This window comes from Pristis pectinata, chromosome 20, assembly GCF_009764475.1.
Source record: "Pristis pectinata isolate sPriPec2 chromosome 20, sPriPec2.1.pri, whole genome shotgun sequence".
Lineage (NCBI taxonomy): Eukaryota > Metazoa > Chordata > Chondrichthyes > Rhinopristiformes > Pristidae > Pristis > Pristis pectinata.
Window position 1 is genome coordinate 34,390,066 of NC_067424.1, and position 144,060 is coordinate 34,534,125.

At 44.0% G+C, this 144,060-nt stretch overlaps 4 protein-coding genes across 6 annotated transcripts; 1 reads left to right on the top strand and 3 right to left on the bottom strand.

Annotated features, from left to right (window-relative positions):
• The first annotated feature begins 1,668 nt into the window (after positions 1–1,668).
• On the top strand, positions 1,669–22,209 carry LOC127581051 (uncharacterized). The gene is made up of 5 exons (XM_052035110.1): positions 1,669–1,690; positions 1,786–2,172; positions 14,037–14,158; positions 16,833–17,057; positions 20,434–22,209. Exons 1-5 carry the CDS (start codon positions 1,669–1,671, stop codon positions 20,446–20,448), a joined length of 771 nt encoding a protein of 256 aa, XP_051891070.1. The 3' UTR covers positions 20,449–22,209.
• Positions 22,210–22,781: 572 nt separating this feature from the next.
• On the bottom strand, positions 22,782–75,522 carry klhl12 (kelch-like family member 12). Of its 2 annotated transcripts, none has more exons than XM_052034573.1 (13): positions 75,467–75,522; positions 74,073–74,247; positions 66,414–66,648; positions 63,674–63,827; positions 62,763–62,980; positions 54,819–54,968; positions 50,025–50,139; positions 37,997–38,103; positions 36,867–37,062; positions 35,426–35,584; positions 32,924–33,022; positions 29,509–29,695; positions 22,782–24,112 (listed from the first exon to the last, which is right to left on the bottom strand). In XM_052034573.1, exons 3-13 carry the CDS (start codon positions 66,594–66,596, stop codon positions 23,986–23,988), a joined length of 1,695 nt encoding a protein of 564 aa, XP_051890533.1. In that variant the 5' UTR covers positions 66,597–66,648; positions 74,073–74,247; positions 75,467–75,522; the 3' UTR covers positions 22,782–23,985. The 2 variants fall into 2 exon arrangements, with proteins under 2 accessions (XP_051890533.1, XP_051890532.1); XM_052034572.1 differs by lacking the exon at positions 75,467–75,522 and adding an exon at positions 75,300–75,449.
• A 1,068-nt stretch (positions 75,523–76,590) lies between these two features.
• LOC127580886 (adiponectin receptor protein 1) lies at positions 76,591–97,342 on the bottom strand. Of its 2 annotated transcripts, XM_052034862.1 has the most exons (8): positions 97,199–97,342; positions 91,970–92,133; positions 87,906–88,031; positions 85,591–85,762; positions 84,042–84,228; positions 82,777–82,964; positions 79,745–79,938; positions 76,591–78,692 (listed from the first exon to the last, which is right to left on the bottom strand). In XM_052034862.1, the coding sequence occupies exons 2-8, from the start codon at positions 92,096–92,098 to the stop codon at positions 78,564–78,566; spliced, it is 1,125 nt and encodes a 374-aa protein (XP_051890822.1). In that variant the 5' UTR covers positions 92,099–92,133; positions 97,199–97,342; the 3' UTR covers positions 76,591–78,563. The 2 variants fall into 2 exon arrangements, with proteins under 2 accessions (XP_051890822.1, XP_051890823.1); XM_052034863.1 differs by lacking the exon at positions 91,970–92,133.
• A 1,539-nt stretch (positions 97,343–98,881) lies between these two features.
• Positions 98,882–105,873, bottom strand: mrpl16 (mitochondrial ribosomal protein L16). Its single transcript, XM_052034851.1, has 4 exons — positions 105,747–105,873; positions 104,384–104,455; positions 100,808–100,956; positions 98,882–99,408 (listed from the first exon to the last, which is right to left on the bottom strand). Exons 1-4 carry the CDS (start codon positions 105,799–105,801, stop codon positions 98,923–98,925), a joined length of 762 nt encoding a protein of 253 aa, XP_051890811.1. The 5' UTR covers positions 105,802–105,873; the 3' UTR covers positions 98,882–98,922.
• Positions 105,874–144,060: the final 38,187 nt, after the last annotated feature.

A 144,060-nucleotide genomic window follows, 5' to 3' on the forward strand; every position in this document is an offset into this window, starting at 1 on the left:
ATGTCTCAGGACCCAGAGCTGAATATTTGAACTTGCCTTTGTGCTTCATTTAAATATCGCAAGTATCATATTACTGCTCCTTCCATAAAAGTGAAAAGGTTCCTGGGTACATATTGGCCATAAAAGATCCCGGCAAAATTACAGTGGCGTGTCTGATGAAAGCACTATTGCTGAGTCAAAGGGGTATTTTTGTGAAGTTAGTAAGGTAGAATTATTCCCTGTACAAGGTCTTAAGTTTGTAAATTAATGTATATATGTACCTAAAGCATTAATTTATAGATTTTTCCCTGAATGAATACATGCACTGTCTCATAGCTGAGAAGACAGTTACAATCTGCCTTGCAGACACCTGAGAGCAAGAAGGCAGAATCTATGTCACGAAGAATAGGTGAAAGAAGAGCGGATACAAATCTGAAGAATCTTGATCTGGCAATATTTGGAAAATGTATCAGTTTGAAAAGAAAACCAATACAGTCTTTTTAATAACCAAACATGATCAGTTATGTTCATTCAAAACAGGGATCAATACATTTCTGGATATTTAGGGGAACAAGGTATATGGGTTGGAAATAGCACTGAGTTAGAAGATCATTTTTGATCTTGATGATTGGCACAGCAGGCTTTAAGGACCTACTCCTGTTCCTATTTTTTATGTTAAATCTTTTCCCTGTTTTCACCTGTGTCTCTTTAAGCTATTTGAAGATTTTAGAATATGAAGACCTTAATCATGCATACTACAGGCAGAAGATGTCGAAGAGCTTATATTTGTTTCCATTTGTATGCTTCCAAATAAGCCATAATCACATATTTATCACAGCACAGGAGGAGGTTATTTGGTCCGTGAGGTCAATTCCAGCTCCCAACACAGCAGTTCCAACAGTCCAATTCCCATTTCATTTTCTCCTTGTAGCACCGCAACTTGTTCTGACAGAATGGCTTCCGTCACAAGGTGATTATTAAAGACATCCTGGTGTGAATGCTGAATCACCAGGAGTGAGGAGAGAGATGGGGATGCAAGTGGGAGGATGGAGGGAGGAGGGAAGCAGGGATGGGAGAGAGATGGAGGAGCAACCATGGAGGGAGAGAAAATGGAAGGGAAGATGTGGAATTGGAGGAAGGGGATGGAGATGAGTGGAGATGAAGGGGAAGAGGCAGGTGCTGAAGGATCAGATGGAAGGAATGGGTGCAAGATGATAGAGAATAGATGGGGAAGTGTTAAGTATGGGGAGATTGGGGTACAGAAAGGATGGGTTGGGGGAAGGATGGATGGGGGAATTGAGGTTAGGTACATGGAATGACAGGGTTAGGATTAGGATGACGATAAAATGGTATTGAGGGGAAAAAGATGGTGGATGGGGTTGGATCAAAAGGATTGGTGACGTGGATAACAGGAGGGGGTTAGTAGGGATGTATGGTGGATCACAGAAGGGGAGGGGACAGCATGAGGAAGGAAGGATAGGAATAGGGGAATGATCAGGAGGGGGAATAGACAAGTATGGGGAAGATGAGAGGGAAGGGAATAAGGTGGGAGGGGTTTCAGGGAGGGTGATTGAGGAATGTCCGGGAGTGGGAGTAGAATATGAGGAGGGGTTGAGGTGGCTGGGCCTGAGAGCACAGTGGAAGATGAAAGGGAATTGAGGCCCTCCTCTGTACAGATAGAGACTGAGTATGGCCACTGCCTGGGCGCCAGGTGAGACAAGGGGAGGGGAAGAACTCGGGACAGGAAGACGCTCTGGGCCTGCGCTCCCAGCGGGCGAGAATGACTAGGCTCGGGGGCGTGTCCAGGCGCGGAGCTCGGGGGCGGGTCCAGGCGCGGAGCTCGGGGGCGTGTCCAGGCGCGGAGCTCGGGGGGCGGGTCCAGGCGCGGAGCTCGGGGGGCGGGTCCAGGCGCGGAGCTCGGGGCCGGGTCCAGGCGCGGAGCTCGGGGGGCGCGTCCAGGCGCGGAGCTCGGGGGGCGGGTCCAGGCGCGGAGCTCGGGGGGCGGGTCCAGGCGCGGAGCTCGGGGGCGTGTCCAGGCCCGGAGCTCCGCGGGAGGGGTAGTTTTCCCTTCATTGCCTGTGGCCGTTGCGGCGCAGCTCTGGTGCATCATGCGGGACCTGAGTGAGCAGATCCCGCTCATCGTGGAGCACCTGCTGGACGAGGACTTCCTGGAGACGGACGGCACCGACCCAGGTAGGAGCGGCCCGCGGCCTGTTCCGGGGCTTGGCGGCAAGGGCGTCAGTTTTGGCGCCCGAAGCCGGTCGCCCTTTGAGCGGCCTCCGTCGCCGGGGGGGGGGGGCGAGGAGAAGGTGAGGGGGTGGGGGGAAGAGGCTGAGGCGGGTGGGGAGGTGTCGACAGACCTGGGAACGTGGAGGAAGGGGAGGATGGATGGAGCAGGAGGCTTGAAGGCTGTGTTGCCCACCTAGTATTGGGTTAAAAAAACCTTTGGGGTCAGGGAGGAAATTGGAGAGGGAGAGAATGAATCCAATTGTCATAAGATTAATGGCAGCAGGAATTGGCCATTCGCCCTCCCCTTACCATTCATTGCAATCACTTTTTAAACTTCCCATCACTTCCCTGCACTGTGGATTCCCCAGAAGCCAGTCCAGATTCCCTTGGTGTTAATTGGGTGGATAAGAATGGAACCAAACAAAGGCTGTCTTTATTTTAATCTCCAACGCTTTCCTGCATGAACCACGTATTCCTTCGTTTCCCTTAATAACCAGAAGTCTATCAAGATCTGTCTGAGTATGCTCAGTGACTGAATCTGCACAACCCTTGGGTAGAGAATTATAAACACCATTTAAGTGAAGGAATTTCTTCTAAGTCCTGAATGGTTGATCCTTTGTTTTGATATACTCTGGATACTTCAGTTAAGGGAAATATCATTCTTACATCTGCTAAATTCGCTGGAGTCCAGGTGCCGTCCACCAACACTCTCCTTCCTGAACAAAGCCCTCATTCCAGGAATTGATCCATTGAATCTCAGATTGCACACTTACAGAAGTATCTACTTCCTTGAGTAGGGACACCAGAGCTGTACAGGTGTGGCTTCACCAGCACCCTTTATAATTCCAGTAAGACCTCTTGTTCACAAATCCATTTGCAATAAAGACTAAGGTATTGTATGCCTTCCTAATTTCTTTATGTACTTGCATGTTAACCTTCAGTGATTGATGCATGTGGATTGATACATTGATCCTTCTGAATATCAACACCTTTAAACCTCTCACCATTTAAAAATACTCTGCCTTTTTTTTGTACATTATATTCCCTCTGCCATGTCCTTGTCACTGTTCATCTGTATCCTCCTTGCAACCCACACTGGAACCCAGCTGTGCATATCAACAAAGTTTTTATGTATCATGGATATCATTGACATAGGTTGTGTGCACCTGAAGTTCCAGCAGTCATCTTTGACAAATGACTAGTCACAGTTTTCCATCTGAAAATGATTCATTTTTTCCTCCTGTTTTCTGTTCTTTAACCAATCTCAATCTGTGCCAGTATATTACCCTTAATGTGCTGTAATTATATTATATATGTGAAACCTTAACATCCTAAAACCACACATCCACTGGTTTCCTCCTATCTTTTCTGCTTCTTACAGCTTCAAATGAGATGATGGGTTTGTCACCCATTCATAAATCCTACAATTGCTGCAGTTCATGCTGGTAGTAATAATGTTGACGGGAAGAGGTTCTTATGTGGAGGGCTTGGGAATTGTGGGGTGGGAAGGCTTCAGATAAATCCAATTGAAATTCCCATTTATTGCTGCCTTAATATTTTGTACTTCTCTGTAACATGTCTATTTATTTGCTCTTCCATCTTCCTCTGAATGCTTGGCACCCTGTGGTACATTCCTATCAATGTGAATGTCCCTTTACTATTCCTAATTTTAAGCCCATATGGTAGCCTTTGTTGATATTTCCAGTATATTATCCAACTGCACAGCTGTAATTCCTTAACCAATGTCACTTCTTATTTTGCCTTTGGTTGCAGTGTTTTTAAATGAGATAAACAAAGAATATTCATTTTTCATTCCTGCCAACCTTTAAGCTATGTTTCAGTAATGACTGTACTATGCTGCTCCCTGATACTTCTCTGTTCCCATAGTTTATTCCCTTAACCCCCCCCCCTCCCCCCGGATTCCTTGAACAGTGAAGCTCTGCCAAAGAAAAATCTTTTCCAGAGCCTTTGTTTCCATTGCCTTCCAAACTCATTTATTAAACCCCAAACTTCCAGACCAAATTTTGCCCTTCTCACTTTTTAATTTGCTTTGTGTTCTCTTTCCCTGGCTAGTTTAGGCCCTGATGAGATGTAATCAGTCTGATTTCTACAGGTCCCAATTCCACAGAACTGATCCTGGTATTTGGATTTTAAATTCAAGGGTGTGGCAATAGAGCAATAGCAAATGTTTAAAGAAGTATGTCATAATTATTAACAGGGAGGACATCTGTGTGAGCCTAACTAAAGGAACTAAGAGCAGTATTAGAATGAAAGAAAAGGCTGAACTCTTTTGTTAACAACATTGGCAGGCTTGAAGATTGGAAAAATTTTAGATACGAGCAAAGGATGACAAAAAAAATAAAAGGGAGCGAATGAAATGAGAAGCTAGTAATAAAAATGTGACACTAGGAGGAAATAAACCATGGATGCAGGAGTTTCCATAAGTATACAAAAACACAGCTAAAGTAAGTATTGATTCCCTAGAAGCCAAGTCAGAATTAATAGTGAGGAATGAGGAGATGGCAGGGATGTGAAATAAATATTGTTTCTACAAAGCAACAAGTACCAATCAAAAATAATATGAAATTAGAGGCACATATTGTAAGGCCGTTGAGAGCTTGTGTTATAAGAGATCTGGGTCACATAAGAAACAAAGTTAGCATGCGGGTGCAGCAAGTAGTTTGGAAGGCATTGGGATGTTGGCCCTTATTACAAGAGGAATGGAATGCATAAGCAGAGAGGTTTTGGTGCAGCAGTACAATAATTTGGTGAAATTGTTGGTATCCTTATTTAAAGAAGGAAATGATTGCCTTTGGAAAATTTTCACTACATCAATTCTAGGTTATCTTGTGGGGAAGCCTATGAGCCTGCATCCTTCAGGAGTTTAGAAAAATAAGAAATGGTCTTGCTGAACAAGTAAGATCCTGAAGGTAAAAGCAAAAAGAACTTTAGATGGTGCAGATCTGAAATAACAACAGAAGATGGAAAAACCAAGATCAGGCAGCATCTGTGGAGAGGGAAGCAGAACTGTTTTTCTCTCTGTTTACAGATCCTGCCTGGTCTAAGCGTTTCCAGAATTTCCTGCTTTTCTTTAACATCCGGTGGGATCTTGAAAGGTCAATATTGAGAGGATAATTTCTCTCTGGGGGATTTTGAACTGGGGAGATAGTCTCAGGATAAGGTGCTGTCTCTTTAAAATGGAGATGAAGAAGAGCTTTTTTTTTCAAAAGGCTGTGAATCCTCAATTTTCTACCTGCTACATTGAAGGCCAGGATAGATAGACTTCTAGATTTTAGGGAAATGAAGGAATTATGGGAGCCAGGCAAGTAAGTGGAAATAATCCAGTGTTGATCGTGTCAAATGGTGTAGTAGGCCCAAGGGGCCAAATGGCCTGCTGCTATTTCTTGTGTCCTTATTGTGTCCTGCGTATGTGGGTAGGAACAATTGCAGAAGTCCCTGCCTGGGGATCAGTAGGTTGTAGTTTCACAACTTGAACAGAGAAAAGTTCTGATTCGTGCTGCCATTCTCACCTTCAAGAGGAAGTTTGTTATGCTCCACGTTGAAGCAATGAAGTTCTTCAGATGCTACCCCTCAAGTTTGAGTTAGACTACAAAATGGAACATATAGTTACTTAATGTTGTGCTTCTCTGAGCAGCTCCCTCCTTCCTTTGCACAACGGGCCTGCGAGACTTCATTGTTTTCACTTGCAGAGATGCCATGTGGATGTTTACACTGTGTTAGTGATCCCTCATGATTTTATATTCTATAAGATCACATCCCAGTCTCCTGTGCTCTAAGGAATAAAGTCCTAGCTTGTCCAACCTCTCCCTATAACTCAGTCCCTCAAGTCCTGGCAGCATCCTTGTAAATCTTTTCTGCACTCTTTCCAGTTTAATGACATCTTTCCTATAGCAGGGCGACCAAAACTGAACACAATACTTCCAAGTGTGGCCTCGCCAGCATCCTGTACAATTGCAGCATGGCCTCCCAACTTTAATACTCAATGCCCTGACTTATGAAGGCCAGTGGGCCAAAAGCCGCTTTCACCACCCCAACTACCTGTGATTCCACTTTCAATGAACCATGTACTTGTACTCCAAGGTCCCTCTGTTCTACAACACTCCCCAGGGCCCTGCCGTTCACTGAAAATCCTGGATTTGACTTTCCAAAATGCAACACCTCGCACTTATCCAAATTAAACTCCATTTGCCATTCCTCGGCCCACTTACTCTGCAGATCAAGATTCCCTTGTAAATTTTGATAAACTTCTTCATTGTCCACTATACCACCTATTTTAATGTCATCTGCAAACTTACTAACCATGCCTTGTACATCCTTATCCAAATAGTTGATAATAGATGACAAACAACAATGGGCCCAGCACCAACCCCTGAGCCACACCACTAGTCACGGGCCTCCAGTCTGAGAAAGGACCTTCCACCATGACCCTCTGCTTTCTACCATCAAGCCAATTGTGTATCCAATTAACCAGCTCTCCCTGGATTCCATGTGATCTAACCTTCCAGAGCCTATCACATGGAACCTTATCAAAGGCCTCACTGAGGTCCATGTAAACCATGCCTACTGCCCTGCCTTCATCAACTTTCTTGATCGCCTCATCAAAAAAAAACTCTGTTCATGAGACATGATCTCCCATGCACAAAGCCATGCTGACTACCCCTCATCAACCCCTGTCTTTCCAGATGTACGTATATCTTATCCCTCAGAATCCTCTCCAGTAACTTGCCTACCACAGATGTTAGATTTACTGGCCTATAGTTCCCAGATTTTTCTTTACCGCCCTGCTTAAATAAATGCATAGAATTTGCTACCCTCCAGTTTACCGACACCTCACCCATGGGATCATGCAAATATCTCAGCCAGGGCTCCTGCAATTTCTCTTCTAGATTGCCACAGTGCTCTTGGATATACCTGGTCAGGCCCTGGAGATTTTTCTACCTTCATACCTTTTAAGATATCCAGCACCTCCTCTACTGTAATGCGGACTATCCCTAAGACCTCCCCATTTACCTAGTTCCGAAGTTGTCTTGAATTTCTCTATGGTAGAAAGAGGAGAAATATTCATTAAGGACCTTGCCCATCTCCTGCAGCTTCACACAAAGGTGTCTTTTTGGTCTTTCAGGGGACTTATTCTCTCTCTAGTTATTCTTTTTCCCTTAATACAGTATACATAAAATTTATTTAGATTTTCCTTAATCTTCTCTGCCAAAGTTATCTCGTGCCTCCTTTTTGCCCTCCTGATTTCCTCCTTGAGTACACTCCTGAATCCCTTGGATTCCTCCAGGGATTCGCTTGATCCCAGCTGCCTGTACCTGACCCACGCCTCCTTTTTACTGGCCAGGCCCTCAATATCCCTCGTCATCCGGGGTTCTCTTCACTCTAACAGGAACATGCAGACCTTGAGCTCTCACCATCTCACCTCCCACTTGCCTGTGGTCTCTTGGCCCGCAACAGCCTACTCCAATCAACCTTTGCAAGCTCCTGTCTCATACTTACAAAATTTGCCTTGCCCCAATTTAGAACTTGAACCTGTGGATCAGTTCTGTCCCTCTCCACAACTATTGTAAAACTAATAGAATTATGGTCACTGGTCCCAAAGTGCTCCCCCACTGTCACCTCAGTTATCTGCTCTGCCCTTTTACCCAAGAGTACGTTGAGCTTTGCCCTCGCCCTAGTAGGGCCCTCCATTTATTGCCCAAAGAAAGTTTCCTCAAGCACTTAACAAATTCCACCCCATCTAAGCCCTTAACAGTATGGTGGTCCTAGTCGAGTTAGGAAAGTTAGAATCCCCTACTATGACAACCCTATTCTTACAACTCTGCTTAATCTCCCTGCATATTTATTCTTCTAGTCCCCGTTGACTATTTGAGGGCCTATAATACAATCTGAACAATGTGATCACCCCCTCCTTATTTCTCAGCTCGACTCATAAAGCCTCACTGGATGACCCTTCGGTAATTTCACCTCTGACATTCCCTTTAATCAAAAAATGCAACTCCCCCCCCCCCCCCCACCCCTTTCCTCTGCCTCTATCCCACCTAAAGCACCTGTACCCCGGAACGTTAAGCTGCCAGTCCTGTCCATCCCTTAGCCATGTTTCCGTAACGGCTATAATGCCCCAGTCCCACGTGGTATCCAAGCTCTAAATTCATCCGCCTTACCTGTCAGACCTGTTGCACTGAACTAAATGCAATTTAATCCAATAGGACTTCCTCACTCTCTGCCACTCTGCTGCCTGTCATGCCTATTCAACTTGCTGTCACTGACTTCTGCATCACGTTCCAGCCTCTCATTTGCCTCCCTGATGCTTGGAATCCCACCCCCCTCCCGCCAATCTAGTTAAACCCACCCTAGTAGCACCAGCAAATCTGCCTGCCAGGATATTGGACCCCTCCAGTTCAGGTATAACCCGTACGTCTTGTACAGATCACCTCTGCTCCAGAAGAGATCCCAATGGTCCAAAAATTTGAATCCCTGCACCATTTTTTTCAGCTACACATTCATTTGCCATTATCTTCCTATTCTTACCCTCACTAGCACGTGGCACTGGACGTAATCCAGAGATTACCACCCTTGAGGTCCTGCTTTTGAATTTCTTCCATAGCTCCCTATATTCACTGTACAGAACTTCATCCTTTTCTCTACTTATGTCATTTGTGCCAACGTGCATAATGACTTCTGGTTGCTCACCCTCTGCCTTGAGAATGTTCTGTAGCTGCTCCATGACATCCTGGACCCTGGCACCAGGGAGGCAACACACCACTCCAGAGTCCCTTTCGTAGCCACAGAATCTTCTGTCCACCCCCCTAACTATCAAGTCCCCTATCACCAGAGTCCTGTCTGCCTTCACCCTTTCCTGCTGTAGCAGGGACTTCTGCAGTGCTGCCTCAGAGTGATCTTGTTCAACGGGGATACTTAAGCATCACAACTGTACACCACTGCAATCTGTAACCTGATGGCCAGGCGTATCCTGCACTCTACCATCACCATCAAGGCAGAGGGGATCCACCCTAGTTCAATGAGTGCAGAAGGGCATGATGGGAGCAGCACCAATAAAGGGACTGCTTGTGTGCTAAACTGTTCCTTTAAAAACAAAACAATGCCTCAGACAGATAAGCAATGTGTAACCAATGGAACAATGCTCTGAAATCCTGCCTTAGCTAGACATGGATAGTTATGGGAAGTTTAAACCTATTTTGGAGGAGGTTCTAAAATCTTCAACACTAGCAGGGCTTAGGATGTGGCTGCTGAGCATGTGCACTATATTCAGCCAGGAGTGCCAAGTGGACAATCCATCACCACCTTTCTTCTCAGATCCCCTCATCCCACAGAAGTCAGTCTTCAGCCAATTCAGTTTAATATAAGAAGCAGCAAAAGCAGTGAGGCCAGATGACATCCAGCCATAGTACTGCAGACTAGCACTCCAAAACTAGTTGTGCCTCTGGTCGGACTGTTCCAGTAAGGTTACAATAATGGTATCTTTTTGACAATGTGGAAAATTGCTTGGCCCTGTTCCCTAAAAGTCTGGATGAATCCAACCTGTCATCAGCAAAGTGGTGGAAGGCATTGACCATGCTATCAAATGGCACTTACTGACCAATAGCCTGATGTCAAGTTTTGGTTTCCTCAAGCCCAGACCTCCTCATGGCCTTGATCCAAACATGTACCAAAGAACTGAATTCCAGAGCTGAGCTGAGATGAGAGTGACTGCCCATCACATCGAGGGAGCATTTGACTGAATGTGGCATCGAGGAACCCTAGTGAAAATATAGTCAGTGAAATCATGGGGAAATCATCCCAATGCTTGGAGTCTCAGCTTGTACAGGCAAAGATAGTTGTGGCTGTTGGAGGTCAGTCACCCCAGCCTCAGAACATCACAGTAGGAGTTCTTCTCGGCAGTCTCCTAGGTCTAGCCATCTTCAAATGTATTATCAATGGCCTTCCTTCATCTTGAGGTGAGAACTGGAAATGTTTTAAGATTGGGCAATAAATGCTGGCTTTACAAGTGACATCAACATCCTGTTAAACATAGATTTTTTAAACAATTGCCACACGTCACATATGCTCTCAAAACAATATTGAAACTTTGCAGATATCACCTGAGAGTTCTCACTATCACTAGGAATGACGCACTATTCCTTGTGTAGTTATCATAAACCAAAAAAGTAAAACTAAACACAAGCTTTTAAGGCCATGTGGTCTGTGAGAGGAAAAAGCAAATCAGTTCATGAGAAGATGATAAAGTTGCAAGTGAGTTGGAAACCGAGCCAGGCCGATTTCAAGGGAGCACGGAAAATGGAGGCAGGCAAACAGGATGCCAAGCCATCAGGGTTTCTGAACAGTTGGAAAGTGGGTTAACGGAGTTTTACTGTACACACAAGTACAAGACCTGAATCCCATCTGTGCTGCAGGAGTGGCAGCGGCTGAGATCAGTAGGGAGTGCTTCACTGAAGTAGTCATCTTTTCCTTGGGTGAAATGTCATTTGAGAAATTTCAGAATAATTGCTATACTATTTCCCCATGTTTCAATGCTTTTCCGCCTTTGCCTGGAGAACACCACCCACCAGCATTTAAATTAATGTGCAGACCAGGGAGGGAAGACTGATCCCTGGTGTAGGTACTAGTATAAAACAGCTCTAGGGTTTCCTGGATCCTATGGAAAACAATCTTGTGGTGAAATGATCTTGCATTCCTTTGGTCCACTTTCCTTTAGCCACCTGATGGATTCGTTTTCTGTAGTTCATTTGTTCACGTGGTTTAGACGTCACCGACAACACAGGTATTTGTCGTCCATCCCTGATTTCCTCTGATTGGGGAGGCAGTTAAAAGTTGATCACATTGGTGGGTTTGGAGTCACATGAAGACTAAACCAAATAAGGATGGCAGACTTCCTTCTCTGAAGAGCATGAATGAACTAGATGGGTTTTTAACAATAATCCAGTCAATCACTCATAATGATAAATTCAGTTTAAACAAATTGGGCTAAATTTCCCAGCTTCCATGGTGGGGTTCAAATTTCTGTCTCCAGGTTAGGGGTCCAGGCCTTTAATCTAGTATTTTAGTAACTGCGACTGTTAATGGTGTCCACATCAAATGCACTTTCCCAAGATTGCCTTCCACAGCTTACAACCCTGTCTGCTTATGTCTCTTGTCCCATCCATGCATTATGAAGACAGTCACAATTTTTGAGGATTCATATTTACTTATCCTAGTGAATATGTATGATATCTTTCCTGTTGTCTCAAAGTTTTTCCTACAGTGTTGTGCAGAACAGTGCACAGAATTCAGCTGTTGGTTTGATGAAATGTCATCAACCTGAAACACTAGTTATCTTCTCTGCTGTATATACATTGTCTGTTTTATTTCAGAGTTCCATAATCCACACTTGTCAAAGTTGAGTTTATTGTCATGTGCACAAGTACATGTACGCACAGGTGCAATGAAAAACTTACTTGCAGCAGTATCGTGGGCATATCGTATCATATATGCAGCATTCACAAGAAAAACATAAATTAAACTCTTTTTTGCAAGAAAGAACACAATTAGAACAAAGAAAAGATTTACTTTAGTGCAAAGTAGTCATAGTGTTGCTAAACTCTAGTGATTAGGGTTGTGCCAGTTGGTTCGAGAACTGAATGGTTGAAGTAGCTGATCTTGAACCTGGTGGTGTGGGACTTCAGGCTCCTGTACCTCCTGCCCGATGGTAGCTGTGAGAAGATGGCGTGGCCCGGATGGTGGGGATCTTCGATGGTGGATGTTGCCTCCTTGAGGCAGCGCCTCCTGTCAATACTACCGCTGGTATATTTTTGTTTTTTTGCAACTTTTGTATAGATTCATCATCACATCTATCACAGTCATACTGCATGGAAACAGGTCTTTCTGCCCAATGAATCCACACTGACCATCAAACCCTTTCACACTGATACCGTTTTTGTTTATTCTTCACACATTCCCATCGATTTTCCCCACTTTCTACCACACACCCTACACACTTGGGACAATTTACAGTGACCAGTTAATCTAACTTGCACATCTCTGGGATGTGGGAAGAAACTGGAACACCTAGGGAAGATTCCACACACACTACTAACTCACTGCCCCCGTAACACTGTATCAATTCCATATCATTTTCCTTTGGGTCAGTGGTGCCAGTCCTGTCACTGAGTCAAAAGAAAGCTGGATTTGCCCCAACAGGTGAATACTGGAAGATGGGCCTAAAGATTGCTCCATGCCATGTTTTTGACGTTAATGTTGCTTGAGGCACCCTAACATTGTGAAAATTCCACAGACTGAGAACTCTCTTGGGGTACCCAATGTAATATTGTGCTGAAACTGACATTGTTGGTTTCAGTATGGTGGAGCCCATTGATGGTTGCAGATTTTCTCAGATTTCAACATGTTGCACAGCAAGTTTCTGAAGCCAGCTCTTAATAGGGCACATCACAATGCAAGCAATATTCTTCCAGTAGCTAGGGATTGTTGCTAGTGAACGCTGCAACAATGGGACTGAAATGGGAGAGTGCACCAAGGGTGGGGTGGAGGTGGTCGGTCTGGTGAAGAACAGTGCCTGCAGGAACCATGCCTGAGGATCATGGAGAATCTCCATGTAGTCCTGACAGGAGGTTGCTGGGCAATTTTCTTTGAGGACATGAGTGCAGTCAACTAATTACCTCTGAAGTAGAGGTAATTACCTCTGAAGTAGAGGTAATTAGTTGACTTCTCTGAAGTCTACAGTGTAGGCAAATGCCCAACCCTGCTCCTGTGGACGGAAGGACTTCTCTCCTTGACTAAGGAGTTTGGGTGACTTAATGTAACAAAGAGAAGCAAACTGTGAAATGTGGCGGAGAACAGCAGAAGCCTGCAATTATCCCAAGGGAAGGAAGCTGAGTGACCATGAACTTGATCTCCACCTGTAAAGAGGTCCAACATTTGAGGTCATAAATGGTCAGAGAACTCCGACAAGGAATGCAATTTGTGTATTGGCTGTTTAAATAGGGGAAAGGAGTTGGTAAAACCTGGTTGTATGAGAGTTAATCAGAACTGTTCTTTAATCCCACCGGGGAGGTTGAAAATCTCATTGCAAACAAATTTTACCTGTTTTCCTACTGATCTCAAAATTTGGCAAGTTTTGGACTGGGGGGGGGGGGGGGGGGGGAATTTGCTGGGAAGAGCTAAAATCACACCAAAAATGACACAATGAATTCATTTCCTAATGGTCTCAAAGGCACCCAGAAACTTGTGCAAAATTGCTTTAATCCAGATTAACACTATTTTAAACATGTTTGTGGAGATGAATGAACAAATATCTAGCCCATGATCTCTAACTACCAGGTTGATATCCTGTAGAAGTTTGTAAATGAATACATTGCTTTGTGCTTAGTAGGTTGGATTTGGGGTCCTGGTGAGTGGAGACTGGATCTTGGTATTGTGTTGATGTCCATTGGTTGTAGTTGGATCCAAGCAGGTACAGGTGTTCATGTGCTTTGATGTCACCAGCAACATTTATTGTAATTTTCCTCCATGGTAATGGCAGGTAACACATTAAACTTTTTTGCAGTCCCACTAGAGATGATCTGAAGATAAACTCAGTGATGTAGATAACATGATACCATCTCATTACTCTTCTGGAGTGATTGGTTGTCATGGATGAGCCCAAGTTAGTTCCTGACCCAAGTTGCAACACAAAACACTCTTTTATTAGCATGAGTTCCACACATCTGAAATCGATCCTGTTGAGGCCTTGATGAGGAAATGATTTATTCATTTCCAGGTTCATTTCTAATTCATATTGATCCTTTGTGCTTCAGAGGAGGAGGAGATCCTCAAGGTAGCTCAGTGTCTGCGGAAGCTCGGAGATGATTACAATCAAAAGATTCAGCCATATATGAAGAAACTTCAACCCAGGTTACGTGAGCTGGCAAAGGATCAGGTATGTAGAATTTTATTGGAACTACATATAAAACCCTCGTAGATGTATAAAACTTAATGTGTTACATAATCCAAAATGAGCAGCCAATATCTCAGTTTAGTCATAACATAATGCTTGCTAGCATTAACAACGCTTTTCTTCATGACTGAATAATACAGACCAACTCAAAACAAACCTGACCGAGAGTTTGTCAATTACATAGGCTCTGTCACTACTTGTGAGTTAACAACTCAGTGGAGGAAAATAATCTGAAAAGAGTATCTTGATGTTTAAGACATAAAGTTGGTGCTATAATCCAATAATGTGCTACATAAAGTAACTTTGACATTCCTTTAAATACTTTTATGTCATGCTCTGTAATTAATAGATTTAATAGTGATATTTGACTTTTCAAAGACACATCGTCCCTGAATCTGGCTTGTAAAGCCTTAGGAATTTTGTAAGTTTCTATGAGATATAGGTTTTCTGTAGGTGTTCTATGTTCTATATCCTCCTCATTCTTCCAAATTTCAGAGATTGCAGAAAAAATAAACAAGCAGAATTGTTGGAAACAGGTCAGGCAGTGCATGTGAAAAAGAAACAGTTGATGTTTCAGGTCAAAAAACCCTACATCCAAACAAAGAATACAGCCCCGGTCTGTTGCGCCCCTTTTCATTCTGCAAACCCACCATCCCTGAAACAAGTCTAGTGAACCTAGGATGTCATTATAGGAATTCTTCATGAGTGTCCTGGGCACAACCAACCTTAACTTCTTCATCAATGACCTTTCTTCCATCACAAAGTCAGTAACGGAGATGTTCTCTGATTGCACTATGTTCAGTTTCGTTCACAAATTCTCAGAAAATGAAGTAGTCCATTCCAGCATGCAGGATGACCCAGAAAGCATTTGGGCATGGGCTGATAAGTAGCAAATAACATTCATGTCACAGAGCGTAATGACCATCTCCAACAAGAGAGGCCAATCACCTACACTCGACATTCGATGGCATTGACCAGAAACTCAATATCAAAACTACAAGAGCAGACCACAGGCTGGGTATCCTGTGGCAAGTGTCTCTTCTCCTGAACTCCAAAGCCTTTCCATCATCTACAAGACACAAGGCAGAAGCGTAAAGGAATACTTTCCACTTGCCAGGATGAGTGCAGCCCCAACATCACTCAACAAGTGTTGATACATCGTCAAGCAGATGCATAGGAAACCCACCTGCAAGTTCACCATTTAAGTCTCTCTCATACCTGAACTGGAAACCTACATCACTGGGGCTAAATCCTGGAGCTCCCTTTTGAATGGCACTGTGAGAGTACCTTCACTGAGTGGACTACAGTAGTTCAGGAAAAAAAAACTTGCCTCCACTTTCTCAAGGATAATTAGTTTGAATAAATAAATATTGGTCTCTTGATGCCAAGGTCCCAAAGACAATATATAAAAAGCAGACCGACCCTCCAATCATACCTAATTTTTCATCCTTTCCTTTCTTTCTTTAAGCAAAATTCACTCGTGAGACGTACTGCTGCAACTCTTTTCCTCACAGAGAACCTACACCTATTCAGCTTCTCATCCTTGCAGGCAGTGTACCCTATTTTGACTCCCAATCCTTCTTGAGATGCATTTTTGATCTCCAGTCCTTCTAATGCGGGCACCCTCATTCATCGCTCTATATTTGTATTCCTCTCCCTTCCTCATCCTAGCTCCAGCTGACGCGGCTCACCCCCAATTCAAGTTGGCAGTTTTTTCTCCCATTCCCCAGGTAATAGTGATGCCCTTATTCTTCCTGACTGAAACCCTAGCACCCAGTTTCTATCAATACAAGTAAGGTAACATTATTAGTAATATTTTAAAGATTAGTTAATGACTAGGAGTCTCCAAATGCAGTGTATCTGTTGCTGGATGAGATGGAAGGTGTGAAGAGATATCACTCCTTTGCCTTGTACTCAAGGGCAAGTAGTTTGTTGCTACTAATATAGTAACGTTTCATGATCTTCAGGACTTGTGCAAGATTATGGAACTGGGTTTGCAAACTGCTTATACTATATGGTTTCAGCACGTTATTCCATTCAGTGGAGTGAGGTGGAAGAGAATTGGTCTGTTCTAATGATGGAGGATGAAAGAAAGTATGAAAATTTAAAAAAAAATGCAGTTGTTGGAATAAAAGTAAAATGCTGGAAAAGCTCATTAGTTCAGGCAACATTTGTGGAAAGAGAAACATTGCTATTTGCCACAATGTTGGTGAAAATTTTTGATTTAACATTACAAGAATATTCTAAGTTTGTAAAGTACGATACGGGCAATACAAGAAAAACCCAAGTGCTGCAGTTCCATAATTCCATCATTCTCTTTTGGTTTCTCTCTCACTTGCTCTTATTCTCTTCTGTTCCTTCATACTCAGGAAGAACAATACTTCACAGCCCCTCAAATTTACTTATGAGGAAATCAACATTTAAAATACAACAGGAAAAAATAAATGAGTATTAGAAGTCACGAGTCAAAAAGCACCCAGTAAAATGCAGTGCATGACTAAAATAAAGACAACTATCAGAAATAGAATAGCTGCTGAAAGGGGAAGAAATGACTCTAAATATCTCTGCAACATTGGCATGCAATTAACTGGGCTGAGTTGCATTTTTTTGTTTTGTAACACTTTTTATTTAAAAAAAAATGTAATGTTCTTTCAAGGCTTCTGATGTGTTTTCGGGGATGGTGACTGAGCTGTGCAGCGCCCCTGAACTGCAGACACATTTGCAACAGTTGGGTCCTGAGATGAGCCTCCTTGGAATTGCTGTCGTTCTGGGAATGAATATTTCTAAGGAAGTGCCTGACCTGCTTCCTACAGTCAAGGTTGCAATGACGACCTTTATCAATACAAGGCTGCTGAACTGGATTCAAAGTTCAGGAGGATGGGTAAGCATAATCATAGAACAATACAGCACAATACAGGCCCATCATGTTGTGGTGACCTTTAAACCTCGCCTAAGACTATCTAACCCCTTCCTCCCACATATCCCTCTATTTTAAATTCCTCCATATGCTTATCTAGCAATCTCTTGAATTTGACCAATGTACCTGCCTCCATCACCGCCCCAGGCAGCGCATTCCATGCCCCAACTACTCTGGGTAAAAAAAAACCTCCCTCTGATATCTCCCTTGAACTTCACACCCATTACTTTAAAGCTACGCCCTCTTGTATTGAGCATTGGTGCCCTGGGAAAGAGGCGCTGGCTGTCCACTCTATCTATTCCTCTCCATATTTGTATACCTCTATTGCGTCTCCTCTCATCCTTCTCCTCCTCTCCAAAGAGTAAAGCCCTAGCTCCCTTAGTCTCTCATAATGCATACTCTCTAAACAAGGCAGCATCCTGGTAAATCTCCTCTGCTCCCTTTCCAACGCTTCCACATTACAACAGTGATTGGAGACTCAAGCAGCTGTCTCCCCTCACCCTCCCCTCCTATCTCCATTTTCCTTTTTTTTGCTTGTCTCCATCTACCATCCACCTGCCCGTTTCCCAACTCCTACTCTACCCCTCCCCACCTGACAATCTGCCTGTCATCCTTCACCCATCCCCCTCGATCCACTAATTGCCTCTGTCCCCGTCTCACTCCTTTTTGCTGGCCATCTCCCCTATCCACTCTTAGTCCTGATGCAGATGTTGCTCGACCCACTGAGTTCCTCCAAGCAGATTGTTGTTACAATAGTGATTACATTAAAGGGAAGCTATTTCACTAGAGCAATACAGTACTTCATCTTTTTGTGCTTAAGTTTATATCAGAATACAACCCTGATATCGGCTTTTGTTTAAAGGTTTAGATCCTATTCTAGAAATGAGTACAGGATCTGAGCTGATACCTAATTACTGTTGCTGTGTTTTAAATGCAGACCTCTTTGGTAGACATTAATAGGACTATTCAAGTGAAAACGGGAGCATTTTCCTAAGTGTTTATCCCTTGGCTGATATCACTAAAATATATTATCTTTTATTAGTAATATCTTGTGCACAAACAGGCCGCTGTATTAGAATAAAACATGTCTATTATCCAGGCTACACCAAATGGCCAAGGTCGCTCAACTGCAAACTGATCATTCTGATTGTTTGGAAATAACTTTGGAAATAATTAAATAGCTGTGAAGTGCTTTGGGATGGGTCATCCTACACAACTATTTACCATTGGATAGAATTGATAGCTCACCTGCCATTAATTACAGACGTACCTTCCTCTTGATTAGCGATGAGTTCTGTTATTGTTCTGCTTGGTATGGGCAGGGTGTTGCAGCCATTTAAATGATGTGATTCCTGTCTATGCTGCATTAAATTGTGTTGCATGGCAAGGAGGGAGAAAACGCATCAGCCGTGGTGGTGATTTCAAATGGCTGTCCACTCATCTGCTCCTGGAAAGACTGTGGGATTAACTTGACAATGATGCTCTTGTAACTGAATGTCTATCTGTGTTTGCTTCACCTAAAAAGTGTGGCTGTTTGGATTAGATATTTGGAGGCAATCAGCACCTATAGAGTGTATCACATCAAGAAATGTGGACAAGGGACAGAACGAGAAATAAAGTTGTTCATTTGTAGCTAGTTGGATAAGAAGGCTTTCGAAAGAGCAGAGATTAATATTAGATGTTTGGCAGTTTATGTGGAGATAGGGTAACAATGGCATCAATTTTAGATTATTCTCTTGCTGTAGGCCCATATCAGTGGGATTAATTTTAGATTGATATAGGTCAGTTATCGTTAATGATACAGGGCTGTGGGAATAGAGCAGAATAGCGGGATTAATTTGGAATGGTGCAGGGCTAAAGGGAGGGAGTGGGATAGTGTGTTACATGTGGATTAATAAAGAGCAATATGAAGAGAGCAGAGGGATTAGTGTAATAATAATACAGGGTGATGTGGAGAAAGAATTCTAGACCTAGTCCTTTTGAAGTTGAGGGCACAATTGTTGGTGGTGGAGCAATTAAATTTGGAGGTGTTCAGTAAACCAGAATCTGAGGAATATATACCTCTGAGGTGAAGGCTGGAGTAGATTAGACAGGGAGAATGTAGAAAGGGAGAACCAAGTTTATGCAGGATTTAAAAACGAGAATTAGAATTTTAGCATTGAGATTATGCTTAACCAGGAGCTACAGTAGGTCAGCAAGCACAGGGATTATGTTCTGAAGAGGTTTTGGTGTGAGATACAACGTGATTGACGACAGAGTTATAGAAGGCAGGTGAATATGGGCCAATGGAGGGCATCCAGGGGAACAATGGAATAGTCTAGAGGTAACAGTGGCATGGATTAAAGTTTCAGCAGTAGATGAGCTGAGGAAAAGCAAAGTTGTGGTGTGTACCAGCAAATCTATTTATGGTATGAGGTCCAAAACACAGCTGGTCAATTGTGTCACAGTTGCAAACTCTCTGATTCAGTTTTAGACTTATCAGGAAGTCATTGGCTGGACAAAGACTAAATTTTCAGCCTTTCCAATATTTAGTTGGGGGAAAATTCTGTTCTTCAGTTCCAGGTGGCTAGCAGTTTGATAATTTGGAGATGGTGGAATTTGAGATGTGATGTCTGGTAAAGCTGGACATCACCAGAACATTTGCAGCTGAAACCTTTTTGACTTGATGTAGAGGGAAAGCATTTGGATGAGAAATGGGGATGGGGTGGGGGCAGCAAGGGTAGACCCTTGGGTAACACTAAAATGAATGATTTCTTTACCCGTGCCAGCATCATTGTTGGTAATTTCCAGGGCTAGAAAGCTTCCTGACTGGATAGATGGAATAGAATCTGGTGTGTTCCCATCAAGCTGAATGACAGTGGAGAAAGCATTGTAAGAATATAGTGTGATAAATCACAGCAAAGACTGCAGCTGGGTGGAAAAGAACACAAAGGGATGATTACCTTCACCATTACCACGTAGGATATAATTTTCGACTTCAGTACTGTGTCATAAGCAGAAAGTTGCCTGAAAAGATTCAAACAGGAATTTTGGATGAGATTGGCATCTACTTGGGAGGTGTTTCCTGACTTTGTTCCTGAAAGGCCTGGCTTTAACTTTGAGACTATGTCCCACAATTCCCATTTTGCCAAAGCAATCTGTTTTTTCTTGCCCTGTCAATTCCCCCTGGTATTTTGAAACTGTTGACCAAATCACCCATAAACCCAAATTGCTGGGAAAACACTCCAATTTTAGCCCTTGGGAATCCAGAGAGAGAGAGGATCGCCCAAATCTAAACTAGATAACTTGATGAGAATCTTGGGTGGCCATCTTATTAATCTTCTCTTTTCTTTTCTTTTAGTGGAAGATCTTATGACCTGCGGCCACATATTCTTTGATGGCTGGAAAAAGATTGTTGAAAATAGTTCATTAAAAACACATTCCAAATGCAATTTGACATGGAGCTGGAGCACATTCTACATCCCAAGTGCCATTCCCCTTTCCAGTACATCAGAGTTTACCTCAGAGTAACATGATTGCCGGCATTGTACCAATCGTCCTGATCTTCATGCACTAATGGGGAGTAGGTAGACTAATGAAGATTGTGAGGATTTTGCCCAATTTGAAAGAGTGGTGCTTCCTTTCCCTATATGGAGCAATAATTGCATGATGTACACAACAGCAGGTATAAAACATTCAAGACATCTGCCAAACTGCAATTACTGGCAGTGGGGAAAATTAGTAACTTATCTTTAGCTTCTATTCACATGGAGCTATGGAACAGATCATTTAGCACATTGATGTTTGAACCAGTTCACTAAATCTGGTATAAAGAATAAAGAAAAAATTCTCAAGTGCAGGTTTAAAAATATTTTTTGGAATACTAAGTTAGTTCTCAGGCTCAGATTACCTCCAGACATCAGGTAGTTGGAAAATCCCACAAACTCTTTGGTTTTGGTTGATCAAACATCAGCATCATTTTTGTTTGAATATTGCAGTTCAAAGGACCAGCCACCAAGACTAAAAACAATGATGGGATTAAATCTCTCACTTTTTCATAAACTAATCACTAGTTTAGAAAAAAATGCTGTAGATGCTGGGAATAATCAGCAGTTTGGGTGACATCCATGGAACGAAAAACGAGCAACATTTTGGGTTGATGAATGTTAGGCCTTTCATTTAGGAATGAAAGATCATTGTCCTGAACTTATTGCTGTTTTTGTCCCCACAGATGCTGTCTGAACTGCTGAGTAATCACTATTAAATTTAGCCTGTCAGGGCCAGCAGCTTCCTTAAAACCATCTAACAGCCCTGTTTTCTGATACAGCAATGGGCTTGAGAAGTTATCAGCTTGTCTAAAATAGGAACAAAATCTAATTGTAAATCCATCACTCTGGTATTCATCCAGAGCAGCAACAGGTCACGTTGGCTGGTCCACACCAACTGTTGTGCTAAGGCTCTCCAGTTATTTTTTTTTCTATGACCCATGTGCTTAAAAAGTATTGCACCTTGTGCCTCAGTTTCCACACCCCCAAATTAACATTCTGCTTTTGCTGAATATAGAGTTTATTATCCATCACCTTGTCTCTCAGCACTAATATTAATTACTGTAAACTGCAGTATGCTCTTGGTACATTAGCTAAAAGCCTTTTTTGATGGGAATTTAAAAAGACATCATCAGCCAATCTTTTAGATTAAATTTTTACAAAAACTGTATCTTAAGTGTTAATGTCCAATCTGATTGACATTACTCACTACAGACTCCTGATGTACTGATAAACTAGATACTTTTCCTTAATCTGAATAAGATTAAGGAAATTGCAGCCTGGGACAGCTCTGCTTTCTATGTGCACTTTTTAGTTTTTATGATGATTTTGTCACAATTCAGAAGCATTCTACTTCTTTGAAAGTACAAATAGGAAGGGATTTGTTGAAAATAATATAGTACAGTTTACTGAGCATTTTACACACAATTCAGGACAACTGTTTACTTAGCATCTTTAACAAAATACAATCCTCCTTTAAACCATCTGTACAGATCTATGATTAAGAATGTATTACTGTAAATTAAATTTTATTGTGTACTACCATTGTTAAACTAAAAACTTGGCTTTAATAAAACATAGCTAGATTGTGATTGTGCTCATGTTGCCTACATTGGAACTTTGAAAGGAAATAGTTTTCAATCGGTTTACACAATTCAGACATTAAGTTTATATTATCCATTCATGTATTGGGTGTATTTGCCCTTGCAGGTGGTGGTGAGCCACTGTTCCCATCAGATTGGGATACACAATGCTGGTTAAGTAGAATGTTTCATCACTTTGATTCTGCAATGGTGAAAGAACAGGAGGAAATTTTCAAATCAAGATGGTGTGTCTTGGAGGGAAATTGGAAGTGTTCCCATTTCCCCAACCAATCTTATAGTGAGAACAATTCATGAACTGGTGTTCAAGTCTTGGTGAGTTGTTGCAGCATGTTTTGCAGGGAGTAAACACAACAGCTACATTGTCAGTGATGGAGAGGGTGAAGAACTACTACTTAGACTGCACTCAATCAGGCAAACGGAGCATTTCTGTACACACAGATTGTCCTGTAGGTGATAGAGAAGCCTTCTGACTTGTGGCATGCCCCTCAACATTGCAGAATACTTAGCCCTGCCCTCACAGCTGCAGTGTCAATGTCTGTGGTTCCCCCCCCCCCACCCCCCCCCCCACCATAGTGGTGGGTTCTTTCTTTATCCTCAATTCAGTCTTGTTGATGGATTATAGAATATGGTCCTTCAAGGAATAGTTGGGGTAAATAGAAGCATTTAAGGGAAAGCTAGATAAGCATAAGGTGGGAATGTGAAAAGATTTTAATAGGAATGGAAGGAAAGGAGGTAGTGCTGGCATAGGCCTGTTTAGAATATAATTTAAGACTGCTACATGATTACTGCTGGGCAGATGTTTTTACATCATATCTTGTAACATCACAGATGGTTAGGTAGCTCTTCCCAACTTTTCTGAGATTGCACCACCTTTCTGTTGTGGCTTAAGTTGTTGGACAACGATGGCTGAACCAGGCAGGATAAATGCTCCACAATGTCCTTGTGGGTGCAGATACAACTGAGTGCAAAAAGGTGACAAAGGAGAAATGTGGAGGGATTCCAAAAGAGTGGCTCCCTCCTGTGAAGGGAGCTGACACCGATGAGGAAATTATGTTGGTGCCTTGTATGCAGCCAAGGTGTTTCACAGGTAAATGAAAATCTACATCGTTTTCTACATAATTCTCAACATCTTTACAAAAGCACAAAGATTATGCACTGTTAAATTTCTTCAAATCTATTTTTCTCCTTACAGGTACAAATTACTGTTAAAACAATTGTAAGAAAGGACAGCCACTGGAGAGGGTGTATTATTTGCTCCATTAGTGCACAGGACTGTGAAAAGTCACTTTATATAAATAAGATGCTGCTGCAGTGTTGGAAACATGCACACTACCATCGAATAAAAATAATGTTTCTGTGGTAGTCCTCTCATTAAGGTTGAAAATTTGACCTGATTACAACTATAAATGTTGATCACTGGCAGTGATAAGATACCATGTAGACATTACACTTCACATTTGTACAAGCAGTAAACACGGGTCTTTCCTGCCCTCGATACTCTGCACCCTTTCTTTAGTGGTGACTGATCAGTGATTTGAACAAAATATTCCCACATCAATCTATGTCAAAGGTTTCCAATTCTTACATTTAATCTAGATTCTGGGCTGCAGAACTACTTTTCTGTGCAAACTACTGCTTATTTACGGAAGGATTTACATTTAAGTCCAAATATTGCACTTAGAGACAAACGGCACAACTGAGGGCAAAGATGAAGCATTGCTGACACTCAGAACTTCTTGGCTCCTCTCATTCTTGCTTGGTTCTTCACTTCTCCCGCAGCACGCACACACCAGCATCACAGCGTTGAGTTCCCATTGAAGTTACTATATCCCAGCTGTCAATAACAGGGTCGTAGTACTCGATACTGCTCAGCAAAGAATTTCCATCATACCTGTCGAGAATGAACCAGAGGATTGAGAAGTCCCCTTCTACTGTGTAGGATTCTCTTCATGTGAAAGCAATTCTCTAGCTGGATTCTTCTGCAGCACCACTCAAACCCTACAGACGGACTGCCTTGCGTGTCAGTTCTTTCCACAAGACAATGGTGGACCTGACGTGGGAAGCATAGCCCAAACCAAGTCAAATACTTAACCACAGAGTTGCCCTTCAGCCCACCACTTCCATGCCAGCCTATTTGCCCATCTACACTGATCCCATTTCCCCGCTTTAGATCTACTTCCTTTTATGTCTCGCCTATTTAAGTACCTGTCTAAGTGTCTCTTGACACAGTGATTATATATGACGATGCCACCACCTCCTCTGACAGCGAGTTTCAAATATCAACCAGTCCCTGTACTTCCCCCTTAAATTCCCTTTGAAACTCCTTTTCTCTCACGTAAACTATGCCGCCTTGTTTTTGATACCCTACCCGTGGGAAAAGCACTTAGTGAAAAGCCAAGAACTGCTGCTGACAGTAACTGTCAGACTGTGATTCTGCTTTCTTGGTCTATCATGGCATAGAAGAAACAACTTTAGTCATCATCGCCTAAGGAACATGAAAATGCACAATGAAGCAAAGGAACAAACTAGAAGGGGTGAACAAATGTTTGCTCAAAAGAGGAGGGTGGACGATACTTAAGTCCAGATTAAGAAACAAGCAGTAGGGGTTTTTGATGTATTGTGCCTAAAAATAAGTTCAACAATAGCTTCCAAAAGGGAACTAGATAAGTAGGTGAAAGGGTATGATTAGATTATTGGTTAAGAGTAGGGGAGAAGGACTTGCAAGATACAGTGCTGTTGCTTTATAAGTTACCTGAATATCAAACCCAGAATATGCACAGAGTCTCCAGGAGCCTAGTTCCACTGTACTGTAGGAGGTTTTCAGCTATTTAAGCTGGTGTCTCAGTATAACTGTCATTTATCTTCCACAAAGCAAGAACATTCAAATGAGGCTCAGATTTTGGATGTATTTGAAGCCACATCCCAGCATAACAAACCTGTCAGGAATTGCTTCCTGTTGCTGTAACTTGTCAAGGACTGACAATGGTAACAACTACCCACACATTTCAAGGTGTTCCACAGGAGTGTTATTTCAATCAGACTTTGGACAAAAAAGCAGGGTTTAAGGAGCAGCATGAAGGACGAGACAGTGAATCAGAAGTTTAGGAATGTATTGCAGAATTTAGAGCCTTTGTAGATAAAGTTTAAAATGTTCCTCCTCACTGTCAACCACAAAGCCAATAGTGGGGTGCAGGGACCAAGAGAGAGGCAGAGAACCAGAAATTGAGCAAAGTTAACACCTTGAAGGGTTGGGTGGATGTCAGAGAAGGTCTCGTCCCCCAACCTGCCCTCCCGCCCACACCCAGAAGGTTCCGATGACAGCATTTCTAAAGTGGGAGGGATAATCCAAGAAAGACTTGTATTTGTATAGATCCTCCATGTCCTCAGGCTGTTGCATGCCACTTACATGCTAGAAGACCATTAACACATCTCTCACAAGTAACAGAGAGATAACAATCAGTTAGTTTTATTTAGTAATGTCCCTTAAGTGATAAATCTTGCCCAGGATCCCAGGTATCAGTACTCAGAACTTCTTTTGAAAATAGTCCCATGGGATATTTTTATATCCACCTGAGAGAGAAAGCAAGACATCGGTTTTAAAATCTCATGCAATGGATAGCCTTTCTATAGTGCAGAGGTCCAATGGAACAATAACCTGGATCTTGTGCTCAGGTCTCCAAAACAGAACTTGAACGCAAGAGTTTCTGAATTGGAGAGGGGTGCAAACACAACTGAAACTAGCACATGAAGGTTGTCCTTGTAATCTGTAGAAAGGGAATTACAATATTGCTGATGTTGGCTAAATTGTGTATGGTAATAAGGATTATGCACTATCAGTAGCAACACACACGAAATGCTGGAGGAACTCAGCACGTCAGGCAGCATCTATCGGAGCGAACTGAACAGTCGACATTTCGGGCTAAGGCCCTTCATCAGGTTTAGCACCTTTAGTACTTAGTACTTCACCTTTAGTACTTAGGTACAATAGCATTAAAGACTGAAGCAAGCAAGCTGTTGAGCATTCTTGCTCCAATAAAAAAAGGGTTTAAAAGTATTATTATTGTTTCAATTGCCCAGACTTTTAATTTTTTTACAAAACCAGCACTGATAACTGAATAGTAAACATGGATTGAGACCATGGGCCAGAGTTCCTATTTGAACAAGATTTGAGGTCAACGTCTCTCAGCTAAGAGGGAAGAATCAGTTAAGGTAGCTGTTGACCTTCTAATGCCCCAGTGTATGCACACTCAGATCACACTGCCTTTCACTGATGGACTTGCACATGATGGTGTCACTGAGATAGTCAAGGTTTCATATCACCTATACTACTGTATTCTGGAAAAATTAGCATTTACAAAAGGCAGAGAACATTGGGAAGAGAATTTTGTTAGTGCAGTAACCTTTCTTACTTGTCAAAGTTAATGGTTCCAATCATCACTTACTGTCAGAATTTTAAGGTGAGAGGGGAGAGATTTAATAGGAACCTGAAGGGCAAATTTTTCACCAGAGGGTGGTCAGTATATGGAATGAGCTGCCAGAGGAAGTGGTTGAGGCAGGTACATTAACAACATTTAAAAGGTACTTGGACAGGTACACGGATAGTAAAGGTTTAGAGGGACTTGGGCCAAACACAGGCAAACACTAGCTTAGATGGGAATCTTGGTCAGCATGGACCAGGTAGGCCGAAGGGCCTGTTTCCGTGCTGTATGACTCTAATTGGTTATGTTTCATATCTTCTTCCTTCAGAAGAATAGAAAAGACAAATTGATTTTAATGGGGATTTTAACTTTGATAATGAAGAATAGTCTAGCTCATAGCATCAAGAACCAGGGGCACATCCTGACGGTTAAGAGGTCAAGATAAAATCTTGTTGTACATGTAGTCAGAATGCACTGCCTTAGAAGGCTCTGCATGCTTGGCCACCGAGTATACTCTGGGTTGAGACTGGCAGTTTTGTGGACATTAAGAGAATCAAACCAGCTACATTTGGCTTTTCAATCCCTGAGTATCAAGATCCTGCAGTGGGGGGGGGTGGGGGGTGGGGGGGGGGGGTCACCACTGAGCAGATGGCTACAATGCAGGTCAGAGGCTGGGTTTCCTGCAGCGAGTGATTCACTTCCTAACACCCGAAGGACAAGGCACAAGTCAGAAATACTCTCTTTCCTAGATGAATACAGCTGCAACAACACTCAAGAAGCTTGTCCTTATCTAGGACAAAGCAACCTGGTCGACTGGTATGCCATCCACCACCCTAAGTATTAATTTCCTCCACTACCAGGGTACAGTGACCGCAATCTATATCGCTGCATAAAATGCACTGCAGTTACACGACTAGGCTACCTTGACGGCATCTTCGAATTCCACAACCTCTACCACCAAGGAGAAGAAGGGAAACAGGTTTTCCTCCAAGTTACCCAACACTCTTAATGGGGAAATGTATTGTTATTCCATCATCAGCGCTGGGTCTGAATCCGGGACCTTCCCTCCTAACTACATTATGGGAATACTATCACCAGAGGAACTGCAACAGTTCAAAAATGTGGTTCACTGCCTTTCCAAGGGCAATGAGGGATGGGCAATAAATGCCAGCCGTGCCAGTGACACACAGATCCCAAAAGATGAATAAACAAAAATAAAAGGTATAAGGTAAGGTATTTACTTATTATCACACGTACATTGAAACACACAGTGAAATGCGTTTTTTTGTGTTACTGAGAATGTGCTGGGGGGCAGCCGGCAAGTGTCGCCACCATAGCATGCCCACAACTTCCTAACCCATATGTCTTTGGAATGTGGGAGGAAACCGGAGCACGCGGAGGAAACCCACGCAGACACGGGGAGAACGTACAAACTCCTTACAGATAGCGGCAGGAATTGAACCCGGGTCGCTGGTGCTGTAATAGCGTCGCGCTAACCGCTACACTACCGTGCACTAACAGTGAGGCACAGGATTTACTGTGATACTGAATAAAGGAACAGGTTTGAAGGCTTCATGGCTTTTTGCTGCCTCCCTTTCTCCTGTTATTTTGCACACAGCGGTGAGGCCTGAGGACACTGAACATGATTGCACACAAATGGGGCAAAGAGATCAGGAGAAACATAAGAGGCCAGAACTGTGAGAACACTGATGTACTCCTGGGATTAGACAACTGGAAGACTTGTCACTTCCCGTGTTCCTGTCTACCAAGTCCTGGTTACTGAATGGGAAAAAAACTGTGAGGTAACAAAGACCATATTTTTGCATATCCTCTCAGATAACTCCATCAATCCTATTCCCCCATATTGTCCTGTAACCTATTCTCTCTCATGTGCCCATCAACTCCCCCTCAATTCTCCTTCCACCCACCTACACTGGAGGCAATCTACAGACGTCGATCAAACCTCCCAACCAGCACGTCTTTGGGACGTGCGAAGAAACTGGCGGACTCAGGGGAAGCCCACAGGGAAATGAGAAAACTCCGTACAGACAGCAGGTCAAGAGTGAACCTGGGTCCTTGGAGCTGTGAGGACACAGCATTTACTGCACCACACTGCCACTCTCAGGGACAAACCGAGTCATAGAGTTATACAGCAAGGAAACAGGTACGTTGGCCCAACTCGTCCATCTCAACCAAGTTGTTGATTTCAGCTAGTCCCATTGCCCTGCATTTGGCTCATATCTCTCTGAACATTTCCTATCCATGTCCCTGCCTTTTAAACATTGTAACTGTACCTGCCTCTACCACTTCCAACGGCAGCTCGTTTCATAGACCAGCAACTTCTGTATGAAAAGGCACCCCTCAGATCCCTTTTAAATCTTTCCCTTCTCACTTTAAACCTGCGCCCTCTAGTTTTAGACTCCCCCTACGCTGGGAAAAAGACAGTGAGCATCCACCTTATCTACGCCCCTCATGGTTTTATAAACCTCTAATACAGTCACCCCTCAGCCTCCTTCGCTCCAGGGAAAACAGTCCCAGCCTGTCCAATCTCTCCTTATAGCTCAGGCCGTCCAGTCCTGGCAACATCCTCGTGAGTCCTTTCTGCACCCTTTCCAGCTTAATGACATCCTTCCTATGCCCAGGCGGCCAGAACGGCACACGATACTCCAAAGTATGGTCTCACCACGTCTTGTACAGCTGAGGAGTACCAGTGAGAAAACTCAACCAAAGAGCTCATTGTAAGTTATTTAGTTCAAATTAGTATATTTCTTCAATTGCTCCTGCAGGATACTGACCATGAGCAGGTGATTCATTTATAAAAGAGCAGATAACATAAAAATTGCATCATCTTGCTTGAACTTTGACATACCCAGCAATTGCATATAACCTCCCACGAAGTACTGCTGCTCCCACGTAGCATCGAGGTGTTGTCATATTAGTTATCATCACCCATGAGTCTGTGCGAATGTTGTACGCTTCCACCGATGCAAGATGGGCTGTTCCGTCGAAGCCACCAACCACGTAAATATGGTCGTTCAGCAGAGCCACCCCAGCTCCTATGTAAGAGTGGACAGAAGAGGCAAGGTACGTTCAAACATACTAAATTTTGGTTCTGTTTAACAGGTAAAGTCTTTGCACAGTTCCACTTGAATCTAAGAACACAGCGCAGAGTTCAGAAACCAAGAATAGTTAGACAAGAACAATACACAGGAGCAATACACATTGTGGAGTGCTCCAGATTCCAGCATCTGCAGAATTTCTTGTGTCTCCATTAGACAAGAACACTGGCTTTGAAGACATGTCCACAGATGAAGTGCAATGCATTTTATCTCAGAGAAAAGTGCAGTAAAGTTTATCATTGGCCCTCTCTATAGCCAATCAGTAAAAGCCCGCTCCTTGATTGTCTACCATCTGAGATATTGTGGGATTATGCAGTAGGAATCATCACATCCCCTTTAATCCACTCTATCTGACGGATCCTTTTATCATTTTATCCATTAAATGGGGAGATGAGGTGCTCTCACTTCAACAGAAAGTACTGTAAACACTTGAAATCTGAAATAAAGACTGGAACTACTTAGCTGGTCAGGCAACATCTGTGGAGAGAAACTGTGTTAACGTTTCAAGTCCATGACCTTGCATCAGATCTGGGTGTAAGTAGTGATAAAAGCAGGTTAAATCCAGCATTCGGAGCACAGGCTAGCAAGCAGTATCCACGACAAGCCAAGTATCCGCCACAGCTATCCACAGACTACATCTCCTCCCACTCTGCTCTGTTAGGACTTCAGTCCCTTCTCCAAGTTTCTCATCACCATTGCTTCTGTTCTAATGATGCAATCTTCCATACAGATGCTTCCTCAACCAGAGTTAACAGGACCTCAACTGCTTCCATTTCAGCTGTGATCCCTTCTACACACTCTGAGAACCAGGACAGGCTTTCCTTTGACCACACTTTCCACCATAGCAGCCTTGCCCTTTAGTGATTTAATATCCCCTGGTTTCCACCCAACTGAAGATCTACCTCCTTGTCCTCACTGCCCCTTCGCCCCCTTTCTCTGCAGCTTACATTGTCACGAGTTATATTTCTATTTCCAGTTCCAATGAAAAGGTTATTGACTTGAAAAATTAACTGTTTCTCTCTCCACAGGTGCTGCCTGACCTGCTGAGCATTTCCATCATTTCCTGCTGAGTAACCTCACTTCAAAACTAACTTGGCTGAGGCTTGGCAACCCCTCCAACTCCCTCAACATTGGCTCTCTGCCACAGGAGTACTATGGCTGCCGTGTATGCAACATGTGAACGGGAACACCACTACCACCAGATTTCCCTCTAAACTGCACACCACTCTGACCTGGAAATATGTTGCCATTCCTCACTGTCGCTGAAGTCTAGATGCCAGAGTTCCCTACCCATGTGGGAGTACCTCCACCAGAAAGACTGTAGCAGTTCAAGGTGGTGGCTCATTACCTGCTTGAGAAGAATTAGGTGTGTTAGCAATACCCACATCCCTAAAATGAATAAAACAGGCAGCTGCCGATAACTTGTTCAATATAGTCACTGAATGTCCTCCAGATCTATTCCCCAACATTTAACCTGGTTAACTGACCCAGGATTTTTAGTGAGTGGACTGATATTTTTCACAATGCCAGCTATACCAACAGAGATAATAGATAATGGAAACTCCTATTCGGCAATGCAAGTGGTGTGATAATAAGTATAAAAATTTATAAAAATAGAAACTGCTAGAAACACTCAGCAGAATCTTCGACCTGAAATGTTAACTGTATCTTTTTCCACAGGTGCTGCCTGATCTGCTGAATATTTGTAGTTTAGATTTCCAGGACTAGTAGTTTTTTTTTGATTTTCATTCACTGTATTCTTTGGAAACTTGGCCATATCCCATAAATTGCAAGCATTGTTAATATGATAACCATTCGGTTTCAGTCAGGTTCAATCTCACAGTGATACTATAATAACAACAATGCTGGAAAGATAATCAGAAAGAACTGCTTCTTATAATCACACTGCCTTCTTGAAAGCACACATGCAAATCAGAAGAGAAAAACAGCAATGACTCCCCACCCCCCCACCCAAACCCGAGCTGTAACAGCTCACTGATTCTCATCTACTAATCTGAACAATTTACTACAGGCTGTGAAAGTAACCTTACACTCTGCGGGTCAAAGGGCTGTGGTAGAGCTTTTCTGAAGGCTGGGATAAAATGCCAGCATTAGTGTGCATGGGGTGTGGATTTCTGCAAAACCCTTAGATAGGACCCTTGTTAAAGAATGGGATTGCTTGGTGCCAAGCTTCTGTGCACTTTGTGATCCAATTCAAAGGAAAACATTCCTGAGAAATTAGGAACTTACCACATGGATTGTGAAGTGCTTGATTTTCATTTTGGACCCTGTGTGTGTCTGATGTGATAAAGCAAAGTTAACTCAGACCTGTGAAGTGGTGTTCAACAATGTGCAGTGGGATACACTTCTGTTAACTTTCAATAAGCATGCCAGACATATGAATAGGCTTGTGAATCCTACTTTGGCACAACTTAAGGGGACATATCTGAGCTGTTTGCCGCTGGAAACCTGCTCAGTGAGACCCCTTTGGATTATTTGTTTCCCTGACTCTCGCAAATCCACCACATCATGGCAGAGACCCTCACCAGTGATGTCCCTGCAATATATCCCATCCCAACCCCCTGTCCAACCACTGACCGCTGGCCTGGTCCAGATCAACCACCATCTCCAGGGCCTCCATCATGCAACTTCAAAACTCCCCACACCATTGACTCGCCCCATCTCCTGAATCAAACTTTCCTCAACTCCATGATCTCTGGCTTCCAACCCAGACCATCTGAAAAACCCTTCCTGACCCCTTACTAGGCCAATCCCTGACCCCTCCCTCAATCCCCTGGCTTCTCTATCTTACAACCAGTCTCTTCCCTCCCTCCAAATTTATGCTAGCTCTGAACCTACCTGCCCTGAAGAATGCAAAGGCTTTGTTTCATGTAGTGCCGGTTCAGTAATGTGTGTCCTTTTGGGCAATAATGAATTTCTAATACACTCATTGGCCCACTGCACACAAATGTTTAATGCATTGTTGTAGGTGCTGACCAAATCTGAGGCCCATATCTTAGCAACCAATCACTGAATGTTTACTGCACACTGAGGATAATAACAAGATGGAAAGTTCTTGCAAAGAGACCCGCAAGAGAGAGCATACTTTTTACCCAAGACTACACAAAGTCTATAAACTCAGTCCACCTGCACATTCAGACTAACCTGAGCGTTTGGTGGCCATTGGTGTGACATGTGTCCAGTGTCCTGTGTGTGGGTCATATCTCTCCACAGAGCTCAAGATGTTAATCCCATCATAGCCTCCTGGAACAAAAACAAGAGTATTGCAACTACTAATCTCAGGCCTGATATATTGACCACAGTTCAAGAAAGTGCATAATCATTCAGAACAACAGCAGCTGATGGCATGGAGGAAAACCAGGTGGAAAGTTAGCATTTAAGGAAAAATTGAGCCTAATGATTTCACAGATGTGCACATCCAAATATGAGGAAACACTAAAAGCAGGATAATGTAACTGGAATCAAGGAATTAAAAGAGAGAAGATCCTATCTGACAAACCTTCTCAGGGCTTCATTTGAAGCCACAAATCAAGTTTGAATGTCGTGTGCCTTATGGTGCATTTTGTTTTTACAAAATGAGGGCATCACTGGAGAAGCCCATCCCTAACCGCCCTGAAGAAGGTGATAGTGAGCTCCCACCTTGAACTACCGGAGTGCTAATTACGTAGGGAGATCCAGGATTTTGATCTCTTAACCAAGAAGGAACGACAATATATTAACCAGTTAGGATGACGATCTGCAGGGCAATGTGCAGGTGGTGTTCCCATAGATCTGCTGCCCTTATCCTTGGTGGTAGAAGTCACAGGTTTGGTAGGAGCTGTTAAAACATTTTTGGCAAGAAACTGTGGAGTTAATTTTCTAGATAGTACTTGATGTAGCCAGAGTCCACTGGTGGTGAAGAGAATGACTGTTTAGGGTGGTGAATTTGGTTCCAATTGAGCACAGGGCTTTCTCTTGGATGGCGTAACGCTTCTTAAGTGTTATTGGAAAATCCAGTAAGCAGTGGGTAATCCGTCACATTTCTGACACCTGTGTTAAGGCTTTGAGGTACGAGGAGGCAAGTCACTTGCCACCGGTTCCCCAGTCTGCCCTGCTCTTGCCGTTGCAATATTTAAGTGGCTGGCCTGGCTGAGTTTCTGGACCAAATCGTGCTGAATAGCAAAGTGTGTGGCCAAGTGGCCCTGGTGACACCAAAAGTCAGCATCAGTGAGCAGCTCATTGGTGAGTAAGTGCTGCTTGGTAGCATTGTCAAATACACTTTCCATCTTTGTGCTCTTCTACACTAACTTCTTCTTAAGATTCACCTAAACTGTAAACGGTAAGGATTCAGGGTTAAGGCTAGGAATGAGTAAGAACTGGTTGAATGATAGAAAACTCATTAGTTAGAAGAGCAACTTCAGGGTAGGGGAAGGAAACAGTAATTGATGCTGAGGCTATTACTAATGCCAATCTACGTAATTTAATGGAATTGGAGATGGGAGCTCAGACACTGCAGACTGAAGGCTAGATTTAGATTTAAGACAGAGGAGTGGCAGATGAAATTCAGTGCGGAGTGCTTCATACAGAAAGCAAACAAATTGTTCAATGAAAAGAAAACCCATCAATTAGCATGGTGGAGACCAAAACATTGGGAATAATTTAAGCAACAACTGGATGCAACAATAAAGGGATATCAGGATCTCCAGATGGATGAACTAAGATGGCCTGAACAACCATCTACAGTAGTAGAACTAACTGTATCAGGAAATGCAGGTGGGATTCCCACCAGTAACTTCATTTGGTGAGTAAGTGAACGGGCAGGTGCTAAGTTCAATCCGTAGTGAATTGGTTTAACAACCATTGCCTGTCCAAATCTCCTTCCTCTTCACTTACCTCTGACCCATATCCCTCTTTCCAATTCCACATTTGATGTGCCTTCACCATCCCTTCTGGTCTGCCCCTCAGAATAAGCAGTGGCCCCAACTTTGCTGCCAGTTTGCACCTTTGCCTCATTTTCACATGGCCCATGGTCTACCTCCACCTCTCCCTGTCACCGTGTGGGCAGACAGACTTGCAATCACCAACTACTACATTTACCTTAACAACACTTCCACCCACTAAGTATCCTGTTTGGACACTATCCATTTTTTCCCCAATTTCTCCATTTGACTCACCCGGCCATACCTGCATTTCCTTTCTCTCCTTACAATTGAGTATCTTGTTGCACGGTTGTTAACCAGACTATCAACCATGTCCATTTCTGTAATTCTGCTCTCACTGTTTTCCCTCTTTCCCAGAACCATGAAATGTCTCCTCTTGTTCTCAGCTTCCAACCCACCAGCCTTCACATCCTTCCAGATCTTCAGCACCAAGTCACCACCCAACACATCCGCCCCTCCTGAGTTGGACTCAACCTGGGCAGAAGCAGGGGGACATTAGTTGGCTTTAGCAATCTGGTTCATCTAAAACAAAGGAGGAAAACAATACTCATAATCTACAGCCCCTGCACAGCACATTAGGGCGAGGACATCAATTAGTGAATTACTTGGCAACATTCAGCTTTTACAATTATACATGGCTGATTGGAATATTTAAATTATCTTTAATCAGCAACACAATCTGATTAATCCACACCCAATGAAAACACAGCCCAATGCAGCTACCTACCAAGACAGTAGATGACTCCATTAGCCACAACAAGACCAGCCCCTTCTCTTGCCGTCTGCATGTCCCCCAGCATGCTCCACTGATCGATGTTTGGGTCATACCTCTCCATACTAGTGTGTCGCCTGCTCCCGTCAAAGCCACCTGCCACATAGATCATATCTGAAAACAGAAGCACATCAGACAGACAACAGTCAGCAATGCAGGAGGGGAGCACTGATGCACATATTGAGGCTGGGTTGAACCAGGTACTGTTCGACTTTAATGCTTGAAGGAGTAGTTCGCACATCACTGCAGCTCATTCACTGGACTTGACATTAGGAAGGAGACACAAAAGACTGCAAAAATGCTGGAATTTGGAGTAACAAACAATCTGCTGGAGGAACTCACGGTGTTGAGCAGTACCTGGGGGGGGGGGAGGAATCGTCAATGTTTCCGGTCAAAACCCTGCATCAGGAGAGGAGGAAAACTTCTTCAAAGTGGGTGAGAAGGAAGGGTTTCACGCTGAAGTGTCAACAATTCCTTCCCCACCAAAGATGCTGCTCAACCCACTGAGTTCCTCCAGCAAACTGTTTGACGTTAAGGAAGTGGATTGGACAACAGTGACACCAAAGAAGAAAGTTCATGAAAATCTGACGTCAGATAACAAAACAACTAATTTGTAAATGTTGATGGCACATTCCTCAATCAGGTGCTGTAACTGGGTTTTACAGGAAAGGCTGTCAGTCATCCAACTGTTTATCAACTGGTTTACAGAAAACCAGGGCTCACCTATGGAAGTGATTTTTGTCCAAAAGAACAAGGAAAGAATCTGAGGCAAAAACCATAAACGGATTCTGCTGTTTATTGAAGCTGTGCTGGAATGACCTGGAGCAGACGATTAACCGTTTCCCACATTGTTAGTGTATGAAAATGTGCTATAATGCAAGGGCCAGTCAGGATGGATGGATGTCCCATATACAAAACAACTACGATCACACTACAACTTTCTTTTCTTCCCAGTCTGTTTAATGAAATGTTATACCACTGACACTGGATGGTGAAAATTCTCCCACCACACACAGAGCCTATCTCAGAACCTTCTCTCAGTAACCTTGTGTACATATTCTCTAGGTTCCTTTAATTGAGGGCTGAAGATTGTGCCATTTACAATTTCCTCTGGGGTTGGTTCTTGAACCAACTGGCACAACCCTAATCACCAGAGTTTAGCAACACGACGATCACTTTGCACTAAAACAGACTTCGTTTTTTGTTTTGTTCTAGTTGTGTTCTTTCTTGTAAAAATTGTTTATGTTTTTCTTGTGAATGCTGCTTATCTGATGCTATGTGCCTGTGATGCTGCTGCAAGTCGGTTTTTCATTGCACCTGTGCGTACATGTGCTTGTGCATCTGACAAACTCCACTTTGAATTTATCACCGCTTCCAGGACAACAGTGAACCTCACCTCCAAGCGTTGTGGCTCCCGCGAGGCCTCGGCGCACATTCATTGGGGCAACTGAGTACCAGACACCATCCTCATCAGATGTGTAGTCCAGGCATTCTACTGAGCTCAGTCGAGATCGACCGTCATATCCACCAATCACATATATACGATCATTCAGTGACACCGTGGCCACATACCTTCGTTTCCGGGTGATGCTCTGTGGGGTAAACGAGTAGAGGAAGTAAAGCTTGAGCAAAACACTGAAATGGGTCATGGGTTGGGAAGCCCCCAGTGGATAGAAAGTCAGAAATTTCCTCCTTGTACCTTTCTTCAGAACTCAGAAGTTTGAATGGCCATTCCCTCCCCAGCTATGGACTGAGCTGCTGTGTCCTCCCTGCATTTTCATGCTGGAAATCTAAAACAAGCATCACTGCTCTTTGAATGTGAAGAGTGAAATGACCAATTTGAATTTCAGCTCCTGCAAATGTCAGCGAATAGGGAAGAAGGGCTGTGAACAATGAAGTACAGACCAAGCTTGTTGGCTGGGAACAGGACAGTAATAAAGAGTGAAGAGTTAATCACACTGGTGTTGGACTGGACTTGCATACAATCTAGACAGCAAGTTTTCTTCCTTAATCAATCAGTTGGGTATTTAACATTTATCAAAATGTATTTTCTTCACATATTCATAAGAAGTAGACATCACTAGAAAATCTGGCATATATTGTCCATGCCTGCTTGACTCTGAACTGAAGCAGTTGGTGGGTCTAGACACATAAAGGCCTAAAAGGGTGAGGATGATATATTTTCTTCCTTGAAGGACTGATGGGTATTTTCCCAGTAATTATTCCTGATACCAACATCTTTTTCCTTAATTACTTGAATTTAAATTCCCTAGCTACCATGGCAGGATTCTAGCTCCTTGGATCAATGATCCATGTTTCTGGATACAATCCAATAACCTGAACATGATGCATCTGTTCTTACATTCTATTATAAATCCCATAAACATTTATTAAAAAGCTCATGTCTGTGCTGGAATAGAGTCAGAGGTAGATGGCTTTTTTCTAGAGCCCACTCAACAAACTCCTATGGATACAAATCCACATCTTATAATTTGCAGCAGGATACAGTTTGAAATAACTACTCACAGACAGGAAACTCCACTCTTGGGACTTGGGATTGTACTTCTCCACCACATCAATAGGAGATTGCTGGCTTCCAAACCCTCCAATCACTAATAATACTTCATTGGCTCCTGCAAAAATATGTGTACAGTCAGAATATAAAAATTCAACCTTTCGCTCACTATGAAAAGAACAAACCAGTATGTAAGATTTTCTTTCGTGACCTCAGGACATCCCAAACTGGTGTGATATTCAGTAGACTGGTTGTAGAAAATTCCAAGCTTCTGCAGGGGAGACCAAGCAACTAAAATCAGAAATCCCAGCAAAAGGAAATGACTGGCTTTCTTTTGCCATATAGTTTCTATACTCCTAGACATGCACTGTGTTTGTTTTGCAAGAGGAAGACTGACACTTCTGGAAAGTACACATTATGCGAAGGATTTGATAATGTTAAGAGATACCTGTTGGGAAAGGAAGATAGAGCTTGGGTGACAGAAAAAGTCACATGCACAGCCCCAAGCTCTTATTTGGACATGCAAGAGACTGCGGATGCTGGAATCTGGAGTAGTAAACAATCTGCTGGAAGAGCTCAAGGGGTCGAGCAGCATCTGTGGGGGGGGAATGGAATTACCGAGATCTTGGGTCAAAACCCTGCATCAGGACTTCAAGCTCTTACTTTTTTTAAATAGGCTGCAGACAATTGGAAGAGAGCAGAAATAATAGGAAAACATATTAACCATTTATGCAAGACTGACAGTATATTAAACCTCTATGTTGAGAAAATGAATCACTTAGCAAGAGCAATTTCAGCTGGAGCAAAGTGCACTGACAATAATTCCTGGAAAAAAACAAGAGTGGTGGAATTGGACCAACTCTTCCACTTGATAGCAGACATGGGGTTTTCCCAGGGTTAGATGCACACTTGACGACAAATCATGTAGGTTTCTGCCCATACCAATATAATCTAGAGATCAAAGTTCCAGACGGTGATCATCATGGAACAGTTAGAGCTGCAGCTCCATGCAGTGTTATCTGCACGGAACTTCCCCGATGGGGAAATCGTCAAAGAGAATATGCAACAGGGAAATAAGAGGATGAATGGGTTTGATTGCTCTGCTGAGAATTAACAGAGACTTGAAGGCCACTCAGTCCCTCTTCTGTGCGGCCATATGTATATTTAGTCTCTGGAGAACCAAGTACACACCAGACCATGTTCTTGCTTTACTTGGTAGCACCAGGAGACCTCACAGGGCAAAAATACTTCGCAAAGTCCACAGAGTGTGATAAAACTACAACCATTTCAGTGCTGAGCCATTCGGGGCAACACTGCTGGAAGCACTGTATTACTAATCAGGGACTTTAGGCAGTAGGCAAAGATCCAATGCAGTCTTCAAGAGCACCACATTGTACCTGAACCTCTCTGACATACAAAATCTTTGCAAACTCAGGTACACAAAAGCCATCGTAACAGACATGTGACATTCGGCAGGATGACCTTTGACCACATTCTCATGCCTGGATGCTACCTCAGTTGAGATGAAGGTCACAGAAACTCTCAACTTCTTGGCCACTGGATCATTCCAGGTGGTCACAGCTGGTCTTTTTCATAGTGGAGACACAAGAGACTGCAGATACTGGAATCTGGAGCAACACACAAAACGCTGGAGGAACTCAACGGGTGAGGCAGCATATATGGAGGGAAATGGACAGTCGACATTTCAGGTCGAGACCCTTCATCGCTCCATGGATGCTGCCTGACCTGTTGAGTTCCTCTGGCATTTTGTGTCTACTCCATAGTGCTGAGTTTACTGCTCACAGCTGCATTGGAGAGGCCACCAAGGCTCTGTGCTCATGAAGAAACAACTTCATTTTCTTTGTTTTCAGTGAGAAGAACATAGCAGCTTTGGCATTCAAACTTACCAGCACTTCTGGCTTCCCATAAGTGAAAGCATCATCAACTGCTCTCATGGGGCTTTAAGGGCTCTGTTGAATAACCCAGATTTTTTCATTGAGCAAAAAGGTTTCCACTCCCTATCTGTCCAGGTTGTTGTGATTCATGAGAAGAATTTTATGATGGTAGATCCCATGTATCCTGGCAGCTCCCTTAACTCCTTTATCCTGAAGGAGTCTGCACAGCTTGACATTTTCAGTGCCCAGCACTACTCTGACAGATGGATCCTGGGGGACAAGGGCTACTCTTTACGTCCATGGCCTCTGATACCCACTTGCACTCCACCCACACCAACTGAACAGAGATGCAACTGCCATGCGACCACAAGGACAACGATAGAAAATCCGCGGGTCTCCTGAATAACATTCCGCAGCTATCATCAGTCCACAGGCGCACACTGGTACATGACCAACCAGTGCAGAGGTGCTGCATGCTCCCAAACCTGGCAAACAGTAGGCACTAGCTGTGTCCGAGGAAAAGCAAGGAGAACTGGAGCCTAGAAGCAGAGGCAGAAGACCGGCCAGAGCAAGTGGGTGCAGGACAACGAAGGCTCCCAAGGAGGGGTCACTGTCCAAAAGCAGCTTCATATTCCAGCTGAGTGGAAGAGAGGACTGTCTAGATTCGTAATAAGGGATTATCTAAGAGAAACATTTCCCAAAACAGCCTACATAATCATACTCCCCATCAAAGTGACTCTCTCCACACCCATTTATTAAGAGCCAATATGCCGTCAAAGAAATCCAGATGACACACAGTATTCCTCCACATGCTGCTTTGCAGGTTACCTACAATGAACAAATCCCTACTCCAGTTACTTAAATAGCTTGGTACAACACCTCTGTACTTTGACCGTCACACAAAGTGTACTCTTCTCAGAGGAGCTCCACTCTGTGGGTGTCTTTACACTTTTACACTCTGGCCTACAGTTCAGCAATGGCGGATATTTGCATTGCAGCTGAAAGAAATACACATCACAGTATACTGATCAGTGCAATAGGTGGGGAAATGCACTGGGGTGCTAATATTTCAAGCCCAAGAAACCCACACTTATTCAGAGCAGTGATATACTTCATAGAACACCAAATGCAAGTCAACTGAAACCAATGAATCAGCTGATCATTTCAAAATATACAAAGGGGAAGAACTGAGGTGTCAGCAAAGTACAACTTCTCACTTTGCACACAAGAAGATGTGATTGCCACCCTGCTCAAGCAAACACTAACATGCTTTCCTGTAGTTTTCAATTCCACGCATAGAGGCAGTTGTTTATTCACACCATTCGACCTTGTTTATATTCTTCAGCTTCTTGTAGGAACCCCTCTCTTTGAGATTGCTATTATATATACTTCAACAAGACACCAAACTGAGAACCTAAAGTTAGTGATCATTCTCAAAATAACATGGTAGCTATGGAATTGTTTTTGTTTGCAATTATTTGTTGCATTGCTGTGATGATCTTTTTTAATTTGATAATGCATCCCTCATTGTCTGTTACTAATCAGTGTTTTCTTCAAACGTGCTGCCTAGAACTTTAATAGGTGAGGCACTGCAGGGTATGCAGCAATGCCAGCAGCTGCCACACCAGTGTGACTTGTCTTTGCATGGTGAAAAATGTTACAAGTCCTAAATGAGAATGAATTCAAATACTGCTATAAAAAATTTTCAAGAGACCAGCAAAGTGAAATGAAATGATAATCAGAACATGACACCTGCCCGCCAAGCTGAACAATTCAGCTCTGTTCCCTTTTGCCCGCATTGTAGGTGGCTTTCAATGGTCTGATGCTAATTGACAGTGGCCCCTTTAAGGCTGCAGTCCAGCCCTTGGAAGGCTTTCCCTTTGAGTTAGCAGATGCCTTCGATAATTTATGAGAAGCTCTTTCTGTGGATGGACTGGCTTCAGACTTCTCCCAGCCAACTGAAGGAATAGTCTGGGATGGGCGGCTGTGGTGCACAGGTGAGTACATTGTTTGAGTGGACGTGGTGGGAGGCGAATGGTTAACCTCGTGTGCTGAACCTGCACCAGGAGACGGGTTAGACAATGGTGCACCCAGGCCACACTACCATCATTTCCTTCTCCAGACCAGACGCTGAGCTGGCTGACAGATCCCAAATCACAGGTGTCGAGACCATGCTGACTTCATTCCTTTCCCCAGAACCAGGCAATAAAAACAGGACTCTTCCTACCATAATGAAGATGTATCAGAGTCGGGGTTTTGGGAGTGGGGAAGGGTTTGCACGTCTCTATTCCAGCAGGAAAGATGCAAGTTCACTTGTGCCATTTCTCTGCTTGTGTAGGGCAGTAATCTGCTCACACCTAGTATCGCCCTGCTCACGTAAGCTGCTCATGTGCAGCATTTCCATTCACAAAGAACAGCAGCTGCTCAAGTTGGAGCACCACTTTAGCCCTTGAGGAGCACAAACCTGTGTCTACTGCTGGTGTCAATCTGCTGACTTGTGGCAGCTGCTCAGTGAGGTCAATCATCTGGTCACGAGTAGCATCTCTCTGTACAATGAGAGCATCAAGCTGCCCCCTGGTGGCCCAGCACTGTTGCTGCAGGAACCAGCCCTCTGCCTGGGCGAGACTGCATAGAAACAGGTTCTCTGCCTTCACAGCAGCTATCACCTGAATGGATTGCTGCCAAGTCTTTGCAAAGAAGGATGCATGGCCTCAAGGGTGGCATACATGAATTCACAGCCCCAAAGAAAACTCCTGAGAGAACCTGGAGATGAACTCCTCCGTGCTCCTTGTCAGCTCCTGCATTTGGTCCGGTAGGCCTGACAATGCACTCACCATTTTGTTCTGCATCCACATCAGCCTCTTGCTAGGCTGGAGAAGACAATTCTCCTCCTCATGGGCACACTAGTTGTGGTCCTCCACACAGCAGATGCAAGGATATCCTCCCAGGTGAGTAAGTAGATCAAACCCCTATGCCTCGTACCAGACTGCAGCTCACCAGTACCTGGCGAATCTCCCCATGACACGTCTACTTAACCCACTTTGCTCATGCCTTGTGTTGGCAGTCTCTGAGGTGGCTGTGTGTGGGGTGTCAGGCGCAATGTGCATTGTGGTCAACATTAGCTTTTTTTCCTCCTTCCACTCTTCTCATCTGCTGCATTTCCTCCTGCCATGTCCTACCCTATGGTCTCTTCAAACTGTTCTCTCTTCAATGCCTGCAAAGACAAAACAGAAGGAAGTTGCACATGCAAGATGTGCTAAAAAAAACACCATCATAGTGATGCTGTAGTATAAATGATACTGAAGACGTATACTGTTGATAAAGGCAAAGGGGTTGTAGTAAACACAACCAAACAGTGTCGATGAGTATATCTAGCTGATATTTAAGATTAAGATTTAAGATATCTTTATTAGTCACATATACATCGAAACACAGAGTGAAATGCATCTTTTTGCGTAGAGTGTTCTGGGGGCAGCCTGCAAGTGTCGCCACACTTCCGGTGCCAGCATAGCACGCCCACAACTTCCTAACCAGTACATCTTTGAAAATGTGGGAGGAAACCGGAGCACCTGGAGGAAACCCACGCAGTCACGGGGAGAACGTACAAACTCCTTATAGGCAGCGGCTGGAATTGAACCCAGGTCGCTGGTGCTGTAATAGCGTTACGCTAACCGCTACGCTACCATGCCTTATTGTGCCTCAGTGGGCCACCTCCTCCTGGCGATACATTCCAGTGGGTCCCCCCAATTCCTTGCTGTTTCAGCCCAAAAAGTGACGAAGGACATTGTGTGACCTTTTCATCATCTTACATCTGGAGGCTTGACACGTACATGTGTGTGTGTGTGTGTGTGTGTGTGTGTGTGTGTGTGTGTGTGTGTGTGCGCGCACACGTGTGTGTGTCTGTCTAAATGGCAGAGCAACATTTGACATATCTTGAGGTCTTGAGGGTTCAAGAAATTTCCTGACACACTGTTCAATTGAGCAGAGATTCTCATTTCTGAAGAAGACGTTTAGAGCCACCTCCTTAGGTTGGTTCTGAAAGAACCCCGCCACCCACCTTCTCTGCAGCCCTCCCCCTGCTGGCTGGTATCTCACCGATGAACACTTCCATGTCTCTCTGCAAACTGCAGCTCTCTCTCTCCCCTGAAGCCTGCCACTGTATGCTGCTGCAGTCTGGCTGCCAAGGGGACTGTGTCTTTAAAGAGTGAAGAGCATCTCTAATTACTTACAAGTATTGGCCATTGAACTGAATCAAGCCTTGTTGAATTAAATCTTATCCTATCGGGAACTGCACAGGTGATATTTTGGCACTCCTTTCTGGGTATAAAATATATTAATGATGCATATTTGTTTTTCACCAATTTCATGAGATTTTGAGGACAGAACTTAGCTAAACACAACGACATTTCAGGAAATCAATAAAAAGTAGCAATCCAATTACTGAGCAATGAATTACTTGGTTGCAGAGCTTACTTATGGCACCAGAATATAAGAGCCGTATAATATAAATTTTTAAAAAATCAACCCAGGAATTATTGCTTTAAAAGTATATTGAATATCCTGTACTGAAAACACAGGCTCTTTAGCCACTGAATAAAGTCAGTGTCATTTGTGCATAGAGAAAAGGTGCAACACTGTATAAGCTATTAAAAGTAATGTAAATTCATATTAGTTTTCGACATCACCAAGCATCACAATGTAGTGATATCAATCATGGCACAGAACACAAAATTCAATAAAAGACGTGCATGCAGTCACAAGAATATTATCATTCAAGCAAATTGGCCACCAATGAATCTTTGTTATCTCTAGTCCACTCAAAGTATCTCAATTAGCGGTCATGTAAAGCATGGAAACCATACCAGTACCTGGGGTCAAAGGACCCACATCAGTGACATTACATGTATGAAAAACAAAAAATTCCTGTACAGTAAAACTGGAAAAGTAGTGTTAAAAAACCACCACATCAAGCAGTGTACATTGTCCGTACACATCCCAAAACCAGCCTCACACTCTGCTGATAGAGAAGGAGATAACGCAACAGAACACCTTCATCAGAGTGGAGATACAAGAGACTGCAGGTGCTGGAAATCTGGACCAACACACAAAGGAGTTGGAGGAACTCAGCGGGTAAGGCAGCATCTATGGTGGGAAATAAACAGCTGACGTTTCCGGTTGAGACCCTTCACCAATCCTGATGACCCAAAACATCGTTTCCTTCCATAGATGCTGCCTGCCTCACTGAGTTCCTCCAGCTCCTTTGTGTGTTGCTGTTCACCTTCAGGCTGACTTGCCAGAGGAAGCTTGAGGAGGGGCACAAAGGCTCTGGCCTGGAAGGCCTATCCTTTAAGTCTTCCAGGACCTGTGCACCAACCTCTAACTCTGAGGAGCAATGTTTCCCAAGGCAGTGGTGATAGAGATATGTCACGTTCTGCAGATGGAGTTCTAGCCATTCACCCATGCCTTCCGTTGCCCTTTCTGGCTCCTGGGACATCCTTAGTTGCTAACTGCCACACTTTCTAGTTTCCACATCACTATATAATGGGACGTCACTGAAGTCTCTCCAGTCAGGGATTTATTTTGAAACTGTGCAGTAGAGACCAAAATTGCAGATTTGGCAGGAATGTGGGCTTCCTGAAGGCTGAGAGTGATAGACAGAACTCATGTGACATGCTGGGCTCTTAATGAACTGCAGAGGCTTATCGATCCCTGAACATACAGGGAGGGTAGTGACTAGCAACAAGAAGTCCTAATGGTCAACAACACACTCCTGGGATCCTTACACAATATGTTCATCCTCAGCCAGTCTGGGGTGCTCACTACACTTCAGCTTCCATGCTGGATGACTCTTGGTGTGCAACGGCCATCCCCTTTGTTCTTCACTTCTTCCATCTCAGCTCCTGATTGTGCAGGACAGTGCAATCACAAGGCCACTAGGAGCTTAGCAAAGAGTGTCACTGGGTCCTGAAGGAACGATCCCGCTACCTGGAATGCTCAGGATGCATCCTGCAGTTCTCTCCAAAGAGTGAGTCTGCCACACATTACATAATCTGGGCATCATGAGGGCACAGGGTGAAGAGGAAATAAGGAGAAAGAGGTGACAGGATAGACATATTAATTGGGGGACTCATTTAAATGTTGCCTAGATGCAAATTCCAGTCTTGTGGACCTCACTCCACCAGCTCAGAACACAGAGTAGCAACTCACACCTACAGAATATCAAAAGGGCCTTGCCAACAAGTGGCAAGTTCACATCACTCCACAGTAGTGCTTGACAATGTCCACCTTCATCAGTGAACTCCACCATTTCCCCTTGAGACTTAGCAACATTACTATTCCCATTTATTGAATAAAAACAGCCTGGGAATCACCATAAAATATCGAAGCCAGACATTTAATACCACAGCAATAGGAGCATGTCAAAAGCATGCTGATGTGACGGACTTGTTCTTCCTTTCCACAACTTCTCTGCAACTTAAGATGAACTATTTTGTTTCACTTTTCCAATTCTGATGAAGGGTCTTCAACTTGACACATTAACTCCATTTCTCTTTCCACAGAAGCTGTGTGATCTGCCAAGTGTTTCCAACATTTTCTGTTTTTATGGGGCTGGCATTAAGGAAGGGAATGAGCTAGCTGTCAGGAAGGGAAGCACATTCCCCTCACATACAGCTATAAAGTAGCAGATTGTAACAGGGTGATCTGAGACAGGGGAATGGGCAGGGATCATCATCACCTAAATGAAGTATAGCATTCTTCAATGTGACAGGGATTGCACTTGTAGAGGCATGCAAATAGCATGCGTTCGGAGTCTGCATGGAGATAAGAGTTCTTGTCATCAGGGCAGCATTCACAGATGCAAGTAGAAGGCGTTCTTCAGAGTGCTAGGAAATTTACAAAGCTTTCCTTGATCCCAGACTTCTGCCTCAGTGGTGGAGCAGTGTTTTGATAACTAAGAATGTCATCACCACTGCACTGACAGTCTTCAATGATACTTCAGCATTATTCTTTCAAAGTCTAGTTGGCATTATTCCCTGATCTCTAAGATGAATGGTATTTGGTAATGCTACATGAAAGTGCCTGAACAAAGTTTTCATACAGCACGATATATGGTATTTGTCTTCACTGACAAACTCTGCACTGTGAGTCACCTGCTTAGTAAGCACTACTCGATAAATCCCAGGCCAGTATTTCTAATTATGATTTAGTGGAACTGAAAGATCTAGGAGAGTTCCTCATCCTTTCAGTTCTGTCCCTGAACTCAAAACAATGACACAGCCAGGCTTGTTTTTGTCGTTTAGACCTTACAGGATATCTGTCTCAATGTTTCTCCTTAAATTACCAACACAATCTCACAAGATATCTGCAATCACAACAGCTCTCAGCTGCAGTTTTGTATCCTCACATTTGGTGGGCAGCAAGACAGAGGAAGTATTGGCAGCATTTCCTGGTGATCACATAACTTCCCCCAATCAATCCAATAATATGTTACATTTCATGAAGCAAAACATCACTCCTTACTGAAAGATTTAGCACTTAAAAAATTAATATCTGTCATACTATTTAGCAACCTGTTCTTTCCTTCTCAAAGCCTTTTAATCTAACTGCAAAATTAATTTGTTGCACTTCTCAGTTAATTTTCATTTTTAACATAAATTTTTTTGTTCAAACTCATCTCTCCCCAATGCCTCTCATGACCATAAACTTGTTTCCGCTTTACTGTACGGGGGAGTTGTAGGTCTTACTCTAGCTGTCATTGATTTTTGGCACTAAGGTTTAAGCCCTACTGTGCATCTTCAATGGCTTTCACCTTGAACAGCTGGCTCTTCACCCTGTTTGCCACCTGAATGATTCACAACCAAAAAAAAGTAGAAAAACCACACATACAAATTCTAGTTTGGTTGTTTACTCTCTCCCAATCCTTATGATGTATTTCTCACTCGTACATATCTGGGATTTTCCATGATAAAAGATCCTAATTTCCAATTGAGGTACAGAAGTAGAATTCAAACCACAGTAGACCCTCCCTGGTGGTTCAGCAAGCATCTCCAGCGAACAGCCAGCCTGTGACAGCATCAGCCTAGTAACAATGGCCAATCTGTATCGAACTGACTGATCTCACACCAGCAGTAACCCAAATTAAAGAAGTGGCCTTCAAATTACAGCTTGAGATTTAAAAAAAACAAATCTAAGCAAAGAAGCTTTGCTTAGACAAATTTTTCCCATCATTAAGTAAGTACATTTTATTTATTTATGAATTGTGTAGTTCCATGTGTGTTTGATATATTATTTTTTAAGCTATATATTGAAAAGAAGGAACATGGGTAACTAAAGCAGAATGATTAAAACTCAATGATTGAATTGCACATGAAGCACACTCATTGTTGTTGGATAGCTTTTAAGATACGAAATGTTTTTGATTGCCTCAGTTATCCCACTGACCAAATGTGAGCAACTCCTCATACTAAATAAATAGTGATCTTTTCTAACAAGGAATGACACTGAGGAACATAGGACCATGCACTAAGTGGGAGATCTTTATTTCCATAGATGAATAAGTAGACCATACAACCAAGGCACTTTTGTTGAATAGCCTTTCACATCCTCGCATTGTCCGCAAGTCTAATTTCAATAACTAGAAAAGAAAATCTTTCCCTATCTTTCATCTGTCATGATTAGGAACTATTTGATATAACATAAACTAGATATTGAGGAGAATCTTCCCCAACATTCTCCGAACATCCATGCATTAACCTGAACCTTAAAATAAGCACTAAGTGATATTTCATTTTTCCACAGTGCAGTTCAACTTCTCAATTTAGGAACCATCCTGACCTTTCAGCAGTTTTGAGAACCTCAGCTATCTGCCCATTAGGAACTTGCTTGAGGTCATAATTTACAACATCAACAACCAAGAGAGACGAGACTGTCATCTCATCTATTGAACTGAATTGAAACTAAGGTTTTGCGCTCAGAAGGCAATCTGAATCACAATCCGTATCAGACTAGAATCTGCTTTCAGAAGTTCTTTTCCTCTACTGAAGGCTGTGTGGTGTACCGGATGCTGTGGTGAATTTCATCATCAATATCAACCTTTGCCGAGAGCTGCCTCTCATGATGTGAAAGTCACTAATGCTTTCCAGGATCTCGCTATGGATCTTGATTGCCAGGAGATGGTATTCTGTGGTAGTGCCACATTGGGAGAGGACCTCTGTCTTTCAAATGTTTGGTGTGAAATTTATTCTTTCACACATTTCCATGAAGGAGTTAACAATGGCTTGGAGGTGAGATTCCAAGTATACATATACGCAAGCATCATCTAGGTATTGCAATGAAATGACTGTTTGAGTGATCTTAGTTCTAGAGTGGAGATAATGAAACAGAAAGATAGGAGGAGGGGGTAGGCCAGTCAGCTTCATCATTCAACACATTCATGGCTGATCCTCTATCTTAGAACCATATTTTTGCTCTTCCTATACTGCCTGATGCCTTTTGGGTTTGGAAATCTATCCATGTCCTTCTTAATGGCTTGGCTTCTATTGCCTTCCATGGTAGAGTATTCCACAGGTTCACCACCCCCGGAGTGAAGGTTGAACAGTGTCCTGCTCATCCTGCAGACTGACTCCACTCCAGGCAAAGGTTGTTGGAGATAGTGCAGTACTGCAGTGAAGAATACTGAGCTTGGTTTATGAATCAGCAGTGATCCTTACCCTCCTGTACTTTTCAGAGTAATGGACAACCTCCAGTAGATAGCTCACAGCACTGGGGAAATATCATCAATGCTGTCACCACAAAATCCTACAAATTGATTGGAAAGGAAGGTGAATCAATGTCAGGGTCCTCTCCCAGGCCAACACCCTCAGCACTAAGGCTCTGATCACTCGTTCAACTCTGGTGGGCAGGCCACATCATCTTCATCCACCTCAGTGCCCACAGAAGTGAAGTGGATGCAAGTCATCCACAACGCTGAGGGAACTGTCTACAGGGGGTGACTCCAAAACTGTTGGATCCTGCAGATAAAGCAACCTGTTAGTGGAGTACAAATTAATGTTCCTCACTTCCAAGAATCACCTACAGAGACATGGTGGGACTCCATTGTGAACCCCAAATACAATTAAGTGCTCATCCGTTTATGGACACTCACCCAGTCTTGGCCTGGTTCTGGGGCTTTGCATTTGTGTTCGAATTTCTGGCCTCAAGTGAAACTTCTTGGCTTCGTCCACCAGATCACGACATTGAAGGCTGCATCGAATCAGAGGCTGTGGAAAGAGGGAAAATAATCAGTCCTAATGATTGATTAACATTAAGATTTCCATTTCTGTGTCACTGACTGGCTTCCATTTAGTCATGCTGCAACACAAATCAGAGATAAGCAAGGTGCAAAATAACAGGAAAAATCCAAATCTTGATCCTACTGAGATGACTGTTGGAAAAAGAGGTAGATCAATAATTTCTAAGTGCAACACTGATTCTCCAACTGGAAAAAAAGTCACTGGAGGCAGGTCATTTAGCTGAACCCTAACTTCAGCTAGAAGGGGAAGCAACATATTCATTTGAAGAAGGGAAGCACATCATTCAATCAAAAAGAAAACGATAACACTCGTCTGGTATCTCATTTTGAAAGCGCACCATCATTGACAAGATAGTCTCTTAACAGATACTTGTAATAAAGATACTTTGTTAAATAACATGACATCCATTGATACTGTAAGGGCACTGAAACCAGCTACTAGACGTGGGACACCCTGAGCTTTGCACCATTATAACATACACAGGGATGCTCAATAGATAAATGGCAATCGAAAATCTACAAAACTACGAATGCTGGAAATCTAAAATAGAAACAGAAAATGCTGGAAATACTCAGCAGATCAGGCTGCATCTATACAAAGTGAAACAGAAGTAACATTTTAGGTCAAAGAGCCTTCGTCAGAATTGGGAAGGACAGAAAAGAAGCTCGTTAAGTTGCAGGGAGGGTTGATAATGACTGTTAATTGGATGACATTGAAATCAGATGACAATATAATCAGACCACATTACATGGCTATGTTAATCAGATTACACTGAAACCCCCCAGGATGAGATCGGAGAAGGCTCCAGACCAGCTATTTTGCCGTTTACCACATGATCATGGTCATATTTATCAACCAATATTTGGGTGTTCGTGTATCCAAAGAGCTATCCCTCAATACAGTGGTACAATGCTGCTGTTTTGCGGTATTTGAATATTCATAAGACATAATATATATGAGCAGAATTAGGCCATTCAGTGCATCGAGTCTGCTCTGCCATTCAAGCATGGCTGAATTTTTTTTAAATGCCATTCTCCCGCCTTCTCCCCATAACCCTTAACTCCCTTACCAATCATGAACCTATCAATCTCTGCCTTACATATACCCAATGACTTGGTCTCCACAGCCCTCTGTTGGTCAGAGTTTGAGAGTTCAGAATTGGTCTTGTCAATTGAGATGTGCTCTCATAGTAAATATATAATTCTATAGAACCACTTGTTTACACCCAAAAACTTTGCAGGACACACTGCAACTGTAACTACCGAAACTGATGTTTATCTTTGAAAGAATATAAAAACTCAATGTACTGAGAGTTCAGAGAGATTCTCCTAGGAGATTCTTCCATCAGGTCTCCTCCTGAATGTCTGCTTGCGCTGAATAAAGTCCTGTTATATCTACAGCTCCAGTCTCCATGTGGCTCAATCAAAGTCACGAAAAGAGTGAACTTCATATCCGCCAATTTATTTTCACCAATGAATACACATTGTTTAAAAACCAGCTCTGCTTGTTATAAATATGTTCAGGCTCATTCTTGTTCCATTTTGTTGCACTAATTATTCTGGCTCCAAGAGGGGCAAAGCCAATCAATTCTGATTCAGGCAACCTTTGTGACATGGCCAAAAATATGTTCAATTGGTAGTTCTTGTCAGAGGCTTCACTACTTGTTTGACTGTATTTGTTTGCTTGATACTTTTAAAATCTGAACTCACCTGGGGCCTTCAAAGAGATAAAAGCCCATCTGCAGCCTTAAAAGATTACAGAGCAACTCTCAACACTTCAAAGGCCACAGAAATACACAGATGTGAATCACAAGTGCCCACAAACCATTGAGAAGATACCAAACCAACTAGTTAGAGCAAGTAACCCTGATAATTTATAGAACTGATGAAATAAAAGAGGGAAAACAAAAGTTGAGAATCGCCTGTAGCATTGCTCACAGGGAATGAAAATTTAAAAATCATGGCAAGAGGAGGAAAAACACGATGATGCTGAAGGATCTCAGCAGGTCAGGCAGCATTCGTGGGGAAAAGCAGGTGGTCAACGTTTCGGGTCAGGACCCTTCTCCTGAACATCCTGTTTTTCATCTAGATTCCAGCATCTGCAGTCCTTTGTTTCTCTAGTGGCAAGAGGATTTCTTGTATTGGTATTGGTTTATTATTGTCACTTGTATCGGGGTACAGTGAAAAGCTTGTCTTACAAACCGATCGTACAGGTCAATTCATTACACAGTGCAGTTACATTGAGTTAGTACAAAGTGCATTGATGTAGTACAGGTAAAAACAGTAATAGTACAAAGTAAAGAGTCACAGCTACAGAGAAAGTGCAATGCTATAAGGTCACAACAAGGTAGATCGTGAGGTCGTAGTCCATCTCATTGTATAAGAGAACCTTTCAATAGTCTTATCACAGTGGGGTAGAAGCTGTCCTTAAGTCTGGTGGTACGTGCCCTCAGGCTCCTGTATCTTCTACCCGATGGAAGAGGAGAGAAGAGAGAATGTCCCAGGTGGGTGGGGTCTTGGATTATGCTGGCTGCTACACCAAGACAACGAGAGGTAAAGACAGAGTCCAAGGAGGGGAGGCTGGTGTCTGCAACGCGCTGGGCTGTGTCCACAACTCTCTGCAGCTTCTTGCGGTCCTGGGCAGAGCAGTTGCCGTACCAAGCTGTGATACATCCAGATAGGATGCTTTCTATGGTGCATCGGTAAAAGTTGGTGAGAGTCAAAGGGGACAAACCTAATTTCTTTAGCCTCCTGAGGAAGTAGAGGCGCTGGTGAGCTTTTTGGCTGTGGCATCTACGTGATTTGACCAGGACAGGCTGTTGGTGATGTTCACACCCAGGAACTTGAAGCTCTCAAACCTCTCGACCTAACATTAGAACTGATTCAACAGGTAATTTAATATAAATGGGCCTGTTAACATTAGTAATGGTGAAAATAAATACATACACCCCATGACTCAGCCACGTACTATCACTGATGTTGCGTGTGTACTTCTTTTAACTCATCTCAGCTCAGCATCTTGTGTTTTTTTTCTCATTGTGCATGTGTCGCATTCACTGTCATCTTTTTATAGACTTTCCTTTTGTGTCTTCTATTCTTTCACTAACGCCCAAGACGATGTCTTTGTTTAATCCTTCCTGCCAACCCTCACTGAGTCTTGGCCCAATCCGTTCAGCAGATTCCAACTCTCCCTCACCATCACTCACTTATCTACCATCCTTCCCACCAGCCAAATTGTCCTTGCTCCAGCTGCCTTCTTCAATCACCACCCCCTTGGGCCCCACCTCCTTAATTCCCATCTTCATCCCAATTTTTAATCAAATTTAGCTGGTTGATTTATACATTTTCCTTCCCCAATACCAAGTGCCTCCCATAACGGGCCAAGTCCTCACCTACTTACAAAGCCTGTTCCCCTTTCTGTTCTTTAAAATGCTGATTGTGACCTTGACAAGCCGTAAAGCAAATGCAGTAACATCACCAGGATCCTGAGAGTAAACTGAAAATGAGAACAATCGATGTGTTAGGAGAAGGGTGTGAGCAAGGATGGCAGGGCAAATTCTAAAACTGATCAAGGTGGAAGTGACAGCAAAGCTGAGGAGGTAAACAGTCCACTGAGTCTTGCAATATGGAGGAGGAGGAGGAAGGAAGGCTGAAAGTTAAGCACAGTAGCAAGTGGACAGTTATTACAGCTTACAGGTTACAAGTAAAACCCAAGCATCATACTTTCATTGAAAGAAAGGTGTCACAGATCACCAGCAATGGAAGAGCACGTCATATGCCAGACTTGTGATATATTACCAGTTGATTCCCGTGGTGTTGTGCACATGGGATGTCAAGATCCAAACAGATCTTGATCATTTTGTTAACAAAATTCCCTGAAACTCGATAGATCTATAGACAATTCCATGAGATTATAATTAATTTTCTATGACTCTATCGATCTGCGGGGCAGGTTTTTCACACAGAGAGTGGTGGTCATATGGGAATGAGCTGCTAGAGAAGGCGGTAGAGGCATATACAATCACAGCATTTAAAATGCATTTGCACAGGTACTTGGATAGGAAAGGAATAGAGGGATATAGGCCTAATGTGAGCAAATGGGATTAGCGTAGATAGACATTACAGCCAGTATGGATGAGTTGGGCTGAAGGGCTCGTTTCTGTGCTGTACAACTCTATGACTTTATAACACCAAACAACAAAAGCCTCTATGGTGACGAAATGATTTGCATTATGTGAAAATTAAAGAAATAATAAAAGAAATAATTTGAAGCCATACAATTGTGAGAGAAAAATGTAATTTAGACAAACTAAAAGAAATCCCATGCATCACAGCTCACTGGTTGCAAAAATACCAATGAACACTGCAGCATAACATAGGCACCAAAGACAGAATAAAAAGACACCAGCATATGGGCAACAACTAATCACCCACTAAATCAGTGAGCAGTGATAATTAAATGGAGTGAGCAGCTGAGAATAAATGTATCCACAGGGCAGCAAGCACACTAGCACATCAACAAACCAATGATGAAAGCACAGTTGCTAACAATTGGAATTGTATTTAATAACCATGGTAAAGCACACAACTGCCTCACGAATCATTTAAATTACAAGTAAAGACAGTCTGTTTGGAAGAGGTACCCACCTCGGCATCAATAATGTCTGTGATATATCTTGGCGTGAGCAGTGGCATCCGTACATATTGCAGTAGATCTGGTAGGAAGTCTTCTCGTTCCTTCTTAGAGTGTTTTACCCAATTTAATACTGCTTCAAACACAGGTTCTTCTGAATCCACCTGCAACAGCAGCAGCTCATCAGACACCAACCAACCACCTGCAGTACTTGCTCTGTCTTCACTTAAATAACCACAAACTTGTAAGATGGGCCACATCTCCCTCACAACTAGACACAGTGGAGGAGTGGGGGTGGCGCTGTTAATGGCAGTGAGAGTCAAAGTTAGTTTTCTCTTAACGTGTAAGAATACATCACAAAAATATTCTGTTTGCTCTATGGAATTGCACCAATATGAAATTGAAATTAAATGTGCTTTTCAATGCAATGCAGTGATTGTGAGCATTCATTTAGTTTTACTGGTGGATCTTCAAAGTTTTGCCTGCAGCAATTTGAACAAAAATTAACAAAGTTAATTCCCAGATGCATCAGCATTGCTGTGAGGTTACATACGGAGATCGGCAACTTTTGTAGCTGTGTGATAACAGTGTCCAACTGCAAAAGTGATGCATCTTACAGTACAATGATGCTTAAAAATACACAGAAGATACAGCATAGAAACAGATTACTTAACACAACTAGTCAATGCAACTGTTTATATTCCACAAGAATCTTCTCCCATTCCATTCACCTTATCTCAGCCTTTCAATATATCTTTCCATTCCATTTCTTACCATCTACTTTTCACTCGCTGTGATACCAAGATCTACTTTTGGATGAAGGGTCTCGACCTGAAACATTGACTGTCCATTTCCCTCCACAGATGCTGCCAGACCTGCTGAGTTCCTCCAGCATTTTGTTTGTTGCTCTACTTTCTAACCATTCTGATTATGGAAATGATTCTTTGTTACCAAACGGATTAGTAACCATCCTGTATTTTCGTTTGCTTTTACTCTTTTTTTGATCCTCATGCTCTTCTAAACTACTGAGTGTGTTATTTTATCCACATATATTGAAGCTGTTTGCCATAACTGGCAGTCTGAAACTTATGCTTTACGGCATTGCAATTCACTCATCACGAGATGGCAGGGGAGGGAAATCCATGGATCTTGATTCTCCCATTAGTTGAAACATTTCCACCAACCCTGTTCTGTACAATGCATTCATAATTTCAAAGACCTTTAACAGATCTCCTCAAAACCTTCTCTTTTAAATTTGGCATGTCCCCGATGACCCTTAACAATTTTTACAGATGCACCATAGAAAACATCCTATTTGGATGCATCATAGCTTGGTATGGCAACTGCTCTGCCCAAGACTGCAAGAAATTACAGAGTTGTGAATGCAGCCGTGTCCATCACGCAAGCCAGCCTCCCCTCCATGACTCTGTCTACACTTCCTGTTGCCTCAGGAAAGCACCCAACATAATCAAGGACCACTCCCACCCCAATCATTCTCTTCTCCCCTCTTTCATCGGGCAGAAGATACAAAAGCTTAGAGCACGTACCACCAGGCTCAAGGATGACTTCTCGCCCGCTGTTACCTGTTACGCTCTTGAACGGACCTCTCCTACGCAAAAAGATAAACTCTTAATATTCCATTCTACCTACTTGTGGCCCTTGCACTTATTTGTCTGCCTGACCTGCACTTTTGCTGTATCTGTAACACTTTACTCTGCATTTTCTTTTCCTTTTTACTACCTTGATGTACTTATGTATGGAATGATCCATCTGGATGGCAATGCCAACAAAAGCTTTTCACTGTATTTCGGTTTGTGTGACCATAACTAAACCAATATCATTGCTGATACCATCCTTGTAAATCCTTTCATACCTGCTTCTCTTTGTGATAATATGGATACCAGAACTGTGATACAGTAGTTAAATGTAACATGACAAAGACCATGTAGGAATTTAACGTAATTTTGCCAATTTTGAATTCTATTCCACTGCTGTATAGCATTTCTATTTGTCTTACAAAGCTGCAACACTGATTTTAATGATTTGCCTCCTGTATCTCTAGATTTGTTTGCTCTTCTACACCACTGAATTTCTTATTGGTGATGTTCTTTCTTTCCTAACCAAGTGCATCCCCTCAGATCCATTCACATTAAAGTGGTTTGCCTCTTAACTGGCCATTCTGAAAGCTGCCTGAAATCTTTCTGATGTCTTCCTCCATTTTGTTGCATTCTGTTTCAGGACAAAGACTCTCACTCACTCATCGAAGGCAGCATCTGCGGAAGGGGAAACATTACCTCTATTTCCCTTTCCACAAATGCTGCTTGACCTTCTGCATGTTTAGCCACTCTTCCCTGTTAATGCAAAATTCTCCAGCCCTGACAGCACCTTCAGTGTGGCAGGGTGAATAATTGGAAGAGATTCTGAGGTAAAATGCAAATCATCATTTAGAGTAGTACAGGTTAAGCAAGAATACTGAGCATAGATGCGTTATGAGAAAGTCGTGTCTGACTAATGATTGAATTCTTTTAAGGCAGTAACAAGGAAGGTCATTGACGATAGCATATTTTACCTGGTCTACAATGCCTTTGTACCACCCAGCAGACTGACGAGGAAAGTAAAATTTCATGGGATGCAAAGAAAAATGGCAAGCTGGATTCAAAGTTGGCTCGTGGGAGAAGGCAAAAGATAACGTAAATGGGAATCTGCTAACTACAAAGCTGTTAGCAATGGAGTTCCATAGATCTTAGTGCTAACACGTCTGCTTCTTGCAATATGTATCAACAGTTGGAACTATTATGTTTGCAAATAATATGTAAATTGGCAGTGTGGTTGAATATGCATTGCAGGACATTGCAGGAAGATATCAATGAACAGGCCGGGAAGCACAAAAGTGGCAAATGGAATTCATTCCAGAGAGATGTGAAATAATGCATTTGGAAAGGACAAAAAAGGCAAAAGGATAAACAATAAGTGGTAGAGTACTAAAACACATGGAGCAATAAGGGGAACTTGGGAACCCATGTCCACAGATCCTTGAAGGTGGCACTACAAGCAAATATGCTTTAGAAAGCACATGGGATACCTGCAATTGTTGGCAAAGGCATAGAATGTAAGAGCAAGATGGTCACGTTGTAAGTATTACATTAAAGAAGACAGATCACAGCTCTGCTCAGCACACGGAGGATGCTGTTTGAGCTGGAGAATTTTAGTTAAGATAAAACTAAGGTCATTTTGTTGTAACAGAGGGGCAATTTAATTTAGCTTTATAAAATAATGAACAGCTGACAGGTTGAGCAAGAGTTGAACTTAGGAGAGGGTCAATAATTGTGAGGAATACCCTTGTTAATTGATGAAGAATTGAAAGAGGGTTTAAGAGAAAAAAATCTTCTCACCCAAAGTGTAGTGAAGATCTGGATCTCACTGCCTTAAGGGATAATCAGGACAGAAATTCTCATTATGTTTGATGGACGAGCACTTGAAGAGTTATGACTAAAGCTAAGGACTGTGATCTGGAAAATAGTTTTTTTTAGTCACTGTGAACACAATGGTCTGAATGACCTCCTTCCTGTGCCATAAGTTTCAATGAATGATTTGTTAAAGTCAAATTGAGGTTAAATGCAATTGAGATTTTTGATGAGAGGAAACAGAGATGGTTGTAGGGTAATGCGGTTTATGTGTACGTGAACTTTCAAAGGTTATGTGGCAAAGTGCCTTGTAATAAGCTTGTCAGAAAATTGAAGCATATGGTATAAAGGCAGCATTCACGGTAGGTTACAGATTTAACTTTGAGACAGGAAACAAAAGTTGTAGAGAACCTCTCAGAATGGAGAGAAGTATGTAGAAGTGTTTCCCAAACATTTGTACTGATGCTGCAGCTTTTCTTGGCATGTATTAATTAACTGCACTTGGATGCAGAGTGATTTTCAGATGAAACAAAATAGATGCATGGCAAACAATGAGGAAGGCAGCACTGGACTTCATGAAAATAGAGGTTGATATAATGGGCAGAAATTTAATTCAGGGAAGTGCAAAGAAATGCATTCTGTCAGGAAAAAATGATGAAAATATAATATAAAGGGTACAATTCTTCCTTCTAATGAGACATAGTCGTGGGGATTCTCCCCTCCTGTGAGCATCTCCTGCCTTACTATTGTTGCTAAAACTAAGCATCTCACCTCATGCAATTCACCCTTCTAACATATTGTCTTTAGTACAGTCTGGTACAATAACCGTGTGTCCTTCCTCCTCCACTTCTCCCTCCACTTTCTGCAGCTCATATCCATAATCACAGGAGGCGGAGGGACATGTCTTTGGATAGCCCACAATGAAAAGTAACAAAAGAAGAGCAGGGCTGTACAGTGTGAACAGTCATTTTGCAGAAAGCAGACTGTGACTGGAGGACAGAAGACAATTCAATAAAACCTAGAAAAATGATGAGGGTACGCAAGGTATGTTCTTCCCATGGAGATTGACAGCTTCCTCCAAAATGCCCTCAGCATGGGCCTGGAACACTCCAAAGACTATGCGGAGGAGGATCCTCTCTTGGTGAAGCCCTGATTCTGAAGAATCCTTTGGAAGCTAGCCTGCAAGTCCTCATAACTTTGACATGATCTATCAATGAGAGTCTTGTCCGACTGGATCAGTTGCGGGTGTGTGAGTTGGTGTGTGCACAAGTGTATTGATGTGTGCTTGAGTGCTGCAGCTGGAGGCAGGATACATGAAGAGGAGCTAGAAGTGTCAAGGGTTTGACTTAACTAGCGAGGTTATGGTACTTTTATGCAGCTTTACTCCCCATTTATCTGGGATCACTCCCCGAAAACCACCTTAGTGTCACACTGATATTAGAGGCATACTGCACAGAAACAGGCCCTTTGGCCCACCAAGTCTGCACTGACCATTAACCACCCATTACACTAATCCTACCTTAATCCAATTTTTTATTTTCCCCACATTCCCATCAACTCCCTCCAGACTCTACCACTCACCTCCACACTAAGGGCAATTTACAGTGTCCGATTAACCTACCAACCTGTACTCCTTTGGGATGTGGGAGGAAACCAGAACACCCGAAGAAAGCCCAAGTCGTCACAGGCAGAACGTGCAAACTCCGCAAACAGTGACCATTCACTACAACTTTACCATAAGCTATGAATTCATTGATGAAGACAGACAACAGTTTTGGTTTGATTCACTAAAGTGTAAAGAATGAGGAATATCAAACTGAAGGATTATAAAATAACTAAATAGGTGTCACAGTGTTTCTATCTGGTGGCAGGATAGTATTGAGGGTATATAAATGGAAGATAATCAGAAAATAAGAAAAGTCTCTCTACAGTGGTTAATAAATGGAAGCTTTTATCATAAATGATATGAGAAATTAATTAGACTACAAGGCTGCTCTGGAGTACAATGGTACAAAGTTAATGCATTAAATCATTCTGTCCTGCTGCATGCTCATCACCCCACCTTCAACATTGTCAAGCCCACCTCTCTCTCCACACAATCACTCCACTTCACATCCCCTGCTGACTATCCACTTCTGCATGGCACCCTCACCCTTAAATACAAACTTCAAAGGAGCCTGCAAAACATATTTGTGCACCATTAAAATAAAAGTCATTTGAATAGTGGATAAATCAACCCCTTGCAAGGATTGTGCACTCCTGACTTAATATCCAGATATGAGATGGTTGGAACTGGTGTCAAATGCACTCTCATTTATAATGACCTGAAAACATGATACACACCCAATTCCAAGTGCACCACCAGGTTAAAATTCAACCAAGCTTATAGGAAGGTGAGGAGCGAGAGATCCTAATGCCTGGAACCTGGAAATTCAATGTTTAATTCTTTTGGTCTCTATTTCCCGGTTGGCAGCCAACCACTTTGCAGAGACAGAGGGAGTGGGAGAAATTAGAGGGGAAGTGGGAGAGATAGCTAGGTCAGTGGAGGCTGGGGAGGGAGTGTGAGAATATAGAGGAGCAGAGAGATCAAGAAAATGCAAGGCAGGAGTTCTGTTCAGGAGTGGAGAGAAAAACAGGGATAGATGAACTGAGACTCCGAAGCCAATGGAAAAGGGTGCATGACAGAGAGAACCCTATGCATGCCAAGGTGAAAGCAACAGAATACAATAATTTGCATGGGAAATAGACATGGCACTGACTGACCAGGAGGGAGTGATGAACTGATGCAGTGAGAGTGGGGAGAGGGGAGGCTGTGCATGGGCAGGTATGGAGATATGATTAGGGATGTTATATGGCCTGTAGCCCCACCTCCTCTCCCAAATGCACCTCCCTTTACCTTAAATTAGTGTCAAATGTCACTTCTTTTGTATTTTTTTAATATTCTATCTCCTCCTTGAATCTAACCTGCTGTGGAGATTTAACCCTCTCTGTGTAATGTGTTATTACAAAGTATTTTGTATTAAATAATTTGGTACACCAAACAACTTGTTGTAAATATGCAATAGTTTTAAGAATTTCCATGTGCAGAACCTGCTAATAAAATGTTGAATCTTAGAAATGCCGCCTTTGCTTTGTTTTCCTTCACAACAAATCTGTGAAGCCTTTGCCCTCTTCCTATGGAGAACCTCTGAGCTGCATCTGCTTCACAACCTTTAACACCGCCTGCTGCTCCAAACATCCACTTCTCACTTAACCCTCTACCAACCTTTCCCAATTATGTCTCCTGATATCCACCTGGGCCCCCAGAACACAATACGCCCCTTCTGGGATGGATTTCTTCACAAGGACCTCCAGGTCACAGTCTGTAAGGAAGGAGACACACTTCCTCTTCTATCTTTCATGCTGTCCTTTAAATCTATCACTGCAATACCTTGGCAACACTGGGATGTGCCTTTGTGGGCTGGGTAGCTCTAATGCCTGCTGCATGACTAATTGCCAGTAATTGCTCAAAATAAGACAAAATAAGATTTCTTTATTAGTCACATGTACATTGAAACACACAGTGAAATGCACCTTTGTGTAGAATGATCTGGGACAGCCCGCAAGTGTCGCCACGCTTCCAGTACCAACATAGCATGCCCATAACTTCCTAACCCGTACGTCTTTGGAATGTGGGAGGAAACCAGAGCACCCGGAGGAAACCCACGCAGTCACAGGGAGAATGTACAAACTCCTTACAGACAGCAGCCGGAATTGAACCCGGGTTGCTGGCACTGTAATAGCGTTACGCTAACCGCTACACTATCATGCCTGCCCTACAAGCAGGAAATAAGGGTGCCCTTTCGCTGACCTTATCTGGATGTATTGCCTGAAAAAATCTGTACTAGGATCATAATCTGGAACCGTGATTCTAATATGCTGAGATCAACTGGTGCAATAATCTTTTAGTGCATCAAAACAGACCTAACAAACTTCTGGACAACTCAGCCTTTAAACAGAAAGGAAACAAAAACCATGGCAACACCTCTCAGTGAAAGCAGTATACTTTCTCCAGAAAACACAATGCATGGATGAAAGTAACATTTTAATTGTGCGCATAAAATCAATTTCAGACACTTCTAGTGCAATCATCAAACTTCATTTGACAAAGGAATTACCCAATCATCTATGTTACCTGACTACAGTGCCGTCACTATACTGTGACATCTTTTAATCACTCTAATTCCAAAATTCAAGCTCAGTCCCACCTAATTATTTCTCCAGTGTCTTCCCTTTTATTCACCCCAGTTTCACATTTGCATCATAATGATCTTAATTTCTCTAAAATCAAGAACGCACATTCCATGAACCAGGCAACATAGTAAATGTTGAATTACTCTCTATAATATTGCTGCTCATTATTCCCTAACCACTTTCGAAGGGACAGAATCTCCCACAAAGTGTTATGAAAACTGGTGCCTATCATTCCAAGTGTCACCTGCCCATTCTTTTCCCATCAAACATCCTGTGATAAATGGCTCTAGCATGCTTTTGCTCGAAATGCCAAGGGCTCACCTGAATCTCATCACACCTGATGAGTTTTTCCACTTCTTCCTTATTTAGCAGCATGAATTCCTCATGTTGGACTACTTCTGGAAAGTTCTTCTGGCTGAACACTTCTGCCGCTTGCATCAGATCCACACAGCTGTGAGTTTCAGCAAACTCTTGGATTCCCAAGCAGTTGGATGGGTCCAACTGACTCTCCAAAAATTCACAGCAAGCCTGCTTCACACCTAGAGGAAAGTACACAAAATACACTAATCTCATGAAGAAATGGCCATTTTTGTCATGCTGATATTCTGCATCGCTGTTAGTACCTACAGCAGGTAAATGATTCTCTTTAGACAGAATCAAAGTCCGAAGTGTCAGCCTTGCCTCGTGCCAGCACCCTCATCTCAAAGTGAGAGAATTGTGGGTTAAAGCTCAGAGGCAGACACTCCAGTGCAGCACTGGGGGAATTCTGCACTGTCTGGGGTGCTGTCATTCACAAGAGATGTTAAACTGATGTCCTGTCCATCCTCTTAAACGGATGTACTGATTTGGTTTTATCACCACTTTAAAACTTCTGAATCGGTTCTTTCCTACACCACTGTATGCAGGACTTTGGTCCACAGACTGGCCTCTGTGTTTCCCTACACTGCAAAAGTAGTTACACTTTATTAGTTTTTTTTTTGCTATGAAGCATGTTGATAGAATCCAGGGTCATGAGAGCTACCATACAACAACAGGTTCTTTCTCCTGAAATAAAGAGCTATTTGTTTCCAGTAAAATGTCACCATCAACTAGCAACACAAACGTTTGTAACCTTCAGTGTTTCACAGGCCATGGGTGATCCTTTGCAGCATAGAAGAGCAGTTATGAGAGTGGTTTCACACCATTCAGCCTTGAACTTCTCCAAGAGCAGCAAGACTGAGAAGAAAGCTCACCTTTCAGCTGGAGGAGGCAGGCTGCGGGAAGTAGTTCCTGAACGTTCTCCACAGTGACATGAACTGTTTCTGTGTACACAAAGTCCAGGAGAATCTCCATGGTGGAGGCTGTCAGACCCTGGATATCAACGTCAGGTTTACTCTTCTCTGAAAGCTGCAAGGAGATGAACAGCGCCTCCAACAATCAATAACAGTTTGTAAAGACTTAGCCACTCCCTGCAGCATACAATTGCTACAGATACAAACCACTTTCATGCTCACACCATCCTGCTGGGTCAAACTTCCCACATACTCACCCCACCCTGCAGGTTGTGTTTCACAGACACTCACCCCAACCTGAGAGGTCAATTTCCACATACACTGTTCTGATGAAACCCAAAACGTTAACTCTGTTTCTTTGTCCACAGACACTGCCCGGTCTATTGAATATTTACGGCATTTCATGTTTTCATTGTAGGTTCAGAGCATTTGCCACACCTTGCATTTGGCTGGCAATGCATCTGTTGCCCATTCCTCACTGCCCGAGAGATGTGGGCTTTCTTCCTGGGCCACTGGTGAGATTTGGGTACAATTGAAAGGTTTACTCAGCCACTTCAGTGAGCAGTTAGGAGTTACACATATTGCTGTGGAACTACTCAGACCCAGTAAGGACAAACGTTTTCCTTCTATAACATTGTTAATTAATTTATTTGGTGGTTTTACAACAATCCAACATATTCAAGCCACTTTTATTGCTACCAGATGTTTCAAACAGAGTTAAAATTTACAATTTGGTGAAATTTAAATCAGTATTCCCTGGATTATTAATCCAGGCATTTGGATTCCTAATTCACCAATTTAACCATTGTGCTATTGTACACTATATGATGATCACCATACAGTGTCGTAATTTAGCACACACAAATGGAGATAGCTAGCTTAGAGGACTTTTAGCTGACAAAACCTTGCCTCTGGAAGCCACATGTTGAAAAGAGTCGCATAACATTTTTCACCAACTTTCCCACCTCTTTTAGTTGGATACATGATAGCAGTTTGCAACCAAAGACAGTCTTATAGTGGAGTAAGAAGATTAAGAAGACACAAGAGAGACTGCAGATGCTGGAATCTGGAGCAACACACAAAGTGCTGGAGGAGCTCAGCGGGTCAGGCAGCATCCGTGGAGGGAAATGGGCAGTCAACAAAGGGTCCAGTTGAAGTGTCTTGAACCAAAACGTTGACTATCCATTTCCCTCCATGGATGCTGCCTGACCTGCTGAGTTCATCCAGTGCTTTGGGTGTTACAAAGGATTAATACATGTTACCTAGTTCCCTCCTGAAAAATACTAATGATTAGGTGAGGAATAACAGGGATGAACAGATTTTCCTGTGGGATGGAGAAGTACAAATTCTAACCTACATTTGAAACCCGATGAACAAAAAGAACAAGGAAAGAAATGTATAATTATGCAGCTGCCTTAACTCTTGTGTAGCCATGTACTGCAATCCCAGGGAAAGATTTAGCAATACATGAAGGGAAAGGATTAAAAACACCTCTACCAGTTAATGTTATACACTGGTTGATAACAGTGCTACAAAATGAGACTCAGAATTTAACTGGAATCATTAAACAAAATCTTTGAGGTATATCCTTAAATTTAGAATGTTCTTAAAAAGCAAGTTTCAACAAGGATGAACAATTCTCACTGCAAGCACATCTCCCCAGCATTACTTCAGTATGATACTTCAATGATATTTTCAAAACCTATAATCTACAACTTTTAAATGCAATCATCATATAATCCCTACTTCTATTCACTATGGTTTTCGATAAAAATAAGTTGTCTTGCAAGGACCAGACGGTTTGAATTAAAAGATCACGAAGAAGGTAAATTACACTTTTTTTTAACTACATATCTAATACAAATATAGAAACAGACAATAATGTATGCTTGGATAATGTACTGATCATGAGTCAAGTGTTACTTCTTGCAGTAGGGGAATCCAATAAAAAGGGGTAAAATTTTAAAATGAGAAACACAGAACCTAAGTTTCAGCCCCTGAGCCTATTCCATCATTCAGTCAATCATGACTGATCTGAATTTTAACTCCATTTATCTGCCTTGGTTTCATTCCCCACTAAATTCTTATCTAATAAAATCTAACAAAGTTTTTTAGTGATCAAGCATTAACAGTTTTTTTTGAGGAAGTGCATTCCAAATTTCCACTTCCGATAAGAGCCCGGTCATCAGATATGAAATCGAGCAGCACCATGTCACTTAAAGGATGCTGAAGATCATCAAGGAGAGTAAGAAGATGAAACACATGATTGGACTGTTGTAGAAACAGGAAACACATCATCTTAGGAAGCTGCTGAAGCAGAGACTATCACATTTTTTTTTAGGGATAATTGCTTGAAGTCAAAGAAGATTGGGACACCTCAAGTTTTGTATTTGAATAGCTGCAGTACAGAAACAAGAGACTAATTAGGCGCCTTCCAAATCCTGATGACTCATTGCTGTCAGTTGGTCACTAAGAGCAATATAGGTTAATAGTCTATCCAACTTCCCAAAGTTACAATCTAAGGCACTGAATAGAGAATCTCTTGCTTAGATCAAACTGTTAATACTGAATAAATAATCCTATCTTAAGAAGCCATACTGATGAAGTGGCAAACATCCAACACCAGCATGAGGGGACAGTGAACCTGCTTCCTGACCAACGTAACAGAGAAAAATCCATCAGCAGCAGACTACCAACTTACCTCACTAGTGAACATCGCGCAGAAGTAATCACTGCACGCTGCCAGCACGATACGATGCGCAGGAAAGTCCTTGCTGTCAACTCGCAGTGTGACATCGCACAAGGTGTTACTCTTCCTCAAGGAGTTCATTGTGTTAAGAATGGACTTGGCATGTGAGTTGGTCATTATGTCCCGAGGAGCCATGTTGAACCTTTCCACTTGTAATTCCAGGAAAGAGAAATTTAGTAGCCTACAGCTGGATTTGAATCAAACCAACAATACATTGTTAACGTACCGGAAGAATAGGCCTCTGATATTTAATACTTCATATGTAAAGTTTATGAGGTAAGATTAACAATGACATTTTAACTGCATGTGGTGTGAGAAAATATTACACAAGAACTGAGCATGCATTTAAGTAATCTGACCAATTCTGTCTCCTGGCTTTCCTCCTTTAACAAAGTAAGACCATCTTTTTATCTCAGTCCATTGCCTGTTTCAACCTATCTCAACCATCATGCCACACTCACTATTTTTCTAGCCAAGATGAATTAGGTGTCAGCCTTGACTAAACTGGAGCACACTCATCTCAGACTCAGAAGATTGTGGATTCAAACTCCATAATTTAGAATGCTATTAAGAGAACGCTGCACTATTGGAGGTGTCATTTATTGTGCTAACCAGTATTTATCCCTCATCCAGTACTATAAAAGGACAGATTATTTTGTCATTGCTCTTTATGTGCCAGCTACATTTCCCTCAAAATCAGTGAGAACTGTTCTCAACTCTTTGACTGTGAAGGTCAAAGTTGTAAAAACTTTGTAAAAAGTGCTATGTAAATGCAAGCTCTTTCTTCATTATTTGCATTTTAAGATATTCCAGGATGTCCAATTGTCTCTTCCGTACCTGTTCAAAGTAATGGAACCAGCTCGATTTTTGCAAGGCTTCACATCGTGCCTTAGTACATTGAAATGTCACAAAAATCCTCATCCATAAAGTGATTTTTGATGTCCAGAGCTATTGACGGTTTTGCATACAAGTCTGTCAGAATTAACAATGTTTTTGCTTTGCATAGGAACGCACTGTCTCAGCAACAAACTGAAACAAAGAAAAGAGCCTGTGGCTGAGTTGAAGTGCCACAGTGGAAGTGGAAGTACTTTAAATTCTATCATTAAAATGACAAATTTAATACCTTTTCCAAATGGCAACGAGGAGGATGTAAAGTAACTGCAGTCTGTAGTACATCCTGAACAGGAATAGATATCAATTTGCTTCAAATATCACCCACTAAAGTCAGGTCACAGACAGCTTGCTGTACACCAACTAATTGCAGCCTCCCACCCAATGTATCAGCTGAGCAGAGTTTCAGACACATCTGGTTTTTAGATGGTGGCCATTATTATAATCACAGGTCTACATTCCAGTTCCAGCATTTACTAACTAAAACATTCAGCCTCAGCAAAGATCCAGTGAGCATTTAAAAGTGTACATTTTTAAAAAGCATACCAAAACATCTCTATCAATAGTAATTATAGTTAATTTTTCAGTGGGGTCTATTTCTGATTAAGAAAGTTAGCATACAAAATTGTACTCCATCAGGGAAGAATTTTTTTGAACCTAGCTTCCAAATGGGGCAAATCAGAAATCTAGTTTTACAGTGCTCAGAATTTTCTCGTGCTTAAAATGGATGGTTGGAAAATCATAGTTAGGCCCCCTGCTAAAACTGATTCCCTGCTCCAGACAATTAATCATATTATCACAGGAGGATGGGGCTGTTATGACATGTATTTATAATGAGGATTTTTGTGACATGTACTTGGACATTCATTTCCTGCAATAATTCTGAAAAAAACACATTTTCTTATTTTCCAAGATGGGCAAGAAAGCAGTATTTTTCATGGTATTACCCTTTCCTTTGCACCCCCCCCCCCCCCCCCCACTTACTTCATGTAACGATCTGGTTTTCCTAATGCAAACCATTTGAACATAAGAAATAGGAGGAATAGGCCATATGGATCTCAAGTCTGTTCTGCTATTCAACAGGGTCATGGTTGCTCTGATCTTGGTCTCAGCTTCACAGTTCTGCCTGGTCACCATAAGACTCAACTCCCTGAGTGACTGAAAGTCTGTCTGTCTAGGCCTTGAATGTATGTAATGATTCAGCCGCCATAGCTTTCGGTGGTTGAGAATTCCAAAAAAGGTTCACAAGACACAGAAAATAAATTCCTGTTTGTTCCCATCTTATAAACCCCTTAATCTAAAACAACATCCTCTAATGCTAGATTCCCCAATTAGAGGAAATATCCTTGCAGCAACGACTCTGTCAAGACCCCTGACGATTTTAAATGTTTTGTAAGATTCCCTTACATTATACCAAACTCCCATGAGTGAAGACCCTATCTGATCAACCCTCCTTCACTGACACAGGGATGGCCAATTTCACATCGGAGTAGAAGACTAAGTGTTAAAATTGTTACCCGTGATTCTAGTCATCCTAGGAACTAACCACGTGAACCTTCTCTGATCAGCCTTCAATGCAAGTATATTCCTCCTTAAATAAGGAGTCCTACACAGTACTCCAAGTATGGTCCAACAATGCCCTGTACAGTTGGAGTAAAGCGTCCCTACTTTATATCCTTTCCCCTTTGCATTGAAGCCTATATTCCATATACCCTTCCAATTACTTGCTGTACCTATTTGCTCAGTCTGTGTTTCACATACAACAACACCCAGATCCCTTTGCACTGCAGCATTCTGTACACTGGTACCTCACTTCACACACAGGATGTGTTCCCAGAAACGAGTGCTAATGGAATTGGTGCTAAAAGCAGTTGGTATATAATTACATAATAAGAGGTGCATTACCGATAGCGCTGCTGTGCCAGGAATGCGGCAGGAACTCCCGTCTCCCCACTGCTGTGCCGAGTATCTGGCACAAACCCTTCAGCGAATCACCCCACAGCTCAGTCTGGAGAAGCTGCTTGTGAGGACTCGTGTTGTGGACTGTGGCGAGCTGCACAGCAGCTCAGAGTTGAGATGTTGACTTCAGGCCTGAATCCTGGGTGGCACAGCCAGAGACTGGCTGCACCTGGCCCTTGTGTTGACAGACTGACCAGATCCCACAACCTTTCACAACATCTTCTGTTACGTGATGGTGGCTGCTATATCCCCCTCTGTTTGGCTGCACTAACCTCCCCAGCCCAGAGATTTCTCTATTGTAATAATCTCAATAGGGTTTAAACCAATTTTTCTAATCCTTCTACCCAAGTGGATAACCTCACATTTCCCCAATTATACCCCATCCAGAAAATTTCTGCCCAACATACCTACATCACTAGGGGCACTTCACAATCCCTCAATACTTACTTTCCCACCAATCTTTGTAACATTAGCAAGTCTGGCCAAGTGCACTTGAGCCCTTCATCCAAACCATTAACCTAAATTGCAAATAGCTGAGGTCCCACACAGATCCCTGTGGCATCCTACTGATTAGAGAATGCCAACCTGAAAATGGCCAAGTTATCCCGACTGCTTTGTGTTAGAGAGCCACTCCTCTATAAATATATTGCTCCTAATGGCACGACCTCTTACACGTGCAGTACCCCTTTGCATGGCACCTTATTGAATTCATTTTGGAAATCCTAATCCTAATTGACTTTTACCCACACTAACTGATAGATCCTGAAAGAACGCTAATAAATGGGTGGCAGCACTGTGCAGCAGGTAGTGCTGCTACCTCATGGCTCCAGTTGCCCAGGTCGTCACTCCATAAGGCGTGCTGGCTGGTAGGTTAATTTGTTACTGTAAGTTATCCCTAGTGTAGGTGGGTGGTATGGGTGGTAGGAGATTTGGGTGGAGTTAATGGGCATGAGAGAGAGAATGGGAACTAAGTGGGTGAAGGGGTTTTATGGGATAGTTCAGAGAGCTGACATGGACTGAATAGGCCAAATGGCCTCTTATGTTGTGAGGAAGTATGAAATAATAGGAAATTTGCCAAGTACTATTTCTCTTTAATAAAATCACGTTGACTTTGTCCTGTTCTCTTTATTCATTTTTTGGGATATTGGTTTTGTCGGCAAGGGCACCATTTATTACCCATTCGTGGTTGATGAGCTACCCTGTCAAATTGCTGCAGTCCTTCACAACACTGATGGGTTGTGAGTTCCATAATTTAGGCTCAACAATGATGAAGGAACGACAATTTATTTCCAAGTCAATGCAGTGTCCAATATGAAGGAAAATATGTAGGTGGTGTTCTTTGTGGCAGGTTTGAGAGGCGCTGCCAGAGTAAATGATGCACACTGCAACAGTGGTGGGGGGACAAATATTTTGGAGGTGATGTGAGAGACCGTGGAATCTGGGCAGGCTGTTATTATATTATTTCATATTTCCTCAGAACATAGGAACCCATTTGACCCACCGAGTCCATGCCAGTTCTCAGAGCAATCTGATCAAATCCCTTCCCCCACTTATTTCCCTGTAACCCATTATTTCTTACATACCCAGTAACTCCACCCAATTCTTTTACCACCCACCTAAACTAGGGTTAATTTACTTTAGCCAATGAACATACCAGCCAGTGCACCCTAAGGATGCGGGAGGAAACCCATGTGGTCATGGAGAATGTCCAGAGTAGACACAGGTAGCTTGGGTTGCTACCTGCTGCACCACAGTGCCACCCATTTAAGTTAAGATCTATGTTTTGTTCTGGACGTTGTGAGCTTTCTTGAGTGTTGTTGGAGCTGCATTCATCCAGGCAAGTGAGGAATATTCCATCACACTCCTGAATTGTGCTTTGTAAATGGTGGAAAAGGCCTAAGGTGTCAGGAGATGAATCAGGAGTCACAAGTAACCCAGCCTCTGGGTTGCAATATCAGTTTCTAAATGCCTTCACCCAGCTTCTGACCCACCCTCGTAGCCAGGGTCTTCATGTAATTGATTGTACTATCACTTTCTAAATGTCTAAAATATTTTGCTGCCTCAAACTTCTTTTAACAGTCTTGAGGAAGGCAAACAGGAATACCAGGAAACCACGTGTGAAATAACAAAAGGTTTTTGGTTTATGCTTTTTATATAGTTTCTGTATATACGAATACAAAATTCTGACTAAACACAATCTCAGTTCTGTCTGGAGAACACAAATACAATGTGCTATGAAAAAAATTCCAATGAGCATGTATGCCATATTTCTTGCAACACCAGACAGGAGGTGATGTATGATGTATTGATTACAAGATATTTGCACTGCTCAAAAAAGAGACTATTGTAACCTCGTATAAATGTGGCTTAGCAAATCTTGATTCTGCCCCACTCTTAGATTTGTACAGAAACAGCAAACCAAATGAGAGTTACTCAGTTTTTTGGGCCATTCTCAGAGGTCACAGCAGAAGACTATGTTTTGAAATTGTGGACAGTACTTCCTTGCATATGTAACAGTAGCACACTGAGGCACTGGGTATAAGCCATGATGTTAAATGACTTACAATGCTTATTTAACATAATTTAAACAAAACTCTACCATGGAAACGAGGTCTGAGGAAGTTTTAACCATTGGTTGAGGCCTATATTAACAGTAAAGACTCTCACCCTATCTGACTCACTGCCACAAAGTTTACACATCCATTTTTCTCTAGATTGCTATCTTCACTAATGTTTCATCATTATTGATGAAATATCTGCAACCCACCCCCACTCTTTCATCTGCTCAATAATCCTCCAACCATCTCTCCCTGACACTCCACCTCCTGTGCAGTGCTCTCTCCAACGCACCTCGCACAACCACTGGCTCAGCCCCACTTTATCCAATTCTTTTTCCAACTACCACCTTCAAAATAACATGTTTTTTTTCTGGATTACCACCACAATGGTATGATTATTTCTCTGATGCCTCCCTACCCCATCTCCAATGATTCTCTCCCCAACTCCTTCCCTTTGTAATCCCTACAATGGTGAGAGGTTACACTAGGGGCTAATCAACCATTTGTGGAGGAAGGGGCTAACGTACAGTAGAATATTGGACTCCATTCCAAGAGTTGACACATGCCAGTTTCTGTGGATTAGACACATTGTTTCAATTCTGCACATCAACTGAAGCCTGCTTTAGTCCAACTGAGTAAAGTTTGAATTCAATTTAATTTTATCACTTTCCTCTGCTCCTTGGTAACTTTGAATCCTCTGTATCAAGCAAAAGAACTGGAATACGATTGTCACAAAATCATTGTTCAAAAAGGAAGACAGAGTAATCTTAAAGCAAGTGGTTGGCAAATGATTGGATAAGATTATTTGGAGAGGTACAGATTAATCAAGGATAACCAACATGGATTTGTTAAGGGAAAGTCATGACTGGCTTGACAATTTTTTTTTAGGTGATAACAAGGTCAATGAACATCCTTCATTTCTAGCTGTTTAAATGGATTCTACCAATACTTTGGGAAGGTCCCACATAGCAGACTGATCAGAAGCTTTAAATACACATTGTATCTAAGGGAAAGAGGCAAGTTTGATCCAAAATCAGCTATGGAAGGAGTAAAAAAACAATGCTTGTATAATGTATTTGTTACATTGTAATGGGATTCTTCAGGTCTCTGTACAAGGTTCCTTGTTTCTGCGGTACATAACAAATATGTAGACTCAATATAGGGGGCATTTGGATATGGTACAAAAATTGAATACGTGGTTGACACTGAGGGACAATGCTGGGCAGTGTTAATGAACTGTTCAGCTGGACAGAGGAGTGACAACCAGGATTTAATCAGGAAAAGTTTGAGAAGAGGGCATAGGAAATAAGGAAATGGATTACAAATAGTAGGATAAAGTATAGAAGAGCAGTGGGATCTTGAGAGTGCACCTCCACAGGACAAGTAGAGAAGACTTACAGGGCAGTTTTTTTGAGGAAGGCACAGCATGTTATGTGGGGAGGGGGCAAAAACGTCAGGCCCAAACTATATTAAACAACAATTAGGCCATTGAGCAGTAGGTACATTTCTCAGCAGTGCATCATTGCAGGGTGCAATGGTGCTGAACGATATAGTGGAGATTTCTGAGGATGCTGCCATGAGAATTTTAAGCTATGAGGAAACAATGGGTAGGCTGGGGCTGCTTTCTTGCAACAGAGAAATATAGTTAAGGATGTAAAATTTTACGGAGCTAGAAGTGGTGGAAGGATTTATTTCCCTTAGGAGATGGATCAATAATTCATGGATATACATTTAAATTAAATTGGCAGGTTTAGAGGGAAGATGATGAAGCATTTTGCATCTAGATAATGCTGGGAGTTTTGAATTCATTGCCTGAAAATGTGGAAGAGGGAGAAATACTTGGATGAGCACCTGAAGTTCCAGACTATCAAAATTATTCTGGAGGTTGGATCTGTTTTTTGGCCAACATGAACATGATGATTCAGATGGCTTCCTGTGAGTAAATTCCTATAATTCTATAAAAATAAGTCTAGATCAATGAGATGCAAGCCCTCAAATACAGCCATCTGTAGAGCTGCAGCATTAATTATTACTGTAAGAGCTCAGAGGAAACCCTTGTTAGGTTGAACAGCTCCGAATCAGCCTGCAGCCTGACCACTGCAATAGTGGAAGAATTCAAATTGATATTATGGTTTACAAATTTTATCAGGAAAGCAGAATGGAATAAGATTCATTTGTCATTTCACAGAGAGATAATTCTTACATTCACTTCCAGAATTAGGATTACTAGAGCATCTGATACGCCATGGCAGAGCTCCGGTCTACCAGCTGCCACCTCCGTCCAATCACTTCCCTTCTGCTATCCCAGAACTGAGCAAGACTAACTTCACGGGATGACAGCCATTTTAGTTGCTTTCAGCCATATCCAGTCATACCACCTGGAATAAAAAGGTCAATATTTCAAAACTAATTCATTTACCAAACAGCACACTTCTACTACATCTGTATGTACTGGGTCCTAGGAAAGATAACGCCTTCTCTTGTAAACCATTTCAACTCTACATTACAGCAGCAAGCTTCACACATCGGGAGCATATATCAGAAATTAAATAGTGCACTGTGCAAACATTCATTTTAAATGGGGACACCAAAACAGTTGCACATTTTTCTTTACGGACTTGGACAACGCAGTGAACAAGTTGTGTTCCACCCTTTATACCTCACTCTAATTCCAGATCCTGGCTCAGTTTCTTCCCTGCCCTTCCCCAGTTTATTCCTCTGTTGTCCTGGTTCAGTCCCAATCTCCCTGTCAATCCATTCAGTTTATTCCTTCCTCTGGGGTTTCCTGCCTCGCCAGTACGTTTCCTGGACTATGCCAACATCCCCACTTCCTTCTCCCTGGGATTTTCTCCCTCTCCTCCCTCAACGGTTTTCCCCTTTTGTCTCCTCTCCTTACTGGGAAATTGCCCACCATCTTCCCACACTGATTAATTACATCCCCCCACAAAATTACCCATTTCTTCTCAAGGTATTCGCTCTTCCCATGCTATTCCATCCTAATTTCCCTTTTGGTCACTCTCTTCCACGAGTTATTCCATCTCCAAGTTTTCCTTCCCTCCGTGGGAAATCCCCTCTCCCCAGGTTACCCACCCCCTTCCCCTTCTTCAATTCCTTGTTGACAATACTCCCACTCCCCCGGTTAATCCCCATATCCCTTTCTCCCACTTTAATCCCATCTCCAGCCACTTTAATCCCACCTCCAGCCACTTTAATCCCCTTCACCACCCTGGGCTTTCCTCTCCAACCTCCCTGCCCCCCTCCCACTCTGGGTTTTCCTCCCCCACCTGCCTGCTCCTTACCTAGTCAGGTTCCCTCCCTCCCTCCCTCCCTCCTTCCCTCCCTCCCTCCCTCCTTAGGCTTCTCCCCGTCGGCCTCCCGCCCATCCCCGCTGGGTGTGCGGGTCCCTTGGTTCCCAGGTACCGCGGCCCACCTGCCGCCGTTGGACCGTGTTTACCCCGGGCTCCGGGGCCTGGCACGTCGCTGGAAAGTCGCTCCTAGCAGACTCCGCGCTTGGCCCATCAGCCCCTTCACCGCTTCCTCCCACGGAGCGGGGGCTCGGCCTGCGGCTCACCACCGTTTCCAGCCGTCGCTACTCACCATCTAACCGCGGCCTCCGCTCCACCGAATGAACTACAGCTCCCACAATGCACGGCGGGAGGCCGCTGGCCAAACGCATGCGTATTGCTGCCGCCCGCTGGGACAGTGTCACGTGACATCGCTCCCCAGCCTGAGCATCCTCCAGTCCCAACATCTGGATCTTACAGTATCAGTCCCCAGTTCGTCACCTTACAGCATCTGCACCTCCAAACCATGCCCATCCTCCAGTCTATCCACATTCCATTCCCTAGCTCCATCTGCAACCTATTATCTCAATCCCAGACCCATTCCTATCCTCCAGCTTCAACGTCAACTTGCATCTTTCTGCACCTCCATACCAAACCCATCATCCTCCTCCAACGCCTTGCCCGACCCATTTCTATCCTCCAGCTCCGTCCTATCCTTTAGCTCCATCCCTAGCCTCCAGCCCCATTCCCACTCCACGCCCCCAGCACTCGCCTTCAAGTTATTCCCCATGATTCAGCTCCAAATCAATCTCAAAGTCCCAGTCCATGCCCCAGCACCAGCCTACAAGTCCATCCTCATGCTCCAACCCCAAAATCCAGCCCAACCATCTGCACTGGCCCTCAGCTCCCAACCTCTCCTGCGGCATCAAATACCATACCCCAGCCTGGAGACACAAGAGACGGCAAATGCTGGAATCTGGAACACACAAGGTGCTGGAGGAACTCTGTCCAGATGAAGGGTCTCAACCTGAAACATCAACTATCCATCTTCTTCCATAGATGCTGCCTCCTCCACCGTATCCCAGCATCAGTCTTCCGTACTGTTCCCCTAAGCCTCCTGCCTTTATCCTTGTTCCACATTTGGATGACATTGTGGTGGGAGCTTTGTTGAGTTCTCACACTGCACCTTGCAAAATTATTTATATACATAACCATAGAGCACTAGTGGTTGAGCGAATGTATGTGCAAAAACACCTCGAGTCTGCTGTAAAGAGACAAGTGTCTGGTCTTTGGAGTGGGATGGTTCTCCAACCACTTCTGTCTCTGGATCAAACATCCCCAACACAGGTATAGCAATGAGGCAGAGTAAGGTGCTTCCTTACCCAACAACCTGGAAATAATATTGATCTAAAACAAGCAAAGAAATACCCAGTCAAATCTAGACCAATCTTTTTTATTGCAGGGTACAGATTACTTATCTTCATCAGTGTCAGGTCTAGCATTAACTACGTACATTTGTTACTCTCCCTTCTGGAAATTAATTTATAATACCTGTGAAGAAATATACATATCTATACAAGCAATCTTAAAGCCCCTTTAAATAAATACTGTGCGCTACCCTACATCACTTACTGTAAAGTGCCCATTTGTCAGCGCTACTGTTCTAGTTTTATTTTCGCCCCACACTCAGTCACAGTCCTTGCCAATGGATTTCAGCTGCTGAAGAGTAGCAGCTCAGTAGATCAAATGAAAGGAAAGGATCTGAAAGTGCTCAGTGTGCTAGCGTTCTCCAGACATGAGGCATTCCCGGAATACGTCTTATGTGAGTGGACAATTGTAATCTCTCTCTCCTCACCTCCCAATCCAGCTACAGCCTCCTCTGACAAGGTTAACCACACTATCTTCCTCCAAAGCCTCTTCACTGTGTATAGTCTCCTTGTTCTATTCCTACCACCTGGGCCTAACTAAAGCATTGTTCGCAATCACTTCTCTTCCCACCCCTGCAATGTTATCTCTGGAGACCCCCACACGCTCACAAGGATACATCCTAGGCCCACTCATATTTCTCATCTACACAGTGATATAATTGAAAAACAGTAGCAGTTTCTACATGACAACATCCAGCTTCACCTCACCACTACCTCTCTTTCAACATCTCCAATTTATTAGGCAGCTTTATTGATCTCCAGCACTGGATAAGCAGAAATTCCCTTCAAATGTGTGTTGAGGCAAGTGAAACATGAGTATGTTGGTGGGCCGAAGGGCCTGTATTGTGCTGTATTGTTGTTCTATGGAACCAGTGCATTCAGTCACTTCCACAAACTCCATCAGTTCCATTCCTCTTCCTTGCAACTGCCCGAGACTAAACCAGACTGTTGCAGTTTTAGTGTCATTTTGATTCTTAATATGGCATTCCCACACATTTGCTCCAACACTTCAGAAATCCTGCCTGGCTCCAGCCTTGCCTCAGCTCTGCTGCTGCACGCACTTCCCCCACCCCCCCGACACAATCCTTGTTGTTAACTGCCAAAACCTGATGGCTTCACTACATCCCTGGCATCCTTAGTTCTACCTTCCATAGAGAAGGCCGTTCAAATTCTGCTGCTTGTGCTCTTACTCACAACAACCTCAACTCATTCATCACCCGTGCGTCTGATTCAAATGGGCTTCCAGGTAAGCACAATCTGATTTCAAAATTCTCACCTTTTTAAACCTCCCTTGGCCTCTCCCCTCCGTACCTCTGTAATCCCCTCCAGCCCTAAATCCCTTTGAGGTCTGTGGTCCTCCAACTCCAAGCTCTTGAGCACTCTGAGTTTAGTCTCTCCATCACTGGTGCCTGTCCTTCAGCTGACAGAACCACCCCCTCCTTCAAATGCTTCTTAAAACCTACCTTTCAGTCATCTGCCACCTTGTGTGGCTCAGTGTCAAATTTAGTTTGATTGTGTTCCTGCAAAGCCCCTTGGGATTTTATTTTTAAGTGAAGAGTGATGTATGAACTTGAGATGTTGTTGTGGCAGTGTCGAGGTTCACTTCAGCTCCTCCAGCTGCAAGGGTTTCCAACAGGCTGATGGATGGACCAATCACCACCGGCCAAGTTTATTCTGGTTGACAGGAGTTCCCATTGTCCTTAGTGTTGCCTCCTTTCTGGGGGCTCTCTGAATGAAGTTACTGTGACTGGGGGTTTGGCAGGGTCTAACATCCTCGCTAATATTCACCCAGCTTCTTTCACTGACTCTGCCCTGCCCGCGCTCATTTCACTGATAAAAGAATCTGTCCTTTTCAAAAGTTTTGTTTCTGAGGGGAGGGTAGGCGAGAGACAATTTTTTTTTGTGTATAAGAAAATGAAGAAAGAGAAGGTTCAATGCACTTTAGGTCTCATTGATAAGAATTCTCTGCAGCAGTCCTGGGTTTTAGAGCAGCGAATCATCTGTGCACCCTCCTTCAAGCCCATATCGGAATTCCTGCAGGTTGGACACACCGTGGAAGTGAACAAAGGCTGCAACTACCACCAGGACATGAAACAACTGATGCGACTGGAACTGAGCAAAGGAAAAGGAAAAGTGTCGATTAGTGATGCACAACCTCAGAGGGAAGGAAAGACAAGCAGATGTACTTACTATTCAACAGTGACTAGAGCAGGATAAAATGTCAGCACAACATTGTGGGCCGAAGGGCCTGTACTGTGCTGTAATGTTCTAGGTTCTAAAACAATGTCAAAAAAAAGTTGCAGTTACATTGTGCTTTACAGGATGTCCATAAACCATTCACAGCCAATGAAATTTTTCTGGTGTCACATGATGCAGGAAGAGTGGTGGCCAATTTGGACACAGCATGGTCCAAATTAAGAAGATTAAGAGCAGACATGGTTTTTAGATTTGAGGGATAAATACTGGTCAGGATACTGGGAGATCTCCCCTGTTCTTCTTTAAAGTAATGTTACTGGAGTCTTTAAGACAACCTGAGAGATCAGAAGTGGCTTCTATTTAATGTCTCGTCTTGAAAATGGCGCCTGCAACTGCGCCGCATTAGGTTCACATGCTACATTTTGTGTTCAAGTGGGTCTTGGACTCACACTGTTCTGGCTCTGAGGCAAATGATCTACAGCTAAAATAAATTTATTTATTTATAACATATGGAACTCTCTGACTGGCTTGGTGAAGTATCTCACAAGCTGAGCCACGACAACCAGTTTGACCCCTGATCTGTGTGGAGATGGTAGGTCCAAATTACTATCAACTTTAACATTCCTGAATTGGGGAAGGTTTAAATTAGAGGTGTCAGTGTGCTGTGGGAGGAAACCAGAGCAACCTGGGAGAACATGCAAACATGGACAGCACTTGAGGTCAGAATTGAACCCGGGTCACCAGAGCTGTGAGGCACCAGCTCTACGAACTGCACCACTGTGCTGCGGTTCCTTTTTCTCACACTGTCCCAATGCCAGTTATAGAAAATAGAGTGGCAATCCCAGGTGAATGTGAATGCCATTGTGACTGGAAGAACTCAGCCCCTCTGGGACAGTGCATTGTATCTGACACAGGTTGGGTCCAGTTACAGACAGTGAAAACATGTTAAGAGTTGAGCTGTACGTTACCCAGATATCACATTTTCCAGGGAAGAAACGTTCTGGAATGCGAGCTGCATACAACCCAGCCCCGGTGATGTACATTGCAGCCATCAAGTAAAACCAGCCCATCTGTCCAACAGTCGTTGCCTTTACAAAACCTTCAGCGATGGTGAAATGTAAAGTGGGTACTATACCACTCAGGCCAAGACCCAGAAATACACCTGTGGAAATTAATGGAAAAAGAATGAATACAAAACGCAATGCACAAATACTCATAAGAACATGACCAACCACACTGCAAAATACAGCATATCTCACACACACACAATTACACATATTTCACAACAGATTCTGAACACTGACTGCTTGTGTTACAGATCATGCATACTATGAATTGTGAAATCTACAGGTGGTGTAAGTTACTAACTTTAATGTGCGCACTGCATATTAATAATTTGAATCATACACACTATGGACTATGCATATTACCACTGGTTTAAAGAAAGGGGAAGGACAGTTAGCCTGGTATCAGTGATTTAGAAACAATAACCCACAGAACAAAGAAACTGCTACTGGTCAAATTTAGACTAATGAAAGACAGTGTGCTTGCATTTGTTAAAAGTAATTTGCATTTGATTAACAATTCTTTTCTTTTTGAGGAGGTAACAGAAGTGGCGGAACAAGATGATGCAATTGATGTTAAGTATATGAACTTGCAACAATGGATCCCAAGGAATAAAGGAGCAGAATGGATGGAAAATTGGTTAATGTTCAGTACTACGACCAGTGTTTTGCTTGATACACATTATAACTTGGATGGAGAATTGGCTGTTGGACAGAAAGCAATAAGTGGGAATAAACAGATCCTTCTCAGGCTGGCAGGCTGTGACTGGTGAGGCAGCACAGGGATTGGTGCTTGGGCCCCAGCTACTCATAATCTATGTTAACGTTTTGACTGAGGGGATCAAATTATATTTTCTAAATTTGCTTACGATAACAAACCAGGTGGGGTTTTGAGTATGGGCGAGGATTTAAAAAGGCTTCAAGGAGATATGAACAAGCTGACTTGAGTGGGTGAGCACATGACATAGAATGTGGAAAAATGCAAGGTCATCCACAAGAGTCATAGAGCCATACAGCAGGGAAAAAGACCCTTCGGCCCAACCTGTCCATGCCGGCCAATTTGCCTACCTGAGCTAGTCCCATTTGCCTGCATTTAGCCCCTCCTCCAAACCTTTTGTATTCTTGTACCTGTCCAAATGTCTTTTAAACATTGTAATGGTGCCTGCCTCTACCACTTCCTCTGGCAGCTCGTTCCATATATCCACCACCCTCTGTATGAAAAGGTTGCCCCTTAGGTCCCCTCGAAATCTTTCCCCTCTCACTTTAATCCTATGTTCTCTAGTTTTAGACTCCCTTGCCCTGGGAAAAAGATTGTAACCATACCCCTTTTCTTCGGTGGATATTACAGAAAAGTGGAGGATTTGTTAAGTAGCGAGAGTTTGGGTAATGCTGATGCTCACAGGTACGTATATGTGCTTGTACACAGCCACTGAAGGCCAATATACAATGATTAGCAGAGCTGGTACGTCTTATTGCAATTATAAAGGGGCTTGGTGAGACTGCACCTGCAGTATTGTGCGAAGTTCTGCTCTCTGTATGCATGAAAGGATTTATTGGTCATATAGTGCAGCAAAGGTGCACTGGACTGTATTAAAGGAGGGGGGCGCGCGTGTGTGTGTGTGTGCGTGTACGTGCAGAATGAGGAGACTGGCACTGCATTCCATAGAATTTAGAAGAATGAAAGAGAATCTCATCAAAACCATCAAAATTCTAAAAGAGCTCGACAGGCAAATGCAGAGAGCACCACGAGCACAATTTGAGAACAAGGGATAGGCCATTTAAGATTGAGAATGAGGAGAAATGTCCTCACACACAGAGTGGTGGACCTTCGGTGAACCTGTAAACACCAAGTCACTGTGTGCATTCAAAATGGAGATCAGCAAGTTTCTAAATTTGAGGAAACCAAGGGATAAGGAGATAGTGCTGGAAAACGGCACCCCGACGTAGATGATCTTGATGAGTGGCCAAGCAGGCTCGAAGGGGCAAGTCAGCCCAACTCTGTTCCTACTTAGGTTTCCAAACGTCTATGAACTGTAGATGCAAATATGTAGATATAAAAGTGTTGTACATTGCAGACAGTCATTATTTGCCTACTTTATTCACAATGGTGTATGTGATGTGTGTAGACTGTAATGTGCACAACCGTAGTGGACTCAGATTCTGCACCATGTATAAAATGATCGTGTACAATGCCAAACACACACGTTCTTTGGCAAGTTTCCATTTGCAATCAATTGGTGAAATAATAGCAGAAATTAAGAAGCTGACAGATACAATCTCCAGCTTTATAATGTGAATTACTTCTTTTCTAATCAAGTATGATATTTTAACTATGATACACTCCTCTCCCCCCCCCCCCCACTACTCCCATCTGCCCTCCCCACCTCCCTTGCTTCCATGCTCCACCTTCCTCTCCCAGCAGATTTCACCTTCAGCCCTTTATCGCTTCTGCCTATCGCCTCCCGGCTTCTGGCGCTATTTCCGCACTCCCCTCCCCCATCTGCCCATCATCCCTCCTCACCTGGATCCACCTATCGCCTGCCAGCTCTTGCTCCGCCCCTTCCCTCCACCTCTTTGTACAGGCTATGCCCCCTCCATCTTTCAGCCCAGATGAAGGGTCTTGACCCAAAACGTCGAGTCCATTTCCCTCCATAGATGCCGCCCGACCCGCTGAGTTCCTCCTGATTTTCGTGTGTTGCTCCAGATTTCCAGCAACTGCAGTCTCATGTCTCTATCGTATTTGTAGTCCAGCTGAATGATACAGGCAGAAGAAAATCAGACTGAGTGGGGAGATGGTGTTACCAACTCTCATTTCCGTCATTAAATTCCACCTTGCCCTTGGGATACAAATCCTAATCCAGTAAAGAGGATTAGTGGATGAAATAGAGAGCCACTGTCTCTGTAATCCTTCACCTCCATCGTACTGACGTCCTCACCTGCTCTTGTTAGCCGGTGCTTAGGCGTCGCAAATCGGTCCCACTGAGCAACAATAATGGCTGATATCCCTAGAGCACAGACGATCCCGAGGTAGATGAGCCGGGGCTGGGGGGAGCAGTAGAAAGAGTAATACAACCAGGGCACGAAGCTGCCCATAATGAGCAAGGCGATTCCTGAATAGTCCAATCTGGGAACAAAGAGCAACATATGAGGAAGAGCCATGAGATGGATCATACTTGTATGTGTTTGTGTGTGAAGAACAGATATTACACTAAATTCCATTTATATAGCACCTTTAATATACAACATCCCAAGACCCATTACAGGAACATGCACGATACTGAGTCACATTAGGAGGTTTGGTCAGAAGGGTGGGTTTTAAGGCGAGTTGAAGGAGGGATTGAGGATCATAAAGATTTAGGGAGTAAATTCCAGAACCTAAGGTTTGGGGAACTTGGAGTACCAATACCAATGCTGGTGTGACTAAAATAGCATATGCTGGAGAAGCACAGAGATCTCAGAGTTGTGTGAATGGAGATGGTTTAGGGAGAGGAAGGGGATGGTCCACAGAAGGATTGGAAAGCAGGGATGAGGATTTTAAAACCGAGCTGTTATTGGACTGAGAATCAATCACCAGTGAGCACAATCAGCAAAGTGATAGAACATATCAGCCTGTAGGGAACATCGACACCCCACAAGTGATGGAACACATCAGGGCTGGTCGCACTGCCTAATGTATTGCTGAGACAGTGTGGGATCCAAAACCAGCTCTCACACCACTGATCCCACACTGGCGTAACTAGTCAAGCTGCTGCCTCACAGCTCCAGCGACCTGGGTTCAATCCTGACCTCAGGTGCTGTGGAGCTGTGACTGTGCGTTTGCCCTAGTTGCTCCAGATTTCCTCCCCCGAGGGCGTGTGGATTGGTAGGTTAATTGGTACCTATGGTGCAGGCAAGGGGTACAACCCTTGGGGGAAGTTGATGGGAATACGGGGAGAATAAAATGGGATTAGTGTAAATGGGTGCTTAATGGTTGGTGTGGACTCGATGTTCTGTATGATTCATGAGCACTAGTAGTTCATGGCAGCTACTTACCTCTATGTTCTGGCGACAGTGCACCCAATCATCATCACAACTGTGTATTCCTCTACCCACCTCCCCCTCGACCCCACACACACACACACACACACATCCCCATCTTTGATTAAGAGAGTTAGAGTGCTAATACCTATTCACCAACAGGACCTGGATCCCCAGTACTCACTTGGAGAACGTTCTGGAGACTTTCTCGGAGTGGCAGTACACTGTGTGGAAGAGCCAGGAGAAGCTGAGGCAGAGGACAGCTCCCAGGAAGAACATTCCAAAGACCACCTTCTCCTGCAGAGGGGCCATGAAGTACATATTGGGCCTCAGGAGGGTCAAGATTCCCAGACCCAGGAAAAACACAAAACCTGTAAGAGAGCTTCAGTTAGTGAAGGGTTCGCCAGTGTATACACCGGACAGAGAACTCCATCAGATTAAAACTAAATTATAAAAAAAGTGTTACATTCTCTCAGCAAAACTGTTTCTTGTAGGGCAGTCACGGTAGTGTAGCAGTTAGCGTGATGCTATTACAGCGCCAGCGACCCAGGTTCAATTCCAGACACTGTCTGTAAGGAGTTTATACGTTCTCCCCGTGTCTGCGTGGGTGTCCTCCGGGTGCTCCGGTTTCCTCCCACATTTCAAAGACGTATGGGTTAGGAAGTTGTGGGCGTGCTACGTTGGCGCCGGAAGCGTGGCGACACCCCCAGAACACTCTATGCAAAAGATGCATTTCACTGTGTGTTTCGATGCACCTGACTAATAAAGAAATCTCATCTTGTGAATATAAAGCAGCAAGACCAACGTGCACACACTCCAGAGCTAATGTTCTCTATATATCTACGTGGAAGTTTCCCCTTTCTCTCGCCATTCTTCCCCCTCCCCAGGCCATCTACCTTTCCCTCCCACCCTCCCTCCCTCATCCCCCCTCCCTTGGGCTTTCTTTTTCAGTTTATCACCAGTGCGTGTTGGACTTTATGCCACATCCAATCGTACAATAGCAAAGCAACTGGTTTTAAAATGGGATTCACTGCAGCTTGAAGTATTGGGTGCAGTTCTGATTGCCCCGCTATAGGGAGGGTGTCACGAAGCTGGAAAGGGCGCAGAAAAGATTCACGAGGATGTTACCAGGACTGGAGGGCTTGAGTTATAAGGAGAGGCTGGGACTATTTGCCACTGGAGCACAGGAGGCTGAGGGGTGAGCTTAAAGAGATTTATAAAATTACAAGGGCCATAGATAAGGTGGATGGTCAGTTTTTTTCCCAGGGTAGGGGAGTCTAAAGCTAGAGGACATAGATTTAAGTTGAGAGCAGAAAGATTTAAAAGGGACCCGAGTGGAAACTTTTTCACACTAAGGGTGGTGGCTATATGGAAGGAGCTGCCAGAGGAAGCTGTAGAGGCAGGTATAATTACAATGTTTAAGAGCCATTTAGGCAGGTACATGGATAGGAAAGGTTTAAAGAGGTATGGGCCAAACGCAGGCAAATGGGACTAGCTTGGATAGAGATCTTGGTTGGCGTGGTTGAATTGGGCAGAGGGGCCTGTTTCCGTGCTGTGTAATTATGACAATCGCATCACCTCTTGGAACCGAATGCAGAAGAACCACCTGCGCCTTACAGCTAGTGGACACAGAGGAACCGTTTCTGTACATTAACAATGTGGCCCATGTTTACAGAAATACTCAGAGGTTAAACAGCCGCCAGCCAGACTCGTGAATGCATTCTTTCCCTTACCCAATAGATGCGTCCAGATGTTACCGGTCTCCGTGTGGATCCTAAAGATGCTCTTGAAGCAAGCTCGAAATGAGGGCATAGGTGGCCTGTGTCCATAAAGGAGATAGTCGTTGTCCTTCAGCCAATCAGGGAGCACGTCATAAGGGATCACTCGCCAACGGCCCTCCCAAACCTGAAACACACAATACCCTTTCTTAGTCTCACAATGCCTTCCGCAGTAGAAACAAATCACAATCTCACTTCTGAGGAGGTATTTCTAACCATTACATTGTTACGGGCAAATCTTACCCTGATCCTGAATTCAACGCATTGCGCGGATACAAGAGACTGCAGATGCTGGAATCTAGAGCAAAAACACTGGAGGAACTCAGCGGGTCCAGATGAAGGGTCTCGACCCGAAATGTCGACCGTAGTACTGCCTTCCACGGATGCTGCCTGACCCGCTGAGTTCCTCTGGCAGCGTGTTTTTCACTCGATGCGTTGTGTGTTAGGAGCCAAAAGCAATGGAGCTGAAGTTGGCAAAATTTGGATGGCAGAGTTTTGGGCATCCCAGAATGAATGGAAGGCGGAGGCTGAGATGCTAAGAGCACGTAAGATTTTCAAAGTCTGAGGACGGAGGGTAAGAACAGAGACATGCATGTTATTAAGGTCTTGATGATAGAGAAGGTATGATGTTTAAATTTCAGCTTAAGGACACCACACAGAATTGCAAAATGTTATACTCAGAGAAATTGTTATAGTAACTGATCATAAGGATGTGAGTGCCACTGGAAGTTCAACATTTATTGTCCATCCCTTGGGCAGGTCATGGATGACTTCTTGAACCACTGCAGTTTTTCCGGGGAAGGTACTCCCACAGAGCTATTGGGAAGGGAGTTCCTGGATTTAGACCCAGCCACAATGAAGAAGCAGTGACTTACTCCCAGCCGAGGATGGTGTGCAATAGTGTTTCCGTGTGCCTGCTGGCTTTGTCCTTTTTGGTGATGGTGACAGAGGGCATGGGAGTAGTTATCTGAATAGCCCAGGTGACTAACTGCAGTGCTTTCCGTAGGTGGCTGGATAGTTCCAGTGGTCGTGGGAGTGAACGTACAGGGTGATGGAAGGTGTGCCAATTAAATGAGCTGCTTTGTCCAGGATGGTGTCGAGCTTCTCGAGTGTTGGAGATGCGCTTATCCGGGAGGCCAGTCCATCGCACTCCTGTCTTGTGCCTTGTTGATGGTGGAGGGTCACCTGCCACAGGACACCCAGCCACAGATCTGCTCTTGTAGCTACAGTATTTATGTGGCTGGTCCAGCTGAATTTATGGTCCTCTAAGAGGCTGATGGAGGGGAACTCGGCAATGGTAATGCTATTGTCTGTCAATAGGAGGTGGTTAAACTTTCTTATTGGAAATGGTGATTGTTTGGCACTTTTGTAGCAAGGACATTAATTGTTGCTGATCAGCCCATGCCTGAAGGTCATTTAGGTCTCGTATGCAGGCACGGGCTGCTTCATTTGCTGAGGAGTTGCCAATGGAATTGAAGAGTGCCATCATCAGTGAACATCCCCACTACTGATCTTAAGGTGGGAGGAAGGTCTTTGATAAAGCAGTTGAAGATGGTTGGATCTAGGACACTGCCTTGAGGAACTCCTGCCATAATGTCCTGGGGCTTAGATGAGTGTCCTCCAGCAACCACACAGTAACTCGCACAAGGGAAGTTGGGTGTAAGTTGTGTATAATTTATGTTATTTTATGTTTGTAATGTACTGTGCTGCTGCTGCAAAAAGCCAAAAATACCCCAGGCATGTTTTAACCATGACCATAAACGAACTTGAAGGGTTTTGGACACAGAATGGTGGGTGCAGTTTGGCCTGTGAATCCAAGACAGGATAAATCAGTGAGGGCGCAGCGCAATGACACTGGAATAATTCCCAATTCTTATTTTGCGGGGCATTTCCTCATAGGAAAGGTTAAATAGGATTGGCTTAGAAGGATGATATAATCTCACCCAAACATCCAATATTCTGAGAGGGACTGATAGTGGATGCCATGAGGGTGTTTCTTCAAGATGGAGAGTCTAGAACTACTTAGGGCTGAGATTAGGAGAAGTATCTTCGCCCAGAGGGTGGCAAGTCTTTGGAATTCTCTTCCCCAGATTTTTAGATGTAGGATCACAAGAAGTCCACAAAGAAATTACAGGAAATGGGGAATAGATGGAAAAGTGGACTTCAGAGGGTCAGCCAGTCTTAATGCACAGCAGGCCAAGTTATGTGGTCTACCCCCAGTACTACTTTTTTTTTGTTACACACATGGAGTGTGTGTTACCGGACAGTACCTTGTACACAAACTCCTCCATCTTCTCCATTGCATGATGAGCCTGGAGAGGGAGGGTCAGCACTCGCACCTCCTCTTCCTCTTCCTCCTCATTTTGTGTTCCAGGGTCTGTCTTAACTTCCATTCCCTGTAAAGTAACGGCAATATCAGTCAGTGAGACAAGTGACACAGTAATGCCCAGTAAGTGAATCCACCCAAGTGTTTCCAGTCAGGGTCAACGCCCCCCACGTTGGCTTCTTTCCTCTGCTTTTACCTCTGGCCCCTCCTGGATTGTTACCAATGAAGTCACATGTCACACCCCTTTAACACTTTCCTTGAGTGACCACTCTTTACAGCCTGGCCTATGAGGGTGTCGGATTCAACTGTTTTAAGTCATTTTTTTAACATGTTTAGTGTTTAATACACCTCAAGTGGCTGTACAAGGAATGGCCACTTCCTAGCTTATTGGTTCGTCCATCAGGTGAATACGTGTTTTCTCATTGGTTTTGCCACAGGTATCTAATAGGTTTTCTGATTGGACTATTGTTAGCTAAGGAGGACCTCTTATCTCAGGGATAAAAGGCTTCACTTTTTGTCTCTTGCTCTCTTCCCCGCCCCCCCCACCCCAGCTCATCTTTAGTTCATTTTGTCTCAGCTCATCTCCTAGTAGCAAAGCTAGTGCCATGTGCTCTGTGACTGTTCCTTTGTTTTAAACCTTTCCAATAAAACGTTGTGAAGCACCAAGTTGTTTTCAACTCATTCGCAGACTCCTGAAAGAACCTGCGGATTCAAAAATAACCGGATGTGGCAAGGGCAAGACGCTGTGAAGCATGGGGTTAACCAAGGCTGAACTTGACTTTGACTTCATCTGACAGCCACATGTCTGACATGAATCCTTGGGACTGTGAACAGGGTCCCAAACCCAGGCTGATGATTTCCCTCCCTATCCCAGGGAAACGGCAACCTCAAAACAGACCGATGGTTTTTCTTCTCATCCCAAGGATACAGAATCTCAGTCCTGGGCTGATGGTTCCGTAGACGTTGCAAGTCTATCATTGCCGCAGCTTGGATCAGTTAACATGGAAACCAGTCTGGAAGCCTTGTACCTGCAGACCAGGAATGCGAAGGCTGCAGTTCCAAGAACTGAGCCATGAGGGGAACAGAAAACGCTTTGAGCAAATTACACCATACTCCTGAGAGCATGGCTTTAAGGAGAGAGGGGAAAAGTTTAAGGGAGATGTGTGGGGCAAGTTTTTCTTTTGTATGTAGAGAGTGGTGGGTGCCTGGAACGTGCTGCCAGGGGAGGTAGCGGAAGCAGGCACGATAGTAGCATTTAAGAGGCATTTAGACAGGCACATGAACATGCAGCAAATGGAGGGACATGGATCACGTGCAGGCAGCTGGGATTAGTTTAATTTGGTCTCGTGGTTGGCATGGATATCATGGGCCGAAGGGCCTGTCCCTGTGCTGTACTGTTCTACATTCTAGTTTAAGTACAGCAGTACACTCAGAAAAGACAACTTGCATTTTAAATGTACCTCATGTTCAGCTTGTCTCAGTTGGTGATACTCTCAACCCCAGCCAGGCAACTGTGGGTTCAAGCTCCACTCCTGCTCACTGTGCTTCACACTTCAGCAGAGCGCTGAGCACCACTGACAGCACTTCCTCAAGGAGGTGGCACCCATCCCCACCATCCAGGTCGTGCCCACTTCTTGCTGCTCCCATCAGGCAGCACGTACCGAGGCCTGAAGTCCCACATCACCAGGTTCAGGAACAGCTGCTTTCCTACAACCATTAGACCTGCACAAACCTAACCCTACCTCAGCAATAGAACACTATGGACCACCTTTTGCACTATCATAGACTTGTCTCCAATTGTGGGTTCTATTGCACTCATGTCGTTTTGCACAGTTCTTTTTCACGATCATGTACGGTAGTGTAGCAGTTAGCGTAACGCTATTACAGCGCCAGCGACCCGGGTTCAATTCCTGCTGCTGTCTGAAAGGCGTTTGTACATTCTACCCATGTCTGCATAGGTTTCCTCCGGGTGCTCCAGTTTCCTCCCACATTCCAAAGACGTACAGGCTAGGAAGTTGTGGGCATGCTATGTTGGCGCCGGAAGTGTGGCGACACTTACGGGCTGCCCCCAGAACACTCTACGCAAAAGATGCATTTCAATCTGTTTCGATGTACATGTGACTAATAAAGAAATCTTATCTTATTATAATTTGTGTTCTGTGCGTTGTCTGAACCTACGTGCTGCTGCAAGCTAGTTTTTCATTGGACCTGTACCTCACCTCATTCTTGTGTATAGGACATTAAATTCAACTTGACTCGCTGCCTTGTCAGAGGTGCGTTCTCTGGACTGAAGTATTAAAGAAACGTCTCATTCTGGTGGATGTAAATGCCACTGGGTTCACTTTCAAAGTACTACTGGACAACATTCAACAACAAACCATCAATATTATGGGTCATCCATCACATTTTCTGTTTGTAGGATCTTACCGTAAGACACAGGAGCAGAATCAGGCCATTCGGCCCATCGAGTCTGCTCTGCCATTCGATCATGGCTGATTCATTTTTCCCTCTCAATCCCATTCTCCTGCCTTCTCCGTTGACACCCTTACTAATCAAGAACCTAATACTGTGTATAATTGCTTGTATTTTTGTCCTGAAGTGTTTTACAGCCAATAAGGTATAGTCATTGCTGTAGTGTAGAAAAAGAGGCAACTAATTTGTGCACACCAAGATCCAAAAACCTGTGGCAAGATAAAAGCTGATTGAATCTTCTTTTAGTAGTTATTTTAGGTTAAATAATGTCAGAATGACAGTGACAGTTTGCAGGCTCTTCGACTTTTTGCTTTCCCACATCAGAGCAGGCTAGGGCTCTGTTCAACAGATCAATGACACAGTACTTCTGACTGTGTAGCAATTTCTCAGAACTGCACTGGAGTTTCAGCCTACATTTTGTGCTCCGATTTCAAGATTAGGCTAATCATGAACAATAGCAGAACTCTGGAAAACCTCGGAGAATCAGGGAGGAGATAAGAGAGAATAAGATATCTTTATTAGTCATACGTACATCGAAACACACAGCTAAATGCATCTTTTGCATAGAGTTTTCTGGGGGCAGCCCGCAAGTGTCACCACACTTAAGGCGCCAACATAGCATGCCCACAACTTCCTAACCCGTACGTCTTTGGAATGTGGGAGGAAACCGGAGCACCCAGAAGAAACCCATGGAGACACAGGGAGAACATACGAACTCCTTACACAGTGGCCGGAATTGAGCCTGGGTCACTGGCGCTGTAATAGCGTTACACTAACCGCTACACTACCGTGGACTGGACCAATGTGTCAGCTCGAGCTGTGTGACTCAATACACACTGTGAAGGACAGATCACACTAGCTTCACAGTACTCTGAAGGCACAGGGGTCATATGGACGACAGTCCCTCTGATCCTGGTGGAACTCCACAACTGTGCCAAATCTTGCACTAACTCATCTGACTCCAGCTAGTCCATACAATTAACACACTTGTGTTACGATGTAACAGGATACCCTGGCTTAATAACAATTCCTGGTTCTGAAGTCAATCTGCCTTAATTAATTCACTTTTCTCCTTTCCTGTTCATCTAACATTTCTCCTGTACATATAATGGGGGAGGTAGATTCAGGTCTGGGGACTTAATAACTGGGAAAGAAATATATTTTGATCCCTGTCCCATAAAGTGGAATAAATATGGAAATGATTAGTCAGGGGGCCAGCTATCATTTCACTGAGACATCACAGTACACTGCCAGTATCCACAAAGAAGTGGTCTGTTGTACACAGATTTACCTCAAAGAGGATCCATTATACTTGCTGGTATGTTGATCATACCAGCAAGGAGATTAAAGATGGAGTTTAATATCTACCTTGGGATGATAATTAAAAGTCAACATCATTTCAAGCTTGCAGAGTGGCAACATCAAACTGACATATCCAAAAGCTAGGAATATACACTAGAGATTTCTCTCTTCTCTGCATCTTCCTCTCCACTGGCTGCCCCAACAACACCCCACTCTCTGGCCAAAACAACTTACGGCTGCAGAGCTCCCACCAGCCTGGGGTTTGGGTTTGTCATCCAGCAGTTCCGTTAGTTCGACATTGCTTCTCTGGCCGCTGTTTTTGGACCCCCCACACACTTCACTCGGTGGTCTCGGGACAGACATGGACGCTGCACTCCAAGCCTTCTGCCTAGCAAAGGCTAGAGCAAAACACCAAACGAGGGAAATGAGGGCAAGGCCCCAACACATTTGTTACTCCAGCACATTCTTATAATCCATGAATCCTACATTACCCATTTAAAAGCCATCTATCACCTTAATCAAATCCTGGCACCTCAACCCTCTACCCAGAGCGGCACCCATTAATTCCAAGGGGTTGTCCACCTTAGACACCAGGTGTCAGTAACACCGAGATGTGATTAGCTGCAGAGTCAGCAGCCAGTCATTGTACCCGTGTTATATCTCAGCCACCATATTTTTAAGATTCTCATCTTTGAGTCCTCTCTCATCTCAGTGTATAATGAATTGACCTGTACGATCAGTACGCAAGACAAGTTTTTCCACTGTACAAGTGACAATAATAAACCAATACCAATCTCTCTGATAGCCCCCAGTGCTGCCACACACCACAAATGTTCCACCAGCTCAAGCTTCTTGCAACCCAACATCCTGCACCTGGCAGCAACACCTCCAGCCAGAGTTTCTTGTCCCCTCTATGTCTAACTCTCTGGTCTCGACCTCATACTTGCCCCCATCCCGTCACACTCACAACTCCCTCACTCCTTGGCGCTTGCTCCTCCTCTCCCCTTCCCCCAGATCCCTCTCCCTTTCTTGCTGATCTGGACCCCTCTCTCTCCCTCTAACAACATAACATCACAGGAAATAGGAGCAGGAGTTGCCACTTGGCCCTTCAAACCTTCTCCACCCCTCATCACATCTAATGCAGTCCTCAATCTGACAGTATATTACCCACTATTCCCTGTGCTCTAACCTTGCTGACCAATGTCCTGTGTGGGAACACTGAATGCCCTCTGAAAATCTAAAATACACCACATCCATTGGTTATCACGTATCTATTCCACTAGTCATATCTTCAAACCTCTGAACCCTCCACCCTCAGTGATTTGATCCCGCTTCTCTCTAATTTACAAATTAGTAGTTAGCCACTCCACTCTCCAGGCCAGTTCCACCATTTCACAAAATCATGCTTGACTGATTTTAACCTCAACTCTGCATTTCTTTCTACCCACAGTAACCTTTTAACTCCCCCCCACCACCACATCAAGGATCTATATACCTCTGCGTTAAAAATGTCCAAAGACTCTGCTTCTACTGCCCTTTGAAAGAAGAGAGTTCTCAGGATTCACAATCAAAAGACAAAAACTGTCTTACCCACTAGTTCCAGATTCTCTCACAAGAGGAAACACCTCTCCACATCCACTCTGTCATGACCCCTCAGGATCATGTATGTCCCAATCAAGTCCCCTCTCACTTTTGTAAGCTCCAGAAGATACAAGACTAACCTGTAGAACCTTCCCCATTACTCAACCCATCTCTTTTTGGTATCAGTCCACTGAACCTTTTCAGAACTACTTCCAATGCATTAATGTCCTTCCTTAAATAAGACCAATACAATACGTTGGACTCCAGATGGTGGTCTCACCAATATTCTGTATGACTGAATCATAACCTCCTACTTTTCTATTCAATTCCTATAGCAATGAACAACAATTTCTGTTAGCTTTCTTAATTACTGCATGATCACTTCTTACAAATGATGCACTAGGACACCAGATCCCTCTGTATCTCAGACCTCTACAATCTCTCACTATTTTGATAACCTGCTTCCTTTTCATTTTTTTCCTGCCAAAACGGAAAATTTCACATTTTCCCTCCTATTATTCCATTTGCCGAACCTTTGACCACTCACTTTACTGATCTGTATCCCCTTGTGTCCTCTTCACAACTTGGTTTCCTGCTGTCTTTGTGTCACCAGGAAGTCCAGCAAACGTGGTTTCAACACCAACATCCAAATCATTTCCAAAACTTTTTGCCAAGCTGGACAGACCCATTAATGCCTACTCTTTGTTTTCTATTAGCCAGCTATTCTTCTATCCAGGCTGAACGTGTTACCTTCCCCACCAAGGGAGCTTACATTTTCTGCAAATCATCCTTGATGTGGCACCTTATCAAACACTTTATATCTGCCCGTTCCCCTTTATTCTCTATCATCCCAACACCCCCATCTGCCCTCTCCCCCCTCCCCTCTGCCCCTCCCCCAACTCTCCCACCCCACTCTCCCCTCCTCATTCCCCCCTCTCCCCTCCCCCTCCCATCTCCACCCCTTCTCCCCCTCCTCCTCCTCCTCCCCCCAAATCTCCCACCTCACTCTCCCCTCCCCTCCTCATTCCCCCCTCTCCCCTCCCTCCACCCCTTCCCTCCCCCACCCCTTCCCTCCCCCCATCTTTCCCCTCAACACCTGCCCCTTCCCCCTACAACCTCTCCCCTCCTCCCTCCTCCACACCCGCTCTCCCCTCCCCATCCTCGTCCCCCCTCCCTCTCCATCCTCCGCCCCCCCTCCCTCCCTCCCATCCTCCCCCATCCAACTTCTCCCCTCCTTCCCCCACCATCCTCTCCTCCCCTCCCGCCCCCAACCCTCCTTCCCCTCCCTCCCCGCACCCGCTTCCCCCTCCCTCCCCCACCCTCTTCCCCCTCACATCCCCCATGCCTCTTCCCCCTCCCCTCCCTCCATCCTCATTCCCCCTCCCCTCCCCCATCCTCCTTCCCCCTCCCCTCCCCCATCCTCTTCCCCTCACCGCTCCCCCTATCCCCTCTTTCCCCCTCCCCCTCCCTCCCCGCCAGCCTCTTCCCCCCTCCCCTCCCCTCCCCCATCCTCTTCCCCCCTCCCCCTCCCCTCCCCCCATCCTCTTCCCCCCTCCCCAACCCCTCCCCCCATCCTCTTCCCCCCTCCCCCTCCCCTCCCCCATCCTCTTCCCCCCTCCCCCTCCCTCCCCCATCCTCTTCCCCCCTCCCCCTCCCCTCCCCCCATCCGCTTCCCCCTCCCCCTCCCCCTCCCCTCCCCCATCCTCCTTCCCCCTCCCCTCCCCCATCCTCTTCCCCCTCCCCTCCCCCATCCTCTTCCCCCTCCCCCTCCCCTCCCCCATCCTCTTCCCCCTCCCCCTCCCCTCCCCATCCTCTTCCCCCCTCCTCCCCCTCCCCCATCCTCTGCCCCCTCCTCCCCCTCCCTCTTCCCCCTCCTCCTCCCCTCCCATCCTCTCCCTCTCCCCCTCCCCCCTTCCCCCCTCCCTCCCTCTCCTCCCCCCTCCCTCCCTCTCCCCCCCCTCCCTCCCTCTCCTCCCCCCTCCCTCCCTCCTCCCCCCCTCACCCCATCCGTCCCCCCTCCCCCTCATACCTCGCCTCATCCCTTCCTCCTCCCTCCCCTCCCCCTGCTCCATCCTCCTCTCGCCTCCTCCACCTCCTCCATCCCTCTTCCTTCCCTCCCCCTCCCCCTCCCTCCTCCTCATCCTCTCCCCCTCCCCCCATCCTCTCCCCCTCCCCCATCCTCTCCCCCTCCCCCTCTTTCCTCCCCCTCCCTCCCCCTCCTCCTCCCTCTCCCTCCTCTGCCCTCTCCCATCCTCCTCGCCTCTCCCCGCCTCGTCCCCCTCATCCCTCCTCTTCCTCGTACCCCCTCCCCCTCCTCCTCCTCTCCCCCCTCTCCCGCCTCTCTCCTCCTCCCTCTCCTCCTCCCCCTACTCCCTCCTCCTCCCTCTCCCCCTCTCACCTCCTCCTCCTACCTCCTCCCCCCTCTCCCTCCTCCTCCTCCTCTTCCCCTCCTCCTCCTCCTCTCCCTACCTCCTCCTCCTCTCCTCCTCCTTCCTCACCTCCCCCCTCTCCCTCCTCCTCCTCCTCTCCCCCTCTCCCTCCTCCTCCTCCTCTCCCCCTCTCCCTCCTCCTCCTCCTCTCCCCCCACTCCCTCTCCCCCTCCTCTCCCCCGCTCCCTCTCCCCCTCCTCCTCTCCCTCCCCCTCCTCCTCTCCCCCTCTCCCTCCTCCTCTCCCCCTCTCCCTCCTCCTCTCCCTCCTCCTCCTCCTCTCCCCCTCTCCCTCCTCCTCCTCCCTCTCCCTCCTCCTCCTCCCTCCTCCTCCTCCTCTCCCTCCTCCTCCTCCGCTCCCTCCTCCTCCTCCTCTCCCCTCTCCCTCCTCTTCCCTCCTCTCCTCCCTCTCCTCCCTCCTCCTCCGTCCTCTCCTCCTCTCTCTCCCCCTCCTCTCCTCTCTCCTCCTCCTCTCCTCCTTCTCCTCCTCCTCCTCTCCCTCCCTCTCCCTCTCCTCCCCTCCTCCTCTCCCCTCCCTCCTCTCCCTCTCTCCTCCTCCTCCTCTCTCCTCCCTCTCCTCTCCCTCCTCTCCTTCCTCCTCCCCTCTCCCTCCCTTCTCCCTCTCTCCATCCCTCTCTACTCCTTCCTCTCCCCTCCTCCCTCTCCTTCCCCCTCTCCCCTCCTTCTCCCTCTCATCCCTCCTCCTCCTCTCCTCCTCTCTCCTCCTCCCTCCTATCCCTCCTCCTCCTCCTACCTCTACTCTCCCTATCCTTCCTCCTCTCCCTCTCCTCTCTCCTTTCCTCTCCCCCCTCCTCCTCCTCCTCTTCCTCTCCCTCCTCCTCCTCCTCTCCCACCCTCCTCCTCCTTCCTCCTCTCTCCCCTCCTTTCCCTCATCCTCCCTCCCTCCTCCTCTCCCCCTCTCCCCCTCCCTCCTCCTCTCCCCCTCCTCTCCTCCCCCCTCTCCCTCCCTCTTCCTCCCCTCCTCCTCCTCTCCCTCCTCCTCCTCCTCTCCCTCCTCTCCCTCCTCCTCCTCTCCCTCTCCCCCCTCTCCCTCCCTCCTCTCTCCTCTCCCCCCTCTCCCTCCTCCTCCTCCTCTCCCCCCTCTCCTCCCTCCCTCCTCCTCTCCCCCCCTCCTCCTCCTCTCCCCCTCTCCCTCTCCCCCTCCTCCTCCTCCTCTCCCCCCTCCTCCTCCTCTCCCCCTCTCCCTCTCCCCCTCCTCCTCCCCCTCCTCTCCCTCCTCCTCCCCTCCCCCTCTCCCTCCCTCCTCCCCCCCATCCTCTCCCCCCCCTCCTCCACTCCCCCCCCCATCTGTGTAGGAAGTGCTGGGAACACCCAGCAGCTCAGGCAGCCCCCGTGCTTCCGAAGGGTCACCGAGCTGAGCCGTGAACGGCTCCTCTCCGCACAGCCGCTGCCCCTGATCTCCCGGGCCGCCCTCCCTGCAGCCTGCCAGCTTACCCGAGTGTGGCGGGGGTGCTTGCGGGCGCCGCTGGCCGTGCCGTGCCGTCCCGTCCCGCCCGCTCCGGCCCCCCGTCCCCGGGCCGACGATCAGCTCCTCCGCTCCCCGCAGCCCCCAAACCCGTCACTTCCGGGGCCCGGGCAAACTTTTCCGGGTTTGACGTCTGGCCGTGCGTGCTGACGTCACGTGTGAGGTAGGAGGCCCTGGGTTGCCAGCGCCGCCCGGCTCGGAGGTGTGCGCAGAGCCCCCTGCTGGGCAGTGGTCGCAGACTCGCCTGCTCCCCGGGCACTTCTGTTCTCCAGTTCTCTATCATTTGTGTTCGTCCCTCTTTGCCGAATTCTGAATGTTTCCAATCCTCAGGCTTCTTCTGCCGACGTTATAAGACTTTGCCAAAGTCAAAGTCCAGTTTATTGTCATCTGCACAAGTACATGTCCGCACAGGTGCAATGAAAAACTTACTTGCAGCAGCATCACAGGCACGTCGCGTCAGGTAAGCAGCATCACAAGACAAACATCAATTATACAGATTTTTACAAGAACAAGAAAGCAGTCCTTTAACCTAATACTGTCTTTAACCTTTCTTGATAATCATTGTTCTAGATACATGATATTTGCAACCTATGTATTAATTCTTTAAAAGTTAGCCATTTCTCATGTATTGCCATATTTTTAATGTTCTTTCCCAATCTACCAGGGCTAACATACACCATCCATCTTTGTAATTCCAAGATTTTAAGACCCTGGTTTCATATTGAACTGAATCCGTTTCATTTTTTAATAGACAATTCTATCACATTATGATCACTGTTTCCTAAAGGCTGCTTAACTGCCAGATTCACAATGAACCTTTTCCAAATACACGGACTAGATTTTTAAAAAGTTTGATCCCTCAGCACATTCATCCAGAATTGGACCCAATGGGTTGAACAGCCTCTTATATCATTGTAAGACATGAAAACCATCTCTTATACACCCCATGAATTTATCCTCCACACTCCTGTACACTGTCACATCTGCCCTGACACCTTCCCCGTGTACTCATTCCCCTCACACACCCTCCTTCCCCTTCAATACATTATACCCTTTACACTCAACCCCTCCACACCCACTCCTAGCACTCCCTGCTCTTTTAATACAACTCAAGAATCTTCGATGCAAACCTTAGGCGTGGTGCAGCAATTCCTGCTGCTTCCTCACAGCTCCACGGACCTGAGTTCAATCCTGATCTCAGGATTTGCACTTTCCCCTTGGGACCGCATGGGTTTCCAACAGGTGCTCTGGTTTCCTCCCAGGTCCCAAAGAGATGCTGGTAGGCTAATTGGTTGCTGTAAATGATCTCTTAATGCAGGTTAATGGCAAAGAAAACCAAAGGGGAGTTGGTTGACGCGTGTGAGACAGACTAAGTTGCAGGTATACAGGGAAATAAGGAGAGGGACAATGGGAATAATGGGATTGCTCCCCAGGTGCTGACAATGAACTTGATGGGCCAAATGGACCTCTTAGTGTATAAGGGTGGAGATGGTCAATGCAGTGTTGCATTATAGGAAATGATGCATTGGGAACTGAACCTCCAGCCTTGTCACTTCTGCAACAGGCCTTCCACTCTGAAGCTGCAATCATTGCGTTTTCGGAGTTTTACAGATGAGATATTGTATTAGATCCAGTCACTCAACCAGAAACAATCAGATTAAAACAAAGAACACTTTGTCAGATTTATTAGTTTTCACACACGACCAGGAACACGAAACTTCCCACTAAATTTGCCGTGATATTTTAAATCGAATGGACTCAACACTTTGCGAATTCCCATCATGTTCATAGATGCAATCCTTTGAAAGGTCCACGGATTTTGGTTGTTCTCAGCTTTCTGCTCATCTTCCTTCACCATCTCCTCCAGCGATTCCTTGCTGAAGACCTTAGCAGGAAATGGCAGTTTCTTGGCAACTTCTAATAGGAAGGGCTCCACCTCCTTGAAAGTACATTTCCCTCCAAGCTCCAATATAACCCGGCCATACTTGACAGGAGTCACATAGTGATCAATGGCCCCTTTCCCACCACCCATCCTCTGACCTAGTCCTTTACGTGTGATGGGTTTATAGGGGGCATTCACACGCCAGCGTGCAAACATGGTTTTGGCGTCCATTCGGCGGTTAATGGTGAGTCGCATCATCTCAAAGTGACCCCAGTGCAGGTAGCCACCTCCAAGTGCCTGGAGAGGGAGAGCAAGTGAAAAAAAGGGAGGGGTTGGGGGAGTGGTAGAGAGAGGTGCGGGGAGACAAGGCAGATTAATACAAGTGGTGACCTTGAAAAGAACATTGGCAAAACAATTGACTTTTGACAAACTATTTGCTCAGTCTCACATTTGGAACCATGATACAGAGGATTAGAGTTATTTCTGCTCCAATACAACCGATGGTCATTGCTCTGTGCAACAGCTAAATTCTGTTTAAAAGATTAATAGTTGAGTGCCCAGGATACTTTAAGGTTCCTGACCCAACATCAGAACCTCCAAGGCTATCTCCAGTTGTTATAAATGACCGAGATTGTGCTCCGCTATATCCAGTAGTGGAAGGTGTACCACTAGATCCCAGTTTCTCAACCCTTAAACTTGTACAGTAAATTCAATAGCATACTTTTTTGTCCCAACATATAAATCTGCTATTTATCTTAATTTAGATATTTGCCAACTACAATGCTAAATACTAAATACAGTGCGATCTCAACATAATGCGACTAGTTACATTTTGTTTTCTTATATACCATGAGTATTATCATGTCAAAGACAGATATTAGGCGATTGTTGGTTTCACCTATAACGTGTGTTAAAGCCTGAAAGCAGGTACCACCAGGCTCAAGGACAGCTTCTATCCCACTGTTTTAAGACTACTGAACCATCCCCTAGTGCAATAAGATGGACTCTTGACTTCACAATCTACCTCATTATGACCTTGCACCTTATTGTCTACCTGCACTGCACTTTCTCTGCACCTGTAACACTTCATTCTGCATTCTGTTATTGTTTTCCCTTGTACTACCTCAATGCACTGATGTCATGAAATGATCTGTATGGACGGCATGCACAACAAAGTTTTTCACTGTACCTCAGTACATGTGATGATAACAAACCAATTTAATTTTAATTGTTCCCCAACACTCACATTGTATCAAATTTGCACTGTTTTTCATATCTGTAGCTTTGTTTTGAATTCCAAAAGTGCATACTTTTTCCCTCTGCGCTCTGGATTTCCACGCCAATGCCTGGTCCTTCATGCATCTGCTCTAGTAGCAGGTCTGAGTGTCCAGGTCTCCATTCTGATTGGAGGCAGCAAAAGGAAATGATAACCAAAAACCTGCCACGGACTGGTCCGGGGATCACCGACTCGAGTGTTAACACGTTGTGGAAAACAGAGTTTCCACCTGTAACTCACTCATCTGAGGTCGTGAGATCCCCTGCACACCCACCACTCATTTCACAAAGGCAAAAAGACTACTTGGGAGTCTCCATGACAGTAATCAAACCATATCTCACTTGTAGGTTCAACTCCAAGAAGCACCCAGAGTTTAAGTGCCCCGTGAGGTCTCACAGCCAAGGATATTGAGGCACCTACCACAATGGCATACTGTCCCAAGGTGATGTTATTGGCCCGTGTTGCTGGCCCACGGATATCACCCAGCCGTTTCATCCAGCGCCTGGGCTTCTTGTAGTTTGGGACCTTATTATAGAATTTCAGCTTTGGTTTCTCTGGAATAATCACATCTGGAGGAAACAAACCCACAGGCGTCAAACAGCTGTGATACTTTACACTGCATTCTGTATTGTTTTACCTTGTACTACCTCAGTGCACTGTGTAATGGATTGATCTGTATGAACAGTAAGCAAGACAAGTTTTTCACTGTACCTTAGCACATGTGACAATAATAAACCAATTCTGAAGACTGTTCAGGCAGCTTCGTCATGCCAGCAAAGGTCCATATTCAGCAGCCTATGCCTTTAACAACATTGTAACTATTATTCCGTGCCTCATAAATCAATAAAAATGTCAACTGGAGAACACGTCTATCTTTCTGTCAAACTTGAATAAAACTAAATGCAGCCCACTTCTATTTCAAAGGAAGAATTTGCATTTATACAGCATCGTTCACAATGTTCCAAAGCGCTTCACAGCCAATGACACACTTTTTCATGTAGACATCAGCGTAGCCTAGAAAACAGGACAGTCGATTTGAACTCAGCCACATACCCCAAACAACAATGAAATAATGTGCTAATGACCTGCTGTTACCTTTGGCCGTCAACCAAGATATGGGCCGGCTGCCAGAGAACTCCCCTGCTGGTCTTTGAATAATGACGTGAGATCTTTCACTCACATCTGAGAGTTAATGGCCCTTGGTTTCATGTTTTATCCTCAAGGCAGTAACTCTTGACAATGCAGTACTCCCCGAGTACTCGACTAAAATGACAGTGCAGAGTGATGCTCAAGTATCTGGATCTCAGTGTTGGGGGAACTCTTTTCCCTGAACCCTCCCCTAATTCTTCAATTAACTCAAACCTATGCCCCTTGCTATCAAGCTCTTCGTCAAGAAAGATAGGTCCAGCCCCTTCACTCTCTCTGTTTTGCATTTCTGGGTTAAAACTCTTCTCGGTCTGAACAATGCCATTCTAGACAGTCCTTCCTCATAAGAGTAGTTCTCCAAACCCCCCTACATTGTTGTAAGTTTCCTCTGCACCGTTAATGCTGCCACATCCTCTTCCTGTGGCATGGTGACCGTAAAGACGTACGGGTAGGTTAATATGGGTTTAAAATGGGTGGCACGGACTCGGTGGGCTGGAAGGGCCTGTTACCACGCTGTAAAGAAAATAAAATTTAAAAAAACATACACATACTCTGGCGAAAATTTGCAGCTATACTGCTGGTTACACAATGCCCATGACTTCCTTTCCATGTCCTCCTTAGGTAGAATCGTAGGAACGTACAGCACAGAAATGGGCCCTTATGGCCCACCTCATCCATGCCGACCATGATGCCTACCCACGCTAATCCCATTTGCCAGTGTTAGGTCCGTATCCCTCTATGCCTTTTCTATCCTAGAATCTGCACAAACACCTTTCAACTGCTGTAGTTCCACCTGCCTCCACCACCTCCTCTGGCAGCTCGTTCCAGATAACCACCACCTTCTGTGTGGAAAAACGTACCCTTCAGATCTCCCTTAAATCTCTACCCTCTCACCTTAAACCTGTGCTCTCTAGTTCTAGTTCACTGATGCAAGCACAAAGAAGGCACACCAGCGGCTCAACTTCATTAGGAGTTTGAGATTTGGTATGTCACCAAAGACTCCTGCAAATTTCTACAGACATACAGTGGACAGCATTCTGACTGGCTGCATCACCGCCCGGTATGGAGGCTCCAATGTGTAGGAGCGAAAGAGGCTGCAGAGGGTTGTAGACTCAGCCAGCTCCATCACGGGTACAACCCTGCCCGCCATCGAGGACATCTTCAAGGCGGTGCCTCAAAAAAGCTGCATCCATCATTAAGGACCCTTACCACCCAGGACATGCCCTCTTCACATTACTACCATCGGGGAGGAGGTACAGGAGCCTGAAAACCCACACTCCACGTTTCAGGAACAGCTTCTTCCCCTCCACCATCAGATTTCTCAACGGTCCATGAACTAACGAACACTACCTCGTTATTCCTCTTTTGCACTATTTATTTATTTCTGTAACTTATAGTAATTTTTATGTCTTTATTTCTTACACTGTACTGCTGCTGCAAGACAACAAATTTCACAACATACGTCAGTGATAATAAAACTGATTCTGATTCTAGACTCCCCTACCCTAACGCACTGTGGCAGTCGACAGCCTCTCGGCACCACTTCTCTGACCGTGGGCCATTGAACAGCTTGGATGTCTGAGGCAGCTGCTGGCCATTGCTGTACATTTGAGGCCTGCTTCATCACCACTGGGAAACTGACTTACGGACAGGATTTAGGCTGCAGAGGGCAACACTGGGGCAGGTGGTCCTAACCAACACATCCCTCTTGGGCTTCCCATACCCCACCACCCATTGCCCTCTTGGGACTGGGCTCCATCACACCCGACCCCCACAATAATTGCTCAGCCACAGGCTCCACGTGATGGCGACCCGCACCTGACTCCACATTCCTCCAGCCAATCACCTGCAGATCTCCATACCCCACCAACACTCCACAGCCCCATGCACCACTCCATCCCATGCCAGCACCACCAACAGGGTTCCCAACTCCACCTCTCACATGACACTTCCTCATGGGCAGTGATCAATTCCAAACTGTCACGCCTCACTCTTTAACCCCAATCACATCACTCTTACCTATTTTTAAAAATTAGCATTCTTTGCTTCATTTACTGATTCTGATGACACATTCTACAGCCTCACAATTCCCTTGTGAAAGTTTTCTCTTGCGGCTTTCCATAAATCTCTCTCAAATTATATCCAAATCCCCTCATTCTCCATTCCTCAAATCTCGAACTTAATTTACACAGCACCTTCCACAATTGCAGGTCACTTTGAAGAGCTTGGCAGAGAATGAGGTGCTTTTGAAATGCAGTCATGGTTTTAATGTAGAAAATCAGGCAATCTTTGTGGATCCAGATCTCACAGAACATGATATCTGAGCAATCATTAGAGGGTACTGACTGATCCCTAAGACAACATCAGATGCTCACTTTGCAGTTTGAATCACCAGAGTAAACTCCCATATTCTGTTTCAAAATAATGCTGTAGGATGTTGTGTACCCTGAGAGGTGGAGGTTCATCCAAAACCTGCCTCAGAGCAGCACTCCCTCAGTGCTCCAGTGGGATTTGAATTCCTGACCAATAGGTACAGGTGCAAGAGTGACACGACAATGCCGTACCACGGAAAATAGATCTCAAATTCTACAATTTTAACAACACTATCAAACGGACAATTCTGAACCCTAAAAGACAGCATGGTTTAAATGTAGCAGGGCAGTCAGATCTCAGAACTCCTGGTCTTTGTGGATTATAATGACACTCTTGAGATACACTCAGCAACAAACTATACATTATATCCACACCTTCTGTTAACAAAAAGTACTTCTTCCTTTGCTTCTGCATATTTAATCCAAGCAGACAAAAGGCACCAGGATAAGTGGGAGTGTAGAGTTTATTCTAACTCACCGTCGTAACTGGGAGGACGCTCGTAGGTCTTTAGCCCAACTGCAAAAACTTTTGCAAAATTCTGATACTGGCCTGTAAAGGAGGAAGATGTCATTGCATAGAATCATAAAGCACAGAACCAGGCCCTTCGGCCCAACCGTTCCATGCCAACCAATAATCCCATCTAAACTAGTCCCATTTGCCCGTGTTTGGCCCATATCCCTCTAAACCTTTCCTATCCATGTAGCCATCCAAGTACCTTTTAAATGCTGTTAATGTACCTGCCTCAACCACTTCCTCTGGCTGCTCGTTCCATATACTGACCACCCTCTGCGTGAAAAGGTTGCTCTTAAATCTCTCCCCTCTCATCTTAAACCTATGGCATCCAGTTCTTGATTTCGTAATCCTGGGGAAAAAGACTGTCCGCATTCACTCTCGCTGTGCATGCAGAAAAATCAAATAAGGAAATATTGTCCTTCAATTAAGGGGCTACGTGATACATGTACTATGGACTGTGCAGAGAAAACACAAGGCAGAAGTCTGACAGATATCACAGACTCAACCAACTGATACAGAGTCAGGCAGGGAACCTACCTGATTCCTAATTCAAAGTTGGGAGGCTGCAGACAACCCATCCCGGGCACGCAGCTGGGGCAGCGATGTGCACCGCTCACCCTGGCCAGCCACGGTTCCCGGGACCACAGCACAGCTCCCGGGAGCTCCCTCTGGCTGAGGGCATGGCCCCCCAAACTGGCCCAGGGCCGTGGCCCGCTCACTCCGGCCAAAGGCCGGGACTGGCAACGGGCAGGACCGAGTCCTGGAGCCAAGTAACCGGCCTACAGGACTGACCCACCAGCTGACTGCATGCCCGGAGCCCGGGCCCCTCTGCCCACCCCCGGGCTCAGTGCCCACCTGTACTGCCCACCCCCAGTACCCACCTGTACCCCCACCCCCAGGCTCGGTGCCCACCTGTACCACCCACCCCGGGCTCGGTGCCCACCTGTACCCTCGTCCCCCGTGCCTGGTGCCCCCCTGTACTGCCCATCCCCAGGCTCAGTGCCCATCTGTACCCTGCCCCCAGTCTTGGTGCCCACCTGTACTGCCTGGCCCCGGTGCCCACCTGTACCCCCACCCCGGGCTCGGTGCCCACCTGCACCCCCCACCCCCGGGCTCGGTGCCCACCTGCACCCCCCCACCCCCGGGCTCGGTGCCCACCTGCACCCCCCCCACCCCCGGGCTCGGTGCCCACCTGCACCCCCCACCCCCGGGCTCGGTGCCCACCTGCACCCCCCACACCCCCGGGCTCGGTGCCCACCTGCACCCCCCACACCCCCGGGCTCGGTGCCCACCTGCACCCCCCCCCACCCCCGGGCTTGGTGCCCACCTGCACCGCCCGGCCTCAGGCAGCAGCCGACCCGCCGCAGCAGCAGCAGCGCCATGGCGCCGGTCCGGGGTGTCACACTCAACCGCTTCCCCGCTGCCCCAGCACAAGGGTTCCGCCTGCGCTGGGAGCCCGCTCAGACATCCCACTCTGATGCTTCATGCACTTCCCTCTTCATCCCCTCTTCTCTCTGGCGGCCGGCGTTGCCTCTGCTTCCGTGCTCTCTGACCTTTTGTTTTTCTCCCCGATTTCCCTTTTGCAGGAATCCTGACGACAGCCGGGGTGTTGGGATATTCAACTGCGGGAGGCTTCGCCTGTGGTCACCGCCAGCTGCCTGGAAAGCGAGTGCTGCGCCTTTAGGTTCACTGCAGCTGCAGAGGTGCTCCCCAAGAAGTGTGGATCCAGTCAAAAGGCATCCTGCACCAGGGAAGCGCATAATCTGTGCAAACAAGCCCCCACTCTGGTTGTTTGTAACTGGCGAGAGGGAACGGATGAAACTGACCTCCTCTGCATTGCTGTAGCGCCAACTGTTTGTCAGACTGACAAAGAGAGGCAAGATTGATAATCCCAAAATAAAAATTTTAAAACTGGAAATCTGAAGCACAGAAAATGCTGGAAACACTCAGCAGGTCAGGCGGCATCTGTGGAAAGAGAAACAGTCAACATTTCGGGTCTGTGGCCCTTTATCAGAAGTGGGAAAGGGGGAGATGCAAGTTAGTTTTCAGTGGGGGGAGATTGACAACCGAATGCACTTCTGTGGATCACTTGGACAAACACAAAAGCCCTGGACTTCCTGAGAGGTTTACCCTGCTCTCGTTCCGATTGCTCCTCAGCACTGGACTCCTCAGAGTCCAGTAACAGAACATTAACTTCCTCCAGTTTCGAGGGCAGATACGCTGAGTAATCTGTGTTGATCCGCTTGAAGTTAGCTCTGCTGTAGGTTTAGTGTCTCCTGTCATTTCTGTGGAGAGAAACAACTCTGAAGGGTGTAGTAGACTTCAGGTTAATATAGAGTATTCTAAATTAATCCAGTTAACAAAGATTTTTAAATATATTTAATCGTTTTGATTATTTTTAAGATTTACCCACAGCTTGGTACAGCCAAACACAAAGGGCAATGTTGAGTATGCTTCTCCCCCCATTGTCTGGGGACTTATACATTTGCGACCCATTGTACACGATCCCTTTTGGATCCCCAGATGAAAGGGAAGATGGTTCTGGTGACTGTCACGGAGGAGGAGTGGGCTGTGTGCCACACCTACACCAAGTACAGCAATACCAAGAGCACCTCGCACCTGATGACCAGGTTCTTGCCACTCATCAAGGAAGCACTGCTCCCACAGTCCCAATCTTCCTTTAACCTTCCTTATCCAGACAATTTTCAATACATGCCTTGGCCCCTCCAAACCAGATCCCCAGCATCTTCAGGTAGTCAGACCCTATAGTGAAGGGAACAGTTGGGCCAGTTGCTGAAGAGCATGACCTCACTCTTCCTGTGGTTGATTCTGGCCCCTGTTGTCCACTCAAACTGGTTGCAGATGCCGATAAATCTGTGGGCTGACTGTGGATCAGGCCAGAAGACGGGACATCGTCCATGTACAGGAAGGCTTAGATCTGAGTGCCCCCACTGCCTCGCATTGTCACTCTTCTTATGGCCGTGTCCCTCCTGGTTGATTCATCAAAGGTTTCTATGCCGCACACGAGTAAGACAGGGTAGAGTGAGCAATCTTGCCTTAGTCCAGACTTGATGGGGAAGCTGTTTCCCACCCATTGATTTGGACTGCACTACTGATGTCTGTGCAGATCAGCTGGATCCAGGTATTTTGTGTCTGTCTTCACAGATGAAAACCTATCCAAACAGTGGTGAACAACAGGTCCATTGGGAAGGAGGTGCCATAAAAAATTAGCATCAGGATGAAGACAGCATGGGAAAAACTTGTGGGATTGAAAGCCGATTAATCTCCAGCTCCTGATAACCTGCATCCCATGGTTTTGAAACAGGTGGCTGTGCAGAAAGGGTGGTTGTCAGCTTCCAAAACTCCATGGATTCTAGGAATGGTTCCCACAGATTGATAGAAAATGTAACCACATTGGTTAAGGAAGGAGGGAGGGAGAAAATGGGGGACTACTGACCAAATCTGTAGAGATTTTAAGGTTGTAACTAGATGTGGTGTACCTGGACTTTCAGAAGGCCTTGGACAAGGTGCCATACAAGAGGTTAATAAACAAAATTGGAATGGCAGGGGTGGGGGGGTGGTGGTGGTGTGGACTGAGAATTGGTTAATGAGCAGTAGACAGGGAGTAGCAATAAACGGGTCATTTTTGGGTAGGGAGGCTGTGAGTAATGGGGATGCAGAGTGAGTGATGCCGGGTCCCCAGCATCTATATCTGTGATAACACAAACAGAAAATATTGGAAACACACAGCAGGTCAGACAGCATCTGCACAAAGAGAAATGGTCAACATTTAACCCTTCATCGGAACTGGGAAAGAATCTTGAGACTTGTCTCTGTAATGTAAATTTTATGGAATTCTGTATCACAAAGATCAAAATGGAATTTACAAAAGTTGAACAAACAGGAATCTTCAACTAATAACTAAAAAGTCACATTTTCCCATGGAACTTCATTTTATTTTCTCATCATCTATAGAAAACAGGTGGATAGGATTCTCTAACTGAAACCAGGAAAACAAAGCAATACACTGCAGGAAACAAACTGGGTTGAGTTAATTCAAAGTAATCCCTTTTAAACTTAGCAGCAGACAATTAAAGTACATATTATCAAAGCCAATCCTGTATAATGTGTATATCTGAATAAGAATTGCTTTACCCGATCTCTTAAAGAGTCTACAATTTGCAAGCATTGTTCACACAGATATTTTCATGTGAGAGCCATGGTTTTAATTGAGAAAATAGCATGCTACACTTTGGACAACTACCAGAGCTTACTAGGAATTCCTTCTGGGGTGTTATGTAGGCTGTTTACCTGATGGGAAAATGTGGTTATGCAACGTGTTCAATTTCAAAACCATGAACTGACATATCAAACCTTGTGGCAAACTGGAGATGTGCAGCTTCAAAAACAATTGCTTGCCTCCCTATACATTAATTGTGCTAACTGCCCAAACCTGAATGACAGCACAATATTTCTGCTTGTGGTTAAACTGGAATCAAAGCTCAGCACACAATATTGCAATTATATAACAGGAGGCAAACAAGGTGAAAATATTTCAGCTTGTGGGTGTTAGATGTGTGGACAGAGCCAGGTACAGGGACGTTGTCATGTACATAGAGATAGGACTGATGCAGGGCTTCAAACCGAAATGTCAACTATCCCTTCGCCTCCACAGATGCTGCCTGACCCGCTGAGTTCCTCCAGCAGCTTGCCTTTTGATTGAGAAGATTGAAGGATCTTGTGTCCTTGAAGAAATGCACCATCCCTACTGACTCCTGGGAATCGCTGGCCCGCAATTGCTCAGACTGGAGAAGGGGCATTCAGGATGGTATTCAGAACTTCAAGGCTATGTGTCGGGAGCACACAAAGACCCTGTGAAAGGGGTGGAAGGGCCATACCACCTCATAAACAACCCACCCAGCCATGCTGTTGGCCACCACCTGCCCCATCTGTGGAAGGGTATGTGGTTCCCAAATTTGGCTATGACCAGGGTGCAGAAAGCCTTCATGGGGATATGGACAGGCTAAGTGAATGGTCAGGTGGAATCGAATGTGGATAAACGTGAGGTCATCCAGTTTAGTAGGGAAAATCATAGAAAAGCAGAGTACATGTTAAATTTGAAAGGTGTTAGTGTTCACTGTGTGTCTTTGTACATGTCACTGAAAGTCACCATGCAGAAACAGTCGGCAAGTAGGAAGGTGGATGGCATGTCAGTCTTCATTAAAAGAAGATTTGAATACAAGAGTAAAGAGGTTTTACTGAAATCCTGTAGGCCCTAGGGATGCCCAGTGGAATACTGTGTGCAGATCTGGTCTCCCTACCTAAGGAAGGAGATACTTGCACCAGGGGGAGTGCAACGAAGGTTCACTGGGATGCAGAGGGTGGTGTCCTATGAAGGAAGATTAAAGCAGACTGGCTCTGTTCTCTCTTGTGTTCAGAAGAATAAGAGGCATTCTCACTGAATCACACAAGGCCCCAGATGTTTGATGAAAAGACTGAGATGAATTCATGAGCTTTCTCAATCTGTCCTGCTTTGTTTTCATTTGTTTATGTTATCATTGCTGTTTTGACATTACTGAAGGGCTTGATAGGCCAATTCAGGGAGTAAAGTCAATTGGTAAGACCACACCTAGAATATTGTGTATAGGTCTGGTCTCCATCCCTAAGGAAAGATCTACTTGTAATAGAGGGAGTGAAATGAAAGTTCAGCAGGGATGGGAAGTTAGTTGCTTGTGGGGATATTAAGCAGACCAGGCTTAGAAGAATGAAAGTGATCTCACTGAAACATACAAAATTCTAACAGGGCTTGACAGGGCAGATACAGGGACAATGTTTCCCCTGACTGATTTGTTTACAGCCAGGGATCACAGTCGCAAAATATGGGGACATCCATTCAAGACTGAAATTGGAAGAAATTTATTCACTCAGAGTACAGTAATTCCTTGGAACTCTAGATCCAAGAGGGCTGTGGAGACTTAGTGCTGAGTATAAGCAATTCAATGGTCAATAGAATTTTGCATATTAAGTGAATCAAGCAATATGAGGTTAAGTGTAGAAAAGTGTCGTCGATGTAAAAGGTCAGTTATATTATTATTGATAGGTGCAGCATGTATGAGGATAAATGGCCAACTATGCTTCAATTTCCCATATTGCTATATCCCAGCTCTGAGGGAGTGTCCTATAAAAACTCTGCACCATTGCTCTTGCCTCACTCATCAAAGTCCACGCTCAGTAGGCACGGAACACAGAGCACATTGAAGTGCTAACAGACTTAAAAAGCGTGCTTACCTCAATGACTCACTAAACTTCTTCCTGTATTGCATGGGTGTTTCTGAAGCTTGGCTGCTTACATTGATGCTCCGGGCCTACTCATGCTCTGGGCCTACTCATGCTCTGGGCCTACTCATGCTCTGGGCCTACTCATGCTCTGGGCCTACTCATGCTCTAGGCCTACTCATGCTCTGGGCCTACTCATGCTCTGGGCCTACTCATGAGAAAAGAGATAACCCTCCATCTGCCTGGAATGCAGCATCGAAGGTTTGGTGCCTGTCCTCTCCCTCCTCTGGGTGATCCCTCTAGCACTTCCAAAACAAATTTTACAGCAAAACTGCACATTTATCCATTTTTCTCCAGTATTATATGAGTAAATAAGCCGTAAGGAGAGGTTGGACAAACTTGGATTGTTTTCTCTGGAGCGCTGGTGGCTGAGAGGTGACCTGATAGAGGTATACAAAATTATGAGAAGCATAGATAGGGTAGATAGTCTTTTTCCCAGTGTGGAAATGTCAAATACCAGAGGGCAGAGGCTTAAGGGGAGAGGGGGAAAGTTTAAAAGAGATTTGCGACACAAGTTTTTTTGCACAGAATGGTGGGTGCCTCGAACGCTCTGCCAGAAGAGGTTGGTAAAACCAGATAAAATAATGACATTTAAGAGGCATTTAGATAGACAGGGAATAGAGGGCTACAGACCATGTGCAAGCAGAAGGAATTAGTTTAGATTGGCTTCATGGTCAGCACAGACATGGTGGGCTGAAGGGCCTGTTCCAGTGCTGTACTGTTCTATGTTCCGCGTTAAAAGCCAAAGAGATCATCTGCAACAATGGCTCAAGATGAAGAGCTCAAATAAAACTTAAGAGACTTTGAGAAAAACATGAGAAACCAGCACAATTTAAGTGGGTTGGCTTAAATGCAGTTGTATTTTGCTTTGTGATTAATATGATTGTTAACAGGACTTTGTAAAATTACAACTCACAGATCAGCATCAAATTCACTGACCACCTTTTCTATAAATGGCCACAAACCCTTGAACGTAATCTGAACCTATTTCAGTTTTCAGCACAATCTTTTGCCATCGATCAATCGTTTGCTTCACAACCTTGGTCCACTGCCCCTTATTCTCCAATTCTTCGATAACAGCCAGCAGATGTTGCATGTATCTGCTGCCCCTTTCATCTTTTACTGCCAAACAGACATATGCTCCTGGAAAATGGAAAAACACAGGTCAAAGGTCTCCTTATTTAGAACATTCTGAAATCATCCAGGGTGCGTGTTTCATAATCCCACCATACCGTTCCTCAGTAATCTACTTCAGCTCTTTTCTATTGCCTTCCACAGTAATCCTGAAGCTACCTTTAATCCCATATTACACAGCCTCCATGTCCTCATCAAACCTGAAATGGCAGGGTTCCCGTTATACACCTTCGTATGTGTGCTACCCTTCCTTTTCTTCCTATTCTGTACAGTTGGTTTCAGATCCTTCAGCTCTCACAGCCTGCAGAGTAAGAGCCTTTTCCCAAACCACAGACTTGCTACACATTTTTGATAACCTATGTTGGACACTGAACGTGTCTCACACTGTTGCAAGCTGTGCTCTTTTATAGTTCCTCATCCCATTTGTATATTCTTGTGCCATTAGTGTACAAGTCTGACATAAGTGAGACTTCTTACTCACCTGGCTTGGTGATCCTCAGCAGTTCTGCAAGTACATCAGGTGACAAATGCCCATTGGACAGAGCGCCAACAACGATCACTAGGTCATAGGTATCTGCAACATTTTACAACAAGACTCTCAGACCATACTTGACCAGCACTGGTTACACTTGTGCAATGCAGTCTCTACATTGTCTACATTCACACCTTAGTATTCAAATTTTTTCTTTGTCTGCTTCAACCACTTAGTAACATCTCAAATCTTCAGAAAAAAGTGGGAGACATTCAAAGCAAAAATTAATTATTTGGTCAGAGCTGGAATAAAATGAACTATTTCATAAAGACTTCAAACAAGTTGTCAGACTTTTCCCATCCTCCAAAGCCTAAACTGTGGCCCAGAGACTAATCCTCTGCCTAGCCTGCCTAAAGGCTGTACTGCTGAAGGAAGGGCTTAAATATACGACTACACGAGAAGGAGAAGTGCTGAAACATATCTCACAAGAGCTCTTGGAACTGCAATGCAACATGTGCTACCTGCAGAACTCGGATCCCTCAGACAGTAACTCACAGCAAAATGTGGGGCGTCAGGAAGAGCATCAAGAACCTGGGCATCTAGGGACCCAGGTTCAGTCCTGACCTCAGGTGCCATCTGTCTGGAGTTTGAATGTGCTTTCCACGACTGCGTGGATTTTCTCTGGCTTCTTCCCACATCCCAGCGACGTGCTGGTAGATTAATTGGTCAATGTAGATTACCCCTTAGTGTAGGCTAATGGCAAAAAGAACCAAAGTGGAGTTGGTGGGCATGTGCGGGAAAGAATAAGTTGCAGGACTAGAGGGAAATAAAGAGATGGGGAATCAGACTAAGAGAACGGCTCTCCTGGCAGCTAGCATGGACTTAATGGCCTCCTTCTGTGTTGTTATAACACATACATCTCCGATTCAGCAAGACAGACAGACACCACACCCACAGAATGGTTGGCAACCAAGTAAGACAACCATATCATTGCTGTACTATGAAATGATGTTCCCCTTTTGAACTCCAGACTAATGTGGAAAGGAACAGATGGCTGCCTCAGAGGAAGGAGTGTGACCCTCCTTTCTCTGACCTTAACCTGGGAGAAGATGATGGTCCTTCCTGATGGATTTTAGAGCAATCAAGGTCCAGGCCTCTGAAACTGCAAAGAAAGCCCGGAATCTCCCCAGTACACAAATATCTGGTGGCCCTCACTATTTGCTCTTGGTCATTGCAATCAACTTTCTATCTGCATGTATGCTGGCCATTTATAAAAACAGGTCCAAGTACATGGCATGGCCATGTTTCTAGTGCGTATCTTCATCACTGAAGCTTTCTGGAGAGACCCACTCTTCCCCAATCCCCTACGTCCATAGATAATAAGGAGGAGAAAGATCAGAAATGTCATTGTACGTGACACGATTGAGCACCAGCTCAGATATCCTCATTGCAAGGAATGAAGGGATTAGCTAGAGGGGAAGACTTCATGTTGAGAGTCACCTGACACTGAATGCCACGGTTACGATTGGATCAACCCGTGGAGGGAGAGGTTGTAGGTTAGTTTGGATGGCTGATGTGGATGCATAACAAAATGTTTGCTGTACCGTCATGCCTAACAGCATGAATGCAAGAGGTGGCAAAGATCATGGAAGAGACAATCTCCAATTTCAGGCTGTAGTTCACAAAGAGGCAGAAGTTCCACATTTCCATTTTGGACCCTGTGCCAACCAACACTTCCATGTTCAGGAACAGTATTTCCATGGAGGCACAGGCAGGGGACCTTCCACGTCTTTGTGCTTCTGTGGAATCTTAGGCTGATGCAATCAGAACTCTTCTTACAATAACTCAGGAGCACCCTGCTTTTCTTCAGAGACAGGCAACTGGATTGTGAGAATATTTTTATTTATTCATTCATGAGAGATGGATTAATGGTTCCTACACTGCTCACACATTGGAATTTATAGCATTTCCTCAGTTGCTTAAGGTTTCTAAAAGCATAGACACCATGAATGAGCCATCAAAGTCACTGACAGCCAGTAGCTTTCACCAAGGAGTTACAAGTACTCTAGTTTCATCAGGATTTAGGACATGTATACAGGTTGAACATTAATAGGGAGATGCATGTTTGCTCTCATAATCTTAGCAGCAAATTTTTCCACACTGCACACAAGGATTGCATGGTGAAAATCCCTCACCTTGGCCCTGAAACAATGCTGTTGAATCCATTTAAGGTCAGCAAGAACAAACAGACATTGCTAAATTAAACCAAAGGCAAGGCAGATTTTGCATTCATCATTGCAGGAGACTTTCCAACCTGTTGCTTGGTTTGTAAACAGTTAAAGTTTGCATAAGGTGAGGGCTTATCACTGAGAACCCCTGCCCATCGGAATATCCCATTCAGTTTGCACAAATAGGATGAGATGAATAATCGTGATATCTTATGTACAATGTGAGACAGTCATTGAAATTACTTTCCTTCCTGACTTGTCTCCTCTTCCAAGCATTTACCATGTGATGTGAGCAATCTGTGATCTATAATTATGAGATCTCCCACAAAAATGGATACTTCCAGCAACCTTGACACACAAAATATCTGCTTGATTTGGCATTGCTCTCTCAAGTTCTGTCTTGAGATCAGATTTAATGCCATTAATGCAAATGCCACTATTGAAATGCAGTAGCTTTCAAACGGTGCAGAGTCCCTGAGCTTAGTGTTCTATCAGATGACAGCATTAACTGTGGCTCCTCCAGATGGTGTCAATAACATGGCTATGCAGCTGACCAATGTGACAAATGTAATTCAAGCAGGCACATATAAGAATGTGAATCTTATATGTAGACACAAGAGATTCTGCAGATGCCGGAATCTGGAGCAACACACACAAAACGCTGGAGGTCCTTCATCAGGTCTCGACCTGAAACGCCGACTGTTTACTTCTCTCCACGGATGCTGCCTGACCTGCTGAGTTCCTCCAGCGTTTTGTGTGCGTTGCTCCTGAATCTTATATGTGCCTGATTATCTCATGCGAATCCTCATTGCCAATTCTGATTAAGGATCTGAGACCTGAAGTATTAATTCTGCTTCCCTTTCCACAGATATTGCCTGACCTACTGAGGTTTTCCAGCATTTTGATTGTTTTCAAATTTTCAACATCTGTATCTTTTTTATTTTCACTGTTGCCATTTACACTGTTATGTAAATTCTGAAGAATTGACATGTTAAACACTGCAGATGCCTGAAAGGATGCTTGAAGAATGCAGTTGATTGAAATCTGTAAAGATCCTAAATGAATCCTTATGGACTTCAATCAAATTGATTGCTGAGTCGTCACTTTAACCACTGTGCTCACATGTCAGACGAGCCTCTTGAACCACGGAGGTATTGGAAGGTGGGAAAATTCAGAACGTTACCACATTTTTTTTTGTATCATCAAGGGCCCAGTAATGCTACATCAGCAGTAGAAACTCCCCACTGGCCATGTCCAGCTTTGTGTGAGCTAGCTGAACACTTCTCTGCAAACAGGAAATATTCATCGCCATTCATTCATCGTCACTGGGTCTAAATCTCATAATTGCCTCCCCAACAGTAGTGTGAGAGTACCTTCACCAGAAAGATAGCAATGGTTCGTGAAGTTGGCCCTGCCACTGATGCCTAGTTCCCAAAAAAAACAAATAAGTAAAGAATTGGGATTGAAGGCTTTCATTACTGTCTGCAAGAGACGTGCAATGTAGTTATAGGAAAGAATGGTTGTGATACATTAACTTTCACCATAGGCCCTTAGCAAATAATTTGGAAGGACTGTTGTTATGTGTACAGTCTGTTAGTTAAATTGTCTCCTAGGAGAGGTCAAGACAGGAGGATGGGTCTCTGTGTATTCTGGGGTGATATGGACTCCAGATGTGAGGTCTTGTAGCCCTATGTTGAACCCATTCATTACTTCCCTTGGAGTCACCCGCTACATCAGTCCTGCCTCAGAGGTCTGTTCTGCCACTCCAGCTAATGTTGTACATCCTACAGGACCACCACAAGGATGTCTGAGACTATTGAAACAGTGGACTTCACTGAAAAGTCTCTGTGGTCAACAGAGTGTTCTGCAGCAGACTGCAGATATGCACAACATGTGTAGGTGACCCTTTAAATGGTGCTGCCACACAGAATCCAGAGTATGAAAATATGCTTCCATTGTGATTGATCAAGAACTGATCTGATTTAGAATGAGGTGACTCAATTTCTTATGGTAACACCCTAAACGAGTGCTGCACAAAGACAGCTATTACTCCATGCACACCTGTGCACACAATGCAGAGTGCCTGGTCTGATTTCAGGTATAGCGCAAGAGTGAAAAACAGTATATTTTTCATTCTACTTTTGAAGTCATTAATTTTCAAATTTGCAGCACTTGGCAAGGCAATGAGATTCTAGGCAAGGAGTAAGGGGTGGAGTAAAAGAGCCACAAAATGCAGGACATGCCATGATATTCTACAGCCAATTATATTGAACTCATTCATTACCTGAAGGCAGAGGGAGCAGCTCATTTGAAAAAATCAGGCACTTTTTCAGACTCTGATTTGGATTCAGCTACCTTCAGCATTGAGTCACTGCTGTCTATTCCATGGAAGTTCTTAAATCCTATAGTTTGGAACTGAAGACAGATTTAATAAATTCAATGCAGCCTTTAACATCTTTCATTTTTATCGTCGTATACAAAAGCCTGGAAACTCGTACCACCACACTCAAGGACAGCTTCTATCCTGCTGTATTAAGATTATTGAATGGACCTCTTGTACAATAAGATGGACTCTTGACCTCACAATCTACCTTGTCATGGCCTTGCACCTTATTGTCTGCCTGCACTGTAATTTCTCTGTAACTGTAGCACTATATTCTGCATTCTGTTATCGCTTTTCTCTTGTACTACCTCAATGCACTTATGTGATGAAAGGATGTGCATGCAAAACAAAGTTTTTCACTGTACGTCGGTACATGTGACAATAATAAAACAATTTCAATTCCAATTCATTTCTATTTTATAAGTCTATCCATAAATTGATAACAATGATATAGAACTTGTAGATCCAGATTTACTTTGCTGATACTTTACAAGGGAAAGGTTCTCTCTGGCTGAAGTAGGCATGAGCTACTCTCCCAGGACTGATCAGCAGTGGAACAGGAACTGTCAATCACAGTACTTTGTCAAGACATGTTGAGCAGATCACAAACTAAGATTATACTATGCTTTAATTCTAGATAGATACCAATACTGTGAGAATAAGGCAGGAACTACATTAAGACTTTGGCCCACAATCTGCAGTTGTACTTATTGAAACTGTTATTGTTCACCAGTGATTCTGTGTTGTAGAAGAATAAGTGGTGTCTTTTGACTATACTGGGGCTGATGGGATACTTGACATCGTATAAGAGAACTATGCTTGCAGCCAACAGTAAATCTGGGCTTGGAGCCAGCAGGTCTGCAGAAGTCTGCTGAAACCAGACTTTGAAATAAAACAGAATGCAAGTTCAGCTTTGAGCGTGCTGATAAGAGGAACTGGTTGGTTTTGTTTTATTTTAATCTATGTAATACATTGATTAAATTCTTAAGTATGTAACAACCGTAACTGAACTAGTCATGTAATATAACTGTTGTTTTAACATATAAATTGAGCTTGCAACCTTCTGTATGCTAGAGTCTGGGTGATGGTGGAGATCACTGCCCACTCTCCATGGTACCATGTATAAATAAAGCTTTGGAACGAAACTCGGAGTAACCATCTCTTATTGTAGATTAAATTAGAGTTTCCACGACATGTGTAAACCTGCTGGCACCACCTGGAGCCTGCATATGTGCAGTTAAGAGTGGAAATCCAACACAGCTGTCAGTGATACCTTACTGTTTGCTTTCTAGTTGCATACAGAGGGTGATGTGAAATGAGGACACAGATCTTGGGCAACCAATGAATCATAGAATTTTATAGCAAAGAAGATACATCATATCCATGAACTCCAAAAAGAGTTATTTGTGTAAATCCCACATCCTGGCTCCTGGTCTGTGGCTTTGTAGGTTGTGGAACTTCAGATGCTCACCCAGTTATCTTTTAAATGTGATAAGGATTTCTGCCTCCACCACTCTTTGAGACAGTGAACTCCAGGCCACCAATATTCTTTGGATGAAAATATTTCCCTCAATTCTATTCCCCCAATCGTTCTAACCATCTTAAATCCACATCCTCTGAGCTCCAGAATCATAAAATAATAGAATTGTTACAGCATAGACAGAGGCTATTTGGCCCTTTGAACCTGTCCTAGCTTATTGTAGAGCAATCCCATTGGTCCTATTTCCCCATTCTTTCCCATAACCCTGAAAAACCCAAACTGGCACTGTTTCCATCACCTTTACGGACAGAGAGTTCCAATTCACAACTATTCTCCACATTAAAGTTGTAATGCCCAAAACCTAAATGTGTGTCCTCTGGCTCTCGAACCATCCACTATTAGGGATATTTCCCTCAATTTACTCTACCTAAACTAATCATGATCTTGCAACACTCTATCAAACCTCTTGTCAAACTTCTTTGCTCCCCAGAGAGCAACCCCAGCTAATGTTATAGCTGAAAATCCTTATCTTTAAAACAATCACAGTAAAAACATTTTTGCACCATCTCTTGGCCCTTTAAAGGGTTTGGAAAAAGTCAGGGGTTACAAGGCAGAAAGGCCATTGGTTGACTGACTAGGGATTGTTGCGGCATTTTTCTGACTCTCTAGAATTAAAAAGTTGGTCCATGTGACCTTGCAGTGATAAAATGGTATAACTAAGATGAACAGCTTGAAGGTTATCATAAAGACTGAAGACTATAAATAGACAATTGAACAACCCAAAATCCTAATTACTTAAATGAAGCAAAATGTAATGAGTGTAAGAGGTGGAAGATAGTACTAAAGTAGGAAGTCATAGAGTCATAGCACAGGAACAGGCCCTTTGGCCCAACTCAACAATGCCAACCAAGGTGTCCACCTAAGCTAGTCCCATTTGTTCACACGTGGCCCGTATCCCTCTAAACCTTTTATATCCATGTACTTACACAAACATCTTTTAAATGTTATTTTTCCTGCCTCAATCTCGTCCATCTCCAGTGACTCCACACATAGACAGCCATGCTGAACTTTAAGGGGACCTATTCTCTCCCCAGCCACCCTTTCACTCTTGATATAAATGTAACATCTCCTGGGATTTTCCTTAAACTTGCCTGCTAGATCCATCCCATGCCTTCTTCTTGTCCTCCTGATTTCCCTCTCAAGGGTACTCTTACTCTTCCTATGCACATCGAGGGATTCACTTGTTCCCAATTGCCTTAACCTTCTTTTTCCTGACCAGAGCCTCAATGTGTCTTATTAACCAGTTTTCCCTAAATTTGACAGCCTTGCCACTCACCCTAACAGGAACTTGCTGCACCTGGACTCTCGATATGGCAGGTTTAAAAGCCTTCCACTTGGCAGTCAAATTGTTGCACCCAATTGCCCTCTGCAAGATTCCACCCAATGTCTCCAAAATTGGCCCTGCTCCAGTTTAGGACTTAACCTGTGGACCAGTCCTGTCTTTCTCCATAACTATTTTAAAACTAACAGAATTATAGTCACTAATCCCAAAGTGCTCTCTGACTGACATTCAGTCACTTGCCCTACCTCGTTCCCTAAGAGGAGGTCTAGTGTTGTGTTCACTCTAGTAGGCCCATCTTATTTTCATTAAGGAAACTTTCTTGGATCCATTTAACAAATTCCACCCCATCCAAGCCCTTTGCACTATGGGTGGCCCAGTCAATAATAGGGCAGGTAGAATCTCCCACTAATACCACCCTACTGTTCTTACAACTATCTGTGATCTCCCTACACATCTGCTCCTCCAATTCCCACTGACTACGGGGGGACCTATAATATAGTCTGAACAAAATGATTATCTCCTTCTTGTTTCTAAGTTCTACCCATATAGCCTCACTGGACAATCCCCCAAGAATATCCTCTCTAAGCACTGTTGTTATGTCCTCCCTCATCAAAAAGACAACTCCCCCTCCTCTCTTACCTGTACCTCTGTCACACCTGTAGCATCTGTGTCCTGGAACATTGAGCTGCCAGTCCTGCCCTTCTCTCAGATATGTTTCTGTTCCATGACTATAATATCCCAGTCAATCCCACAGCCAATCCACACCCTGAGTTTGTTGACCTTACCTGGCCAGCCTCTTGCATTGAAATAAATGCAGTTTAAACCAGCGGTCTTTCTTCATCAAAGATCCCCAGCATCTGGGCCGTGCCAGTGGGAAGGACGTGTAGGAGCCTGAAGTCCTACACCACCAGGTTCAAGAACAGCTACTTCCCTTCAACCATTCAGTTCTTGAACCAACCTGCACAACCCCAATCACTACCTCCGTATAGCAAAACTATGACCACTTTAATCACTTTACACTACAATGGACTGCTTTTGTTCTAATTGTGTTCTTTCTTGTAAAAATAGTGTATATTCATGTTTAATTTATGGCTATCTTGTGAAAGGTGCTTATCTGATGCTATGTGCCTGTGATGCTGCTTAAAGTAAGTTTTTCATTGCACCTGTGCACACATGTTCTTGTGCATGTGACAATAAACTTGACTTTGACTTTGTCTTTGCTGTGCTCCTGCCATGTCAGTCCTGTTGTCTCTTGAACTATATTCCCACATGGTTATTCTGCTTGCAGCTCACCAACCTTGTTCATCACACTGTGTTACCAATGGATATCTGTGGACATGCATCCCAAGTTTCCCACTCAGAACCCTGGCATTTATTGTGCAATCTCTTGGCTTGGTTATTTCCCCATGAACACTGTACTAACAATATTGTGACAAAGAAAGCTATGGGACAAGTGCTGGAAAATGGGATTAGTATGGATACGTATCTGATGACTGCCACAGACATGATGGGCTGAAGGGCCTTTTTCTGTGCTATATGACTCAATGACTTTTCTCTTGATTGAATTCCATTTGCGACTGCTGAACTAGTCCATTGTTATCTTCCTTTGGCCAAAATTGCTGGTTTTCAGTATCACTCCTACAGTTTTGGTACCTAAATTATGGCTCCGATGTCCAAGTGTAAGTTATTGATGCAGAGTCATAGAATCACACAGCATGGAGACAGGCCATTCAGCCCAATGTAGGCCACAATATTCAAGAAACCAACCAGTAAGCCCTCCAGAACCCCACTGCAGGGAGCTGTACAATCATTAAAAATCAATACCATCTGTTTTCTGTCACAGAGCCAATTTTGGATATAATTTGCCAAATTCCCATGTATCCCATGGGCTTTTACCTGTCTGATCGATGTGGGAGGTCGGACATTATGTGATGATACCTGAGGGAATACATCCCACCAGAATGAACAATCCCAATGAAAGCTCATTTTTGTAATTTACTGTGGACTAATTTCAGAAAATCATTGGTAACTGTGGTTTAGCTGATCAGACATCTGTTACCTGTGCAGCAGCCAATCCTGTTCCACAGGCGACATCAAGGACCAGCGCATTTTCTCGCTCTTCGGGAAACACAGGATCCAGAATCTCAGCAGCATATATGTGTGCCCGATAATTTAACAACACAATATCCTGAGGGACAAAAATAGCATAGTTGTTGAATCCCGTTTCAGAGAAATCTAGTAATGAATAACACAACTGTTCTCCACTTCAGGTTGGACTAGTTTTATGCATATTGTGGTCTAGTTGGCCAGGGTGTAAAACTTATTTCTCACTTCCCAATTCCATAGAAGGGTTAGTATTAACCTTCAAGATTAGCTTGAATAGGTGGATACAATGGAAAAGGTGATCTAGAGGTAAAGGTCATTAAAACTATTTTCTTGCACAGAAGGAAATAGCCAAGTTGGGTTGGGTCCACTTTGTATTTCAATAGGTTGACTGACATGCTGTAAGTGAACAAAGCCTTTCCTTGGATGGTAGAGAGAAGTTGCAGATTGGATGGGATTTGGGTTGAGCAGAGAATATGTGATTAGCACCGAGGTTAGGGAGAGTCTGGTTGAAAGAGCAAGGCAGAGACGAAGATCAAGGAGGATAATGGGTTTAGATCAGCCAAGCTAAGGTATACTGATAGTTGGGTTATATCCCACTGTGATAAGACTATTGAATGGTTCCCTCATACAATGAGATGGACTCTGACCTCACGATCTACCTTGTTGTGACCTTGCACCTTATTGCACTGCACTTTCTCTGTAGCTGTGACACTTTACTCTGTACTGTTATTGTTTTTACCTGTACTACATCAATGCACTCTGTACTAACTCAATGTAACTGCACTGTGTAATGAATTGGTTTGTAAGACAAGCTTTTCACTGTACCTTGGTACAAGTGACAATAATAAACCAATACCAATAAACTAATACCAACAGAAGCATTAGGAGTTGTGAACACATGGTTTGGAAGGATGTGAGACAGCTGTGCACCAAATATGCCCAAAATTGGACGTAGGCCAGGGCAATTTTAGCGTTTGGTCTGAACTGCTTATAGCTGGTAAGCTGCCACGTGGCTTGTGTGGAAACTGATATCTGCTCCTAAGATTGGGCAGCAGGAGGCTTGCATCAAGAAAAGGCTTATTATTAAGGATATAAATCAGAGGGAGATGGGGTCTGAGCAGGATCATGACAGTGTTTATAGGATCTGTTGGAAACCTTGAGATGGGGACCTAGTTTGTTTTTTTTGGAGGATCGAGAAGACCCAGGTGAGTAAAAAATGTTCTCCAATGGTCTCTTCACCCAGACTGAATTTGGTGGGAAAACCGTAACATGCAGTTTTATATAATATTGTATTGATATACTTCAGGAAGTTTTCTTCATTTATATATTGCTACAAGTTTAGGGTAGAACATTCTAGAGACCCCTGATTGCCTCAAGGGGCTTACCTGAGTGGTACTACACTCACAGAAGAAAAATGCTGTTTTGCTCAATATAAGTTCTTTCATAAATAAAGTGTCTTTGTTTAAATAACCAGCTATTTCCAATAGTTTCACAAGTGAATGAGAGAAAGGTACTCAGACATGCTGTCAAATCTGATGCAAAAAAACAGCTGGAGGAATTCAGCGGAACAGGCAGCATCTGTGGAGGCTAAGAGATGGTCAAGGTTTCCTGGTAACTCTGGAGGAAAGCACTTCATATTCTGCCTGGGTTGTCTACATCCCAATGGTATAAACATTGAATTTTCTAGTTGATGGTAACCCACGCTCCCTGTGCCCCTTTCTCACTCTTTCTGATCCACCCAGGTTCTCTCAATACCCCCTTTCTCCAACTCACCCCCCAGCCCCCTTTTGCCCAGTTTCAATCCCCTCCCCCAACTGGCTGCATCTGTCCATCATCTCTTCCTTATCTTGTTCTACTTATCAGCTTCCTTACTTATTAGATATCACAAAGAGTAAGGGTCCCAGTACAGATCCCTGAGGTACACCACTGGGCACCGACCTCCACGCAGAATACGACTCTTCAACAACCACTCTTTGCCTTCTGGGGGCCAGCCAGTTCTGGATCCACACTGCAATGCCCCCTTGGATCACATGCCTCCTTACTTTCTCAAAAAGCCTTGCATGGGGTACCTTATCAAACACTTTGCTGAAATCCATATACACTACATCTACTGCTCTCCCTTCATCGATGTGTGTAGTCACATCCCCAAAAAATTCAATCAGGCTCGTAAGGCAGGACCTGCCCTTGACAAAGCCATGCTGACTATTCCTAATCATATTATACCTCTCCAAATGTTTATAAATCCTGCCTCTCAGGATCTTCTCCATCAACTTACCAACCACTGAGGTGATACTCACCGGTCTATAATTCCCTGGGCTATCTCTACTCCCCTTCTTGAATAAGGGAACAACATCCGCAACCCTCCAATCTTCCGGAACCTCTCCTGTCTCCATCAACGATGCAAAGATCATCGTCAGAGGCTCCGCAATCTCTTCCCTCGCCTCCCACAGCAGCCTGGGGTACATCCCATCCGGTCCCAGCGACTTATCCAACTTGATGCTTTCCAAAAGCTCCAGCACCTCTTCTTTCCTAATATCTACATGCTCAAGCTTTTCAGCCTGCTGCAAGTCCCCACTACAATCCCCCTGATCTTTTTCAGTAGTGAATACTGACGTAAAGTCTTCATTAAGTACCTCCGCTATTTCTTCCAGATCCATATACACTTTCCCACTGCTGCACTTGATAGGCCCTATTCTTTCGCATCCTATTCGCTTGCTTTTCATATACCTGTAGAATGCCTTGGGGTTGTCCTTAATCCTGCCCGCCAAAGCCTTCTCATGCCCCCTTCTGGCTCTCCTAATCTCCTTCTTAAGCTCCTTCCTATTAGCCTTATACTCTTCCAGATCTCTAACATTACCTAGCTCTCTGTACTTTTTGTATGCTTTTCTTCTTGACTAGATTTATTATAGCCTTTGTACACCATGGTTCCTGTATCCTCTCATGACTCCCGTCTCATTGGAACATGCCTATGCAGAACTCCACACAAATACCCCCTGAATATTTGCCACATTTCTTCCGTACTTTTCCCTGAGAACATCTGTTCCCAGTCTAGTCTTCCAATTTCCTGCCTTAGAGCCTCATAATTCTCTTTACTCCAAGTAAACACCTTTCTAGTCTGTCTGTTCCTATCTCTCTCCAGTGCTAACGCAAAGGAGATAGAATTATGATCACTATCACCAAAATGTTCACCCACTGAGAGATCTGACACGTCACCAGGTTCATTTCCCAATACCAAATCAAGCACAGCCTCTCCTCTTGTAGGCCTATCTACATATTGTGTCAAGAATCCTTCCTGAACACACTTAACAAATTCCTCCCCATCTAAACCCCTCACTGTCTGGAGATGCCAATCTATGTTTGGGAAATTAAAATCCCCCATTACAACAACTCTGTTATTCTCACACCTTTCTAGGATCTGCTTCCCTATCTGCTCCTCAATATCCCTGTTACTATTGGGCGGCCTATAAAAAACACCCAGTAAAGTTATTGACCCCTTCCTGTTCTTAACCTTCACCCACAGAGACTCCGTAGACAGTCCCTCCACGACGTCCACCTTTTCCGCAGCCATGACACTATCTCTGATCAACAGTGCCACTCCCCCACCTCTTTTACCTCCCTCCCTGTCCCTTCTGAAACATCTAAATCCTGGCACTTGAAACAACCATTCCAGTCCCTGAGCCATCCAAGTCTCCGTAATGGCCACCACATCATAGCTCCAAGTATTGATCCAAGCTCTAAGCTCATCTGCCTTGTTCACAATTCTCCTTGCATTAAAAGACACATCTCAAACCTGTCTGAGCACGTCCTTTCTCTATCACCTGCCCATCATACCTACTACTAGCTCTCTCTATTTGAGAGCCAAACACCTCTTCCCCAGTCTCTCCAGTTCAGATCCCACCCCCCAACAATTCTAGTTTCAACCCTCCCCAGTAGCCTTAGCAAATCTCCCCGCCAGGATATTGGTCCCCCTGGGAGTCAAGTGCAACCCGTCCTCTTCGAACAGGTCATACCTGCCCCAAAAGAGGCCCCAATGATCCAGAAATCTGAATCCCTGCTCCTTACTCCAATCCCTCAGCCACGCATTTAACCTCCTCCTCATTCTGTTCCTATACCAATGTCACTTAGCACAGGCAGTAACCTGGAAATTACTACCTTTGAGGTCCTGCTTCTCAACTTCCTTCCTAATTCTCTGTAGTCTTTTTTCAGGACCTCATTCCTTTCCCTACCTATGTCGTTGGTATCATTACCTGTCCATATTGCCTTTTTCCCAATCAACCACAACTAACTCACCCCTCATACCTTCATAGTTTCCTTTGTTTAGATTTAAAATCCTAGTTTCACATCACTTTCAAACCCTATATAAAATTCTATTATAGTCAATCTCCTAAAGGCCTCTTGACCTATGAGGTTGAAGATGTCCTTGAATATACCGGCCAGTTGGTCCGCACAGATCTTCAGTACTCAGCCAGGTATGCCATCTCAGCTGGACGCTTTTTGTGGGTTCACCCTCTCGAAGGATTCTCTGACATCTGCCTCAGAAACTGAGATCACAGGATTGTCAGGAGCGGGGCTCATGTAGAAGTGTCATGATTCTCCCTTTCACACCATGCCAGAAGAATCCTCTACCCAGCACTAACAGTTGCACAGCATTCTGAATTACCACTTTTATGTGAATTTATATTAATTCCTTTTGTATAAATAAAACTGACTGTTTTTACCAATAGGGCAGTCAGGTCTAGTTATTGATCTTCTCATAAAACATCACGACAGTTCACATGAAGTATATGATGAATGCACCCTGATTTAATGTACTGAGAAATTTTAATTTGGTCTTGCTTGGACTAACAAAAGCTGTGAAAATGACATGTATGCCATTGCTTGAAGTAATTTCAAAGTTTTAACTAGTACCTTTATTTTGTATACATTGCATTAAAGGAGTTGTATTTCACCATTTAAAGGTTTGTTGTATCTCATTGTCTTGATTTAATAAAGGGTATTCTCTAGCTACTTCATTTTCATTGGCCCAAACCAGCAAAATCAACCACCTAGAATAACAAGGCCAGCAAGTTTTTGGGAGCACCATCATCTGAATTGTTCATGCCAACCGCAATATCATGACTTTGGAATAAATTGCTCTTCCTTCATCATTGCTGCACATGAATTTAAATTGGTGAATTGGTTTATTATTGTCACATGTACCGAGGTACAGTGAAAAACATTTTTCCATACCATCATATAGATAATTTCATCACATCAGTACACTGAGGTAGTACAAGGGAAAACAATAACAGAATATAGAATGAAGTATTACAGTTACAGAGAAAGTGCAGTGCAGGCAGACAATAAGGTGCAAGGCCACGATGAGGTAGATTGTGAGGTCAAGAGTCCATCTTATCGTACTAGGGGTCTATTCAATAGTCTTATAACAGCAGGATAGAAGCTGTCATTGGTACGTGCTTTCAGGCTTTTGAATCTTCTGCCTGATGGGAGAGGGGAAAGAATGTCCAGGGTGGATGGGTTCTTTGATTATGCTGGCTGCTTTACCAAGACAGCGGGAAGTATAGACAGTGTCCATGGAGGGGAGGCTGGTTTCCGTGATGTGCTAAGCTGTGTTTACAACTCTTTGCAGTTTCTTGTGGTCACGGGCAGAGCAGTTGCCATACCAAACCGTGATGCATCTGGATAGGATGCTTTCTCTGGTGCTTCGATAAAAATTGGTGACGGTCAAGGGGGACATGCCAAATTTCTTTAGCTTCCTGAGGAAGTAGAGGTGCTAGTGAGCTTTCTTGGCCATAGCGTCTACATGGTTGGACCAGGACAGCCTGTTGGTGATGTTCACTCATAGGAACTTAAAGCTTTAAACCCTCTCAACCTCAGCACCGTAATGTAAACAGGAGCATGTACACCATTGGAACACCCTAACCAACGGCACTATAGGAGTATTGTCACTACAAGGATTACAGCTCACTACAATCTTCCCGAGGGCATTAGGATTGGGCAATAAAGATTAGCCCTACCAACCACCTCCCATGTTGTCAATAAAATACACTATGGATACAGGATCTATGACAAGATCCAACAATGTCACCAGACAAGAGTTATAGGTAGGCAGCCACATCAAATGCCAATCGTGCCCATTGACACCATATCAGTCCCACTGATAGTTCATTCTCCAACATGCTGATAAAGCCTGAGAGTTACAATTGCCTGAGCTACAGTCACAGGTAATTCCACTCAACCAGCCTTTACAGACTACACAAATAATTGACTTAAAATTGGATTGATTCTTCTTAAATTTCATTGGTTAGAAGATTCATGGGAATGTTTTGTTCCTCTTCTATGATTGGTTAAGTGGAGATTGTAATCTTAAATGTCTTGGTTCATTGAAAGCAAGTGCATGAAAGAATATTATAATAAATACATTTTGAGAGCAGTTTGAAAACAGGATTACCAATTTGTACACAGTGGGTTAAAAGAACATATCAGCATTCATAACTGTTTAAAAAATATACAATAAATAAATATTGCAAACTAATTGAACTGGCCAGCAAAAAGAGGAATATATCACCTTATCATAAGTCTCTGCCCAGGAGTTATAAAAATTCAGATATTCCTCAAAAGTGTGGATGCTGTATGAGTTGAGAATGTTCTGGATGGAAAGATCTTCATCTTTACCAGATTCTGTCATTCTGCTGGAGGAAAGATCATCAATAAACTGCATCATTGCAAAGTAGAAAAGAACTGGTAAGAGTAACAACAACTTATGTTTATATCACAACTTTTACACTAGAATCTCTCGTGAAATATTTATTACAGACATGAAGTGGTGAGAAATTATCTTGGCATGATAGATCATGATGTAGAATTGGAAGCGATCTGGGTTGAGCTAAGAAGTTGCAAAGGGAAAAGAAACATTGATAGGAATTATTTATAGGCCACCAAATAGTGGCTAAGGCAATGGGAATGATAAAAATCAGGAAATTAGAGGTACAATATAATTATTTTGGGAGAAAGGACAAATCAAGTAAGATTGAAGAAAAATTCATGGAATTTTTTTTTGTTGCTTTTCCAAATCAATAAGTTGAGGAGCCAGCTAAAGAAACGGCTATGTTGGAAGTTACCGAGTCAACAAAAAGACAGGCATAGCCAGGGCCCATGTGAGTGGTCATGGCTATACGGATCTTGCTTTGTGCAACGAGAAGAGGTTGATTGATAATCTTAATGTCAAGAGGCCTTTAGGAGATTGACTATAATAGAATTTTATATTGGGTTTGAAAGTGATGTGAAACTAGGATTTTAAATCTAAACAAAGGAAACTATGAAGGTATAAGAGGTGGGTTAGCTGTGGTTGATTGGGAAAAAGGCAACATGGACAGGTAATGATCAGTATTTAAAGAAATTCTGCACACATGTTGCAAAAAACAATACATTCTTTTAGGCACAAAAATCCAAATTTGCTCATCTGTGGCCAACAGGAGAAATTAAAGACAGTGTTAAATCAATAGAAGAGGCTTTTCAAGTTGCCAGAAATAGGCTGGAGGATTGGGAGCATTTTAGAACTCAGCAGATGAGGACCAAGAAGTTGAAAAAAAAACGGCAAGATGGAATTTGAGTGCTCATTATGGAGAAATATAAAAGCAGACTGAAGGAGATTTTTATAGGTAAGTAAAAAAGAAAAACAAACTAATAAGGACAAAAGTGGCTCCTGGCAGAAGGAAATGTGAGAACTTGTAATGGAAAACAAGAAAATGGCAGAAGAATTAAACAAGTACTTTGTCTCTGTCTTCACGGAAGAAGACTCATAAAACTTGCTGGAATCAGGAAAATAGAATGAGGAATTGAAGGAATAAAGACAAAAAATAATGCTAGAGGATTTGGTGTCCTTGAAGGTGGATGAATCCCCAGGACTTAATGATCCACATCATCGAGTTTTAAAGAGGTGTCTTTACCAATAGTGGATGCTCTAGTTATCATCTTCCAAGGTTCTTCTGTAGATTCTGGAATTATTTCTATGGATTAGAGTGTGGCAAATGTGACCCCACTATTTAAGAAAGAAGAAAGAGAGAAAACAGGGGACTATGGACCTGCTAACATCAGTAATGGGCAAAATCTTAGAATCTATAATAAAGGATATCAGAATAGAACATCTTGAAAAGAATACCAGCCTTGAGCAGAGTCAACATGGATTTATGAAGGGAAAATCATGTTTTAATAATCTGTTAGAGTTCTTTGAGGGTGTAGCTCGTAGAATACATAAGGATGAACCAGTACATGTGGTGTATTTGGATTTCTGGAAGGCTTTCATTAAGGTCCTGCACAGGGGGTTGGTTAGCAAGATTAGAGCACGTGTAATTGGGAGTAATACACTGGCATAGATTGAGAAATTGTTATTGGACAGAAAGCACAGAGTGAGAATAATTGAGTCCTTCTCAGGTTGGCATGCTGTGGAACATGGGGCATGGCAAGATTGGCTTAGACCCCAGCTAATCATGATCAAGACTAAACTGGGTGAGACTGTGGGTACACAGGACAATGTAAAGAAGCTTAAACGAGATAAGAACAACCTGAGTGAGTTGGCGAGAACTTGGCAGAACATAACATGGAAAAAATGTGAGAATGTCTGCTTGGTTGCACATACAAAACAGAGTATTTGTTAAATGGTGAGAGATTGGGTAGTTTGATGTACAAAAGATTCTGAATGCTCCTGTATGCAAGTTACTGCAGGTGCAGCAAGTGATAAGGAGGACAAATTATATGTTAGACTCTTATCACATGAGGGTTTAATTACAGGTACGAGGAATTTTTCCTGGAATTATAAAAGAACTTGATGAGATGACCCAGAGTATTGTGTACAGCTTTAATCTCCTGATCTAAGAAAGGATGTAATTGCAATAGAAGTGCAGCAAATATTCACAAGGTTCATTCCAGAGATGTCGGGTTTGCTGTATAAGGAGAGATTGAGTAGACCGAAGCTGTGTTCTTTAAAGTTTAAAAGGATATGAAGTAATCTTACAAAATTCTTAAAGGCCTTGACAGGCTAGATGCAGGGAGGATGCCGAGGAGTCTAGGAGCAGGAGACGCAGTTTAAGCAGAAGTGGTAAGCAGTTTAGGACTGCAATAAGGAGAACTTTCTTCACTCGGAGGGTGGTGAACCTTTAGGATTCTCTATTCCAACAGCCTGTAGAAACTAAGTTGTTATGTTCATTCAAAACGGAGCTGAGGTTTTACATTCATTCAAGACTGAGATTGATAGATTTTTGACCATTAAGGGAATCAGGAGTTGTGGGGATTGTGTTGGAAAATGACATTAATGGGGAAAATCAGCCATGATCTTGATGAATGGCAGAGCTGGTTTGAAGGGTCATCTGACCTCCTCCTGTTTCTATTTCCTATGGTCTTATGCCTAGGCCCTACATTTTAAAACTTGCAAACATTAAATTATGGGTTAGGTGCTTTTTATCAATAAAAATTGTAAAGGCATTTCTTTTGCATGTCTTATTTACTGTTGACTTGATTTTTAATAACACTGTCACAATTAAAGCTCAAACTAAAGATGTTAATGTAAATAGCTGAGTCTATCCTATTTAGCACAATTGCAGTACTGCACAACAAAATGGAGGGTCTCCTCAGAGTGTTTGACCTGATACCATATGACTTCACGGGATCTGGAGACAATGTTAAGAACTCCCAGAGCTACTCCTTCCTGCCTGTATACCATTGTAGCTTCCGTTTTGGTGGGTCTGTTCTGTTAGTTGTCCAGAATATACACAGTGATTGTGATGAAGAAGTCTAGGATGTTGTCTCAGCCCAGCTACGCCTGTCCCATCGTTGACTATGTGGACCAGTACTTGTTCCAAGCTACTCTGGCACCCTCCCCCATTCTTTCCCCACTACACTGATGACTGTATTGGTGCTGCTTCCTGCACTTGTGTGGAACCCATCAATTTTATCACATTTGCTACAACTTCCACCCTGCCCTCAAATTCACTTGGACCATTTTTTAACACTTCTCTCCCTTTTCTGGATCTTCCCATCTTCATTTCAAGAGACAAACTATCCACTATAAACCCACTGACTCCCACAGCTACCTCAACTACACCTCCTCCACCCTGTCTTCTGTAAGCACGCCATCCCTTTCTGTCAGTTTCTCCTTCTCTGTTGCAATTGTTCTCAAGATGAAGGTTTCTGTTCCAGGACTTCTGAAATGTCTTTTATTAGGAAATGTGGCTTCCCTTTTACCGTAGTTGATGGAACTCTCACTTATGTCTCCTCCATTCTCTGAATGTCTGCTCCATCCAGACAGAACAGAGATAGAGTTCCCTTGGTCCTCACACTTCACCCCACTAGCCTCCCCATCCGGCATATCATTCCTGCGCTACTTCCGCCAGCTGCAACAGGCTCCCACCACCAATCACATCTTCCCCTCTGCCCCACTTTCTGCTTTCCGCAGGGACTACTTTCTCTGTCCCTCCCTGGTCTGCTCATCCCTCCCCATCCACCATTCCTCGCCCCCCTGGTGCTTTCCTCTGCAACCTCCTTCCTCACCACCATCCAGGGACTTAAACAGCCCTTCCAGGTGAGGCGGACACCTCCTCCAATCTAGTCTATTACATTCTCTACATCGGCGAGACCAAGTGCAGACTAGGCAACCGTTTTGCAGAGCACCTGTGCTCTGCTCGCAATGGCCATCCTGAGCTGGGGGTTGCATGTCAACTCCCCTCCCAGTACCACACCAACTTGTCTGTCCTCAGCCTTCTCCACTGCCATGGTGAAGCCAAACACAAACTAGAAGAACATCCCCTCTTATACCAATTGGGCAGTCAACAACCCAATGGCATGAACATTGAATTTTCCAATTTCAGGTAACCCACTCTCCCTGCATTCCTCTCCCACTCCTAGAGATCCACCTAGCTTTTCTCTCCCTTTGTTCACATTTTCCATTTCCATCTGTCCATTACCCACACACCATACACCTGAGTTTCTTGCCTACTGGCCTACCCTCCCAATGCCCACCCCCATGTGCTTCCATCTGCCCATCATCCCTCCCTAATCTGGTTCCACTCATCACTTTCCAGCCTCTGTCTCTACCTTCCCCCCACCACCCCCACCAATAACACTAGTGTGAAACCGAGAGGCAACTTAATCAGAAAAGTATTGGATTACTCAAAACACGTTATACTTCACTGCAAAAATCCTTAAAACTGTTAATATTCCAGAAGGAAGTGACATTTATAAAACTAAATGAAGAATTTCAATGCAGGATTTCGCACATGTAAGATGATTTAGTTTTATACAACTTTGAGCCTTCTTTGAAGACTTTGGGATTGTATTACAGGTAATCCCCAGTTTATGAACATCCGACTTACGTGCAGTCTATACGTACAAAGGATCATTTGGGAGACCGGCAGGATGGATTTGCCGGCTGCTGCGGGGCTGCAGATATCTTCTGCCATGTGGGAACTTAGTTCACGACCGCTTTGCAGACTCACCAACTCTTCGGGTTATGAACAGCTTATAGGAACGGAACCCTGCCTTAAATTGAGAATAGTATCTTTCCCATAACTCTTGAAGGTGGATAAAAACAGGATCCTCAGGAGTTTGAATGTTACTTAAGCAACAAAAAGCAGGACCTTAGTAGACATTTGAGCAGTTCTTACAGCAATTCATCTCTTGAAGTACAGACTGACCTAATCCATAATGCTCATATAGAAGAGGCTGTGTGTACGTTTATTCAGATGGCTCCTTGATGCATAGATTTTTGTTACAGTCAGACTCCGATAATCCATCACACTCGGGGCTTTGGTGGTGCCTGACTAGCAGATTTCTCAGACTATTGAATGCCACCAATTAATACTCTTTACTTTTATCAATTAATATTTTTCTTTTTCAATCTTTTTATTAATTTTCAAATTAATACAGAATAATACATATAACATTGGTAATTATACACGTAATTCAAAGAGATCGGGAGGACAATCATGACATATATAGTCACAAAGAATAAAAAAAAGATATATTCTAAGCCTCACAGTTTCTTAGTAAACGAATATATTACAAAAAAAGATCAAAACGAGAAAGAAAAAGATTTATTATATAAAAAAAATCCAAATTGAAAAAAATTATAAGTAATAAAACGAAACAAACTAGAAATAAATTTCAGAAGAAAAACAAAACTGGACTGGCATCTCTCGATAAACAAAGAGCATTATTATGTCGTCAACTCCGCTCCTCTAAATTCAAAGATTATTGAAAAGGGATCTATATCGTATGAAAATTTTAATACATTTTTGTTAGATACTACACAATATTATATTAAATTTTCCAGTGAACTCAGACAGCTTAGACAGAGCGCCCGGAACTGGGGCTTGATGAGTTGTGAAGGAAGTATGGAACTGGAGCCTAGTGAACCATAAGGATTTTTTGATAGGGGATTATTAGAGATTTACTGTATTTCTTTGCCCCTTCTTCCTCTCTGGTTCTGCCAAAAACAGTCAAATTTAAATTCCTGTGAACAACTCTGAGTGAGGAGCAGGTCCTAATGTCCTACTACCCCTTATTTCTCACATTATTTAACCTTCTCCCTTCTGTTGCAACCACTTAAGTTATTCAATGTTTTCTTTCTGTCAACTATTGTAGTATCTCCAACTCAAATTCTAGTTTAAAGACTGACCAGGAAGTATGTGTATTTATGTGCCCTTCCAGAACTGGCTACGTATACTGTTCCAACACTGCAACTCCTAGCTTTTATTTAGTCGTCACTTAATTCCTGATGGATGTAGCTCCAAAAACACTCATGAAGATCCAGGATCTTAAATGTTCATTCCATCCATTGCCAATGCATACTGGCTGCAACCTGAACCACATAAAAAATATCCAACAGTAACTTGCCTAGGCTACTCCAACAGAGTCATCAAACCTGCAACCTCTACCAGAAAGAAAGAAAAGGGCACCACCTGTGGATTTTCCTCCAAATCTCGTAGCATCCTGATTTAGAAATATATTGCTATTCCTTCATCATGGAACTTTCTACACAACAGCACTATGCAAGAACCTTCAGCAGAGGGCCAGGTAAGAACCCTTAACACCAACTTCTCAAGGGCAATTAGGGGTGGACAATAAATACTGTCCTTACCAGAGACAGCTAAACTCCAGAAACATGAATCATCTGAGATTAATATAATTTATAAACAAATACAGTTTAATTTTAAGTTAATCATGCTCTATTTTGGGAATGATTGATTATTCTACGTATATTGCCAAAAAATACACTTATGTCTTACTACATTAAAACACTCACGGGACTTTTGTGATGCCAGACTGGTGGATTTTCTGGACTACTGGATGTTCATCTTTTACTTATTACACAATATGATAAAATTTTCAAGAACCAGTTGAGTTAAAAGGGAGGGTGGGAACTGGGGCCCCGGTATGTTGGGGAGCACGGATTCTTGACCTGGCAAGTGAGAAAGGAATGCGAGAACCAGGGACTCGGTGTGAAGGAAGGGAGCACGGGCAGTATCAGGTGTTTAAATGAAGACCCTAGTTAAGATCCTATAAATGAAGTCTATTGTTCGACACCTTTGTAAAATTTGCCAATAGACTTTCTCCTTGATTGCTATCCTCTACATAGTAACTGCACCATTAACTCCGAATACCATGATTGGGTTTACTCACTTCTGATTGTGAACATTGCAATGACCACTACACAATGTAACCCACTCAGATCCAATTTTCTAGGTCTCATCCACTCTAAATGTCCATCCACATTTGAGCTGCACCATCCTGAGCTACAAAAGATCTAACCCTGAATTCAGGTTTAATGTTCACTTCTGGAGCCCCATTTGGCCCAGATCTGAATTTCTGTGCCAAAATGCCATAGCTGGGGAGATGACATGAGGAAGCCCCATCAACAAATACTAAATATTCTGACAGAGAGCTGAGCCATGCTCCATTTCTAACAATCAGACAATTTCAACCACAATTAAAAATTATTAATACTATTAAAATTGTTAATTAAAAAAAAACAGAAAACTTCAAAACCTCTGAAAACATTGGAAATGTTTAAATGTCTTCAATGTAAAAATGTCTAAATTAAACACCACTTACCTTAGTCCCTCTTAATCAAATGCCTCAGTCAACATGGAAGCTATGGCTATGCTAGCCCTAACCCAGTGCTGTAACTCTGCACTCCCTTGCTACATTTCAATGACACCAACTTCAGCATTTCCTTATTTACATACAGATGTACAGATAGATACGTTGTTCTTGGTTATGTCAAGAAAAGTTGACAAGCAATAACACACATATATCATTACAAATTTCAGCTCATCAGCCTTGAAGCAGTGTTGTGTTAGCAGGTGACATAGGATGGTGAAACCCATGCACTGAGACACTTTTTCTACCCCTTACAACAAAACTAAAGAGAAAACAAAATATGTTAAGAAATGTGTAAATACTGACTAGAACACAAACTCAGAAATAAAATAGAAAATGTTAGAGACACTCAGATTTCTGAAGTGGCCTATCAACAACTCAATTCAAACACAATCAAGGAAAGACAGTAAATGCTAGCTATACCAGTGGCATTTGTATCCCCTGAGAAACTACATTAAAAAATTGTGTTTGATTATTTGTCTTTGGGGTCCAACACAAAACTTCAGGATCAATTTTGCATTCTTATTACAAGGAAATTTGATAAGTATGCATCAATTGATCTTAAAGCTTTGTGGTGGATTTTCATTACATGCTGGCTTTGTAAAAATATTTCTTAAAATGGCAGAAATTCCCACTGTTAATAAATTGGTTACTAAAGCCAGAAAGTGCAATTTTAATACATTTGTATGTGGTATAGGAATATCCGGGTTCTTTGAGTAATCTGGTTGAGTGAGAAATTGAACGGGCTTAGAATCTGATAACAAATTCGCTACAGGAAACTGACTGTGCCATGATTTCGGAATTGCCTACATGCATCTCAAATCTCTCTTTTAATTGTTTGGCATATGGTGTTTAGACATATGTACATGTAGCTGGGAATTCACCATATTGCTGATGAACTGTTCAGAATAATTTCCTTTTGTTAATGAAACCAAAACCAAATGCCACACTTTTTTAATTAATGTGAGAAACCGTCATCATAATTGAGATCCATCACCATTTCCACTTTACCTGTTTTTATCACTTTTATGTGGGAAGTATATCAGTCAGGCAGTCGAAAAGGAGAGGTTCCATTTTAATCATAGTGCCAATAGTGAGCACTTGGACCCAGCATCAATAAAGGGCAATGATAATTTTCAGTATTGTGTGTGCCCACGTTCTGCTTCCCTTGCTTTTCTTTAGTCAGAGGAGGTTTAGGAATATGCCATCACACAACTCTTGGCAAGATGCAAAATGCATTTGGTAAGTGGTTTTCTGCAACCATGGATGAAGAAGAGTTGTATGGAATGGCTTTGTCCTGGATTAGAACATAGAACATAGAACATAGAAAAACTACAGCACAATTCAGGCCCTTCAGCCCACAAAGCCGTGCCGAACATGTCCCTACCCTAGAAATTACTAGGCTTACCCATAGTCCTCTATTTTACTCAGCTCCATGTACCTATCTAACAGTCTCTTGAAAGACCCTATCGTATCCACCTCCACCACCATTTCCGGCAGCCCATTCCACGCAGTCACCACTCTCTGAGTAAAAAACTTACCCCTGACATCTCCTCTATATCTACTCCCCAACACCTTGAACCTATGTCCTCTTGTGGCCACCAATTCAGCCCTGGGGAAAAGCCTCTGACTATCTACCCTATCAATACCTCTCATCATCTTATACACCTCAATCAGGTCCCCCCTCATCCTCCGTCTCTCCAAGGAGAAAAGACCAAGTTTCCTCAACCTGCTTTCATAAGGCATGCTCCGCATTCCAGGCAGCATCCTGGTAAATCTCCTCTGCACCCCCTTTATGGCTTCCACATCTTTCCTGTAGTGAGGTGACCAGAACTGAGCACAATACTCCAAGTGGGGTCTGACCAGGGACCTATATAGCTACAACAATACCTCTCGGCTCCTAAATTCAATTCCCCAATTGATGAAGGACAATACACCATATGCCTTCTTAACCACAGAGTCAACCTGCACAGCTGCTTTGTGCGTCCTATGGACTCGAACCCCAAGATCCCTCTGATCCTCCACACTGCCAAGAGTCCTACCATTAATACTATATTCCACCAACATATTTGACCTACGAAAATGAACCACTTCACGCTTATCTGGGTTGAACTGCATCTGCCACTTCTCAACCAAACTCTGCATCCTATCTATGTCCTTCTGTAGCCTCTGACAGCCCTCCAAACTATCCACAACACCCCCAACCTTCGTGTCATCCGCAAACTTACTAACCCACCCCTCCACTTCCTCATCCAGGTCATTTATAAAAATCACAAAGAGTAAGGGTCCCAGTACAGATCCCTGAGGTACACCACCGGTCACTGACCTCCACTCAGAATACGACCCTTCAACAACCACTCTTTGCCTTCTGTGGGCCAGCCAGTTCTGGATCCACACTGCAATGTCCCCTTGGATCCCATGTCTCCTCACCTTTTCCATAAGCCTCGCATGGGGTACCTTATCAAATGCCTTGCTGAAATCCACATACACTACATCTACTGCTCTCCCTTCATCGATGTGCTTAGTCACAGCCTCAAAAAATTCAATCAGGCTCGTAAGACAGGACCTGCCCTTGACAAAGCCATGCTATTCCTAATCATATTATACCTCTCCAAATGTTCATAAATCCTGCCTCTCAGGATCTTCTCCATCAGCTTACCAACCACTGACATAAGACTCACTGGTCTATAATTCCCTGGGCTATCTCTACTCCCCCTCTCGAATAAGGGAACAACATCCGCAACCCTCCAATCTTCCGGAACCTCTCCTGTCTCCATCAATGAAGCAAAGGTCACCGTCAGAGGCTCCACAATTTCCTCCCTCACCTCCCACAGCAACCTGGGGTACATCTCATCCGGTCCCGGCGACTTATCCAACTTGATGCTTTCCAGAAGTTTCAGCACCACCTCTTTTCTAATATCTACATGCTCAAGCTTTTCAGGCCGCTGCAAGTCCCCACTACAATCCTCCTGATCTTTTTCAGTAGTGAATACTGATGTAAAGTATTCATTAAGTACCTCTGCTATTTCTTCCGGATCCATACACACTTTCCCACTGCTGCACTTGACAGGCCCTATCCTTTCGCACCTCATCCTCTTACTCTTCACATACTTGTAGAACGCCTTGGGGTTTTCCTTAATCCTGCCCGCCAAGGCCTTCTCATGTCCCCTTCTGGCTCTCCTAATCTCTTTCTTAAGTTCCTTCCTTTTAGCCTTGTACTCTTCCAGATCTCTAACATTACCTAGCTCTCTGTACTTTTTGTATGCTTTTCTTTTCTTTTTGACTAGATTTATTATAGCCTTCATACACCACGGTTCCTGTATCCTATTATGACTACCCTGTCTCATCGGAACATGTCTATGCAGAGCTCCACACAAATACCCCCTGAATATTTGCCACATATCTTCCGTACTTTTCCCAGAGAACATCTGTTCCCAATTTGATCTTCCAATTTCCTGCCTGAGAGCCTCATAATTCTCTTTACTCCAAGTAAACACCTTTCTAGTCTGTCTGTTCCTATCCCTCTCCAGTGCTAACACAAAGGAGATAGAATTATGATCACTATCATCAAAATGTTCACCCACTGAGAGATCTGACACCTGACCAGGTTCATTTCCCAATATCAAGTCAAGCACAGCCCCTCCTCTTGTAGGTCCATCTACATACTGTATCAAGAACCCTTCCTGGTCACACCTAACAAACTCCACCCCATCTAAACCCCTCACTGTCTGGAGATGCCAATCTATGTTTGGGAAATTAAAATCCCCCATCACAACAACTCTGTTATTCTCACACCTTTATAGGATCTGCTTGCCTATCTGCATCTCAATAACCCTGTTACTATTGGGCGGCCTATAAAAAACACCCAGCGAAGTTATTGACCCCTTCCTGTTCCTAACCTCCACCCACAGAGACTCCGTAGACAATCCCTCCACAACATCCACCTTTTCCACAGCCGTGACACTATCTCTGATCAACAGTGCCTCTCCCCCACCTCTCTTGCCTCCCTCCCTGTCCTTCCTGAAACATCTGAGACCTCTTAGCGGATTGTATTTAGCTTTTTAAGTGCTTTTGGAATTGGAATTGGCTTAGTACGGTCACTTGTACCAAGATACAGTGAAAAACTTGTCTTGCATACCGTTCATACAGATCAATTCATTACACAATGCATTGAGGTAGTACAAGGTAAAACACTAACAAAATGCAGAAGAAAGTGTAACAGCTACAGAGAAAGTGCAGTACAGGGAGACAATAAGGTGCAAGACCACAACGAGGTAGATTGTGAGGTCAAGAGTCCATCTTACCATACAAAGGGGCCGTTCAATAGTCTTATGAGAGTGGGCTAGAAGCTGTCCTTGGTATGTGCTTTCAGGCTTTTGTATCTTCTGCCTGATGGGAGAGGGGAGAAGAGAATGTCCTGGGTGAATGGGGTCTTTGATTATGCTGGCTGCTTTACCGAGACAGCGGGAAGTATAGACAGTGTCCATGGAGGGGAAGCTGGTTTCCGTGATGTGCTGAGCGGTGTCCAGAACTCTCTGCAGTTTCTTGTGGTCCTGGGCAGAGCCATACCAAGCCGTGATGCATCCAGATAGGATGCTTTCTACGGTGCATCAATAAAAGTTGGTGAATGTCGAAGGGGACATTCCAAATTTCCTTAGCCTCCTGAGGAAGTAGAGGTGCTGGTAAGCTTTTGTGGCTGTGGCATCTACATGGTTGGACCAGGACAGGCTGTTGGTGATATTCACTCCTAGGAACTTGAAGCTCTCAACCTCAGCACTATTGATGTAGACAGGAGCACTATGGTGGTATCATCTGCAAACTTGTAGTTGGAGTTAGAGCAGAGTCTGGCCACACAGTCATGAGTGTATAGGGAGTAGAGTAGGGGGCTGAGGACACGTGCTTGTGGGGCACCAGTGTTGATAATAATCGTGCCAGAGGTATTGTTGCCTATCCTTACTGAATGTGATCTGTTGGTCAGGAAGTCAAGGATCCAGTTGCAAAGGGAGGTGTTGAGTCCCAGGTCTCAGAGTTTGGTGATGAGTTTACTTGGAATTATAGTATTTAAGGCAATAAACAATAGTCTACATAGGTGTCTTTACTGTCCAGATGCTCCAGAGATGAGTGTAGGGCCAGAGGATGGCGTCCACTGTAGACCTGTTTCGACGGTAGGTTAATTGCTGTGGGTTGAGGTTTTCTGGGAGGCTGGTGTTAGTGCGTGCCATGACCAGCTGTAGTATGAAAAGCTAGGGGTCAGATGACAGTGACAACACTACTGACCCCCATGGTCGGATGATAGCATTGCCTATCAGGTCAGAAGCTACACCACTGTCAATCAAGGGTCCGGCTCCATCCCACCCATGAAAGAGCACACCTAAGGATTGGCTCGTAACCCACCTTTGTTCTTGACCCTGAATCATTGGCTTGTTTGAATTACCTGAGCGGGCTCCACCCAGCTACAGCCCTATAAAAGATGGTACACATGGGCAGCTCTCACTCTTTTCCGATTGCTGCCGGGGTCGAGACCACAGGTGAGAGGATGCACTTCTACAGGAGTATAGGAGCGTCCTAAGTAGATTCCCAGTAGCGTAAAGCCGTTATTTGTCCAGATTCAGGGGGTTCAGACAACGTATTTGTTTGTTCCCTGATCATTTGTACTAGTTTGTTGCGCGTGTGTGTGTGTGTGTGTGTGTGTACTTCACCCCTGTTGCGACTTCCCCCACGTTTCGTGATCACCTGAGTGCAAGTGTGTATTTGTTCCTTCACATTCTGTTCCCGCGTCTGTCTTTGTAAATAAAATTCTCCTTTACAAAGACTGTGTGTCCAGATACCTCTATCTTTAAGATTCAAAAGAACCTTTCTCACAACACCAGCCTCTCAAAGCACTTCATGATGGTGGATGTCAGAGCCACCGGGCGGTTGTCATTAAGGCACGTTACTTTGTTTTCCTTAGGTACCTGGATGATAGTGTTCTCCTTACAGCAGGTGGGAACCTCAGATTGAAGTGGGGAGAGGTTAAAAATGTCTGCCTATACCACCATCCAGCTGATCTGCACATGATCTGAGGAAACAGCCAGGGACACCATCCAAGGACACCATTTTGACACTGCACTGCTCCAGAATATGTGAGGATATTCTTACTTATTCGTATCTTGTGTCTACTGAATGGAGGTCAAACAGCTTCAGGGAGTGCGCTAATCACCAGAGAACATCCAGCCTCTGACCATTTTTATTTGGCTGCTCCAGTTGAATCTGTGTTACCCCCAGGATTTGGGGGAATTTGGTGATCGTGGCACCAATAATTGCAAAAGGAAAATCGTGAGAATTGTCTTGTTGGAGATGATCATTTAGATTGTTGAGCTGTCAACCATACAGCATCAATCCTTGCAGACTTTTGGAAAATCCTGAACGATTGATTACCCTAGCCAGATTACCACTTGTATTGCAAGGATATTTCACTCTTTTTTCCTTCATCCATCAAGAAAATTCCTAAAGTCTCCCTACCTGAGCTGACCTTTTCTTATTCTGTGCCTTTGATTCTCCAGCCACTCATTTACACTAGGGGCAATTAAGCTACCAGCACATCTTTGGAATGTGGGACAAAACAGAGCACCCTGGGGAAACCCATGCAGTCACAGGGACACCAACCTAAAGACAGGATTGAACCTCGGTCACTGGAGCAGTGCACAACAATATTGTTCGTACTCAACCTTACAATAATATATTATTCACGATAATATAAAATGCCTTTCAGTGTAATAATTTCAGATGGCTGGAGCTCTCCCCAGTTCACTGCCATGCTGGTGCCTTAAAGCAAAATTTTGTGAAGTAAACACCCTATCCAATCTCTCAAAATTATGGAGCATCTCACGTCTGCTCCCATTGTAAAAGCAGGACCTGTCCTCTTCTCTGCATGGAGAATTTTATAAAGCTTTGATAGACTTCATATAATTAAGTTGCCTTGCCATCACTTTATTCCATTGCTAACTAACCAAGCAATTTTACACAAGCTTATGCTCACTTCAGACTCCTTGCTGTTTGTCTTGGAACTTGTGTTGTTGGCACTGTACTTGCTGACTCATACTGGCTCTGATCCAACAACTCTTCAGTTTCAAATTCCATCCCTTATTAGAATTGACTTGCCTCAACCTGTCCAACTGGCTTATGTAGTTTCTGCTTTCCTCATCCTGTATCTTATACATTCTGAATTCAATCACTCCACCACCAGGGGCTTGATCTTAAGCTCTCCACTTCCTCAAAAAGTCTCTCTTGTTATTCAGTTTCAAAAGGATTTTTTGAAAATGTTTTCATTAAGCCTTGTGGAATGTTTTAACATGTTAAGTGGCTATACCATGCACAGGATCTGAGGACACGGCCAGGGACACCATCCGGGCCAGATATTTTCCGCAGGTTCACTCTCCGGAAGACTGATTTTATGTCCTCAACAGTGACATCGTTCATTGACAATGTGTTCAGTGACATGACAGGTTCATTGGAGGCTGTCAGGGTGGGTGGTAACATACCAATCCCTGTTCAAAATGTGCATAGAATGCGTTAAGCTCATCGGGAAGGGATGTGCCGTTATCGACGATGTTGCCCAACTTTTGTAGCCCGTTATAGCATGTAAACCCTGCCACAACTGATGGCTTGTCTGGGACTCGATTTTGAACTGATATCGTCTCTTGGAATCTCTGATAGCTTTACAGAGGTCATTTCTCGATTTCTTGTAAGGGTCAGGGTCACCTGATTTGAATGCTGCAGTCCTGGACTTCAGTAGGGAGTGGATCTCCCAGTTCATCCATGGTTTCCGGTTTGGGATCACTTGAAGGTATGGCTTGAAGGCATAATTGAAATTCTCATCTGAAAAGATAAAACTGGAAAATATAAAACCGATCCTCAGCCCTGTCAGCTTCATATTTATTTCTGGCTCATTAATCCTAACTGATTCTTTGGTTCATTTTAACACAGAACCAACATGCTACAATAATCAGTGCATATGCCCCCAATCC

Coding starts and splice junctions, on each gene's coding strand:
- LOC127581051 (XM_052035110.1), top strand. CDS start 1,669: ATGGCCACTGCCTGGGCGCCAG. Junction 1,691..1,785: donor GGCCACTGCCTGGGCGCCAG/GTGAGACAAGGG, acceptor GGGCGTGTCCAG/GCGCGGAGCTCGGGGGCGGG. Junction 2,173..14,036: donor GACGGACGGCACCGACCCAG/GTAGGAGCGGCC, acceptor TTTGTGCTTCAG/AGGAGGAGGAGATCCTCAAG.
- klhl12 (XM_052034573.1), bottom strand. CDS start 66,596: ATGGCTCCTCGGGACATAATGACCAACTCACATGCCAAGTCCATTCTT. Junction 54,969..62,762: donor TCAGGTGTGATGAGATTCAG/GTGAGCCCTTGG, acceptor CTGCTGTTGCAG/GTGGATTCAGAAGAACCTGT. Junction 29,696..32,923: donor AATGGCCACCAAACGCTCAG/GTTAGTCTGAAT, acceptor ACTCTTACATAG/GAGCTGGGGTGGCTCTGCTG.
- LOC127580886 (XM_052034862.1), bottom strand. CDS start 92,098: ATGTCTGTCCCGAGACCACCGAGTGAAGTGTGTGGGGGGTCCAAAAAC. Junction 88,032..91,969: donor CTGGTGGGAGCTCTGCAGCC/GTAAGTTGTTTT, acceptor GTTACTTTACAG/GGAATGGAAGTTAAGACAGA. Junction 78,693..79,744: donor CTGGAAAATGTGATATCTGG/GTAACGTACAGC, acceptor TCCTTTGCTCAG/TTCCAGTCGCATCAGTTGTT.
- mrpl16 (XM_052034851.1), bottom strand. CDS start 105,801: ATGGCGCTGCTGCTGCTGCGGCGGGTCGGCTGCTGCCTGAGGCCGGGC. Junction 100,957..104,383: donor GCGTCCTCCCAGTTACGACG/GTGAGTTAGAAT, acceptor TGTTTCCTCCAG/ATGTGATTATTCCAGAGAAA. Junction 99,409..100,807: donor TGGGACAGTATGCCATTGTG/GTAGGTGCCTCA, acceptor CTCCCTCTCCAG/GCACTTGGAGGTGGCTACCT.